The following is a 121,314-nucleotide window of genomic DNA, read 5'->3' as shown; positions in this document are numbered from 1 at the left end:
GAAAATTGGACAAATATCCCTATTTTGGAAGATCAATAGAGCATAAATAGACTCACGTCGTTTCAGGTCAGGTTTTTCACCCAATGACGTAAGTCCAGACAGTGTTGGGAGCCGTATGAGTCACAAGAAGTCTTCCGGCTTTCGGTGCCTCTCAGAGTTGACATTGCAGCTAAAGGATTGCTGGTCTGTCCTGTCCCCACACTGAGCATCTGAGACTGGAATGGAGAATGGCTGAGCAAAGGAGGCAGAACTGAGACATGATGGAACTGTCCTCAGAGATCTCTTCCTCCGTGTCATGGAGACAGATGGCAATCAAGTCTGCTTTACCCATCTTCTAAGGGGGCTTTGAGACCCCAGGCTGAGTCTGTCCTGCTGACCAACAGTGATAAAATTACCTGATAAAGACCACCAGACCTGTGTCCTTGGAGCCCAGCCAAGTTAGCTTTCTCCCTTTACTGGAGCGGAAAGGTGGGCTGCACACCTGGGACCTGTAGCTTCCTACACAGGGAGAGGCAGAGGTCCTGCAGGCTGGATGGAGCACCGGGAAGGCTGATGGGAGCAGAGCTTTAGGAGGAGAGCTGGATTGGGAAGCCGGTTGGGTTCCTGTCCTCCAAAACTGCAGTTATGATCCATACGAAATACTGGCTGAGAGGCTTCACCCAGGCCTCTACATCTAAGTTGGCAGTGAACCCGCTTCTCTGAGCCTTGGTGACTCCTGACTCAAGTCTTCGCAGTACAACTGGGCTAGCCTCTTCTCAGTCACCATTCCAAACAGGCCTCTCTGGCCATGTATTAGAAAACAAGATTTCTCAGCACGACATCCTCAGAGATTTACAGAGAGAGATCAGCCACAGAGTGCTCCCCACACCATACAACCTGAAGGCCTTTTGTAGACCTACAGAGCTGGCCTCTTCTGACTGAGGGTTGGGGGGCAGCCTGGGAAGCTGGAGAGGAGATAAGACCCTGGCTTTGTGTCTGCGTTTCTAACATTCACTAGTTAGAGGCTTCCAGGTGGCCTCTCAAATATGATGGTGTCAGTAAGTTCCAACTGTGCATGACCCTGGCTAAGCATGGATCCCTTCTGCCAGAGTCCTCAAGAAGCAGCCTGAGCTTCATACCAACACATACGTTTATAGTTTACCCCCAATTCCTATCCATTCAGCAGAACCATTAGCGGCTTCCCTGAAAACAGGCGCTTATAAGCTGCTTTGTGAAAACAGACAAACAAACCCACCAAAGGGGTCTCCAAGGTAACCAAAAGCAAGATGAAAGCCTGGCCTCTCTGCCTGCATTTTGTGTCTGCCCCCTTCTTTGCAGTCAGACTCTAGCTGGGCCCACAGGCATGCCGATTCCTCAAGGAGTGTCTGTATGAAAACCACTAACACTTCGACTCTTTCATCCCTTCAAGGATGAAGGCACAAAAACATTAGTGGAGGCATCTTACCAGCTTTCACTGTGTCCTGCTCCTGGAGGCATCTTACCAGCTTTCACTGTGTCCTGCCCCTGGAGGCATCTACGGGCTTTCACTGTGTCCTGCCCCTGGAGGCATCTTACCAGCTTTCACTGTGTCCTGCTACTGGAGGCATCTTACCAGCTTTCACTGTGTCCTGCTACTGGAGGCATCTTACCAGCTTTCACTGTGTCCTGCCCCTGGAGGCATCTTACCAGCTTTCACTGTGTCCTGCCCCTGGAGGCATCTACCGGCTTTCACTGTGTCCTGCCCCTGGAGGCATCTACCGGCTTTCACTGTGTCCTGCTCCAGAGCCCCCAAAACCGCTTGCAGGTTTTCAGTAATTGTCCTAGACCTTGACTGTTAGGAGCAGCAGAGCCCAGCAGAAGAACCCCTTTTTAAACAGAAGCAATCATCTTACAGGAAGAGGCATGTCTTCTCAAGCAACAAGGAAGTCTTGGTGACACTTTGCACAACCAAAGCTTAATGTTCAACCAAACTATAGCTCTTGACCAAGATTCTGCGTACTGCTGCTCCCCGCCCCAATAATTCCTCTCCTGAAGCCAAAGCTCATGTCATTACCCCAAAGATGACTTGGGACATCTGAACTCCTTATTCCTGCTGTGACCACAATGACTGAGGCTCCGTTTTATACACCACTCTTCTGTTTGGCTGAGCCTTGGTGACTCACGGGCGGCCGAGCTTAGTCATAGGGACTCCGAAAATTTAGGTTCTTATCCTAAAGCCCAAGTCATACTTCCTTTAGAAGGCAGGCAACTTTCTGAGTCCCACAGGTCCAGCCCACGAGTGTGCTGGTTTTTGTGTGTGTCCTACACCCTGTAGACACTCGCCCTTGTCATCTCTGCTTCACAAGTTCTGACAAAACGGACATCCCAGTCCCTAGACTGCCAGGCGTGGGAACTCCCTACTTCCCGAGAGAAGGGGAGACTTCTCAGGAACCCACAAATGATGCCAGGTCAACTAGTGAGAAGCAGGGACACAGCTTTGCCTCCGTTTTACAGCTGAGGTTTGGTGATTTGTGCAAACCCTGCCCAAAGTAGCAGGGCTAAGACTGGGGTAGGTCTGCCTTCCTCAGAGCAATGCTGTGTTCACTTCTGGTAACGCTATCACCCAATTCCCAGCCAGCGTGGGTAGACAGTCCACACTGGGCAAGTGGCAGGGTATGGGGTGGGGTGGGTGGGAACCACCAGACATTTGGAGGAGGAACCAAGGAAGACATGGTTGTATATGAGGGTCAGGTTTGGACGTGTGCTCTAATTTACTAGTTAGGATTCTATAGAAAGAGAGAACTCCTTTGAGGGTAACCTCTGACCTTCAGAAGGAGCCAAGACATAAAAACATAGAGCCAGATTCCTTCCCAAGATAGAGTGAAAAGTCCATCATTGGGTAACCAGGGGTCAAGTCAGAAAGGGGTGTCAGCTGGAGGGGAGCGGCCACATCACCCAGGTAGGAAGACTCAGGGCTCCATCCTTGCCTGTCCCGAGCCTTACTGCAGATGAGGTTCAGTGTGGCAGGCAGATTCTCAGATGGAGTTGACTGCATTGTTTTTCTTTCAAAACTAAGCAGTTTTGTGGCTAGGCAGAGGTTAGTGATAAGATAAATAAATTCTGAAGGTAGTGTCTGGTGATTCTGGGGGACACCGGTGGTGCTTGGGATAGTCTGGGAGTACCTGGGTTAGGGACTTGCATTTCTGGGTTCCTGTGCGATTGTCTGGAGCTGTACCTTTTTTCCTTTTTTTTTTTTTTTTTTTTTTTTTTTTTTTTTTTTTTTTTTGGTGCAAATGCCTGGGACCGCATCACTGCTAGTCTTTATTGCCACCTTGTGGTCACAGTGAAGTATGACAGGCTTTTCCTTTGATTCATAATCAAGTGTGTGCTCATCCAGTTTCATTTTAATCTGTATTTCATAACAAGTAAATTCTCTCCCTTGTACACTTCCCAGTGAATATTTGATTTATCCATAAGTTTTACAGAATCTTCAGGCTCTGATTTTTCTTTATGAAATTATTAATTCATCCAATTTAGGCAATTAAAGTTGTATCAATGCTTTAAAAGTTAGCATTCAAAATAATGGGTTTTCGTATCATGTTTCCGTATGTGCTTTGCTCATATCCATCCTCATTATCATCTCTTGTCTCTCCCCCCGCCCCTTCCTATGTTACTGTGCTCGTTGTACTTGGTGCTAATTATTGCTAACATCTCTTCTTTTTCCTCCAGGCAATTTGGTCAGAATCAGAATCTAAGAATTGTCAGCCCTGTATTTGAATTCAGGATCTGCCGCTTGCTGTGTGACCTCCAGTGAACTCCTGGTTTTCTTGAAAAGGAAATTAGTTTTCACCCCTGGTCATAGAAGAGGTTTGGGGCCTCCAGAGACCTGGGCTGTGCCTCCCTTCTGGACTAGCCTGTGCTGTGTTTTCACTGCAGAGCTTGAGTACCAGTGGAAGGCTTGATTTGTGCCGGGAAGTGCAGGACCCTGCGACATCCTGGCGCAGTCAGCAAGCGCCGGTAGAGCACAGGAGAGCCGTATGGCTCCTATCTGGACTGTGGGGACAAAGGAGTTTTGCCTGCTGCCCCGCCTGTACAATTGGACCAAGCTTTAATAATACCTGGGGAATTGTTCCAACCTCTTGTCCTAGGGCAAAACTGTGGGTCTAGAGTGACAGCCATGAAGCATGTCCTTAGTCCTACCTCTGCTTATTCCCCTGACCCATATTGTTTGTGAAGATATAGAGCAAAAGAGTGAGCAAGCAGAAGTTCAAAACTGGAGTCCCTTCATTTTTATAGAACTCATTCTAAGTGGCCTAAGCGCAGAGCAAGGATCGTAGGAATGAGATTTCTCAGAACATGTATATACTTCATCACAGCAGGTTTGCAAACCATCTTCTAGAAGGTTCCCGGGTCTTGAAGTGCTTCAAGGAAGGACGGAGGTCGGGGGTGGGGGGGAGGCTTATCAGGAATCTGTCTACAGTAAGGCAGTCATCTCCCAGATAAACTTAACAGCACTCTATCACCATCTGTTTGTGCTGTTATACAAAATGTCCAAGACTAGGTCATTTTATAAAAAAAAAACATACACTTATTTCTCAGAAACTGATTTAATATTAGAAGGTGGAATGTTCCATGGTAGATTTGATGTCTGGTAAAGGCCCAGTCTCTGCTTCCAGAATTTGCCATTGTGGGTGTCTTCACACGTTGGAAGGCATGTAAAAGAAGGCTGACCTAGTCCTGTCCGGCTCTTTTAATAAAAGAAAGCTAATTCCATTAGTGAGGGCAGAACTCATCATCCCTTACAGGTACCACTTCTTAATCTTGTTGCCCTGAGGATCAAGTTTCAAACCCACAGCAAAGGCCTTTCCCCAAGCTCTCAGTACAAGCATCCTTATACCCTTTGGCGCACGCAGTGCTAGCACTGAGTGCCAAGCTATAAAGTAGTTGAGTTTGAGGTTGAGTCCCTTACCTTTGAACTTCCAAGCCCTTCAGTTTCCAGCGATGGGTGCGTTACTTTCTGGCGTGACTTCTCTGGAGCTTCCTGTGTCTATCTCAGACACTGACAAAGCTTGAGATGAGGGACAGGGACCTGGACCACACTGAGTAGACGGGAAGGCTTGCTCCGCAGTTGTGCTGTATTTTTACCTGAGAACATTCCTGAAGTTTCGTCAGCTTATTTAAAGCTTCAACACTTTTATTCTTTTAAGGGAGTGAATGACTGAGAAGCACCAGGTTCATCTTTTAGAACACGTGTTGAGGGTGATGTAGACGGCATGCTGGCATGTCTTTAGATGATTGGCCCTGGTACCTGTCTGTGTCCTAAGGCTTCTTGAAGGAGACTTTATCTTTCCCCTTTGACCCACAACGTTTTATAGGTCATCTTCAGCCCAAACATGGGGACAATAAGAAAAGTCTGACCCTATGAGAAGTCTAGAAAGTCGCCCCAGGGCACATATGGGCTTGACGACTGTATTTATTGACGAGGGGTCTTCTTCGTGTAGAGCTCTGCCCAGGTGAGTGTGCCGGGTCACTTTGCTTCTGACACCTCCATGTCCTCTTCCCCTCTCTCCTTTGATGGGTATGAACATCAACCACGTGCTACAAACCTTGTCACTTATTTTATTTTGCTTTGGGGTAAAAATTCAGTTTCAGTCTTTTGGATCTAGATTTCCAGCTGAGTATATCATCAGGTATGGACAGCACAGGCAATGGCTGACTTTAGAATAGGAGTTGACAGTGGGAATTAAGGTTTGCAGGATTTTTTGTTTGTTAGTTTTGATCTTTGTATGAATGTGAAGACACCTTGGCTGCTGTGCCACAGAGCTGAGAGGCCACTGAGGGCTGAATTATTCTCCAGTGTGGGGGAGGTTCTTCTGTGAAATTCCAAGTCATTCCAAACTGCAGGGAGGAGGGAGGAGGAGAGCTTTTGTCTCCAATTCCTCTGACATCTGCTGCCTTTTCAACAAAGCCCTTCCATGTGAAGCTGGACATGACAGGTACCTGTGCCCGGGCCAGCAGGGGCCTCTGGAGCCTTCCATGACCTGTGCTGTGTTTTTCCCTCCATCCTGTAGTTTTCTAATGAATTATCACAACTTTTGTAATGCTGTAACTATTCAAGTTCCGCTTCCTACATTTTAAGAACTTTAATCAAAGGTTTAAATTGAAGATGCTCTCTGTAGACTTACCACCAATGGGTGTCCAGCCACTGTAACACATCCTCGGGTGTTCTCTAAGGACAGGATGCTGGCCATGGCAGCTTCAGCATCGCCTGAGTTTTGACCCCTTTGCTGATCTCGGATTTCTGGATTCTCCTCTTTGGGTGCCCTCTTACCCTTTTCTGTGGGTGCTGCGGTGAGAGAAATAACTGCTCTTGTCCCCCACTTGCACACCACATGTGCATTTCAAGTTGTGTTATTGCAATTTAGAGTTTTTCTTTTTTCTTTTTCATTTTTTCTTTCTGGCCTGGCTTTCCTTAACAATGAAAACAATTCCATTCAAAACAAAACTCTCCAAATCCAACCAGACAGGATGCATAGTATCAGAAGGCAAACAGTCTTCATGCCAGACACACAACTTACATCCAGCACTCAGGAGACAGAGGCAGGTGGGTCTCTGAGTTCAAGGCCAGCCTGGTCTACCGAGGGAGTTCCAGGACAGCTAGAGCTACACAGAGAAACCCTGTCTCAAACTAACAAACAAACAAACAAAAAAACAATCAAAGAACGAAGTAGCGTTCAGGTAAACTGTTATGAAGAGGAGTCAATTAACCAAGGAAAGAAAACAATTATAAACACGTACAGCAAGACACAAAGGAGCACATTTTATCACAGGATGCATATTCTTCTCAAGTAGATCTAGAGTGTTTTCTGAAACAGATCCTATTTTGGGTGATACACAGTACGTTTTAAAAGTTTAAAGACTTACAAAGTGTTTTTCCTAACTGCACAGCAATGAAACTGGAAACAGGAGCGGGGAAAACCATGACGGCCACAAATAACGTGTGAATGAAAAAGCATACTCTTAACCAAGAGATGCCCAAGTCACAGAGAAACTAGAAGATACCACAGATGAAAGAAAGCAGAAACACCGTGGACCACAACTTACAGGGTGCAGCCAAAACAGCGCTCGGAGACAAACACCCACCGTGAGTTTACACATTAAACAAGATGGGGCTGGGGGGGGGAAGGGCGCAGCTGGTCAAGGGCTTGCTGCATAAGTGTGAGGTCCAGAGTCCAGAATCCAGCACCCACGGAGGTGCAAGGCAAGTGGGAGATGGCCCGTCCTCAGAGTCCAGAATCCAGCACCCACGGAGGTGCAAGGCAAGTGGGAGATGGCCCGTCCTCAGAGTCCAGAATCCAGCACCCACGGAGGTGCAAGGCAAGTGGGAGATGGCCCGTTCGCGATTCTAGCACTCAAAGGGCAGAGGCTATCTATGGCCCAGTGAGCAAGCCGGTTAGCTGCACTAGTTGAACCGGTGAATTCTGGTTTCATGTGAGAGACCCTGCCCCAATATATAACATGGAGAGTGGAAGAGGAAGACAGCGCCCAGCATCAAGGGAGAGGCGGGATCAGGCTGCACTGGCTGGAGTCCTGACAGAGTGACAGTGGGTGCCAAACCAAGAGAGGCAGAGAGCTGGGATGGGCGTGAGGCTGAGTCCAGCTGCTCCGTGATGTCACTGCAGAAACAACCCAAGGGAAGCTGGGCTACGGCGGGGTCAGGGCCCAGTGTAACCAACGTTCTGGGTTGATTCTGAAGTCCCCAGACCTGCCACTCAGGCACCGCTGTAGTAACTGTGACCTTTGGCTGTCACGGCACTCAGACACTAGACCAACTTGGGAGTTTCTGAGAATTCAGAGCGATGTTCTGCTTTCTCTTACTTTGGAAAATATAACATGGACGCTTGCTTAGCCAGGCAGAGTTTTATTTACATGTCAAGCTTTAAATGACAATGGTACTTCGAGAAAGAAGCTGGTGAAAGGGGAGAGGAAACTAGAGACCTGAGGGGAGAGATCTGATGATACTATGTCACAGAGAATCTGATTTTAAAAAGGTTAATTTATCACCTGATTTAATTATCTGTTTCTAGCTCTACTGTGCATATGCTCGCTCTCTCCTGCTTTCTCTCTCTCTCTCTCTCTCTCTCTCTCTCTCTCTCTCTCTCTCTCTCTCATACACAGACACACACACACACACACACACACACACACACACACACACACACACATACACACACACCAGAGTTCAGTACTTAAAGTTCATGATTCCAACTCTGTGTGTGTGTGTGTATGTGTGTGTGTGTTTTAATTATTGTGGTTTGTTAAAAACACGAGACGTGGTAGAGACCCTGGAAGCGACAGAGCTGTTTTAAAATAATGTTGTCATCCTGTTTCCTCTTTTATAAATGACCAGTGGTTGAAACATTGCTCAGAAGTCTGCGCCGAGCTATACTGTATAGCAACCACTGTGTAGAGAGGGCTTCCCTAGGTAAAGCATGCTCCTGGTATCCTAATGAGCTTTTGGTCCACTCTTCCTTTGACAAAACTTGCTCTCTGCATCCTTGGTGAAAATTCTGGCTAACAGAAGGACATTTACCAGCTGTCCACCCCCTTCCGTTTCCTCTCTTATTTGGTCCATCTTTGCCTGCTCTACTGGCTGCCTCCTATTGCCCAGTGCCCACCAGTGCTCCCGCTGGGCTTTATGAAGGATCTGGTGCTTTGCCCTCTGCAAAGTCTGTGGCTATTTGGGAGTGGCTCACAGTGCCTCCAGGTAGCCTCAAAAACATCTGGCTTCACTTCCACCTGCTCCCCACCACCCACTCATGCCATGGCAGTCAGACACGGGGCTGAAGTTCCAAACCAAAATCTAATATCCCACTTACCAAAGCCATCCAGTGGTTTCCTATTAAGTCTAGAAGGAAATTCACACAAGGACTCTGTAGTTGTGTTTGCTAGATTTATGTCAACTTGATACAAGTTTTGTCACCTGAGAGGAGGGGACCTCAAATGAGAAAATGCCTCCATAAGATGGGGCTGTAGGCAAGCCTGTTGGGAATTTTCTTAATTATTGATTAATGGGAGAAGGGCCCAGCCCATTGTGGGTGGGGCTACCCCTGGGCTGCCAGTCCTGGGTTCTAAAAGAAAGCAGGTTGAACAAGCCACGAGGAGCTAGCCAGTAGGCAGCACCCCTCCACGGCCTCTGCATCAGCTCCTGCCTCCAGGATCCTGCCCTGCTTGAGTTCCTGTCCTGACTTCCTTTGAAGATGAATAGTGATACGGAAGTGTAAGCCAATACGGAAGTTGCCTTGGTCATGGTGTGTCATCACAGCAATAGTGAGTGAACTTGACCAGGACAAGCTCCAAGACTATGTGATCCGGTCGCACCCATGTCTCCTATTCATTGTTCCCACCCCCTCCTCCTCACCCCACTGCTTCCCTCTGCTTATTGAATTCAGTGTCCTCCTTCATCCATGGTTTCACTTCCACAATTTATTACCCACTATCAGTCATGCTCTAAAACTATTAAGTAGACAATTCCAGAAATAATTCATAATTCTTAGATTGCATGCCATTCTGAGTAGCATAATGAAATCTTACATCATACTACTCTGTCCCATTCAGACATGAGGCATCCCTTTGTGCAGTGCATCTGAGCTGTATACACTACCCACCCATTAGTCATTTAGTAGTCACCTTGGTGATCAGATCAATTGTCATGGTTGGTATAGCCCCAAAGCCCAAGAACACTGATGCTGATAATTCAAATATATCAAAGAAAAGCTGTGAGGTGCTTGCTGTGAGGACAAAGACAGAAGTCCTCAGTTTAGTAAGGAAAGAAAAAATTCACATGCTGACATTGTGAAGATGTGCAATCTATTAAGATATTTAGAGGGCTGGAGAGATGGCTCAGAGGCTAAGAACACTGGCTGCTCTTCCAGAGGTCCTGACTTCAATTCCTAGCAACCACATGATGGCTTACAGCCATCTGTAATGAGATCTGGTGACCTCTCCTGGCCTGCAGGCATACATGGAGGCAGAATGTTGTATTCATAGTAAATAAATTAATCCTTTTTTTTTTTTTTAAAGATATTTAGAGAATGCCGGGCAGTGGTGGCGTACACCTTTAATCCCAGCACTCGGGAGGCAGAGCCAGGCGGATCTCTGAGTTCAAGGCCAGCCTGGTCTACAGAGTGAGATTCAGGACATAGGACAGGCACCAAAACTACACAGAGAAACCCTGTCTTGAAAAACCAAAAAAAAAAAAAGACATTTAGAGAGAGAGATAGTATATCCATATAACTTACACTATATCACTCTCAGTCTATTTTATCATTGGTTACATTTTTTTTTTTTTTCCAAGACAGGGTTTCTCTGTGTAGCTTTGTGCTTTTCCTGGGACTCACTTGGTAGACCAGGCTGGCCTCGAACTTGCAGAGATCTGCCTGGCTCTGCCTCCCGAGTGCTGGGATTAAAGGCATGAGCCACCACCACCAGGCATGGTTCCATTGTTAATCTCTTGCTGTGATTAAATTCTGAACTAAACTATCATAGGTATGTATACCAGGATGTAGACTGTTTCAGGCATCCACTAGGGTGTTGGAACACATTCCTCAGATTAGGGGGAGACATTAAATTCACTCTGACCTGTGTTCCCCTCTGCCCACATCTCACTAGACCTTCCGGAATTGACCTCCTCTTGGTGATCAAGCCTCACTTCAGACTCACCCGTCAGTGGTTTTCTTTGTGCCACCCAGGTCCCCTCTCACCCACCCAACTAGCCACGGTCCGTCTGTCATCACGACATCTGTCGCTGTCCGACCTGATTGCATTTATTCGCTTACTTGTTTCTCTACAAAAATACAATCCGACAGAGCAGAGGTTGTGTTGTCGAGGTTTGCTATCGTGTCCTCGGTGCCCAGAACAGTGCAGGTGTACAGCAATCACAATGCACAGTCACAGGACGGCACCGGAAGTGAGGAAACCGTGGCTTGGAGCTGTTAGCTCACTGGTAGGCTGCACATTGGCACCTGACCTAGGACACCAACCTGAGTGCATTGCCACATTGGTTCCAAACCTCCTTCTCTTTTGACCACCCAATGGCCATCACTGAGGAAGAGTTCCAGAAGACCTTCGGTTCCCTTTGCATCTAGATGAGCTGAGAAAGAAAACACAACGGGAAATTCTTGTCCGTAATGACTGTCAGACGCTCACACACTGAATGCTGCCGTTAGGAGTAAGCTGGCCTGCTGGTTGGGGCATATCGGACCAGGGTCAGGCAGTGGTCTCTGGAGGGGTGATACCACACCACAGAATTTGTGTGAGGGATGTGGGGACCTGGCCTCTAATCATGGAGGACTGGTTTAGGGCCCTTGGGGTCTGTGGTGGTTTGAAAGAAAGTGGTCCCCAAAGGGAGTGTCACTATTAGGAGGTGTGGTCTTGTTGTAGGAAGTGTGTCACTTGGGGGTGGGCTTTGAGGTCTCTTTTGCTCAAGCCTCTCTTAGTGTGACTGTTAGCTGACTTCCTGTTGCTACAAGATGTAGGACTCTCAGCTCCAACACCACATCTGCCTGCATGCCGCCATGCTCCCCTTCATGATGATAATGGACTGAACCTGTGGTGATATTTTATTTGTACTCCAATAAATAAAGCTTACCTGGAGATCAGAGGACAAAGCCAGCCACTAGATTAAACATAGAGGCCAGGCAGTGGTGGCACACGCCTTTAATCCTAGCATTCAGGAGGCAGAGATTCAACCGGAGCTCTGTGAATTCAAGGCCACACTGTGAACAGAGCCAGGCATGGTGGCACACGCCTTTAATCCCAGCACTAGTTAACCATAGAGGTCTGGAGGTTGGTACGAACAGACAGGAAGTGACAGAGCTGGGCAGAAAGAGGAAGTGATGTAGCTGGGCAGAGAGAGGAAGAGAGATGGCAGGGACAGAGAGGATATAGGCCTGAGTATACAGGAAGTAGATCTCTCTTTGGCTGAGGATTTCTAATGATAAGAATGTGACTGGCTTCTTTCTGCCTTCCTGATCTCTCAGCTTTTACTACAATATCTGGCTCCGGGATTTTTTTTTTTTTAAATTAATAAGACCGTTTAGCAATTTATCCTACATAACCTCTGCAACTGTAATCAAGCCACCTCAATGAAATGTTTTCCTTATAAGAGTTGCCATGGTCATGGTGTCTCTTCATAGCTATAAAAACCCTAACTATGGCAGGGCCATACTGTTAATACGGCCAATAGAGAGAGGGTTAGTTGCAGCATGCCAAGTGTTTAAAGGGAGTCTCAAAAACTAAGAAATGACTGGGGATGTATAGTTAGTTCAGAAAGCTGTGGTCCCATTTGCTCTGGAATCTTAGTGTCCCTAGAGTTGGAGATTTGCTTGCTCCTTCCTTCCTCCCCACCCCCTTTTTTTGACTAGTAAGTTCTATCTGTCTATCTATCTATCTATCTATCTATCTATCTATCTATCTATCTATCTATCTATCTCCCACACTAGCTCAAGCTTGCGGTCTTCCTGCCTCAGTGTCCCGAGTGCTGAGTGCTGGGATTACAGGTGTGTAAGACCATCCCTGGTTTAGAGACTTGCTTATAGAAACACCATCCCCCAGAGACAGGAGGGCTGCTGAGGGGACATGGACCACCCCAGTCTTGCTTCGGTACCCACCCAACTCTCTTCCCACAGTGGCCAATAGCATCCAGGAGATGGTCACTTTGTATCACCTCCTCTGTGTGAGACAGTGTGCTCAGGAGCCCCCCACACCCAGGCACATGGGTGGCTCCAGCTTTGTGTCTTCTGAGAGTACACTCCTCACCAGGGCCCAGCCCTGTATTTTTCTAGCTTTGTGATGTCAGAGATAACTCATTAGGTAGACGCTAGCCTTACTGATTAATCTTACTTATGTACGTCGTATTTCTCCCTGAAGGCTTGCAGGGAGCATTCATTTCTGCTACACTAGGAACAAAATCACAGGCAGGTCCCTGGAGCGTTGCATACTGCCGACTCCATCTCTTTGGTCCTCCACATTAATTTACTTCAAATGACACCAAGGGGCCGATATGTTGCACACACACCTTTACTTTGATGAATTTTTTTGCTTTCATTTCTAATCATTTGTATAAAAAGCTCTAGTTTCAGTTTGTGTAGACCTTTTGGGCAGGGAATTGAACTCTTCCAAATCACTTCCAAATTGCTCCCACTCTGAAAACTTGCTGAGGCCAGCATTTTCTCTGCTGGACCAAAAAATAAACTTCAGTTTCTTTATCAGTCAGAAAACACCACACAGCACACAGGCTGTGATTCCCAATTCTCACCCCCCACCCCCAGCTAAGGCTTTAAATCAGTGGTTCTCAATCTTCCTAATGCTATGACCCTTTAATACAGTTCCTCATGTTGTGGTGACCCTAACCATAAAATTACTTCATTGCTTCTTCATAACTGTGATTTCGCTACTGTTATGAATTGTAATGTAAATATCTGATGTGCAGGATATCTGATGTGTGACCCCGAAGAGGCTGTGACCCACGGGTTGAGAACCACTGCTTTGACTATTTTAGTTAAAGCTGTGGTTCCTGCTGTGTCCTTTCCTCCAATATTGCTGATGCAGTTGGGGCTCCCCTGGGATATCCGCTGGTTTTTGTACCCTCACTCCTGTTTCCGACCCCCGCCACTGCCACGTTGACTCATGGGCTAGAACAGCTAGTCACAAATATAAATGTTGTATTTCTCCAGTGAGAGATGTCTTGAGGAAAAAACTACCATGTCTAAACAATAACTATTCTGAAGAGTAGGACAGGCCAAGAAAGCAGTAGAGAAAAGTCAGGGAGTGCAGAGAATGTGGGGAAACATTGAACAAACCAGGAAAGACATGGTGTGGATGAGCAAGGGAAAGGCCCTCGAGGATAGAGCCAGGTACCACGCCACCTGGGCTGGATTCTGCGGGCCGTCTCTCAGTGCACCAGCTCTCCAGAAGAACGGGGGAGCAAGGCCTTTACCTTGCCAACCCTGGGGATTCTGGTTCTAGTGGCCTGAGGGGGCCTGGGAATATGTATTTGATGGTAGCAGTATAATGACTGATATTTTATGACAACTTTGTACCAGTCATCATCCTAAGAATTCATATGGAGGTGGTGCCTGACTTGATTTTCAGCTTTAGAGTTGAGCAGGTTTTGAATGTCGATCTTTTCTGGAGCTAATAATGCACAGTACCGCTTTACTGTGCTCTCTGGGAGCTGTGACTGCCAGGCAGCCACATCATCCAGGGAGTAAACCACTGATTCTGTACAGTGCACTATGTGCAAAGCTAGGCTGCCCATTCAGAATATTAGCTGTACTAAGCACGTTCAGCTTGTGATATCTTCTATTTGTGATGTTTTTTTTTTTTTTTCCGACACAGCCCCATCAGGAGTTAGGACTTGTGGCAGGCTAGTGGCCTATGGTTAACAGTGATGTGTCTTCAGAAGTAAGCTCTTGGGAGTCCAAATGTCTGCTTCTCTGATCTGTTATGGCAATGGTGATGACTGCAATGACTGTGATGTAAGATGGTCCTTTAAAAGAACAAGAAGCTTTTCATTACTTTCCATTTCTAAAGACCTTACCACATGCTGGTTCACATCTCCTTTGTATTCTTGCCTGGATAAAGAACGCAATGCATTGCACTGATTTTAAAGACAAAGGACAGAGGTGAACTGCCCAGTGCCTGCCATTGGGAAATTTGTAATCCTACATTCTCTGCTGTGACATGAAAGTGCTTATATTTTCCAAATTCTTTATTCTAACACATATCTTTCAAATTATGCACAGTATGATAGGCACGTCCCCATGAAGGTAATAGATGCTAGCTGTAAAAATTATTCTGCGATCAAGTAAGTTTAGAAACACTGGAACAGTGTTGCAGAGGCCGCATTATGACAGGATCTGAAGACATCTCTCATGTGCAGATGGTCGTGGAAAATCCCAAAAGAGCTTTGTAAAATGGAAATCCCAGTGACCATGTCTTACTCCATCATTTCTTTTCTTTTTAATAAAATCTTTTAAATTGATAAGACATAAAGTAAAAATTTAGTCCTGTTTAGTATCTTTCTCCTGAATTTTTATTTTAAAAATATTTTTGATTAGCATATGTTCATTGTTCATGTACTGGGCTTCAAAGGGACATTTCATGCAGATATAGAATAGTATAGAATGTACTTTGAGCATTTCTTCTCCTCTCCCTTGTCTCCCCACCCACTGGTCCCTTTTGCTCCCCAAGGGAGTTTTGCTTCTACTTTGATATCAAATACACATACATGATAGACTGTATATAATTTGCAAATAAGAAAAAATGTTTGCCTTTCTGAAACTGACTTAATTAATTTAAAATTATTATCCCCAGTTGAATCCATTTTCCTTCAAGCAGCATAACCTTCATAACTGAAAAAGAATCACACTGTGTATACAAACCACACTTCCCTTTCTTTCAAAAAATCTTTTTAAAAGATTTATTATTTGTGTGTGTGTGTGTGCATGTGTGCGTGCATGTGCAGAAGTATGTGTGTGCACATGCACGTGTGCCTGTGTATGTGTGTGTGTGTATGCCTGTGTGTGTGCCTGTGTGTGTTGTTGCCAAGCAGTCTCTCCAGCTCCTACTTGATATAATTATACGTTTCTAATTTTTGTAGGATTTTACTTAAAATTGCAGTGCTAATATACCCTCCAGATTTTAAGCACCGAGTTGGAGATGTGGCACAGGGGATGAGTAGTCAGCTTGTGTGAAAGCCTGGGTTTGGTTCCCTGCACGATGAGAAACAAACAAAAAAGGTCAATTGGTTCAAAGTAAAAATGGGAGACACGGGATTGTCTGCCTGGCTATAAAGTACTGTAAAGTGAGCTCGGTTTACAAGATGAGACCCTCGGGGTTGGGGATTTAGCTCAGTGGTAGAGCGCTTGCCTAGCAAGCGCAAGGCCCTGGGTTCGGTCCTCAGCTCTGAAAACAAAACAAAAAAACAAGATGAGACCCTCAGCCGTCCTTCCCAGGGCTTCATTTATTTCACTCAGGAGTGCTCATGAGCACTTCTCTGCTGAAGCAGCAAGGCAGATGGGGAGGACAGCCATCGCAGTACCTGGAGAGGCTGCAGGGGCTGGGGCAGTGATCTCAGGACCCTAAAAGGGTCTGGCCCTCGGGGGCACAACAGGCCCCACTCAGGCCCCACAACAGGCAAGGTGCCCAGGGAGTCACGGCCCAGTGCCCAGTTTCCAGCTGCATGCTCTCCAGCGGCAGCTTGAGGTGACTCTGTGTAGACCTGGTACAGCCATGAGGTTGCAGTCCCATGTGAGCCAGCTCGGCCAGAGCCGGTGAGAGACCTCAGAAAAGAAGACTGTGAGCCACATGGGAAACAAGGGCTGTTTCTCTTGCCAGTGATGGTAAAAGCTGAAAATGGCTTTTCCACTTTTCATTTTGATCAACCATCCAAGGCAGCCTACAGTGCCCCACACAGCACTTCAAGTTCCTTATCCTAGTCTGGATGCTTCCTCTTGGTTGGGAGCTGGGTGGCTGCTCTCTAATTCAACCTTGTCTTTATTCAACAAGCTGGCTTTCAGGTTGGCAGGGTTGCTCATGGTGATAAACGTGAATCACTGAGGCGTTCCCGTTGCAGGATTAAGATGGGTCAATCAGCTGCATTGTGCTTAATTTTTCTTGTAGCGATAGATAAGACAGGCATTCTGGGTAGTGCATTTCCAAGAGTCTTTGCTTCCAGGTAGACCACAGGTAGATCCCCCAAAGGAAACGAAGCCAAAGCCGTGCCTTCTTTATTAATTTTTTAAAGCCTTTTGCTATTTTGTGTGTTTTATCTGCATGGGCCCAGAGCTAGCCTGAAATCTCAGCACGCCCAGCTGTGCACACCAATGTTTGCTTCACGTCGCCATGACAGCATCTCTGGAGGAAGAAACAGGTGGGGAAGGACTTATTTTGGTTCCTGGTTTCTGGGAAGGAAGTCCGTCATGGCAGGAAGGAAACGTCAAAGAAGCTTGATGTGTGGTAGGATTATTTGCCCAACCAGGAAGTAGAGATAGGACCAGGCAGTAAGGTCAGGGTTGTATCCTTAAGAGCCACCTCTGGGCGGTGGTGGCGCACACCTTTAATCCCAGCACTCGGGAGGCAGAGGCAGGTGGATCTCTGTGAGTTCGAGGCCAGCCTGGTCTCAAAAGCAAGTTTCAGGAAAGGCGCAAAGCTACACAGAGAAACCCTGTCTCAGAAAGAAAAAGAAAAAGCTACTTAATAACATAAATACTCATATTTGTCAGTTTCAAAAAAAAAAAAAAAAAAAAAAAAAAAGAGACAACCGCTAGCAACCTTCCTCTACCCAAATGTTCCATAAACTCTCAAAACAGTGCCACCACCTGAGAACCAAGGATTTCAATATGAGAGCCTGTGGGGGAGGGGGGGACATTTCACTATTACAATCAATCCACGAGAGTCTATTAAATGGGTAACAGAATTTATTAAAATATAAATTGAAGAAACACACTCACAATTACAGAATGGAGTAGACAGCAGAAGCTGTCCTCTGATCTGACTAGGAGCAAATCCACCTCGCAGGCAGGAGCAGGGAGAAGGGGCATGTGACCCTTCTCCCTTTCCTTATAAGAGGTCTCACACAACTGTACAATGGCAGGAAGCACCACCTCCTTTGGGCCGTATAGCCCAAGGTCATGGGCGGAGCAAATACCACTACATTTCACACCCAAACAACAACACACTCTCACCCTCAAATAGCTTACACCCCCAAAGAATCCCGAGACTTTGGTAGTGCATATCTTCAGAGGCCTGGAAAAGGTGCGAGTGACCCCAAAGGATCTTAGACTAAATCTGGGGACACGCACTAGACCAACTCTAATCTGTGGATGCAGGTGCATAGCAAGGGGAGTGATACTTACCAGAGAGTCTTCCTCACAGTTTTTCCTTCGGCTGACTGAAATGTGGATACAATACCACCCTACATTTAATGAAGACAGAATTCTACAGCTTCCCTATCATGATATAAAGATGGGAATGCAAAGCCAGGGAGATAAGATTTATCATGTCCAAACTGTAACATCGCTCCCAGTGAAGGCCCCAGAAGACGTGTCCTCCACAAAGGCATGCACAAATGCATTGGTGAACATGACACCTGCCCTCCCTAGCAGCTGTGTGCTTATTCTCTTTGTAGGTCAGCCATATCCATAGGGGATGTCAACACTGAAATGAGCTCTCTGTTTTCAACTGAGAGTCCAGAACAACAGCAGGCAGGAGACCTTTGCTGTAAGGGGCAGCAGGAGTACACATGCGGTCAGAATTCCCCGCTCCCAAGAGATCTGTGGCAGTGGCCAACCCGCCATGGTATTCCTAGAAATTAAATAGGCAAACACGCTACTATAGTACTATTTAATGATATAAAATATTCTAAGTCCCGTATCTAAGAGTAAATCTTATGCCAGGCCTTCTCCAAAAGGTCCCATTTATTAGAGTGGCAGCCTTTGAGAAGAGGCCATTTCTAGGGCTTTCTAAGATTACTAGACATTAACCCTGAGTTGACTCTGATTCCTGGGGACCCAAGATACCATGCGACCCACCAGTCGGAGAGAGGGTTGATGGTAATTGGGAGGTGGAATCTGATTCACAGTGGGCCTGGTGAGCCCACAGACACCAACTCTAACACCCCCATTTCTTGCATCGGTAACTGCAACACGTATACAGAACGTGAGAATTTCCCCAGAGCTCTGACCCATGAGATGAAGACCATTCTGACAGGAGTTGTTGCCCACCCAGTCTCTTCACAACTGGTATAAGCTGGTGTACCATAATCCCAGAGGACGCTGTATCCTCCCACAGGGACACTTTGACGTTTATGTTTATTGTTTCTCTTTTCACAATAGCAAGGCAATGACATCAGCCTAGATGTCTATCAGCGGATGGATAATGAAAATGTGGTGCACATACACAAGAACTTTTATTCGGTTGTAAAGAAAGGTGGAATTTACAGGAAATGATAAATATTGTATTAAGTGAGATAACACAGACTCAGAAAAACAAACACCACTTGCTCTTTCTCATATGTGGATCTTTCTAATTGCTTTGTTTATGTATTTAGGTGGGGGTAAGTGTTGTTAGAGGCTATGGAACTAGAAAGGACCCTCTAAATGTAAGGAGGGAGTAAGGAGAGCACTAGAACATGTGTAATATGAAAGTAGAAAGGGGAATAGGAGGGGGGGAGAAGGGTACAGTGGGGATGGGGGACAGGAAGGTAGGGGAGAGGGGCTGAGGGGTGGAGAGGATCAACCAGAACTACGTATAAGAATGCCACAAGAAAACCTGTTACACTGTATGCTAAACAAAAATGAAAAGGGATGTTCTACTGAATACAGAATGTTATGTATAGGAAAAAGATAATAAGCTGGAAGTAATACTATACCCTTGGGAGAACTTTAGAGATTGATGACATTGTATAATATTGAAGAGAAACAGGAGTAATGATGGTTCTCACATTCCCATGAGCTCATCAGTTTGACCTAGAAAAAAGTTAAAACGAGCCAGCCGGATGTGGTGGCACATGTCCCCAACCTCAGCATTCTAGAAGCTGAGGCAGGGTGATTGTGAGCTTCAGGACAGCATGGGCATAGAAAGACCCCATCTGAAGAAAAGAAAAGGGAAGGAGCTGGAGAATGGACGAGACTGTGGTGGATTAACCTAAGTTATATATAAATTGATGCCATTTTCCAGGTACATGGCTCTACTAGACAGTAACAGCATCTAGTTGTTCTAGAGCTGTCAACTTAAACTAGTACCTTTGACCCCATATTTGTTGCTATGCTTTGCCTACAGTCTGACTGTCTGAAAATGTCCTTGTGGGAGTTTTGTTTCCCAGAGTGCTGCTGTTGGGAGGCCCTCAGGAGGTTCCTAGTCACAGAAGCGTCGTCTTGAAGGTACCGTGGGAGGTACCCCAGCTGTACTCCTCTGTGCTTTAGTGGAAGGTGGAACCGTATGTTCTGGCATGTGCTCCTTCCACCGCCATGTGGTCCTCACAGGAAGCGGCAGATGCAGGGCCATTCAGCCTCCGAAACTGTCTCCTCAGTTGCCACAGTTTCTGCACGGCAGTAATGTGAAACTTACAAATGTATCTACTTATTGGAATCAGCAGAAATGGTTAGCTATTAAGTACCAGGGCCAACAGCATACACACTTAGACTCTCCTCTCAAAACTGTGTCAATGCTGCTTTTCTGCCTCATTGACAAAATTATTCTAACTAGATTTGATGATGAGGAGCCAGCAGTTCTTTAAATGTCCTGTCTGTCTGTCTGTCCGTCTATCTATCTATCTATCTATCTATCTATCTATCTATCTATCTATCTATCATCTATCTACACACACACACACACACACACACACGCACACGCACACGCACACGCACACGCACACGCACACGCACACGCACACACAAATGCCTGGGAGTCAGAAGCACGTGGATCTCTGTGATTGTGAAGCCAGTCTGATCTGTGTAGTGAATTTTTATGTGTATTCTTCATGGCAACATCTGCCCAATGTACCTATTGATAGAACAAATGTTTCTTTTCATACACACACACACACACACACACACACACACACACACACACATATACACATAGACACACAGACACACACACACAGAGCACAAAATCAGTATGATGACTTGTCTGAAGAAAAGAGGGAAGCAACTAATAATAAAGAATATTAATTTCAGCACTTACATGCTTGCAGAGGCCTACATTCAATGACAAAATGAGTAGCAAGTAGCAGGCGCCTGTGTGGAGTCACAATGAGGTTGACAAGCTCCGGTGTGGACGGATAGAAGTGAGGAGCTGTCGACACTAGGAGGATGCTACCACTGCAGCTGTGGTTTTAAAATGATGCCACTGGTGGTGTATGCTTGTAACCCGAACACTTGGAGGTTGAAGCAGGAGGGCAGCAAATTCCAGGCCAGCCTGGGCTGCGTAAGACACCACCTCAAAAAACAAAAAAGAAAAAAGAAAACCTTCTCCCTGACTTCCAGATCACCTCCATTCATGGTTTCATTTCTAGAAAATTCATTCCATACTAAAGCTGTGTAGAATGGACTCCAGGCTTACAAGCACTTTAAGGGTTTCACTTAGATAATTATAAACATGTTTCCCACCTACTAGTAGCACATTTAAACACCAAGCAGGATGCAAAATAATTCTTTTGACATCCTGTACATTGGGAAAATTAGAATTCCTGATTCTTGACCCCTAAAAGTCTATGGTGTGGACCCATCATTGTGTATGCTGCTTCTCTCTTTATGAGGATGGAGAATGGCGTCTTGTGTGTGACCTTCCTTTTGGAGGGAGGAGGGCTAGACTGTGTATTACAAAGTTAATCACCAGTGCAGTAGTGTGGAGCTGATTGGGTCACGGGAGCTCTTCTCTTGGGCATGGACTGAGGCTGTGGTTGGAGGAGTTGGTTGTTATGGCCAAAGTAGGTTTATTATAAAAGTGAGTTTGGCATCAGAAAGCCATTGCCAGATGCTGATTTTGGACTGGATGTCCCCGCCTCCGGAGCTGTAGGAAACAAATGTCTGGTTTTTTAATAAATTACCCCATATGTGGTATTCTGTTATAGTAAGTAGCACAAGACAAAGGCCAACCAGCAAACTGGAATAGTTCCTGCGGAATTAGTTTCTAAGAAACATCAGAATGGGGATTTTACTAGCTTGCAAATTACACCCAGGAGGAAGAGTGCTCTGCGGCCTCCTTTCTGCTGCCCTTACACTTTGCTAAAACACATCACTTGATTTGTGACACTTTCATTATTTACTGCTCTGAGGCTCCGAGAGCAGAGCAGCCAGGCTGGTCTCCACTCACTCGTTCATTAGTTTTAATTAAAGCCTCTAATTTTATTTATGCTGCCACAAACTGATTAACAATTTGCCAGTACAGAGCAGGAAGCCTTAAAAAGTACCTTGAGGAATCTGTGGGTCTCTAACCACAGACCTTACAGAAATGAGGGGGTCTGTGGAGGGTCTCCTCGACAGCACAGCGAAGCAGTACAGTGCAGTTCTGGAGAGAAAACCAGGAAGGCTTCAGACAGCCCGAAGGTGTGGGAAAGCTTCCAAAAGGCGAGTCATGAGGAGATGAACCATGGAGGACTCTCGGAGCATCCCAGACTGACAGCTTAGCTGGAAGAAAGTGAGCAGAGATGCAAACATTTACCCCTCCACTCTCTGAGGCACAGGCATCGTGTTAGCTCCAGATGTTAGGGAAAGAAAAATGAACGGGAGAATCAAATAGGCTGAATTGGGAAGTTTTAATCCAGCCATATGCAAATGTGGCTATGTACACATCCTGAGTTGATCTGGTACCCACTTGGGTGATAGAGGTGACTTGGCTCATTCTCATGGAGACCGTCACATGAGAAAGCTGTGGTAGTTCTTACAAAGCACAGTTGATCCGGTTTTCTTTCTCTGGTCATGCTTTGGTGTCATATCTAAGGATCCACGGTCAAGTGCAAGGTCGAAATTGCTAACTCCTAAGTTTTCTTTAAAGGTCTTATGGTGTTAGTACTTATATTAGCTCTTTGGTTTCTCTTGAATTATTTTTTTGTAGTGGGAAATAGGGTCCCAAATTCATTCTTTTTTGAATATTTTTCACTCCCCATTATCCTCTCTTTCATTTTCAGTTCTTTTGCAAATGAACATCCACTATCTCAGTACCATTGTTGAAGAGACTACTATTTCCCCATTGAGTGAATGGGTCTGGTATCTTCGCTGAAACCCAGTTGAAGGGTATCTTTGCTGAAACCCAGTTGAAAACAGATGTATGAGTTCTATTTTATTGATCTATATGACTATGCTTATACCAGAATACTCTTTTCTAAGTGTAAATCCAATCACATTTCTTCTTTACTTAATAACTAAAATCAATCTAAATTCCATGCCTAGCTTACAGAATTTTAGATTTTGGTCTTTCCCTATCCTGGCCTCAGTCAGAGGCCCAATGCCTAGTCTTTAAATATGCCAACCTCCACTTGCCTTGCTTCTTTGCCTTGCTGCTTCCTGTTGAGAATCTTTTCCCATCCAACCCTCTCATAGCTGTCTTGAGGAATTCCTGTCACTCAAACTGTTGGAAGTGTCTCCTATTTAGAAACCATTTCATACTTGCTGTAGTAGTGTGAACGTTTCTCTCAAGTTCATGTGATGGAGCGTTAATCCCAAGGCAACTGTATTGAGGTCTTGGAGAGGTGATCAGGATGAATTAAGAGATGAATGGTTTAATGTTTCCCAAGGCATGGGTTTGTTACAAAAGTTCATCTTCGTCCTGCCTTCTTGCTCTTCTGCCTTCTGCCATGGGACAACACGTCAGGAAGGCCCTCACCAGATGTGAGTGCTGTGATGTTGGACCTCCTCTACAGCCCTAAGAAAGCAACTGGTATTGTTTGTAAATGATCTAGCCTCAGAGATTCTGTCATATCAGTATAAACCAAGCTATCCACTAAAAGTCAGCTAGTCACTGTAGTCCTGTCTCATGGTACTCAGTAGCATTTTTTGCATAGACTTTTCAGCCTTCAGAACTTTGAGAAATATGTGTCCAACAATGTTGTGGAATAATCTTTTTGTACACTGTGAAGATGTGTTACTCTGATTGGTTAAATAAAAGACTGAAGGGCCAAAAGCTAGGCAGGATTTCTAGGCAGAAAGGATGCTGGGAAGAAGAAGGCAGAGTCACCAGCCAGATAGAGAGGAAGCAGAATGGGGAATACAGAGTAAAGATAACTGAGTCACATAAAAGAATATAGATTAGCCGGGCGGTGGTGGCGCACGCCTTTAATCCCAGCACTTGGGAGGCAGAGGCAGGCGGATCTCTGTAAGTTCGAGGCCAGCCTGGGCTACCAAGTGAGTTCCAGGAAAGGCGCAAAGCTACACAGAGAAACCCTGTCTCGAAAAACCAAAAAAAAAAAAAAAAAAAAAAAAAATAGATTAAAAAATATAGGTTAATAAGTTATAAGAACTGGTTAGAAACAAGCCTAAGCTAAGGCTGAGCTTTCATAATTAAAAAGTCTCCCTGTCATTTTTTGTGAGTTGGTGGCTCAAAGAAAAATCCATCTACACATCAAGCCACTGAGAAGTGCCCAGTGGCGTATTTAGGAGCTGTGGAAGAATGACAGAGCTCGGGACACTCCCTGGCCTATCCCATTCTGGTTTCCAGGCTAAACACTGGTAGCCACAGGTACTTTGAGCATCCTGGTCCTGAGTCATGGACTTTTCTCAGTCCATGTTCAGGATAGACAAGGGCCCTGGATCTCCCTAAACTGTCCAGGAAGTTCAGTGTAAGGAAGCAAAGCACACACCTATGTCTCCAGGCAGAAGGTATTCTGAAGACAGAACACATGATTCAAAGTAAGAATGGCTAGCTGTCAAACCATGCAGGGATTCCTAAGCTGGGTTTAAATTGGAAATCAGGCATGTCTGAAAAGAAAATCCTATCTCAGACCCCACAGGGTCATTGGTGAGATCCTCAGGAACTGCCACAGAAGCAAAGGATCATGGGGTACATGTACATGTGCATGTGTTTGTGGAGGAAATTGGCACAGTGTCTGCCCTGCAGAGCTGTCCTGTGGGAGACACATTTTTGTGTATGAAGCTGGAGGTGAGCACAGATCTGTGGGACTGAGGATACATGCAGAAGTGCTATGGGCCCAGGCAATAAAAACAGTGGGGGTCAATGAGGACCTCAGAGAAGGCCAACTAGAGTGGCTTTGGCAGAGTTCTTGGACTCCCACTAAGTGACAGGCAGCAGGATCCAATGTGGCTCTCACAGGGGTGTCCAATTGCAGCATTTATAGCACATAAACTCCAATCTAGCTGTGAATGTGGCCCAACACAATTATAAACTTAGTTAAAATGTTACACATTTTTGTGACCTTTTTTTTTTTTGGTAACTTGATCACATAGTTCTTTCATGAACTTTGTAAATGACAATGTCATGTCACAGTAACAAAAGACTGACATGCCTGCTGGAGCATGTGTGAATGACAGGTGAAGGAGGCCTGAGCAGACACCGAGGCTGTGACACCCAAACTCCAGACGTTCCAAGTGAGATTGACAGAGAAGCCAGGGGTGAAGATATTAGCAGTTAGGAGGGACAGACAGGACGCTTTCATATTCTGTGCTATAAAGACATACTGGGATACCATATGCATAAAGCAACAGTCGGTACATAGCACACTACTACATAACGTTCCACAGTGACTAGTTCTGAGTTAACCGCCTCTCAGCCAGAGGCCCCTGGAGGAGTTCAAGGTTGATACCAACAGCATTGCAAGAAGTTATTGAGCCCACACATCCAGAGTGAGGGAAGAGTGCCAGGGATGCTAACGAGCGGAAGCATAGACATCACAGGTCTCAAAAGCCTGGCTCACCACCTGGCCAGAGGGGCAAGTCCAAGCTCCAAAACCATTAACTGCCTTTGTTCCACCCCCCATTTCTTCCCATATAATTTTCAGGCTGGAGAGTAATGGAAGATAGATCTCTATGATGCTAACTTCCTGTCTTCTCAGATGGCTGGCTCTTTGAATAGAGCACAACTTTAAGATTAAATTCCTGTATCTGCTTATTGGCAGACAGGTAGCACAAAGATGTCTGTAGTACTCATGTGGGCACAGAGTCATCCTCTTACCATAAACTACCCGCTGTGGTGGTATTGTGTTCCCCAAAATATTGTGCACCCTAATAAACTTATCTGGGATCAGAGACAGAACAGCCACCATATTAAACATAGAGGATAGGCAGTGGTAGCACACGCCTTTAATCCTAGCATTCCAGAGGCAGAAATCCCTCTGGATTTCTGTGAGTTCAAGGCCACATTGGAGACAGCCAGGCATGGTGACACATGCCTTTAATCCCAGAAAGTGAACCTTTAATCCCAGGGAGTAAGACAGAAAGCAAAAAGATATATAAGGCGTAAAGACCAGAAACTAGAAGCATTTGGCTGGCTTATCATTTAGGATTTCGAGCAGCAGTTCAGCTGAGAGCCATTGGGATGAGGACACAGAAGCTTCCAGTGTGAGGAAACAGGATCAGCTGAAGAACTGTTGAGGTGAGGAAGCTGTGGCTTGTTCTGCTTCTCTGATCTTCCAGCATTCACCCCAATACCTGGCTCCTGGCTCAGGTTTGATTTTTTTTTTTTTTCGAGGCAGGGTTTCTCTGTGTAGCTTTTCACCTTTCCTGGAACTCATTTGGTAGCCCAGGCTGGCCTCGAATTCCACAGAGATCCGCCTGCCTCTGCCTCCCGAGTGCTGGGATTAAAGGCATGTGCCACCACTGCCCGGCCAGGTTTGATTTTATTAACAAGACCTTCTAACAATTCATGCTACAATCCTCCTTCTCTTGTTTTGTTATTTTGAGACAGGGTTTCTCTGTGTTGCCTTGGCTGTCCTGGAAATCACTCTGTAGACCAAGCTGGCCTTGAACTCACAGAGATCTGCCTGTTTCTGCCTCCCGAGTGCTGGGATTAGAGGCCTATGTTACCACCGCCTGGCTCAGATCCCGCTTTTTAATGTTGGGTAGAGTTATCAGGTTACCCCTCCATCAGATCTATCTAAGGAACCGCACGAGCACATCAGTGGTTCCATTTGTGTGAATATTCTGGTGCAGTTAGGAACAGAAGTCCTTGACTGGTGCCTGAGTCAAGACACAGGAGTACCAGCAAGAAAAAAGAAAGAGTACCAGCAAGGGAGAAGAGGAATTGGATCCAGCTGAGCAAGGGAAATGATTCCGTCCCTCTAGGAGAAGGCAGGAGTTTATACAGCCTAACATTACAAACCCTAGGCAGAGCCCAGGAGAACAAAGATCATTTTAATACGTGGCGGTCAGAGGACAAGCTGTGGGAGTCGCTTCTCTCCTTCTACCACGTGGGGCTTGGAGACAGAAATCAGGTCCTAAGGCTTGGTGGCAGTCTTTACTCCTTTGGTCTCCTGGCCAGCTCAGACTCTTGTTTTCATTTTAAGATTCCATCCAAGGCACCTCCAGAGTTACCCTATAATCTCGTATACTAAGTGAAAGAGGAAAGGGGGAGGGGAGAGAACTCGTAGCAATCTTTGGAGATGTAATATTTATTTGGCTAATACTAAGCCAATCACAGCTCCCTGAGCAGCCCACTTTTGCCCTCATGCGTGCCTTGCTTTCTGAGAGCCTCTCCTTTTCTTAAGTCTTGAGCTTAAGCCCTTTACAAAATATCTTTAATAAAGGCTTTCAACTCTGCTTCATAAACTGGCTAGTTTTAAAATTCCTTTCAGCACTGAAGGCAGAATCTTAGTTTAGCCTCAGTCTAGGTGCCCTGGGTTGCTGAGGATGGCAGCACGCAGCCTCTCACTGCTGACACTCCCCATTCCCAAACATCCCTCCCTCAATCACTTCCCTTCACTCAGGACCTTGTGCCATGGACCCCGACAATTCCACTTTCTTCATTGTTGGCATGCCTGGGATTCCCAGTTTAGCAAAGCTACTTCATGGGAAGCCTCCTCTTTGTAAATTCTCCGAGCTAGACTTCTTGGTTGGGTGAAGAATTCTCCTTACTATCGAGTTTCGGGACAAATATTAAATGACTTAATGCAATCAAGTTATCTATGTGTGTCCACTGGGCCTGGAGTGCACGCACTCAGATGCCCTGCCCAGGTGTGTGTGTTGGGGTAGCGGTGGTGAGCACTGACAAGGGTTCTTTTTACTATTGTTGAAAGATGTGCCAGCACAGTCCAACTTAGCCCGGGGCAAAGGCCGCGGTGCTGCTCCCTGGGGTCAATGCACGTGGCACGCCCTTGCTTACAAACAAACGGCACGACCGGAGCGCATGCGCTCTTGGCCTCGCCGTCCTTAGGGGCGGTGCTTATCGCAGACCTAGGGCGCGTGCGCTCAACTCTCCACGAACGCTCCCAGCGGCTGTGGAGACTAAGCTTCCGTCTGGGCAGCCGCGTGGTCCCGGGTGAGTGTTCGGCAGCCGGACTGAAGGCCCGGTGGGGGCGCCTGCCCTTCGGGCTCCCCATGCGGCCGTGGCCTCGCGCCGTGGGCCTCTAGCCTTCTGCCGCGGAGCCCACCGGAGCCGCCCGTGGTTCCTCCAGCCCTCGGGCCGGCTGTCTTCCGGTGGGCTCACCTGCAGCCGGAAGTGACGCGTGGCGCACGCTCTCACCTGCGCGGCGGGCGGGGGGCTGTCGCGGCGCCGGGCCGGCCTGGGGGTCTGTGAATGGGACCCCCGCGTGCAGGGCCGGCGGGGCGCTGTTGGGTCCGGATTACGATAATGGCGTCCTTGGAGAGTCGGGGTGGTGCATGCCCGGGCGCCTTCCGCACTGATGCAAAGTTGAGTGGGGAGGATTGAGAGGTGAATGCTGTGACCTGGATTCCCTCCGTGTCATCCTCACTGCGGTCGCCCTCTTCCAAGCGCCCGTCGTTTGCCTCCTCACTATTAGCTGTTTTTGCTAGACCGCCTCCTATTAGCACTGCATTGCGATTTCTCCATTATCCGTACAGTCGTCCAACCCGTCTTTTACGACTATTAATTAGGTCCTGCCGTTGTCTCCCATCCCGAAACACTTTGAGAGCCGTTTCAGTGCACACTTGAAATAAAAATCTTTTTTACAAGCACGTTTTCTCGAAGACCTGTGTGACTTGGTCCTAATTGCCTGCCCGTTCTCAAAACCGTGCTTACTTACAGGTAACTCTCCAGCCCCTAATCCAGCTCGATCGTGGGCCACAGAAACCCCAAGATGCAAGTCTATTTTCCTAGCCTTGTAAGTCTTGGATGTATCTGAAGCGATTCTGTAAGATTTGCATAGTGAGCGAGACTATAATCAGCTATCTAACTTGGTTACAAATAAGTTCTAACTGTGTCCCATCCTCTTTTCATTATTTTGTTTCGAGATACTGCTTTTGACCTTGATTAAATCCCACTCATTCTTTAGAATGTTACTCTACCTCACACCCCCCTTCACAGTTTCACTTCGGTCTCTTTTACTGTAGAGTTCTGTACTTTCTTTTTATAGCCATCACCACAATTGCACTTGTATGTATCTATACTAATGTCATTTTTTTTTTAAATGCCTGACCTCCCAAGAGACTAAGCTTTGTGCACAGAGGAACTAGTGTGCCTAATGCCTGGTGTAATTGAGTCAGGAACAGTGTGTTAGTGTGTGATTTATTTCACCTCTGAAACTATAGCACTTTGATCAAAGCCTTCAAGTTTACATCCCCTCCACTAGAAGCTAAATGGCTTGTGCCCTCTGCCAGTTCCTTTCTGACTAAAAATAAAAGAAAACAAACCCCCACCATGAACTCCAAGCTGTTACTTCAGTTGCTTTTCTTCTTCTTTTTTTTTTCTTTTCTTTTTTTGGATTTTTTTGAGACAGGGTTTCTCTGTGTAGTTTTGGTGCCTGTCCTGGATCTCACTCTGTAGACCAGGCTGGCCTCGAACTCACAGATCCACCTGCCTCTGCCTCCTGGGATTAAAAGCATGCACCACCACCACCGCCCGTCTTCAGTTGCTTTTCTTCAGCTTTTATTCCTTTGCTCTCCCACTTCTACTCCGTCCATCCCAAGAACTGACACTTCCCTGGGCCTGCTCGCCCAGGGGGAGGGCTGCACCGTGCCGGACGTGTTGGCCAGCCGCAGTTTTGGACCGCACGCACCTGCAGTATTCATTTCTCATCACCGCTGTCCTTACAGGCGTTTGTTCCAGACTCTGGTTCTTCTCTCACCCTGCCCCAACTGTGACTGACTGAGGAAACATCCAGGCTTCTTATGGAGTTATTTTCTCTGTAGTCCACCTCAACTTCCCTTTGCATCTGTAGACTTAGTTACGCCAGGAACCCCTCTCCAGCCAGAGGCGGATAGACATGAGCTGTGCCTTCTGGTCACTTCTATTCGAGACCGTTCCTGGTTGCTGCACAGTTTCCTGTTCAAGTCATCTCCTATGTCCTCTCTACCCATCACATTATATTGTTTTCTACCATCACGTTATATTTTTTTTCTTCACTTTCCAACAAGCCATGCATTATTTTATCACTCTGCCCTTCTCCCTTATGTAGCCACGGTCCTTGAAGGGTGAGTGGCCTCCCTGTGTCCTTCTTGCCCTGTTGCCTGCTGACCTTGGACAGTCTGGCGTTGAGTTTTTGTGTCTATTGCTTCACTGATTTGTTCATTTATTTTCCCCTTTTCTTCTTGTTTTCAAATGGTATATATATATATATATATATATATATATATATATATATATATATATTTATATTTCATGGTTTTCAAATGGGTATATATATATATATTCCCATGAACAGCATGATATATATATATATATATATATATTTCAGGCTGGCCTTAAACTCACTGTCCTCCTGCTTCAACATCTTAAGTGCTGGGATTCCTGCTTCAACATCTTAAGTGTGCCGCCATGCCCAACTAGAAACTTCTTTTCTTGGCATCCCCCTTGAGCTACCAAGGTCCTAATATACTGAATCCTGCTTTCCTATGGAATCTACTCAAGTCATTTCTCTTAATCAGTACTTTATTCTGTTTAAAAATCATCAGTTTCCTTAAAATTTTATTTTGTAAACTTATCTTTGACTATAATAAAACTATTGATAATTTTGGTTTAATTGACATATTTTAACTTAAAAACAAATCCCTTTATACATAAAAGATGAGCAAATTTCTTTAAGCTCTGAGTATGTGTATTTTGAATTCCAGCTCTTACAAGGCTCTGAAGCAGAATTTCACCCTTCTGTCGGAGGGTGACTTTTCCTCTGACTGTAATCAGGAAGCCCCTAAAGGGAGGAACCGTCTCCTTTTGATGTTAACGTTTACCATTCAGTGTTGAACTCGGATTTGCATTCAGACCACACAGTGTATCCGTGTTGTGACTTGGGACAAACTCAGTAGCACCCCCCCCCCCAGCTTCCTGTCTGAGAGTCTTCTTATGATTGAATTCACTTGTGACTTAGTCACCTAGGCCACTCTTATTTTGGAGCCCTCTAAACCTGTCTTCCTTTCAGCAGATATTGGGTGTCCCCTCACATTAACCTATGGCCGGGGATTCAATACCAGAGATCAACTCATCTCTGCTGTTCTTGGGTCCTGGAGAAGCTCCCTTTCCTGAGCTCATGTGGTGTCGTCTAGTCCATATTCCCACCGCTGGCTTGTACTGAGTGGATTCTCCCGTAGAAAGTGAGCCACCAAAGGCAGAGGCTGCTCAGTTGTTGGCATTTTATATCCTAGCATTTGATTGCTGGGATATTTTATCCCATGAGGAATGAGTGGGTTGTGCTTGTGGGAGCAGAATTTGTGATCATTTCTTAGAAATAAAGTTTTAATGCCTAAAGAAAGTTTATTAGTCTTTTACAGCTAAATAGAAAGTATGACTGTCTCTTGGTTGGTTTTTTTTTTTAAATGTATCTGTTTGGTATTATACCAGTAATACCATGAGTATGTTCTTTTGTGAGAAGTTCCTGAGTATGTAATAAGATGTGACAGGTCATTTTCCCCCTCACTGCTCCTGAGGCATCATCCAGCTGTTGCAGGTGTAGAGTGGTCTTTTCAGATGTTCTGTATGCATCCCCCACACACAGATGCACATCCTCTTTATTGACACCATAAGAAATAGTTGGTATCGTCATGTTCTTTTCAGATGTTCTGTATGCATCCCCCACACACAGATGCACATCCTCTTTATTGACACCATAGGAAATAGTTGGTATCGTCATGTTAGACTAGGCATTCTTGGACCTGTGTGTGAGTAGAGACAGTCTCTGTCCCATAGCTTACACACCATTGATGTGATGATGGGGTAAAAGCAGAGCATACTTTTTGAATTTGATTCTTCTCAAGCTAGTGGTATGTGGTCCAGTCCTCTCTTAATGATACTGGGCCGTGGCAGCAAACTCAGTTCCCAGTCAGTCACATGATCATTGAAGCCAGCGAAACAAACTGGAAATAGCATTTTGTGTTTGTCTGGGATAAATGTCTGCAACTGGAATTGCTGAGCAAAGGTTAGGTACATTTAAACTTTTGACTGACATTTCTAAATTGTCTCTGAACAGACCTGTACTAATGTATAGTCCCACTGATAGTATGCCAAGTGGGTTCTTCCTACTTACATTAGTGTCTGTTGTGCCTGCCAAGCTGACAGGTGAGAAATTATATTGTATACTGAAATGGAGTTAGTTTTTAAATTTGTTAAAATCATGTATATTTTGATACTATTTTCCCTCTTCCACCTCCCCCCCATTATCCCCACTTCTCTACCCTCCCAACTTCATGTTCTTTTTCTCTCTCTCAAAAAATAAAACCAAGAAAAACAACAGAAAATAAGAAACAAAAACCAAAAGTCAAAGTAGACAAACTAACAACAACAACAGCTCAGTGAGACCAAACAATAACAAGACATAACAAAAGTGCACAAAAAACCCTGGGGTCAGCTGTGTGCTCAGCAGCTACTCCTGGGCATGGGGCCTGTCTGGAGTGTGACTTGTGTCCCAGGGACTCTCTGTTGAGGAAAGCGGAGTTCCCCTTCCTAGCAGGTGTGGCTGCAGATAGCTTCTTGGTTGGGGTGGGACTTGTGTCTGCTTCCCTTCTTAGAGCTGGGGTTTGTCTGGTTTTCACCCATGCAGACCCTGTGCATGCTGTCAGTTTGAGTTCATATGGGTCAGGCCTGTTGTGTCCAGAGACACCGTTTTCCCGGAGTTATCCACCACCTCTGAGCCAGTCAATCCTCTTCTTCCACGTAGCTCTCTGAGCCTTGAGGGTAGAGATTTGATGAAGACATCTGGAATGGAGTTATCTTTGAGATTCTGATATGTTCCATTTACTGGATGGGTGTTCCGTTTTGAAGTTTCTGTTGTTCTTCCCATAGAAGTTCTCTCTTACTGATGCTGCTGGCCGTGCCACTCTAACATAAAGCATTCGTGCCACTGCCCAGTGAAAATGCTGACTGGTAAGACAGCAGCTGGGTCGTTTCACCTGTCTTAGAACACTGTGGGTATCACTCAGGATTGGGCCGCTGACTTTCTCAGTCGCTGTCCATGTGTCTGTTGTTGCTGTTACTGTATTTATTTTGGTTAGCTTTTCTTGTTTATCATAATTTGTGCTCTTTAAAGAAATTAATACTTAGAAACTTGAATTTATTTAATTGGAAGGTTATTGATGTTTTGAGAAATCGTGCATTTAACATATTTAAGAAATTGTATACTGATAATTCTATATAACCAAAAGGCTCATCAGTGTTTTTCTTTTCCTTTTAGAAACTTTGTAGAGGATGCCTCATGACGAAATCCCCAACTCACCTCAACCTCAGGAGCAAGACTGTTCACTAAGTCAGCATGCCAGTGCTAATGAAGACATGCTGGTTGGGCAGGAGAGTGGAGGGGACTCAGAGGCTGGGGAGTGCCTCCCTGCTTCCTGTGAGTACGGGCCATCCACATCGGCTGAAGCTTGTGTGTTGGCAGCCACAAGGCGAGGGCCAGCCCTGCTGCACATTGACCGGCATCAGATCCCCTCGGTGGAGCCCAGTGCTCAGGCCCTGGAGCTGCAGGGCCTGGGTGTGGATGTCTATGACCAGGCCGTCCTGGAGCAGGGTGTGCTTCAGCAGGTGGACAGTGCCATGCACGAGGCCAGCCGTGGGGCCCAGTTCGCGGATGCCGAGAAGGATTATCAGTCAGTCCTGGATGACCTCATGTGAGTGGGGGCCTTGTTTTGTCAGAGTTGAGTTGAAACATGACAGGGAAATTCAGGGAATAGAAAGCTGAGATTTGGGAAACAGTGGGTTAGGATAGCCCTCCATTTGCATTTTGAGCTCCTGTTCCTTCAGGAACAAAATTGCTTAGAGGTAGGTGCTCAGAACAGCTCCTAAAGTCCTGTCCTTGCCGAGGGTCTGGGAGAGAAAGGCTGTCCTAAAGCACATGCTGAGTGCTCTTAGGAGATATCCATGGGATATCTGAGATACGTGATATCTGATATGTGAGATACCGGAAGGGTGTCACCCATCATCACCTTTCTCTCTTCTGTAGGTTGTAGTTTGCTCTTCCCAAACTTAATGTTTATTCTTTTGGCAGTTTTTCAGATTTTCATTTATAAAAATATTGAGAATAAACTCCCTGCCCTTCATTTCCTTTGTCCTATTTTTGGCTCTAAAGAAAGATTCAGTTGGGTTGGGGATTTAGCTCAGTGGTAGAGCGCTTGCCTAGCAAGTGCAAGGCCCTGGGTTTGGTCCTCAGTTCTGAAAAAAATAAAAAAAATAAAAAAATAATAAATAAAAGAAAGATTCAGTCCTGTGGAGACTTCTTTTGTGTTGTAGAGGAGGAAGACATGGGTTCTGCTGAGCGCAGTACTCTGGTGGGGAAGGTGGTGGTCCAGCCTGCGGGAGAGGCCATGAGTTGGGAGGTGGTGAGTGTGGAGCTCACCTCTCCTCCTGGTGATGTCTAGGTAGGGTCAGACATAAGCAAGAGCAACTAAGGCAACCCCGGTGCATGGCTGGGGAGCGAGGCAGGTGAGTGAGCCTGGTGGTGGCTGCCCAGCTGGAAAGGCCGGGAATAGGTTTCAACAGATGCTTAAAGGGCACGTTTTCTCTTAACAGTTCCTTGTCTCTAATTGTTTGATTTGTTTTAGTTCAAGTGATTATTATTGTTATTGTTTAGTTTTGGCCCCCTGAGTAGCGCATCTTTTTGCTTAGTGTTTTGAAACCGTTAGTGTTCCCTGCAATGACCTACCTTCTGTGATTGATCTTAGAACTATGTCTGCTTTCTATAGAGGTGTCACAGGAGAATGCTATGGAGTTACTGCCTTAGATAGCTAGTAACTTGCATCGTTACCCTGAAATCTGTAAAGAATACAAACAGCAAATTATGAGATTGATTTTCTCCTTTAAAAATTAGAAGCAGTAATTTTGTAGCATTTTAGGAGCAACTAATTTTCAATTGTTTTTTTCTCTTTACACCATGAAGTTTATTGTTATGGTAGAAGAATTTCCAGTTCTGTGAAAGGAAAACATTTTCACAGATGAACGATTCACTTAAGGAAAATGATTAAGCACTTTCAGGACTTTGTCAAACTTTGGGAGGCTTCTGTGATGTGTATGAATTTCTTCATATATAAAGGAAACTTAGGCGGAGTTCTGTCCTTACCCCACTGTCTTGAATAAAGTAGACACTAAAAAAATGCTTGTAGAAGAAATGAGTCGTTTGCACACAGGCGTGAGAAGTGAAACACCCAGAGAAGAGAACAGCGTTAGTACTTACCTTATGCTTCTAATCTATTTGTAGCTGTGAAGAATGCATTCTGCTTTAGTTTTGTTTACATTTCAGATCATAAGAAGTAAAATAGATAGATTTCTATCATTTTCTCTACTTTATGCTATGAAAATGTTACCACGGGGGGAAAAAACAAGCAATTCTTCTTACTTTTCAGGTCGTGTACAACATCCCTGAGACAAATCAATAAAATTATAGAGCAACTTAGCCCTCAAGCTGCCACCAACAGAGATGTCAACAGGAAACTAGATTCTGTAAAACGTCAGAAGTATAACAAGGTGATGCTAATTGACGTACTAAGTACTGTATTTAAACAAAGTTACAGGTCAAGATCATTTTCCAGCTTAGGAAGTGATCTGGAGAGGACGTGTGTTATGTGAAACAATATTATAATAGAAAAACATTGTTTTAAAAGGTGTATTTTTATTTTAAGTGTATGAGTGCTTTACCAGCATCTATGTCTGTGCATCATGTGTGTGCTTGGTGCCTGCAGAAGCTAGAAGAGGACACTGGATCCCTTGTAACTCGAGTTATAGACAGTTGTGAGCCACCATATGGATGCTGGGAATTGAACCCAGGTCATCTGTAAGAGTAATAATTGCTCTTGACCGCTAAGCCACCTCTCTAGCCCCACAATAGAAACATTTGGGGTGCCTTTTTTTTTTTTTTTTTTGGTTTTTTTGAGACAGGGTTTCTCAGTGTAGTTTTGGTGCCTGTCCTGGATCTTGCTCTGCAGACCAGGCTGGCCTCGAACTCACAGAGATCCACCTGGCTCTGCCTCCTGAGTGCTGGGATTAAAGGCGTGCGCCACCGCTGCCTGGCTTGGGGTGCCTTTTATTCATGTGATCTGACAGCTCTGCTATATAGTATTTTTAATAACCCACACACACAGACACATATCCATGTATATATATACATATACATACATACACACACACACACACACACACACACACACACACACACACACACACACATATATATATATACATGTTTCCATCCATCCATATTTGTGAGTAGTTCTTTTGTGGTTTTGCATGCTTCCTCACTTCTGTGTTCTTTCCTGATCTTCCCTGTAACCATGTTACTTTACCATTCCAGCCTCTGACTGGGATGTGGCCTCTCACTCAGTCCCTTTGCTTTGTCTGGCCTTCGCTGCCCTGCTTAGGTCTTGCTTAGCCTCACAGGCTCCGTCTCTGCTTTGGGTGCAGTCAGCACAGCCACGTCGGGGCTGTCTTTAGAGGCAGAGAACTCAAGGGGAGGAAGATCTGTTACCTAGGATCCTGCTTTGCTCAGGCTGGAAACTTTGGAGAGTGGGATTTATCCACGACTTTGATGGGTGAAACCTTACCTTTTGGATTTGCACACCTCCCTCCGTGTGGAAAGGAGTGGCAGTAACTAGGAAGGACGGCATTGATGGTTCAGTTCCTGGGCTTGCGGCTGACTCATTGCAGCACATGAAGCACTTGTGCTTTTAAGTGCAGGTGAAGGCTGAGGGGAGACTCGGTTCTTGTGGCCCTCCTTTATTTTCCATGTCCTAGCCTGTTATTTCACCCAGACGTCAGAGCTGGCGGTTCAGTGCTGAGGAGTCTTCATAAGTCAAAAAGGGGGCATTTGGCTTCTTGGGGCTTGGGATTTTAAGGAGGGAAAGGATCAAAATTTAGGTGACTGGGTCATGGTGTGACCTAATTATATTTCCCCATCTTTCTTTAGCAAGACCTCGGTGTTTAGGATTTTCAGAGGGAAAGTGTTTTAAGTAGGATATTCTTGATGAGAGGAAGACTGAGAAAACAACAAATTGAACATCGTGGTAGCATACTGTTGTTTGTGTTCACCGTTGTTTCCCTTTGCCCCCCACTCCAATGCTAAAGATCAACCCAGGCCTTGTGTGCTAGGCAAGAGCTCTTTTCTCCATGAAGATAATCGAAGCACTTTGGTCTGGTTAATTGAGAGGCTTTAGGAAGGCCACACATCTGAGTTCTGAAATGCCAAGGGAGACAAAAAAGGAGTCTGAGGTACATGGAGGAAAAAGGCACAATGTCTTTAGAAGTTTTTGATGGGATAGGGTACTGTAAAGGATGCCATTCATGGGCACTTCTCAATGGGCATGACTTTTTAATGTTTAAGCTTTTGTATGTTTATTTCTTATCACTCTAGGCTGTTGCCTGCCATAGCCGTTTGGCTGCCAAGGTCAGAAACTGAGTTTAGTGATGTATCCAGAGTGTAAAGAGGGGGCCCAGAGAACAATTCCACCTTCCACATCAGGGCAGGTGATCTAAGTGCTTGGGCCCAAGGGTGAGGGCAGCCTGTGGGCATGGCTGGCTGCCTAGGAGCGCTCAAGCCAGTGTGCTGCAGGGCAGGGGATTGCTCAGATACGGCTCTCTGGTGGTTTACCTGTGGGCTTTCCATTTTTGTTTATTTTACTCTTGACTAAAGTTTTACAATTTTGTGGTACAATCCTTTGTATTTAACAATAAATCACTGCATTTTATGTCTTATATTTGGGGTTTACAATTTAAGGAACAACAGCTAAAGAAGATAACTGCAAAACAGAAACGTCTCCAGGCCATCCTTGGAGGGGCCGGGGTCCAAGTAGAACTGGATCAAGCCAGCCTGGAGGAGGAAGACACAGGTGAGGATGCTGGGGACAGCTTGCCATGCTCTTAATTGATGCTTGGTGCCTGTATTCAGGGGAGGTGTTGTAGAACACATTGCTTTCCTTAGTGTCAGATGGGCCTGCGGAAATCTTGTCCTCCGACAGAACCAGAGCTCTTAAGTGACACAAGGATTTTAGAGACTGAAATAAAATGTTAACCCGGTTCTCTGAAAGTTACTGATGCACATTTAGTGTTAGGCTTAACAAATTGGAAATTTAAACATTCTTATTCATGTAACTTGATAAAGAGAACTAGCATCGTGATTAAGTCCATTTTGTAATCCCAGTCAGTCAGTCAGCCTCTGTAGATGTTCACACTGTCCAGCATCGTCAGTCAACCTCTGTAGATGCTCACACTGTCCATCATTGTCAGTCAGCCTCTGTAGATGCTCTCACTGTCCATCATTGTCAGTCAGCCTCTGTAGATGCTCACACTTTCCAGCATCATCAGTCAGCCTCTGTAGATGTTCACACTGTCCAGCATCGTCAGTCAGCCTCTGTAGATGCTCACACTGTCCATCATTGTCAGTCAGCCTCTGTAGATGCTCTCACTGTCCATCATCGTCAGTCAGCCTCTGTAGATGTTCACACTGTCCAGCATCGTCAGTCAACCTCTGTAGATGTTCACACTGTCCAGCATCGTCAGTCAGCCTCTGTAGATGCTCACACTGTCCAGTATCGTCAGTCAGCCTCTGTGGATGTTCATACTGTCCAGCACCATCACTCAGCTTTTGTAGATGTTCACACTTATCTTTAAGGAACATGGTGGACTTTCCAAGTATTCATTCTGTTATGGAAAGACTTTCAGGTTAGCCCATGGCCAGTATTCCTTTCAAGTACACTTCAGGGTGGTTGTGCTTTGGAAAAATCTCTTGGGAAAATGGATAAGCTCTGGAACTAATTTTTTGTTTCTGTATTTACACACTGTTGGCTGTTGCTTGGCCAGCACCTGCTTGAAATGTAAAGACAGAAGCTCCTTCGACTTTAGCTGATGAAGCAAACACTCTCTTTCAGCTCCTAGAATGTTTTCTTCATGTAGCCTGGAGGACTAGTGTGAAGAGTGTAGCAATGGACAACAGAAAAAATAAATGTGTTTTCCTCCCCCTACCCCCAAACAAGATCTCACTTGTAACTCAAGCCAGCCTCAAAATTGTGATCTTCCTGCATTATGTGTATGTCCTCACTCATGGCCTTAGATTTATTTTAAAGTTCAGTCTTGTGTGATTCATTAATCTTACATCGGTGCTTTCTGCCGCTTGGGCTCTGGCTTTCCCACTAGTAAAGGAAATCTATTTCTGTCTGTCTAAAGCCGGCTGGTCTTTAGTTCTGGTGATGCTTTAGTAAAGGTTGGTGCAGAGTTCATAGGTACCTCCCTAAGTCCTGCAGCCTCTTTTCACCTCTGCTGAGTCAGCCTCTTGACAGCAACTGGTACTGCCTGTGCCTTGAGAGAGCCTCAGATGCTCTCTGCCTCCTCGCTTCTTTTCTGCCCTCTGATTAGTTCTGGTTAGTTTATTTTGGTTAGTTTATCCAGCAGTATCTCAAATGCTGATATTGCTTATGACTTGTTTAGTGTTCCTGTTCTGTTTTCTCTCCCTGAGTATCTCATCCCATGGATCTGGTGTGTTACAAATCTGTAGCCCCCTTTTTTCTGAACTCTTGGTTTACAGGATACTTTCCCATCTGACCACTAGCCGTCACTGCAGACTGGTTCTTCTCTTTGTCCTTTGCCCTTGTCCTGTCTGTAAGGCCATCGAGCTGAATGCCAGTGTGGCCAGGCTTTGGGAACCCAGCTCTGTATTGCTGAGTGTGGACCTCTCTCAGCCCTTCAGGGGTCAGGGAAGTACGCTGCCCACATGCTTCCCTGAGGCCTTTCCTTGTAGTGGCTCTGAGGTTAAGAAGCCCTTTTCCTGGGTGTAGGTGGTGTGAAGAGAGACTACAAGCACAGTGAGGCCTGGCTTTGCCAGTGTGACCTGGAGGGTAGCAGGCATGCTGCCCTCTGTTCAGCAGCGTACTGGGTACTGTAGGGATAGAAGAAGAGAAGCTGGAAGAGTAAAGGCGGGAAAGAGTCCATCGTTATTCATAGCCGTGTGACGGTTCATATAGAAAATGCAAACGATTGATGTGGAATCATCCCCTGACTTTTAGTAATAGCATTGGATACATATACATAAAAGTTAGTCATTTTTGTATGCCAGGAAAAATAAAAGTTAAAATTTAATAAAGGTGCCAGTTGTAATCTAAATACCTAGAAATAAATCTTAGTAAAAAAGGTAGTTCTACAGTGTCTTATACATTTAAAACCTGCAAAATGTTATTGACAAAGGAAAACCTAAGTAAATGAGAAGATATACTGTAGTTGATACAGTATTATAAAGATGTTATTTCTCGCCAGTTGTGCAGCTGTAAGTTTCTCCAGTCCTACCTGGTTCCGTGGTCACATGTTTCTACGGTCCCGCCCTGGCTCTGCGGTCCCACAGCCACTTATAAAATGATCACTTAGAGACTTACTGTTAATTGCGAATTATATGACCTATGGGTCAGGCTTCTTGCTAGCTCACTCTTATAACTTAACTCATTTCTGTTAATCTGTAAGTTGCCATGTGGCCATGGTGTTACTGGTCTGCTGGCATCTTGCTGTTCCTTGAGCAGCAGCTGGCATCTCCCCTTACTCTCCTTTCTCCTCTCACTATCTTGGATTTTCCTACCTGGCTCCATCCTGCCCTGCCATAGGCAGCCAATGCAGCCTTATTTCTTAACTAATGGGAGTAACACATATTCACAACATACAGAAAGACATCGGTGCTACCCCTCAGATATAAATCTGAGCCCCCCCCTTTTTTTTAATGGCAAATGGCATGTGTAAGACATGTAGGCTGGAGGTAAGGTCATTAACAAGCTGATACTAAAATCTGCCATCCCAGCTCTTGGGAGGCTGAATCAGAAGGATTGCTATGAATTTGAGACTAGCCTAGCCTACAGAGTAAGACCTGTAGTCTTACCCCTCCTTATTGAAGAAAAGAGAAAGAACACAATGCCAAGCTCTATTATAAAACTATAGTGATTAAGATGGTGTGGTGTTGGGCTCAAGGATACTCAAGCCAGTGGATGGAAGAGAAGACTCAGGAAACAGGCCCCCTATGTATAATCACTTGATTATGACAAAGATGGTAAGCAGTGTTATGATGAACAGTCTTTTGATCAATAATACTAATCTACATGAAAATAAAATGAATCTTGATCCGTTACATTGTGTATAAAAATATGTCTCAAGCAGATCATAGATCTGAATGTAATGATAAAAGGCTTTGAGAACATAGCACAGGGAAGACATTATCACGATCCTGGGGGTAGGGGAGGCAAAGACTGAAGCAAGAGCAAAAATGTGCACATGGAAGAAAATGGTTTGTTAAATGGACGCTAATGACAGCCAAGAGCTGCTTGTCGAGATGGTGTGTAGACTGGGAGAAGGAGCTGCAGAGGAGGTGGGGGAGGAATTTGTAGGACATGCAAAGGACTTGAATTATAATGCATTAAAAAAAAAAAAACAAAAAACACAAGCCCAGAAAAAAGGGTTAAAGACAGAGACTAAGAACAGTGGATCCAGGATTTTGTCCACAAAAGTAGTACCTGAGGTCAGTGAATCTGAAAGGCCTTCTCTTTTCAGTGGGAATCAGTAAAATGATGGAATGGCAAGAATGTGGACCAGTTGGAACTCTTCAACATTTTTGAAACTGAAGCTAGTGCCACTTTGCACATCTGTTCAGCAGTGTCTACTAAAGCTTAACATACTAAAGAATCAGATGCACATTATTATCAAAGGATGTCTACCAGAGTATTCATGGCAGCCTTGTTCTAAAATCTAGCAGCCCAAACCTGGAGACCACCCAAACTACATTAATAGTAGAAAGAGAAAATTGCAGTACAATCACAGAATAGTAGCAACACTAATTGAATAAAGTTCAGCTCAGTTTAGCAAATCAGTATGGATCTCACATGCAGAATGCCAGGCATAGCAGGCAGACATGAATGCAGCCAGGCATGAGTCATCCTTAGAGTCAGGCCTGCCACTATCTTGGGAGGCTGGAAGCTGAGCATTAGCTTGGAGGGTGTTCCAGGAATACTAGTAATTTCTATTACTTGATCTGGATGCTGATACATAATTGCAGATCGTGTTTTTGTGTGGATGTTCACAGAGCTGCTGGCTTGTGTACTCTGATGTATATTTTATTTCAGTGCAGGGGTAGTGAAAAACTGACTGGTGACATTGGCCTGGTAGGTCTTTCATTTTCTGATTACATGATAAAGTGTCTTGCTGGAGGTCAGCTTCAGTTAGTGAGAGGGATGTTTCTGGGTGACTGTACTTGGCATGTCTTCATGTTTAGTTCATCTTTTTATGTATTCACATCACATGTCTAGCATGGTATCATCCAGTATATCTGTGTGTGTGTGTGTGTGTGTGTGTGTGTGTGTGTGTGTGTGTGTGTGTGTGTGGTGTGTGGTGTGTGTGTCTGTGGTGTGTGTGTGTGGTATGCATGTGTGTGTGTGTGTGAGTGTGGTATGTGTGTGGTGTGTGTGTGTGGTGTGTGGTGTGTGTGTGTGTGGTGTGTGCTTGTGTGTGTGTGTGTGTGTGTGTGCGTGTAGACCAGAGAGGACATCAGGACTTTACCCTGCCGTTCTCTGTCTTATTTCTTGAGACAGAGTTTCACATGAGCCTGGGCCTTGCTGTCCCAGCTAGCCTAGCTAGGCAGTGAGCCTGCAGGATCCACTCGCCTCTGCCCCTGTTGCTGGGGTTACGGCACTTTGTGGCCATGCCTGGCTTTCCACGGGTACTGAGGAGTTAAACTTCCATGGTCATGTTTTCACAGCAGGCCATCTCCCCAGCTCTCGGATGGCCCTTTCTGCAGTGAGGGGATCTCTTTTGTTGGTCAGTGTGCTGGCCATTGGTCACATCTAGCTGTTGATCACTCACCGTATTGGAGCTGTGGGATTCAGTTTTCCCCTATCTGAACTGACCAGGCATGGGCCACCTGTGTCCTGTGGGCCACATGTGTCCTGGGAAAGCTATGGATGGCACATCTATAGATGGCAGTGCCTTGTGGTAACGTCAGAGGGTCAGACAGCGTGATCTAAGTGACGGGTAGTGACATGCAGGCTGTGCAGATTAAGTACTTCATGTCTGTGTTAGCTAGGCATGCTGAACTCCGTGAACGGAGGTCATCTGTTGGGCAAAGCCATGAAACGGAAACATGGGGGATCGTTCCTCATGGACTGCTTCTTAACTGATGAGAAAACAGCTAAGTTTGTCTATTTATAACCAGTAGTGTGTAGATAAGCCTGCCTTTGACAGGGAACAGGACTCTGGCACATTTTTACTCAAATTCAAAGGTAGACAAAAGAACTAGTGTATAGTAAGGTAAATATTTAGTGTATTTATGAGGCGTTGTGATTTTTCAGTGATACATATCGTGTAGTGTGTAAGTTAGGTTAATCATGGCTGTCTTCTCAAACATCATCGTTTTTATGGTGAAACATGTAAACCCTATTCCAGCTGTTGACACACAGGGGTTCTGTCTCTGCACGCCTCCTGCTGTGGAGGGGCGCCACAGACTTCTGCTGCTGTTTAACTGGGCGTTAGTCCCGTGCATCAGCCTTCCCTGTCCTCCCAGTGTTCTTCTCAGCTCTTGATGGTCACATCGTACTCTCAACTTCCGTGAGATGAGCTCTTCTAGATGTCCACACGAGGGAGAGCACACAGTACCTGTCTTTCTGTGTCTGCCTTGTTTCAGTTCGGTCTCCAGTCTGTGTGGTCACGGGTATAATAATTTCATCTTTTAAAAAATGGCTGCAGTGTTCCGTGGTAACGTGTACCACAGTTACATAGTGTCATATTTTGTTATTGTTACAAGTTACTGAGAAAATACATTTTTAAACAGGAATATATTATATAAATGCCATAATAAACTTTGCTCTGCCTCAGTCCACCGATTATTTTGTGAGTTGTTGGAAGTTCTTACTGTCTGTGAATGAGTGGTTGTTTCCGGTGCGCTGTCTCAGAGTTTACGGAGTCTTCCTTGTTTCCTTTTCAGAGGCAGGGCCATCATGTCTTGGCAGTATGCTCATGCCTGCCCAGGAGGCCGCCTGGGAAGAGCTGATCCGCACTGGCCAGATGACACCATTTGGTACCCCAGCCCCTCAGAAACCGGAGAAAAAGCCTAGAAAGATAATGCTCAATGAAGTATCAGGCTTTGAAAAATATTTGGCAGACCAGGCACAACTGTCTTTTGAAAGGAAGAAACGAACTGCTAACAAAAAAGCAGCTAGAAAGGCTGTGGTCATAGCTGAGTCAAGCGCAGGACCCAATGAGACCAAACCGGACCAGAGCCGCCAAGTCCTCTCCCAAGCAGATAAGCGCTTGAAGAAGAATATCAGGAAGCTCCAGAAGAGGGCGCTGCAGTTCCAAGGGAAAGTGGGATTGCCATGGGGAAAGAAAGGTCTGGAGCCTGCTGTGAGGCCAGAGGCTGAGGGAGACACCGAGGGGGAGGAGTCTGGGTCCTTTCCCACCGATGGGGAAGAGGAAGAAGAGCAAGAGGAGGAGGAAGCGGTGGCCAACCTGTCTTCTGATGACATCAGCTATGAACTGAAGCCTCTGCGGAAGGGCCGGAAATACCAGAAGAAAGTCCCAGTGCATGAGGTTGATGATGACTTTTTCCCAAGTTCTGGGGAAGAAGATGAAGCTATGGAAGGAAGAGGAGGAGGTCGCAAGGTAGCGAGGTGCCGAGATGATGGCGATGAAGACTATTATAAGCAGCGGTTAAGGTCAGTGTGCAGGGGCTTGTGCCACTTACTGGCTGTTAGGAGGCAGCCCTTTGAAGACCTTAGCATTCCAGATCTACATTGCACTAGACACCCACATGTGCAGAAGCTGGACTTGCTGCCGTAGCCCACAGGAACCCGGACAGGACTCCTTAGTGGAGCTGGCCCCACACACTTCAGAGTCTTATTTCTAATTCAGAGGCAAGTCTGGGTTGAGGAGCCGAGGGGAAGGCTGGGCAAGAGCTGAGAGGACTGATGTGAGCTGCGTTGACTTTGCTCAGAGGGGTCATTCTGCAGCAAGTGCCAGGAGAGGAAAAGGTGGTGCCTTTGGTTTTTTCCCTTACGAGGTAGGATACTCATTTTAGAGAAATTTCCTTTGGAAAAAGTTGAAGCTTGTGCCCTGGCATACAAGCAACTATACTCTCTCAAATTTCCCCTTGTTGATTTTGAGAAAATAGTTGTCTACAGAATGATAGACCATAATGCTGAAGATAGATTGTGTGCATGGCACACATTCCCCCTCGCTGCCACTGGGCATTGCTGAGACTGAGTTGGCTTTTGTCTTCAGGACTTTGTCAGCACTTGGTGTGAGAGAAGAGGAGGTGAGTGTCTACATGGAGTCACAGTCGCTATTTCTGGGTAGTTTCTGTGAGCCAGGAAAAGCGCTCCACACACAGGCACAAGGTTTCTAAGTGAGCTCTGTAGGAGGTCTGCAGAGGTCAGGGGGGAAAAGGACCACAATACTTTTAAAATACTTACTATTGAGGTGGCTTTAGCCAGTCAACAGTGCTTTTATTTCCAACGAGAGGAGACCTGATTGACAGTATTTCCAGTAGCTTTCCATTGGCCGTCCTGGGTGGAAGTTCCTACTGATTTTCTTTAGTTCAGAAATGCTGTTAACTCTAGTCCAAGCTCCACATACATTGCATAACCTTTTCAGAGTTTCCTTTTTTCTTCAAGACAGGGTTTCTCTGTGTAACAGCCCTGCCTGTCCTGGAACTTACTTTGTAGACCAGGCTGGCCTCTAGCTCAGAGATTGACCTGCCTCTGCCTTCCCATTGCTGGGATTAAAGGCGTGCGCCACCATGCCCAAGTTTCTTAACGATAACTTAGGCCCAGGGACACTGCCCTCCTAGTAGCTCCTGTGTGGTAGTACATTGATGGGGAGGGGCTTATGTTTGTCTTTTCCCACTGTGACATTAGTTATTGTTCACACCTAATAGCTGTAATGTTTGAGAAATACTGCTCAATACTTTTAAACAGTGAATAGTATCAGTCTTTACTGTAGAAAATTAATAAAAGTGTTAATCATAACATATTGATTATAAATGGAGCAATATATAGTCTTCTCATTAAACTGGGTCAATATTAAATATATTTTAAACATAGCAATTTATTTTGATTGAATTTTAAATATGGATATAGTTTAATTTCATGGCAATAAGTTTTTCTTAATAATGTTAAGATTGTAAAACAATTTATTATTTCCAAAGCCATATCATAATCCATTTTTTTGCTAAGTTACAGTAAAATCTCAGATGAATTTCAGAAATATCAATAACTCTTAATTGCCACCAAAATACGATAGCTCTTAAAATTTTATAGCTAGTTATTAAGGCTGTTAAGCTGCAGATATACACATTGAAATGTGTATATTACATCTCCTTTGGTACTCTTTTGATTGGGGGATGTTAAAAGAAAATAAAATGCTAAGTATTGAGAAGCATATTAATGTTTGAAATTTGCCAGTCACTGAATTCTGTTATGTGTTGCTGATTTGGCTACTGTTGGAATCGTAGTGTAAATATCTGATATGCAGAATATCTGATACGTGCCCCCTGTGAAGGGTGGTTGGACCCCCAGGGGTTGCTGACCACAGGTTGAGAGCTGCTGCTTTAGTCAGCTGCTCTGTAGGAATCTGTCGGCCGTTTCTGCACAGTCACCTCCTCCAGATTAGACAACGGTCACAGTCCTCCTCCTTTCTCAGATTAGGCCCAGGCTCTCAGCTCAGTCTTACATGTTCTGAGATGTGTGTAAATCTCAGTCTTAGATTTGTAAACTGTGTCTCCCTCCGCTGTCCCCTTCCTTTTGTTTCTCATTCCTTCATGCACTGAGATCCTCAGGTGGGACCCAGGAGCTGCTGTAGATCAAATCTCTGAGTATTCCTACGCAGGAGCTTCAAAGTCGGTGTTTGTGGGCCCTTCCTCTTGCTGGATGTGTGCAGGTATCCATTAGCATTGTCTTTCTTCACATAGTGCTGGTGCTTCAGGGAGTTCCAAGCTAACTAGACTTTCTGGAGCTGATACACAGTCCACACTTTATTGTGTCCTCGCAAGACGCAGATCCTTCCGCTTGTCCAGTCAAGGCCGGAGGCTAGCACCAGATGGTAACCTCTCCCAGCACAGTGGCCAGGTCAGCTGTACCTGTGCCTGGCACTTGCTACCTAGGTGCTGTGTGCTCATTTCCCAGTTGTGATGTGAGGTTAGCTCCGTTGCTTGGTCTTTGCTTCCACATTCGAGTGTATGTCTGCATCCTGGGACTGGCTTCTTGAGTTCTGGCAAAGAGACCATAGGCTGTGTGTCAGTGGACATTAACCGATACAGAACCTAAGTACGGAGGGGGCAATGGACACAGATCAGGGATGGAGGAAGTGCAGTGCAGTGCAGGGCCTTGTCTGTGCACTAGCTCAAACATGTTGGCATGGTCCTTGTGGGATGTGTAACATTCGCCTCCGAGTCTCACATGTGTCACTGGAAAGGAAGTACTTCATGCCAGCGACAATAAGGAGGTGCAGCCCAACACTGCTCCCCTCAGATTATGCTAGAGGAAAGCATTTGAGGACAAGTCAGTGAAACAAAGTTAGCATGTTTAGAGTGAAGATGAGGGATGGTACACATTTCAGCATGACAGAGAGAGATGGTTATCAAGGGCATGTCTACCCGAGACAATAGAGAGGAGCACTTAGGGGTCTCTATAGTTTTTATGCATGTAATTTTGTGGCTTTCTAAATTACGTTGTTCAAAAGATATAATTCATAAGGGTTAAAGATTAAATAGGTGTTTTTTTTTTTTTTTTTTGGTTTTTCGAGACAGGGTTTCTCTGTGTAGCTTTGCGCCTTTCCTGGATCTCGCTCTGTAGACCAGGCTGGCCTCGAACTCACAGAGATCCGCCTGCCTCTGCCTCCCGAGTGCTGGGATTAAAGGCGTGCGCCACCACCCGCAAAGATTAAATAGTTTAAAAAATAAGTAAAAATACATGAATTGGTTTACTTACTTATGGTAAAGAATTTCCATTTGTGAATGAAGTTGCACTCTAGTTTTATGAGGTGTGCCTTTTGTGTTTAAGGATGGGAGAGGAGTTAAACTTACAGACTTTCTGGCCTTGAGGAAGCTCAGCTTATTTGTTGTTTTACCACCCTGTTAGCATCTTTAGGAACCATAGAGTTTCCTCTGTAGGACTTTTTTTTTTCTTTCTTTCTTTTTTTACTTTTTTTATTAAGAATTTTTTTTATTCGTTTTACATTCCAATCAAAGATGCCCCTCTTCCCTCCTGCCCCTCCAGCCTCCCCCTCCCAACCCACTCCCCATTCCCTCCTACAGGAAGGTAAGAAGGTAAGGCCTCCCATGGGGAGGTCCATTTACTAGAGGCAGGTCCAAGCCCCTAGGGCTCTTGGTTCTGCCGGTGTTGTTGACCGAGAGGCCAGCCTGAGGGGCTTCTTTCCTGCCCCATGTCCTTGTAGTTTATTTCTTTTTGTCTCACTGTGTGCTCTGGAGGCCAGCGGTTCCTCAGGGTCTGATTTGTGTTGCCTTAGCGATGTGGGTGATGGTGGTGATCTGTGGAGAGGCCTGACATCCATGCTCTCCCATCAGAACAGAAACTCAGTCTCTTCTCCACCTGCCAGCTCCAGCTTCCGGGAGTGGTCTGTTTTCCAGCAGATCCAGGCCTTCTTGGCGGCTGGGGATGAATACCAGAGTCCCTCAGTGATGTCCATCCTGGCTCCACTGTGTGGGGAAGGGACATCAGTCAACAGCGTTCCCTCCAGCTCTTTGACCTTAAGATGGTAAAACAGAACTGTCCTGGCTCTGGCCTTCTCCCCAGCAGTAGTCAGCACTGCTCAGATAGGGCCAGGAGGCATGGATTTCCAGACTTTCTGTTGTCGGTGAGAGTAGGGGTAGCATTTGTCGGTTAGCTTTAATTCATACCCAGAAGCCCTTGCTTCTGGTTCTGTCCAGCTGTGACTTAAGTTGCCCAGTGAACTGCCTGCACATCCTTAGTAAGGAGCAGGCGCTGCAGCAGGGCTTAGCAGCACAGACTGGTTTTGCACAGCCTCTGGGAACTCTGCTCTCAGCGATGACTGGACAGGTTAGGCATGGAAATTCCCCCCAAAGCTTGTCCAGGTGTGCTGTGGCACTGGCCGAGTTGGAAACTGCTAAGTTGTGTATGTTGGTTGCTGTTTCCCTCCTGAGACCATAGCTTTTGGCCTGTTTGGTTTTCCTAAAATCTTTCCTAGTGTGCCTTGGTAACTGTGCTTATGTAAGAGAAGGCCTGGGTAGAGGAGAGTCTCCGCCTCTGAGGCCATTGGAAAACGTTGGTAAGGACCTCGGGGTCTGAGGTGCAGTGCTCTCTGCATTCAACTCTAAAGCAATATGGCATTGCTTTGGAGGTAGCCCTCCTCCAGGCCTCGCCTCCAGTCAGTTAAACCCCAGAGAGGCCAGAAACACTGTTTCAAGTGATGGGCTCCTCAGACCATCTGGCACACGGGGCTGAGTGCTAGGGCTGCAGCCTGAAACTGGTTCCGGTTCATTCTGCTGCTGTGCTTACAGGCTTCCCTCTTCCTCCACTTGTTTTTAATTGTAAACATATAGCAGTATTAAGATGGGAGAAACCTGTACATATTTTCCTTCATTGTTCCAGTCTTTGAGCTTGTACATACCTGTTTTTGCCTTGTTATAGTTATAGTGGCCCTCACAAATATGTTATAGTCAACTTGCCCATGGTCTACCACTAAGCTGAGGCCGGAAGCTGGGAGATGTTGGAAATGTTTCCTTTTGTGGGGTTGGTGCAAAGTACAGTGTCCACATGTGACCACAAGGTGGTGCCAAGAAGCAGCGCATAGCTGCCTCTTTGATGGCCACGAAAGCAAACAGGAAACAAGAGCAACAGAGGCAGTTTATTTCGGAGTAAATATGAGAGACGGTGGCCCAGAAACAGATTTAACTCACTTTAGTGCATTTTTTGAATTTTAAATTTTTATCTTCTTGTGCCCTATTTTTTACTTTATTTTATGTGAATAAACTGGAGTTGCAATGGCTGATAAAGGCTCAATTCCTTGTGTAAATGTTACAAAATGTCTTCTAGTTGTCTCAGGCTTTATCATCTGGGAAGCTAATGCCCCCTACTCCCCTTCACTGCGGACTGGGTGAGTTGGATCCTAGTATGGAGATTTGACATGCACATGGACATCTCGTGCTGCCAAGGATCAGTTCCTGAAAGGGTTCAAGCAAGCTATGAACTTTGAGGAGTCCTCTCTGGTTTTCAAAAGGATAGCATCTGATGCGATAAGAATAGTCCGGGGGCAGGAGGATCAACTTTCTTTTCTCTTTAAAACCTAGATTCCTACAAAGAAAGTTAAACAAACAAACAAAACAAAAACCAGCTTATTTCCTTGACAAAAAATTGAGCTCCTGGAAACACACAAAGAACAATCTTCAAATTGTTATATTTAGGTTTCTAGAACCAATGGAGATTAAACTTTAATCTTAGATTTCCAGAAATCAAATTTACTTGCACCTTTCTGCAAGTAAAACAACTGGATTTTGCTTAAGTATGTACAGTCTAAAACTGCTGAATGTCCCCCACATCCAAGCAAGATCCAACTGAGGAACAAATAGAGACAAATCAATGCAAGCTGGATGTTGGCAAAAAGGAAGAAAGGATCCACAGCACGAAGGCTGGGAGAACAGGCTTCTGAGAGCACTGTCTTTAGCAGGAGCTGGACCCCAGACAGAGTGGAGCTGACTGCCCCTCATCCCTTCACACCGCCCCCTAGTGAAGAGAAAACCCATCTAGGAGACAAAGCTGAGAGTCCTCTGGAGCAGACCCAGATGTGCTGGATTTCTCACGGCCTTCCCTTCCCAGGGCTCCCAGGGCTGCTGAGGTGGAGTGCCGCTACTTGGACTGTTCTTATCGCATCAGATGCTATCCTTTTGAAAACCAGAGAGGACTCCTCAAAGTTCATAGCTTGCTCGAACCCTTTCAGGAACTGATCCTTGGCAGCACGAGATGTCCATGTGCATGTCAAATCTCCATACTAGGATCCAACTCACCCAGTCCACAGTGAAGGGGAGTAAGGGGCATTAGCTTCCCAGATGATAAAGCCTGAGACAACTAGAGCATGCTGGCTTTGAAATGACAAAACCGAGACACAGATGAAGACTAATTCTGCTTTCTGCTCTGTGCACACCTTTCATTCTCGGCTCAGGGCGTAATTGTCTGCATCAGTCTTAATTTACCCCGTGAGGTCTGGACTCCTAACTGAGGGCATTTCGTCTGCCCAGATGTACCAATTAAGTCTACCCAGATAGACTGTAAAAAGGGAGATAAGAAAAGTGAAACACCGAGTCCCTCGGTTTCACAAATGAGGCTAATCTGCAAGGGAGTCTTAGCTATCTGAAACAGAAAAGCCATCGCAGCACACAAATGCAAACTATATTAAATACCCAGCTCGGTGTCTGGCTATACCTTCAAAAATCAGACTGTCCCCATTGTGCTGCTGTTGTAGAATTTCCTTCATGGAAATTGCAGTGAGTAGAGAATTGTCTTGGGTTTGAAATTTCACAGTATTAACGGTGATTTGACTGTGTGGTATGTGTTCTTTCCCCACTTCCAGGCTGAAATTGTCCTGGGCCCAGGGATCCTTGCAGCTGCCTCAGGGCAGTGGGGCCGTGGAGTGTGGGCGGGGCCTGCTCCTGTTCTGACTGTACAGCCCCAGCTCTTCCTGTTTGCCAGTTCCCGGTAATAGGCATACTTTGTCCTGTTAGTGGGTTGGTGTGGGCAGTTGTGTCCATCGATTTGTCTGGTGTTAAGTGTGTCTCATGGGATGGTTCGGCTCAGATCATCTGTAGTCAGAACTGCCAGGCAGCTTGTCTGTTAGGTTGAAGGGTCTGTAGTGTCAAGTGACAGTGGCCTGTGACTTTGCCTGTGTATTCATAAGTGGGTGGAGTCCTGCTCCTGTACAGAAGCAGTCTGTAGCATTGCTGAGCTTTTCGTTTTTTGGGTTTTTTTTTCGAGACAGGGTTTCTCTGTGTAGTTTTGGTGCCTGTCCTGGGTCTTGCTCTGTAGACCAGGCTGGCCTTGAACTTACAGAAATCCACCTGGCTCTGCCTCCTGAGTGCTGGGATTAAAGGCATGCACCACCACCACCTGGAACTGATTTTTTTTTTTTATAATAAACTTTATTATAAAATTTTATAAAAAAATCACACAGTGATTAACTAGGCCCAAAGTCTGTACAGCTAACTGTACAGAAGGTCATTGAGCACTGCTTACCTTTAGACAGACATTGAAGATATGAGCATTGGTTTACCCTCCTTACAGAGGTCGTCAGTGACCCTTGTCTGGGAGTTTGGAACCCATTCAGAGCGCTGTAATGAAATAGAGAAATATTTTTAAAAATATGTAAATATATAAAATGTATGTGTAATCTCAAAATTTGTCCAGGAGGCTGGGGAGATGGGTAAAGTTCTTATACAGGCCTGATGACCTGAGTTTAGTTCCCTGAAGCCCAAAGCTGCATGTGATGCTGTACATCTGGGATCTAGTGCTCCTCACTGAAATAGGAGGTAGAGACAGAATTTGCTGGGAGCTCACAGGCTGGCCAGCCTGGGGTACCTTCCCGTACAGTGGTGGGAACCACAAGCAAGTCCTCAACATGGTGGACAGAGAAACCAACTCCTGAAAGTTGTCTGTACTCCCCCAAGGGAAAAAAACAAAACAAAAACAAACTACCAACAGAAAACTTGTCCGAGGCTGGCCAGCTGCCACATCCGAGTTGGAAGTCATAGGTCATGAAGTCAGTGTGTCAGGCTCAACTGGTAGCCGTGAGATTGGGTTTCACCTGTAAAACAGGGATCCGAGCAGTGCCCTGCCCACGGGAGAAAGACGACAGCAGGAGACAAGACTGAAGTAGGGAATGTAGCTGTTGCCTGTGGAAGTCTTGTGCCGCAAACCGACACTGAGGGCAAGATTCTGTCCAACTAGGAGACCTTGAAAAGGTGTTCTGAGAGAACAGTGACGACATTACAGACACTGGGCATTTGAGGCGACCTTTCTCAAACACTGTGCATTTGAGGTGACCATTCTCTTCCCAAAGATTTATTTATTATGTAATGCCTGCAGGCCAGAAGAGGGCACCAGACCTCATTAGAGATGGTTGTGAGCCACCATGTGGTTGCTGGGAATTGAACTCAGGACCTTTGGAAGAGTAGCCAGTGCTCTTAACCTCTGAGCCATCTCTCCAGCACAGGTGACCGTTCTCAAACACTGTGCATTTGAGGTGACCATTCTCAAACACTGCACATTTGAGCTTGAGACAGGCTCAGGTAGACCAGAATGGCCCTAAACTATGTATTTGAGGCTGCCTTGAACTCCTGATTATTCCTACTCTAACTCCTAAGTGCTGGGACTAGGGATCTGTACTGTGATCCCAGCTGCAATGGATGTTTTGATATTTATTTGTTGTTCATGTTTAAACTGCAGTTAACTAAAGTTTCTTTATTTTACTGTTTGTTTTTAAATTAAAAGCAAGCTGGAGAGATGGCTTAGCAGAAGAGCAGAGCTGCTCCTCCAGAGGACTGGATTCAGTTCCCAGAAGAACACCCTTCTGTTGCTCTGTGGGCATGAGGCCTGCAAGTGGTGCACAGACAGATACTGTAGGCAAAATACCCAGACACATAAAATAAAATAAAGGTAAATAAGTAAATAAAGGCCTAAAAAATTAAAAACTTTAAAAAAAGATTTGTTTTGTTTGGCCAAATAAATGAATGTGTACCACATATGTGCCTGATGCCCATGGAGTTCAGAAGAAGGCTCCATCCCCTGGAGCTGGAGTTACAGATGATTGTGATCTACCATGTAGGTGCTGGGAACTGAACCCAGATCTCGTGCAAGAGCAAGAAGTGCTCTTAACTGCTGAGACATCTCTCTAGCCCTTGAGTTTATATCTTTTGTAAAGATTACAGAGTAGAATTATCAGATAACTACTATGTATGTGGTTTCCTTGATATTTTATACAGATCCTATCTCATTTAGTCTTTGTAACAGACCACTGTTTGGCTCATTGGTCAAGGATAAGATGCAGCAGTGGGGAATGATATTTTGTGGAATGCAGGCCTCTCCTTCCCAGTTAAAGGCCTCTAAAACAGCTTGCTGTCTGTGTCTGGTTTTCTCTTCTCAGAGCTCATCTCAGTGGGTTCTACTCTAGTGGCCACCACTGGAGTCTGACGGGGTTACAGGAAGTAGGACCACCCCAAGAGAATACAATACCCACACTGTTCGCGTTGCTGCAGCAGTACCTGTTACAAGAACAGCATAAAGGAAAACATGAGGATGAGTTCATCAGAAGCATCATTCCCTTCCTGCTCATATAAATATAGGTTAGAGCTAGCAACTCGATTCCTATCCCAAGAATTCTTTTCAAAGTAGAGGAATATTTTACCTATCCTTTTCAGGTGACAAACTTGGAACCAAAATTGTGTTCCCTGATTCTTCTACTGTCTGGGGTACAGAAACCAGTTATATTACCAAGTGGACCCATTGGAGATTCCGAAAATGGAGATCAGTTTTGAAAATCAGAAATTTTTAAGCCGGGTGGTGGTGGCGCACACCATTAATCCTAGCACTCAGGAGGCAGAGCCAGGTGAATCTCTGTGAGTTTGAGGCCAGCCTCCTCTACAGAGCGAGATCCATGACAGGCACCAAAAGTACACAGAGAAACCCTGTCTCAAAAAACAAAACAACAACAACAACAAAAAAAAAAAACAAAAGAAAAATTTGTTTTATGTATTTTGTTTTTAATCGTTGAAAGTAATGAGCTTCCCTTTACCTCTTTTTAAGTTATTAGTCTTCTAAGATTCTAAGTTAGGAATTTCTCTGACATTGTAGCTAGCTGCCCTCTTCCATGGAGCGTCTTAGTCCCAGACTGTAGTCATGCTTATCTAGTAGGCAAAGTAAGTATAATATAGGGCCTTAGAGTAAGGTGGGTAAGATTAAGAAAGTCTCTAAATGAGGTCGAACAGGAAGTTTCTAGAAACATTTCTGGATGGCCCACTTAGATAATTTTCAAATCAGGCTTCTCTGCCTCTGTCTTTCTTATCCTGAGCCCAATTCTGAGCGTTATTCACTGCTCAGCATTTATTGAGTGTCTGCTGTGAGCTCTAGGCCAGTCTCTGTCCTCTGATGGTTCCCACCTGAACTGGGAGGCAGAGCTGGGTTTCGCTCTATGCTGGATTTCACTCTGTGGGCACTGTGGATGAGACTCCTGGGGAGCCTAGGCTGTTGGTCGACAGGACGTCTAACTACTTGGTCAGGAAAAGCCTCCTCTAAGGGAAGGGAGCATGGTATCTGAAGGGTCTGCCAAGCATGAAGATGTGCGTGTTGGAGGCCAGAGGCTGGGCACCGGATGTTCAGTTGGAGAGACTGAGGCCACAGATAAGGCATGGCCGAATGTAGCCAGCTGTGTTTTCCACTTCCATAATTTGACTGTCCTTGGAATGCTAGGAATGCTAAAACAAACAAACAAACAGTAAATGGTGGCATTTAGCTTGCAGGGACCTTCTTAGGGTTCCATTGACAAAGCACCCGGTAGCTTCTTTGAGCCTTGGTGTAGTTCAGCCGGTTATTCTGGGTCCGGGTTGCTTCTCACAGACATTATTGCAGCATCAGCCCCAGGTCCCAGAGCCTGGGCCAGGGCTCATTCCTGCAGGCATGCAGGGAAGCCAAGGAGTGTTTTCTGTGCCTGCATCTGATGAGAATTTAAGTTTATGTTTGTCACTGGCTTCCCCTCTAAGTGGCTGCCAGTGGAGTCGGCAGTGGGCTGAACATGGCAGTTGTATGAGGAGTTAGAAGCTCTGCCAGGGAACACCAGGCACTTTTGCTTTATGTGGCTGCAGCTGTGACTATTACATGTGTGGATTTTTTTAAATGAGAGGATAGAGAACATGAAAAAGTTATTCTTTTCTGAAAAATGTAGATATGGACCATTTATTGCCAATTTTTAGTACTACTGCATGTGCCTTTTGTTACTGTCAGATAAAAGTCAGCCGTAATTCAGACAGTATACAAATTGATGGTCAAATTTTTATTTCTGTTTGGGTGCTGGAGATTGAATTGAGAGCCTTGGCATTCTAAGAATGTGCTTTGCCACTGAGCTACATCCCTAGTCCATGGCAAAAAAATTTAGGTATCTAGCAGGCGTCTTCTGAAGGGTAGGTGTTCTTCCTTGGTCACACCATTGATAATAATTAGCTGTACACCCATTTGATCAATTGTCATAGTTTTCGCTGATGTACATTCCTTCTCATAGTTCTGTGAAACTGTTGAGGGCCATTGTATTACTGCATATGATTGCGTTGTATTACTGCATATTATTGCATTGTATTACTGCATATTGTTGCATTGTATTACTGCATATTATTGCATTGTATTACTGCATATAGATTGTGTGGAAGTGCATATTGCTTCTGCTTCTTCTCGAACTAGTGGTAGTTCCCGTCACAGAGTGAGTGTGGTGATTTCAACAAGCATGCATGATGATATACAATTCTGTTTTAGTTAAGAACATAGATTCTCACTCTTGTGTGGACTGCTTTGCATGTGGCACCCTCAGTCAGTCCTCCACACAGCCCAGTGAAGCAGACGTCACTTCTTACTAAGGCTCTTTGGGGACACTTAGTTGCAAGGTTAAGTTTCTTGTTGAGGGTTAAGGGTGCCTGTCATGGTTGGATCTGGATTGCTCTCCAGAAGTTCATGCATTGAGAAGCTTGATGCCTATAGCAATGCTCAGAGGTGGGGTTTTGGGGTAGCTCTGGCCTCACCCATACATTCACCTATTGATGGTCATGATTTGATGGGTTATTGAGAGGAACCTAGGAGGTGAGGCCTAGTTGAAGGGAATAAGCTATGCCTTGCTCCCTCTTCCTCCCTGTCTTTTCTCTGCTTCCTGGCTGCCTTCACTATGAGATGAGTAACTTTGCCTCACCTCATGCTCCCTGCCGCCATGCCTTTCCCAGAAACATTGGAGCTACATGACCATGATGTGAACTCTCTGAAGCCATGAATTGAAATAAGTCTCCCTCTTCTACGTTGATTTTCTGTTTGTTTGTTTGTTTGTTTGTTTCACACAGTGACAGAAAGATGACTGACGTGGCTAATAAATGCAGCAGGGTTTGCTTCTAGCCAGTCTGTACCCAGACTGTGGGGTCTGGGCTTCTGTCCCCACGCAGGATATTCATAGCACAGTTAGCCCCTTCACATTTGCTGGCCAGACAGATTGCTCAGCCTGCCAGGCTGCAGAACAAGCTGGATTCTAGAGGTCATGCAAAGAAGGGCACCCTTCAGACGGTTCTTGGGCTGGTGGCGTGGCTTAGGAAGTAAAAATGCTTGTGTTTGACCCTACCTAGAAGCGGAAGGAGAGAGCCCACTAGTGAAAGTTGTCGTCTGACCCCTGCGCGTACACCACAGCACATGTGTATCGACGCTGACACGTCCACATGCAGAATAATGGAAGGTTCTGGACAGCGCCTCCCATGGAAAGCTGTGCTGCTTTCTCTCTCTCTCTCTCTCTCTCTCTCTCTCTCTTTGTGAAGAACTGGTGTAGAACTTGGCGGGCCCCCACCCCATGTCAGACAAGCACCCTATCACTGCGCGCCATCTTTGTCTCCTACCTTTCCTGGGTGTGCCCTGTCCTGGTGGGTACTCCTCAGGTGGTGATCCCCAAGCCGCACAAGGAGGTATTGCTGTCTACAGCCTGGGCCACACGTGCATGAGGTCGTATTTTCTGTCTTTTAGATTCTTCTCGGGCTATTTGTCTTCACAGTGGTTCAGGTGCTTGTTGACCGTAATGATTTATTATCCCCACCACCTTTACTCATTCTTTGGCCAAACTGAATGAGCGTTAAGGGCTTTCATCTTTCTTTATGAAGCGGAAAGCTCTGGGATGTAATCATTTCTGTGGTGGCTTCTGTGGTTTCCCAGGTGCCGAGTTCTGTGGCAACATGATGCCTGTATATTTTAGGACAGAGAGAGGAAGGCAGGAGGAGGAGAAGCAGTCTTGTCAGTGCGGGATGATGTGGTGGGAAATGTAACAGCCACAGACATCGAGTGGTGGAGTCGAAGGAAAGAGCTGTCATCTGTGAGGGAAACGTACTGTGTAATACGGAAAAGCCGGGGTTCATCTTGTTGTGCCAAATGCTAAAGCCAGGACCTCTGGGATTTCTGTTTCCCTCCTTGCCAAGTTATTGGAGAAAAATGCTAGATGAAGTCTCCTCGAGTGCGGTGGTAGCTTTGGTGGTTTGCTGAGTAGAGGCCTCGGATTATCTCACTACCTGAAGCTGTGGCTGTGCATCAGGAGAATGACTACATCTCTCCAGCATGTTCTCTGGACATTCCTGCTCATGAGCTAACATTTTTACTGGAGGATTGTCCTGTCCTGAGTCTGCCATCATGGCTTGACTTGTCTGTAGTCTCCTCCTCTGAGACTTGGACCCCAGTCACCTTCATGATAGGCAAGAATAGTCACTGTACTCCTGAGGAGGACACGTGCTAGCCTGGCTAGCAGCATGGACCCCCTTGCAGGAAGCCAGCACGAGGCCTGGATAATGACCAGCTGTTTCTCTAGGTATTGTCAGATTGCCCTAGGTGGGCGGAGGGACACAGTTGTCCCTGTTGAGAGCCACCGCAGTACACCATGGCACTAACCTAAAGTTGTACATGACACAAACATGGAGAAGAGCAGACTGTGTGGCCACCTAGAGAACTCACTGGGTCAGTTGCGTGGAAGTGATTTTTAGGGAAGAAAAGTAATACAGGGGAAGAAGAGCAGGTCTTTGGAAGTGTTTATGTAAAGAAGTACCATAGTTGTGCATAGGTGTGTGACAGCTGTTTCTCTGGGCTTGGCTGGATAGTGCCTCTTCTGTTGGCTGCTCCTCCCTGGAAACTGCTGACAAGACTTTGTTGTTCTTTTTGCTAAGTGCTCACCGCAGACAACAATTCCACATCACCATCTAGCGCTTTTTTTTTTTTTTTTTTTTTTTTTTTTTTTTGGTTTTTCGAGACAGGGTTTCTCTGTGTAGCTTTGCGCCTTTTCCTGGAGCTCACTTGGTAGCCTAGGCTGGCCTTGAACTCACAGAGATCTGCCTGGCTCTGCCTCCCGAGTGCTGGGATTAAAGGCGTGCGCCACCACCGCCCGGCTTGCGCTTTTTTTTTTTTAAAGATTTATTTATTTACTTATTACATACACAGAAGAGGGCAGCAGATCTCATTGCAAGTGGTTGTGAGCCACCATGTGGGTGCTGGGAATTGAACTCGGGACCTCTGGAAGAGCAGTCAGTGCTCTTAACCTCTGAGCCATCTCTCCAGCCCCCCATCTAGTGCTTTCTTACCGAGCACAAATATTAGTTACTTTGAAGAGCTTTGAAGTTTTGAAGGATGTGCTTTACCATCTGCTAGCAGCTTCCTGGGTGGGTTGCCCATCACTCCGGCCTGGCCTCTGGGCAGCTTTTGTGATTGGCTCTCCAGCCAGCACTGTGACCATCTTAGCCGCTCACATTCTCTTTGCCTTCCTTCCCTCAGACCGTCTCCGCTACTCTGGCATAGGCCGTGGAAGTTAGAATGTAGTTCCAGGCGTTTATCAGCCCATGCTTCATTCCATGTCTACCGCGATGTGACAATTAGAGTGTCAGCTGTGTGCATGCTAAGAAAGTCACACTTTTTAAAAAAATAATGGAATCCAAGGTTATTTACAGTTATTTACTTTTTTTAAATTGTTTTTCTTTTTGCTCACACCATCAGAGTTCATTCTGGTTATGGGAATGTACAATTAGCCTAGTTAATGGCCGCAACCTCTGTAAGCTGTGGTGTGTTGCAGGGCCTTTATAGCTTGCACAGACATGGCATCATGCTTCTGAAATACAGATGTTCATCTTTTTAAAAATTTATCTGATTAACACATTCTGAGTGGTATGATTGTCAGTATACTGGCACCTTTGATCCTCTTCAGTTGAGTAACTAGAAAAAATACCAGACACAGCAATTTTGAACAAAAGTTTTATTTTCTTTTCAAAATAGTATGTTTTTATCCTGTGACTATTATTTTTAGCAGAGAAATACTAGTTCTAAATAAAATATGCTCTTGTTAAACTGTATTACCATTTGGAAATAATACTCATTTATATTGAAAATTTCCTGAGTGTTCTAGGGCGAAGGTCATGGATCTTAGAAGCTAGTAGAGAAGTCTCCCCGTAGGGTATGCTGAAGAGGAGTAAGTGGTTTTTGATAATGAAATGAGAGATACAGGGATCTTTCTAGAGGAGCTGTAATCATTCTGGTAAGAACTGACTTGAGGAGGCAGGAGGGAGAGTCGGTTTTCCTGAACAGTTAGTGTTGGGCAGTGATGGCCGCGGAGGCCTGAGAGGCCACCCTGATTTGCCCATTCCTTCCCAGTGCGTAATCTAGAGCTGTCTATTTTAATCTACCTTACAGTCAAGATAATGGAAATGTGATTTCTTTTTCACTGTAGGAGATGGAATAAACTGAGGCTGCAGGACAAAGAGAAACGCCTGAAGCTTGAAGAGGATTCTGAGGAGAGCGATGCCGAATTCGATGAGGGTTTCAAAGTGCCAGGTTTTCTGTTCAAAAAGCTCTTTAAGTATGTGCCATTTGCGCTGTCCTCTGTCTGTCACCGAGCCATTGTGTACAAATTAACATTTAGAAATTACACAGTAGTTACCTGTGGGCCCTTAAGGTACTTGCAGCAATTTATTGCAAATCCAGACACTGTCAAATGAAATTTTAGCCACATGCTGTTCATTAAAATTAGATGATAATAAATTGACTAAGGTGCGCATTGGGTATGTTTGTAAACTGATGAATCTGTGTGGACTTGTCTCAGCAGACTAAACACAACACATTTAAAAGCCTCTGCACCAAATTATGTTTTTACTCTTAGTAATTTTAAGGCATCAAACTTCTCATTTTAAAAATTAGATTAATTTATTTAAGAAGACTTTTATATTAAAATCACAAGAGGAGTTCTATATATTAAAATCAAACCTTGGGGAGGATTTTTGCTTTTCGTTTTCACCTCTGTGTGGAAATAAAAATTATTGATTGTTTTCTAAGGATCTCATATCATACCTACGGGTATAATATTTTTGAGCTGACCAAATGTGCATCTAAATATTTTATGTGGATGTCTTTCTGCATAATGTCAAAAGATAAGACATAGACAACACCTCGAGTTTTAAGTTGCTCTTGGAAGCTGACTTAAGTTCTGTGTGTAAATGGCCAAGTGCCGTGACTACTGGATGCTGCATGATAGATTATGCTTGGTCTGTGTGGCTGGGCAGGACTCCTATGGTGGATGTAAATGCTGAGGGGCATTTTCAGTCTCCTCTGGCTGATCTACTTAACAAGATGCTTTAGGAAAATTTCCTTAGAGGTGTGAGGAAGTTGAGCCACCAAATAGCTTCTTTCCTTTCCCACCATCAGCTCATAGAGCAGGATGCAAACTTCTTTCTGTGAGATGACAAAGTTTAATGTCCTTTATAGATTCAGCTGCCAGCCATGCCCTTAACTTAGGGAAGTTAGCACTTAAAAATAGCATGCTCTTCCTGTTTCCTCTCAAAGAGCTTTCTTCTGTGTGTGTGGCGTGTGTATGTATATGTACATGACAAGCACTGTACTACTGAGTGACATTACCAGGCAAGATCAAGACCTACAAATAATATTTATTTATTTCATTATTGTGCCAGGGAGGTGGAATCCAGGGTTTTGCTCATGGTGGGCAAGAAATGCTCTACCACTCACCCCCCCCCCCAATATTACAGTTTTATGTTATAATTTTAATTTCTCTTTGCATTGGAAGACATTTGGGTGGGGGAATTAAGAGTAGTTATTTTATTCCATTAAACACAGTAAAACATATCCTAACTGAGCTGACGTGGCTGGGTGGCCTGACTAGATTAGAGGAGGAACCACATAGAAGGCAAAACCTGCATCTCTGATCGTTTCTGCAGAGAAGTCAGTTCATAGCCCAGAAAGGCAAATAGTTTGTTTATTACTACTCCCCAATGAAAATTAACTGGAGAAAGAAAAATAAAGATGACATTTATTGGCAACTCTTTTTATTTTCTCTGAAGTAATTGTTTATTAAGGAACAAGTAAAATAGTGTCCATGTTGCACTAGCAAAAAGTAATACCCAAATTATAGGTTAAGCTGATATAACAAGGACAGGCCTCTTCTGTGTGTTCAGTGAGTGATCTAGTAAATGTCCTCGGGAGTCAGGCTGGATGCTCAGTTTTGTATAAGTCAGATCTTGTAGCAAAGACGTCTCACAGGTCACAGAACCAAACTGCTTTATTGAGTGGATGTAAGAGTCACTGTTGGCTTGTAACTTCACTAGAGTTGATATAAATCCATGCTTGTTAGGGTTTCAAGTTTGTCTTAATTACACCTTTCTGGAAAGTATTCTGTTTTAAATCTACAAAAATAATTTAAAATACTTTACAAATGTTATTAGATTTCATATCTTCTATTGTCAGAAAAAGGAGAAGTAAGAGAATCCCTGCTTTTAAAAAGTTTATTTTACGTGTATGGATATTTTGCCTGCATACATGTATGTGTGTCATGTGCATTAGTGCCCACAGAGGCCAGAGGAGGGCGCCAGGTGCATTGGAACTGGAATTCCAGCCGGTGGTGAGCTGCTGTGTCGGTGCTGGAAACCGAACCCAGGTCCTCCGCAGAGCAGCAAGTGCTCCTCACTGCTGAGCCTCTCTCCGGCCTCGCATCGCTGCCATTTCTAATGGGGAAATTTTACCCAAGCCAGCTTACTTTTGAGTTGTGAATATATTTTTATTCTATTTACTACACCCAGTGGAACTGAATTAATGGGGTATAGTTGCACCCCAGGGAGTCAGGAGGCACCGTTTTCCATTTAAGTGCTATTTTCTGCAAGATAATGTTTAACTTCTAAATTTCAGTTTTGAAAGTTTGCCCAGCAAATGTATTCGTCTGTATAATTTAACAGCCTCACGACAAACTTCCATTTGTTTTGACCTTACCTTCCACCAAACTAGTAAATGCAATCTTGGGTAAGTGTGACAATGCCAAGATCCACCATTATCTGTGGTTATTTTCTGATGCTTTGTCCCACGGGGATAAGAGTTTAGTAATTTCCTTACTGTTATCCAGCAACTTAAAAGACTACTTCACTTTCTAAAGAGTAAACTTTATATGCCTCTCAAAGATTGAAACACTGGACTCTGCATCCCGTTTTCACCTGAACTGTGGAGATGTTTGTAGTGTTTACTCTCCAGAGTGTAAAACAGTACTCATCACACATCCCTGCTGACCAGGGTGCTGGGTGCTCGGTGCTCCTCCGTTACCTGTTTTCAGCTGAAGTCTGAGGGCCTGTTGGGGTTGGGTGGCGAGAGCCAGCTGCCTTGCCCAGCCTTTGTACAGTCTTTGCTGTTGAGATCCAGTCCTTGGGCTGCCTCATAAGTCTTTCTCCTTGTGTGATCGCTGTAGGACTTCTCACCTTTTTGTAAGTGTATCATTCTGTACCCTGTGAAAACCCTTGGAGTTTTAGGGTAGGAGATGTCAAAACACGTAGCCCACTGTTGCTGATATCCAGGGTCACGTGGACTCCAGTGTCCAGTTCACTTCCAGATTCTTTCTGAGAGACACCAAACTGATAAGTATTCCTTTCATAAATCCCAAGTTGCTGATTCCCAAATTTTTTCCATTTTAATTAAGTATGGGCTCTAAGGAAGAGGAGTGTTGGCCCTGTGTTGGATGGATTGATTTCAGGGTGGTCACTAGGAGGTCCAGGGCCTGCTGGGAGCTGATCCATGGCTTCTCTGCTTTGGCAGGAGAGGGCTGGTAGCTACAGTCCAGTCTATTTTGTTTTATTTTCGTGATTTTTAATTTTTATTCTTTGGAGACAGGGATGTAGCTCAGGGTGGCTTGAAAACCTCTTGCCTTAGCCTCTTGTGTGTTGGGATTATAGGTGTGTAGAGCCAGTTCAGACACCAGATTTTCTTCCAAGTCAGGGCTGCCTCAGCCTTGGCACTTGACCTTTTGGGCCAAATTGTTTTCTGTAGTGACTGACCACAGCATTAGAGAATGAATAGCATCTCTGGCTTTGGCCTATTAGATCCTAATTCTTCTTTCCCACTTGAAAAAAAAAGGTCTGTAGACATTGCCAAATGCCCAAGGGAGCGGGTTATCCCTGGTTCAGGGCCGCTGTGCTGGATTATCTCCCAAATGGGATCCTTTGGAGTCACACTTGTAGGTTTCCAGTTTGCTTGTGTTCTTGTTTGTGTGTCACTCCCTCCCCTCCCCTGTCCCCTCCCCTCTCTTTCCTCCACTGTCCCTTCCCCCCTCCTTCCTCCCCTGTCCCCTCCCCCCTCCTTCCTCCCCTCCTCTCCTCTCATGTCCTCCTTTCCTGAGCCTTTGCTTCCTGCCTATAAAATATACCATGAACCCTTTCTGTCCAGGTTGACTGGGAGGCTTGTCTACCTGGGCCAGAGCCTTCCTGCAAATAGGGCTCTTGAGTGGGAGCCATTATTCTCTAGGGCATGCCATGCATTTACAGAGCTTGTCTTTCTCTTCAAATTAATCAATCTTATTTTTATACCACATTGGGTTTTGATATTTAATCCTTTTATCCAAAGTGTGTATTCAATGTATTTATTATAATTAGCCAAACTAATAAGCAGGAAACATCCCAAAGTTTTTCTTATACTGTGAGCAGTGGACGTTACCACCTGGAGTCATACTGTTAAAGTTGACTTACAGAATCCTGAGAGTAAGTTAACTGCGGCACATCTACTGAAAGGACATTAATAACAGACCAGGAGCTGAGGTCCACAGTGAGATGACTCATCTCTCTATCCTCACCTATCTCCACCCCCTCGATTCCTCCTTTCCTTTTTTCAAGACACATCTAGAACTCCTGGAATTCTCCTGCCTCAGCCTCCCACATGCTGAGATTATGGATAGGCACTACCATACTTGGCTCAGAAGAAGATTTTAAGTAGGCAGAGCAGATACCAAGTAGTGAATTCTGGGGCAGTCAGTCAGGAATAGTAACCCTCCTGTCTCTTGGGGTAGCCCTGTGGCCATGGTGTTTCCTTCGGGTGGGTTTTCCTTTAAGTCATTTACTTTGGCATATAATCTTCATTCCAGTCCATGGTATCAGCTCGTTATTGACTACTGAAAATATTTTTGCTTTATTACTTTACAAACAAACAAACAAAAACCCTTAGAGATTGATAGAGTGATTGGTGAAGAAAGGAAAATACCAGCTGCATATTTTCCTTTTTTTGAGAGAGAGAGATAGGTGAGGGAGATATTATTTCTTTTTTCTTTCCTTTCTTTTCTTTTTTGCATTCCTTATTTAAAATTCTAATTGCCCCGATCTTGTTATCTTTGATAAAATCCTTGAATTAATTTGTGCTTTAAAACATTAAAAGACCTCTTACATTGTTTGGCTTTTATAAACAGTTATTTTTTACATCTGTGAGTCACACTAATTTTAAGAACAGCCCTATTACTCATACTTGTTTATGGCCTTAAAATTTAATTTAATTTTCCCTATAAAAAGATAATATGTCTACAAAGTGACTTTACAATTGTGTAAGCTATAAATTGTGGTGTTCTCTGCCCTGTTTTTTTTGATGCTATTTAGATGAAAGTATCACTTCTGTTTTGTAGAAAAACTTAGGGAACTTTATATACTTAGAATATTTGAGATTCTTATTTTATAGAAAGTGAACTAAAGCTAGTAAGTTTATGCTTGTTTATCAAGCTATATCTAATGTTGTAAAAGAAATAAAATAGTCCTTAATTATCCCATCTATCAGTTTAATTACAAATGTGTTAACATTCTATAACAAAAAATTACGATTTTTTTTATGCCTAACTGATCAAAAATGTATGACCTTATAAATATAATAATCATATAAAACACGCATCCGGCATGTTTCTCTGACTGGTACTAGAACCTAACCAAATGATTAATTCATGAGTACTTTCTGTTACACTCTGTATCACCCACCATTTGCTGTTTTCTCTTTTCTTGTGTTTGTTGTAGGTATCAGCAGACAGGTGTTAGGTGGCTGTGGGAATTGCACTGCCAGCAGGCAGGAGGAATTCTGGGAGATGAAATGGGATTGGGCAAGACCATCCAGATAATTGCCTTCTTGGCAGGTCTGAGCTACAGCAAGATCAGGACTCGCGGTTCAAATTACAGGCAAGTGCTCCTCTGCAGACTGTCAGTCTGTGGCGCTCAATTAATATTTCATCAGATGTATTGCTGTGGAGGAGGGTCTTGTGAATTATTGATGACATTTCAATTACAATATTCCTTTAATTCTTTTAGTGGGGGACATCAAAGGAAAAATTTTACGAGACAATGGAGCTGTAGGGCAGGAGAAATTAAACATGTAACACTTGTAATGAATTCCAGGCGTTGATGCTTCATTTTGCAGATGGGCCCCACTAGATATTTTGGGTCAATACGATGTCTAAGGTTAGCTCTTGCAAATGGATTGTTTACAAACTCAATTATGTTAATATCAATAGTTTACACAATATGGAATTTTAAATTAGACATAATACCTTTAGTCCCATTTATTAAATTTTACATTAAAATATTTGTTCTGGCAGAAGACCAGGTGAGCATTACAGTCAGTACGAGTCTGCTCATGGGCAAAGTTGGAGCTTTGAGGAAGCCGTTCTCTATGGTTCCTTTAGAGTCTGTGTGCATGATAGCTTTTAGAGGCATGCTCACTCTTTTGGAGTGAAGTTTCTTAATCCTCTCCCAAGGTCAACACCATCATGACTTCCTGAAAGCATAGGGAGTAATTTTAGTCTTTTTCTGCTCATTTTGTAATACACTGTTAAAGCATTAGTATTTTAAAAGAATAAATGTTTAATCTGTTTGGAGGTAGCAATGAAATGTTTGTTCTTCGTAATAAAGAGTTGTGAGCATGGCCATGTTTAAATTGTAAATTAGCTTCATGGAAATCTATATTGGTAAAAATGTTGCTAGATAAGTTACGTAGGATGTTCCATCTTGGACACACATGAACCAAGAGTTCCCTACCTTTCAGTAGGTTTATCTAATGCATAGCAGTGATGGAGTTACCACGTGGTTCTGTGTCCTATGATTTGAGGCACCCATTGTATACAGTTTGGAGATGTCTTTGAAATAGTGTTGATGTGTTCTAAGTCAACTGCAGAACATTACTGCCCACATTCTAAGGAACTGACACAACAATGTGCAGTAGGGAGCATGTGTGGGCCGTAAGCTCCTGACTGAAGGCTGTTGCTGAGTCTCACAAACATCCTGCTTTGTCTGCATTTGTCACTCTTTCTTCAAAGTCTTTCACTCTTTGCTCAGTTATCAGGGCAACACTTGTGAGGAGTGTTTCAAGTTTTCAGAGTTTTTAAGAAAAGATTTAGTGTGTGCGCGTGCACACACCTATGTGTTGTGTTGGGGGTATGTGCATACGACTGCAGGTGCCTATGAAGTCCAGAAGAGTGTGTTGCCTCCACTGGAGCTAGAGTCATACATAGGTTGTGAGCCATGTGAGTGGGTGCTGGGAACAGAACTCAGGTCCTCTGTAAAAGCAGTGTGTGCTTTTAACCACTGAGCCATCTCTCACCCCTAGATATTTTTGAAAGCCCCTTGTAGGAGGAGGAAATATGTTCAAAAGAATTTTAGAAACCAAGCATCGTGGTGTTGTTATGGGGAAGCTGTATTGAAGCAGGAGAATTTCTGTAGCTATCAGAATACTTCTTCAGATGTAGGATAGATTTTGCCTGGAAACACGAAAATATTCTAGCCTAAGAAAAAAGTCAGTTGAAAATGGGCACCTGAGGTTTTCCTATCTGTGACTGTCTGTCATTTAGCATTTAAAAATGACCTTTTCTGTCTCCAGTGGGCGTGGTCTCCACAGCTCTTGAGGTTTCTGGTAACTAGAATGCCCTGACTGTCCCAGATGTTTCTAGGGCTTTCTCTCCTTAAATGATTTCTGCAGTTTTCTTACTTGCCCCTTCTTTCTCCTCTTCCTGCCCCGTTGTCCTGAACCTTGTGTGGAGTCTTAACATTCAGGGCGTGGGAGACTCGGCTCATCCCTGCAGTGCAGTTTTGATCTAGAAATTAAAACATGTCCTCTTGAGTGGTGGCAGTCCTGTGAGGGGTGAGGTTAGGGCTTGTAACGAGCATCAGCTGCAATCAATTAGCTATCAGTGCTCATAGTCTCTTTCCATAATGAAATAGTGTGGCATATTGGACTGGCGCCCGGATCGTCTTTATTAAAATAGTTTTGGTGGAACTGGCTTCTGAGAATGTGGCAGTGTATCAGCCAAACTGCAGGGCTGACTGAGGAGGGTGTGCTGAGGGGCTCCATAAGGAATGATGTAGCATGTCTTTCTGTACTAGGTGAACTTATGTCTTAAAGAACAATTGCCCTCAGAGCAACAGGACCATCTGTGTAAGCTGGTATTGCATTGTTAGCTGTGTACTTTTTCTTTTTTTCAAATAATTCTTGCAAGCTAGAGATGTTGGAGTCCTCATTGGAGGTGGTGACCTAGTTTTAAGGTCTGTGGACATTGTGAAACTGCAGGTCTCTGTGATATCAAGAAACTTGTGGTCAAAGCAGTTTGTTGTATCAATTTATGTTTTGATGGAGGTTGAAGAACTGCTTTTAGAAGAGGAAGAGAAGAAGCAGATTACATGGATGAGTACGTGAAAATGGCAGCTATGTTCCCAGTTCCCAGTGGATACACTGGCTTTTTACTTGACCGTTCTTATAGGGATGGGCCCTCTGATTTTATAATGGAGAAGATGTAAATGATTTACCTCTCATATTTCAATTAATACTTGACTTGATTGTCATTTAATTAATTTCTATTGAAGAGTTAGTGTTCTAAAAAAGCTAACAAACCTTGGAAGGTAAATGTTACAATTTGTAATTCCCAGTAAGTTCTAGGCTATAACTAGTAGGCTTCCCACTCATAAGTTGAGTATTTGACCATGGAGCTATTGACTTGTCCTAAATTCATTAAGTAATCAATGATAATCAAAGATGAAAGGAGCTATAGTATGTTTGGTGATTGATGCTAATCACTCTGGTACATTTAGCCCTTTTGTATCGTCTCACTGGTGTTGAGGCTGGGAAAGTGGTGCACTTGCCTGCTAATGGGTTTGATTGCCCCCCTTCTCTGGTCCAGGAAAAGTCTGCCTCGGCTTGAAAACCTCCCTGCTATTCTAACAGGGGGGATGATAGAAATTAAAGGACACAGTAATGCCAGGGAGCAGTTCAGCTGGGATTAAATAGTCATCTTATGTGAGCAAGTATGTCATGGACATAGAAGTTTATAGACGGTCTGTTATAAAGGAGAGAAAAAGGCGTGCAGCCTTAAAGGCATATATGTATATACATTCAAGCTCATTTGAAAGTGAGTTTGTTTTAGACTACTTTAGACAGCTGTTGATTGGCTGTTTCCTAATCCATGCCGAGTGCATATGGATGACAACTCCCTTTTATTTTCACTGGAGGATCTAAAGAAGCTGGCACATTTAATCCTTTTAAGAAGGAATGCTGCCATGGAAGGGGCCAGGGGCCAGGGCAGTCCTGCTCTCCCAAGGGTGAGTAGAGACAGCCACCTGGGCCCTGCCTCTGGTGACAGCATGGCTTGGTGGGAAGGGTTGAGTTTGTTATGACCTCTGGATTCTCGGATCCAACCTTGAGGGCCAGGGGACAATGAGCATATACAACAGGAGGCGAAGGGTTCACAAGTGGACAGAAACGTTCCGTCGTGTTGGAGTGCAGGGGTAAAGCTTGTAGTTGGTCTGTTCTTACTTTTCCACCAGACCAATTTTCTTTCAGTTATATAGATGATTTTTGAAATTTCACGTTCTGTGTGGTTCACATTGAAATTTTAAACATTTTAAGTTTAGGAATCATTTCCTAAGCTATAAGAAGAAAACAGAAATTATGCATGTCTTTCCAACTTAAAAGTAATGCCTTTCACATTTCCTTCAGTCTTTAAGTACACGTTGTTGTGTTCATCCTTTACATGCGTGGGCTAGGCCCTGAGGTCAGACCACAGAGACTGTCCAGGCTTCTAAAGAGCTGAAGGGGAGCGCTGTGTGTCACGGCAGGGTTAGCATGGGTGCATCAAGGAAGGCTCCTCTACCTGTCTGGAGAGGAAGGGCAGCTCTAGCAAGGATGAGGCGGTGAGGGAAGGGAGAAGAAGGAAGGGTCTAGAAGACAGAGTGTGTGCTACATAGGTAGGGCCTGAGGACAGTGCAAGCTGGCAGAGTTCAGGGTCAGGTGCTAACGGTGTCAGGAGTAAGACAGGGGAGGCAGGAGCCAGAGCTGCATGGCCTCATGGCCAGGCCAAGGTGTAGAGCAGTGTGCAGCCATGGAGGCCCTGAGGGAGGACCTGGGGCATCCAGATTTTACTTCCAGAAAGTGCCAGAAGATGCCAGAACATAGATGAGATGATAGTTGCTGCAACTGGAACGGTACACTGCACAGGGCAGGTGATGGTGACCTGTAGACTTAGGAGGTAAAAGGGATGTGAGTTTATACAGGTGTCTTACGGTGGGAAGCAAGAGGATTGATCAGAGAACAAAACGGACTTCTGGTTCGCTGCCCTGAAGATGACAGTTCTGTCCTTTGGATTGGAAAGCCACGAGGGAGGGGTGGCATGTGGGGACGTCACTATTGATTTTTGACTTGTGTTTCATCTTAAGCACTAAATAGCATCCATACACACACAGGATAGAGCAAGAAAATGGCTCCCCTAACCTAGGGTGCGGGTTCTCTCTGAGTCAGGCAGTTCTCCTGCAGGAGTTTCAGGGCATGCTGTGATGTTGGGCTGTGGATGGATGGGGTCCGCACTTCATGGCAACCAGTGCTTGGGACCCCATAAAATAAATCTCTCTGGGAGCCAGAGTTCCGTCTGCTCCCAGTGAGGCTGAAGGAAGCAAGGCAGGAGAGAGGAAGACCATGTGGACCAGTGCCTCCTCCTGCCTCCCACTGCCTGGGTATTAGGAAACTGCAGTGATCTGTAAGGCTTTGTTATTTAAGTTTATTATAAGCATTTTCAAAGGCTATTAAATAATTCTCAAAAACTGAAAATTTTAATGGTTATCTGGTATTCTGTCTCGATAAGCCCTTTTATTATTAGTATTTACTAAATGACACCATTGTAAACATTTCACAGATGTTAGCTGTCTTAACATCTAACAGGGGGGAGAAAACGTTTTGCTGTGTGTTCTTTGTCCCTTTACTGTAAATGTTGAGTTCCAAGTGTGTCATTTACTGCTGTTAATTCCTGCATCCACTAAGTAATGAACAGATTCATACAGACTCTAGTTACCATGAACCTCGGCAGCTTTTCTCCTTAAAGAAAGCATCAGTACATTTTTATAGGTTGTTTTCTTTTTTGAACCGCTCAGGGGTTTTGGTTTTGGTTGTTGGTCACTTTCTCCACTGTCTTTCATGGTTGTGTTTTCTTGGACTTTTGGGTGCAGGTTCGAGGGACTGGGCCCCACTATAATTGTTTGCCCAACGACAGTGATGCATCAGTGGGTGAAAGAATTCCACACGTGGTGGCCTCCATTCCGAGTGGCAATTCTGCACGAAACAGGCTCCTATGCCCACAAAAAGGTACAGTGCTTGACTATTTGGCTTTTTTTGAACCATGCATTTCTCAAATGCATCCACATATGTTTGTTTCATCTTAGTTTATTTAATTATTGACTTGAAGTTCCATATCATCAAATAGATATGAACAAAGGCTTTCTTGTTTATTAGTCTAAGTAGTGGTGTGATGTTTTGATCCAACAAAACATAGCTGGGCACAGACAAGGACCACAAGGCTGATTGTGTGCACAGGATCACCAATCAGTTGTTTACATGACAGTTGACTGGAGGGACTTTTGTCAAACTGTCTGAGAACAGTAACACACAGATTGAGCATCCCTAATCAGAAATCTGAAATGCTCCAAAATCTGAAACTCTGAGCAATGACACTACAACTGGAAGAGTCCATACCTGACTCATGTGACACCGTGAAAATACAGGTACACCAAAATCTTTGTATTAAAAGCTGCCGGCAGGTAACCTGTAGAAGATCTGTATGGGATGTAATGAATTTTGTGTTTAGGCTGGGCTCTGTCTCCAAGGTACCTTAGCACATATTTGCAGACATTCCAAAATCTGACATACCCCTGGTCCCAGTGCATCCTGAGTAAGAAATATTTACCTTTGATTGATAAAATGCATCTGTAAATATGCTTTTTAAACATGTTTCTGATGCAGAAAAGAAAGCCTACTACTTTGAGACTTTCCTAGATACAGATAGTTTAATTTTCTTATGTGGTCCTCCTGGATCACAGTGTAGTGACATTGAAGGGATTTCTTTTACCATTTATTAAAAAACAAAACTCGTGGACAAATATCAAAGATTAAAAACCTGAGGCTAATCACAAGCGACTATGAATATACCCGCCATTGCTTGCCTTCAGCTCCAAGAGCAAGGACACTTTCTTGCCCCGCCTATTCTCCTCTGGGCTCAGCTCCTGAATGAGCTCCCCAGCACCACAAACCATGGGCCTGGAGGTTTCTCCTCCCTGAGAGACACTGCAGCCACAGAACTCCTGGGCCTCTGTAATTTTGCTCTGTGTTCTTCTTTTTTCCTGCAAATCCATGCACTCAGGATTTTGGCTAAGCAGAGTTTTTGATAGAAGTGGATCAGAAATATCTATGGTGGAGTCTCTCAGATGAGCTGAGTTGGAATCTCGCTTACTGCAGTCAACTGTCTTTGCCCAAGATTTTAGAAGATAAGTAGGGAACAAATTGAGTTGAGAGAATTGGGAAAATAGAGCGAGTGCTGTGATTGAAAAGAAATGATTTTTAGCAGTATGAAAACAGAAATGGTTAAGTTGTTTTTCTAGTCCAACCCTCAGCTGCTAACTGGTTTCACCCATGTGAAACATTTCTCATTCTGCTTTAATTTTCCTGTTGTTTGACATCTCTTAATGTCATATGTTGCAAACTCGTATAAAGAGCAGTCTTCATGTACACCACATGTATTGACTAACTAGTGGAAACATAATTGACAGTGAGCCTGTTGGAGAAACTTGGGTCCCTTACCTGTCTGGTGGCAGAACATCATTAGGGATGATGTTCACCTTGGCTCACACTAGTTGCAGCTGCTTTGCTAGTTTCATTTGTGGTGGTGTGTGTTTTTTGAGATAGAGTCTTGTTTTGTAGCCTTGGCTGGCTTGAACCTGTGACCTTCCTGCTTTCCCTCCTTCATGCTGAGGTTTTCCCGGCTAAGGGAGTTTTACCCACATTCATGGGCATGCACATGGCTGTTACTCTTCTTCTTCTTTTTTTTTTTCATTGTTTTTCATTACAGTTTATGGTTCTCTCTCTTTTTTTTTTTTCTGATAGAAAACAATTGTAGATGAGTTGGTAAATATTTATTTGTGGAACAACTATAAATGTTGTATTCCAGGTGTTTCATATTGTTAGGTCTCAGGAAAAAAGCGGCTATGATGTTTTTAATTAACCTTGAAAAGCTAACTCTTTTCTTGGGGAAAGAACATCCATGAAAGATAATGAAAGAAGGCAGTTTGTGGTACTTATCCCCACAACGCACAGTGGGTGGTGGCGTCATTAGCGCTGTGCTGAAAAGCTTATTTAACGATTAAGGAGCTTCCTTTCAGTTTGTTGGAAGATGTGTAATGAGAGATTGCCTGTATTCCGGAATAACTGTCACTGTCTCCCACCTTCTCCTGACAGGTAGGACTAGTGATTTTGTGGACTTTTTAGATAATCCAGAGTTTTGTCTCATTTTGATCGACTCATGCCACCAGAGTCCTAGGAATGGAAAAACAAAAACCAAACACCCATCTCCTAAAGTTTCATGAGGATAAGATTTGTTTACCACAGCAGGGTTTGAGCTACACACCTGCTGTCATGGAATTGAAATTGATTGTTTACTTGGCTTCTCTGAGCCTGGTGATGATTTTATGAAGGTGTATTGGGTTGATGTACGTGCATGAAGAACATTGTGTGTTCCCTGATAACAGTTACTCGGTTATTTTCTTGATAGTAACATAGCATATCTCAGGCTTTGATCTTAGTGGTTGCGAAAGATAGCCCTGCAGACCATTCAGTATACATTCTAGATAGGAAAGTTCAGAGCTTTCTTATCAAAAATGTTCACGGCCAATGTCCGGATCTTTTTTCTTATGACCTACATGGAAAGAATGAATTAGAATGTTACCATTCTTTTTGGAAAATACAAGGTTAGGGATGGTTCAAAAGCAAACTGCAGCTGTATTTGGCCATCGGATGAAACTGACTGGCATTCTTTAAAAAGACCTGCAATCTGGACCACGAGCCAGACCCTAGATTTAAAAAGTGGGAAGGGAGGCTGATGAGATAGTTTAGTGGGTAGAATGTGTCCATACAGGGTTAGTGATCGGGGTCCATCCCTGGACCTTACAAGGTGGCAGGAGAAAACCGACTCCAGAGAGGTATCCCCTTACTGCTGCATGCATGCTGTGGCAACACATTCAACTGTATAGACAGACAGACAGACAGACAGACAGACACACACACACACACACACACACGCACACATTCATATAATGAGACCACTAACTGTGCAAAGAGAGAGAGAGAAATCAAAGGGACACATGAGAATGGAAAGAGTAGCCGTGTGCCCCTTCAAGCATCCTGAACATTTCAGACCCCTTCCAAGTACACGATTATAGAGCAAAGCGTGGTGTTTCCTATGAACTTCAGAGCTGCTATAGCACCCGATACGAAAAGCCACAGATGCTCGGTTGGGTCTGTGAGCTATACTGTAAAATTACGTTGCCGGAGCCCTTTTTCTTCATTGTCAGCACAAATCCTTGTTTATTAAAGATTTAGCTTGAAGGAAATTTTAATTAATTACAGGTGCAGTAAATCCTGCCTGGGAAGCTGCCGCCCCGTGTTTACTGTGAATGGCCTTCATGTGCCTGTGCTGCACTGTTCTCCCCGCTGCCTGACAGTGTGATTTATGGCTGTTGTTTCTACCAGTCCACTGTTTGCCCTCTAGGAGGGATTGGTCTCCTGAGCCTCCATAATAACGGCAGCACTTCCTCAGACATCTTTTAATGACAACAGCACTACATTCAGTAAGTCAGGCTAATTGCAGATGTACCCTATTAATTGCAAAAACTAGGAGAGGTTACATATTTTACAAGCTTTTAATTTGAAACCGCCCGAGATGATTTGTCTTAAGTGTTTGGATGGAGACGTCCATAATATTCAACAATTCACCATTATTGAAACTCCAGTCCAGGCGGTTGTAGAATTCTGAGATTGAATCAGGTGAACATCAGTAGTCATAAATGGATTGTTACCCAGTGGAGAGTGTGTTTTCATTGTGGACATTTTGTACACCTTGTTCTTTCTGTAAAGCATCTTCTTAATTCTTTATAATCATTATACATCTTTGTGAACACAATAGAAATAGGAATTCTGCGGTTCCATAGGTAACATGTAGAGTCCCCCACATAAGTTCTTAAACAATCACAAGAAGCTACGCATTGCTCCAGTGGCATACATTTAGCAGGCTCAATGTCTCGTTAGCTTAACTATGATAAAGCTTCTAGCTGCATCAAGTGATTCCAAGAACTCGTTTTGGGGTCGGGCAGTTTTTGGGTGACTGTGGTGAGCCTATGAACCCGCCTTTGCGGGGTTTAGTCAAACAGAGTCAGTGACTGTTTCATAAATGGGAGTGGTGCTTTAGCTCCCACTCCTATTTCAAGCCCCAGGCAACTGTAATTGTTTTCTTTCCTGTCTCTGTGTTATATGGCCGACACCTGGACAGCAGTCAGTCCTGGAGTATCCACTGCTGTCACTCCAGGCTCTTCCTGTTCTCCTAGAGGGATGCAGGGGTAGACCTGGGGTGTTGCCTGCCTGGAGTCTCGGTAGGAAATGTGGATGTGGAGGAACTGAGGGAATTAGCTCTCAGGTCTCAGAGTTACGGGGTTCAGGGTGAGGCTGGGAAGTGGCGTCTGCTCCTTCCATGGTTCTTCTTCTGCACTGAGCACTAGCAGCTGAAGGAGTGGTACTCTTGCCAAGGAGGTGGGATCAGGGTGAGTCTTAGTTCTCTGCCCATGTTTTCAAGGCTGTCCACCACAATAATTGACTTATTCATCAGAATATCAAACTAGGGAACTAGTTCAATAAAGTGGTGTAGTATTGTGCATTAGACATTGAACTTTCCAATGTGGCAAAACAGTAGTCACAGTAATAATATGGGTCACACTCTTGAGCCTTTGGCTTATAGTCTAGAAAGCAATTTTTTTAAAAATTTTATTTTATTTTTAGAAAGCAATTTTATTATCTCCTTGAATGCCTTGTGTGTTATGGCACATGAGCAGATAATTTCCCACTCCAGTGCTTTTTCTACTCTTTTACACTTTAACACACACACACACACACACACACACACACACACACACACACACACATTGTCTATATACCTTGGTTGAAACCAGGTCTCACTGTGTAACCAAGGATGGTCTTGAACTTCTGACTCTCCAGCCTCCATCCCCTGTGCTGAGATTACTGGTGTGCACCAACCAAGTTCAGTTTATTCAGTTCTGGAACTTGAACCCAGGGCTTTGTGTATGTTAGGCAAGCACCCACCAGCTGAGCTACTTGCCCACCCCACATAAATTTTTTTCATTTGATGTGTGTGAGAGAGAGTGAGCTTGTGCCTGTGCCTTGGTGCTGTGTGTGGAGGTGAGGACAACTTGAGGACAACTCCTTTACCCACTGAGCAATCCTCTTCCCTTTGTTTGAGCGAGGGTTTTGCTATACAGTGCAGGCTGGACTTGAACTTGTGAGCATCATGCCTCAGTCTCCTAAGAGTTGAGATTACAGATGTATGCCATCATGCCTGGCCTAAGAAATTTTAAACTCCCAGTTCCTTAAGATGAGATTAATAAAATTAGCTCTTTTGGAAGATTTTTGAATTATAAACAAGGTGTGAGTGTTATTAGACTTTCTCATATTCAGCTATTGATGTATTCCTGTGAGAAATCCTATGAAGTTGGCATCTTGCTGGGCTTATCTTTATCTGTAAAGTAATAGCTATAACTGGGTATATCTGCAGTTCTGTCAGTTTGGAGAGCTGGGCTCTGCTGCTTATAACATCAGCTGGACCAGTTTGAAGAACCTGTGGCACTTAGGACACCCTGTGTGAGGTAATTTGCAATAGGAGAACGTGACTCTCTTTTCCATTCCTTCGGCTCCCCCAGTTAGTCTGATTTTTCTTGTGCCCATTGTCTTTGAATAATTCATTTTTTTGTGACTGATTTTGAGGTTTTCTGGTATGCTATGTTAGTGGTGTTGCATTCTTTCCACAAGTGACATTTTTCAAGCTACAAACTGAATCCATTCTTTGGTTTGTCTTTTCAGAGTTACTTGTTTGTTCTGTTCATTGTTATTTTGGCTTTCTTTGAGACAGGATCTGATTCTGAAGCCCTGGCTGGCCTGCGACTTCCTATGTAAACCCTCTGCATTCTGAGTGTTGGGCTATAGGTGTATGCTGTCACACCCAGCTTGCTCTGTCTGTCCCCGGTACTTTCTCTGCGAGTCACTGGCCTTTCCTCTTGGCTGTCATTTTCCCTCCCTTGCCCATTGAGTTGCCAGTGCATCCGAGTTGGTGTTTTCCGGAGCATGCATATGAAGGACAGGGTGTTCTATGTGTCTGAGCTGCAGTAGATGCAGTGTTAGCTCCGACAAGGAGCCTGACAACATGCTCAGCTCTCGGGTCCTCCGTGGGAAACTTCCGTTTGCTTGGCTCAGTGCTTGTCTGTGAAAGGTTCCAAACCAGGGATTCCAGGAGCTGTCCTGGATGCTCTGGGGGCTCTGTCCATGTTTGTTACAGTGTTCTACATAGGTAAAGGCTTGTCTTTTTTAACAGTCCTTCCCTTTTAAGAGATAAAATAAATGGTATCAGATATTTTATTGCAACTTTTGTCCTCTTTTATTTACATTTCCTTGGTGTATCTTTACTAAGTCCCAGGTTGGTGTCCCGTGTCATCTGGTTTAGGTGTCCTTTAAGCTCCAGGCTGTGTTTTTTGTCATCCTTCCTCATGTGTGCGCATGCATTAGAGGCACATGGAGGTCAGAGAATAACTCCTCAGACTTAGCTCTCCTTCCACCGTGCCTGGGGTGTGGGGTCACACTCAAGTCACCAGGCTTGTTGGCAAGTGTCTTTATTCTCCTTACACCGTGCCTGGGGTGTGGGGTCACACTCAAGTCACCAGGATTGTTGGCAAGTGTCTTTACTCCCTGAGCTGCCTCACTAGCCCAAGACCTTATCTTTAAAGAAAAGGTGGACACAGTTCCAGAGAAGCTATCTGACAAGGAGGACCCAAAGAGGGACACATGGATTGCCCTGGGAAGGGGAAAGAGATGAGATCTCCATGAGTAAACTGGGGATGAGGGGTGGGCAATGGAGGGTACAGGATAGGGGATAAGAACATAAGAGAACAGGATGGTCGAGCTGGAACAGGGACTGAGTAGGAAAGCAATGAAAGAGATACCTTGATAGAGGGAGACATCATGGGGATAGAGAGAAACTGGGTGCTAGGGAAGTTCCCAGGAATCTAAAGGATGACCCCAACTTAGACTACTAGTAATAGAGGAGAGGGTACCTGAACTGGCTTACCCCAGTAATCAGATTGGTGAATACCCTAACTGTCATCATAGAGCCTTTTTCTAGTAACTGATGGAAGCAGATACAGAGATCCACAGCCAAGCACCAGGCCAAGCTCCAGGAGTCCAGTCGAAGATAGAGAAGAGGGATTCTGTGAGCAAGGGCATCAAAATCATGATGGGGAAGCCTACAGAGACAATCAAACCAAACTAGTGGGAATTCATGAAATTTGGACCAACAGCTGTGGAGCCTTCACAGGACTGGACTAGGCCCTCTGCATAAGCTAGACAGTTGTGTAGCTTGATCTGCTTAAGGAGACCCCTGGCAGTAGGATCAGGATCCATGCCTGGTACATGAGCTGGCTTTTTGGAGCCCACTACCTATGGTGGGACATCTTGCACATCCTTGAGGCAGGGGGAGGGGCTTGGACCTGCTTCTGCTGAATGTACCAGGCTCTCTGACTTCCCATTGGAGACCTTGCCTTCTTGTAGGAGGGAATGGGGGGTAGGTTGGGGGAGGCTGGAGGAGAGGGAGGAGGGAAGAGGGGGACTTGTGATTGGTATGTAAAAAGAATAAAAAATTTCTTAATTAAAAAAAAAAAAGAAAAGGTGGACAGTGCCTGAAGAACAACACTGGAAATTGTCTTCTGGCCTCCATGTTGTGTGAGCGCGCGTGCGCGCGCGCGCGCACACACACACACACACACACACGCACACACACACACACACGCGCGCGCTCGCAGAAAGGGTGGAGGTTTGGGTTTGGGTGTACTTTTATATTCATTCCCCTGATTTCCCTCCAGGTTTTATAAATTAAACAGGAATTACAGTAATACTTAAAATATACCCCTTTTCATTATTTAAAACTATTCTGTATTACACTTCATGTATTAATGGGATTTTTAAGGAAATGACATGCATGTAGTACAGAATTTTTACCCTTAAGTTTTCTTTTGTGATTTGGTGAGCAGCAGTGCAAACAGATCTGCAGGACCAGATCCACGCCAGAGTTTCCATGTGTAGAGAGGAGAGTTCGTGGTGTTCACTCTGTCCTGCTCCAGGAGCGGTGTGAGCATGCTTTCTGGAGGGAGCACCACCCTGGCCCCTCTGCCCCAGCAGGTTTCTGTGAGATACCCCACCTGCACTTAGCAGTGTGCTTAGCTTCCGAGTGGCTTGATTCAAGCCCAGATCAAGCAGGTCTCCAGGTTTTGACCTTTCCCTGCTTAAATGGATTTCTTTTTGGTTTTTTTGAGCAGGGTTTCTCTGTGTAGTTTTGGTGCCTGCCCTGGATCTCACTCTGTAGACCAGACTGGCCTCGAACTCACAGAGATTCGCCTGGTTCTCCCTCCTGAGTGCTAGGATTAAAGGTGTGTGCCACTACTGCCTGGCGACCTTTTCCCTGCTAAGAGTGATGTATTTCTCTGTTTTCTGACATTTGTAGGTCTCAGAAACAATACTTGATGTGGACTATTTCCTCGGAAGGAAACCCTTTCCTTATGTTCTCATGCCTAGACTTTCTCTCTATTATTCTTTCCTTTTAGGATTCCGTCATCTAGGTAGGTGTGTCTGGAATAAGGCCTCTTCATGTTTTTGCTTGACATTTGGAATGTTTTTCTCCACAGATTCAGGTCTCCTAGTTATGTGGGGTTTTTTTTCTATTATTCTTTTAAATTATTGCCTTTACATCTTTTCTGCCTCACCTCATACCATTCAGTATGTCTTTTGTCTTCGATAGTTTCCTTCATTTTCTTGCTTTTCTTATAAAATAATCTTTCTTCATCAACTTTGTTTTTTAACATGTAACAGGGACAGACATAAAGAATGACATAGAAAAGTAACAACTGAGTAAATGATTACATTATTATAAGCTACCTTCTTTGAGGGCTCCACTTCAGTATGTTTACTACTTTGCAGGTTAACCAAATGCAAAGCACTGGTGTGTGTTAGTAGACGGTATGTGTGGTTGTATATTCTTATAGTGTGGTTTAGGTGGTCTCATGCAAATCCAAATCTCACCTTTAGATTGTCATTTTAGGTCATGTTTGTTTTTCCTTTTTTCTTTTTCTTTTCTTGCTTCTTACTTAAATCGGCCCTTCTGATGTTGTTGTTGTAGGAGAAGCTGATCCGAGATATTGTTCATTGTCATGGAGTTTTGATAACCTCTTATTCCTACATCCGACTGATGCAAGACGACATTAGCAGACATGACTGGCACTATGTGATCTTAGATGAGGGACACAAAATTCGAAATCCAAATGCTGCAGTCACCCTTGCTTGCAAACAGGTATGGTTGCTTACAGTGAGGGGGATTTTAGATGGCAGTGGTATTTAATTTTAGAATAGGCTGTTTGCTTTATGAACACACTTTCTGAATTCTGTCTTAATGTAGAAAATTCTTTATGCCTGTCCTTTGTGATTTTCAGTTTAGCTCTTTTATAAGGCTCAATTGTTAGAATGTAGCCACACCCAACACTAAGGTGGTGTTCATCTTGAACAGTAAGACAGAATTCTTCCAGTGTTTTCACCCATATGCAGTTAGAAAAGTGGACAAAATATCCACAGTTTGGGAGGTCCAAAATAATGGACAAACAAAAGTGAATACTAAATGTGCTAAGTAACTATTCCTTGGGAGTGCTTTGGGTTGGATGGTATTCGTGTGTTAACAGTTAGTTTCATAAAAGGATATCTCATTTGCCCAACTAGTTCCGCACGCCTCATCGGATCATCTTGTCTGGTTCACCAATGCAGAACAACCTCCGAGAGTTGTGGTCACTCTTCGACTTCATCTTCCCGGGAAAGCTAGGCACATTGCCTGTGTTTATGGAGCAGTTCTCTGTCCCCATCACTATGGGGGGCTATTCCAATGCTTCCCCAGTACAGGTAATATGGTAGACAGTGACACCTTTGGCATTTCCCCAAACATTATACTTTGTAGCAAAGTCTGGCCAGGCTTATAAATTGGTGTCTAATAAAAATCAAAAATTGTCTTTATTCATTAGATTGTATTTTTGCAGACAAGGTTTTAAAAATATCAAGTACACCATTTACTAAATGAAAGCAGTAGGCTAAAATTTCTCTTTTCACAATAGGAATGAAATGGTTTCACTATTGGCTCTTCCTGGGAAGTGGCTCTCAGATGAGAAGTTTAAAAATAGTTTGGAAGTGATCACAAGAGCAGTGAGAAATCGTGAAAAAGATTGAGCAGTTCTGGGCAGTGTGCACTGTAGTGCCAACCAGGGCAGTGTCCCTTTTACAGTGAAAAGGGATAGACTGGAAGCTGGGAAAGACACAAGGAGCCACTCCTGTGGTGATATTGTGTTCCCCAATATATCATGCACCCTAATAAATTTATCTGGGGTCAGAGAATAGAATAGCCACTAGACAGACATAGATTCATTCCCCTGAATTCCCTCCAGAGGCAGGACAGTGTTCTGTTTCTAGCTTGTTCTTCACATTATGCCAGCGCTGTCCAGGCTCTCAGCCCCTTTATCTGCTCTTACTGAGGAACAGTTCTAAGCCTCTTTGCCTGTCGTGACCTTGATAGTTTTGAAGGCTATAGGCCTGTTACTTGTGAACTATGCCCTCCCCTTGGGTTTGTCTCACATGGCTTCCACATTGTGTTCAAGCTACACATTTCTCAGTATGTAGAGTCTCTTGCTTTGTCCTATTACTGAGGACTGCTTGGTAAAGTTGTTTAGGCCAGATTTCTCAACTCCGGATTTAATATTTCTTATTGGGAATTAACAAGTCTTTTGTGGAGAGATATCCTGAGAACAAGAGCAGAATTTTGTGTGCAATAATACCTCCTCTTGTATAGGAGATACATTCAAAGACATCTGGCAAGTGCCTGGAACTATGAAGACTTCCAGTACCTTTCTTCGAGCCCTGTGGTACAGGACAGGCAGTCTGATAACTGAACTCAATGCTGATGACTAATGGGTGGGTGTCATACACAGTGGGATACACTGGGCGGAGGAATGATTTGTGTCTTGGATGAGACAGAGCAGAGCTATACAAGATTTTATTAAACTACATAAAGAACACAGAATTTAAAACATGAACTATTTTCCTTCTGTAATTTTCCATGTAATATTTTTGAGTAGCAGTTGGCTTCACAGAAAGCAAAACTGGGTAAGAGGAAATTGCTGAGCATATTATTCTTAGTTCTGAATGGCAAGGTCTGAATGTGAAAGGGGCATTGCTTTTATTTGCTCTCCTTGCTTAAGGCCATATTTTCTATATGCTATTGCATCCTGTGAAGATAGTCTGCCCACAGGTAACTATGTGTCAGGCTAGGGCTAATGTGATGGGAGGTGACTGGAGACTAGTGGCATACCACAAGGAGAATGTGGTAAGGGACATCTAGAACAAGGCAGTGAGGCTGTAACTGTAGGAGATGTCACGTCCAGCCCTGAGAGCAGAAGTTATCAGTTTAGACTGTTGGTATCCTAGGTACCGCCTGTGTTTTATAATTATTCATGCCTGTTCACATGACACCTGCACAAAGACAGGTGCACACACATGCTGCAGATGTGAGTGAGGAGTGCTTAGGGTCTTTCCAAATATTCTAACATGTTAATGTGTTTAACTTGAACTTTTCTGTGTTTACTATGCTCAGACTTCTCTTAAAGATAAATTTCTTACCTTTAAATTTTAGATTTTTCTTCTTCTATGGAATGATAATTTACTAAATTGTTAAACCTGTTTTGAATTTTTTAAAGTATCAATAATTAATTGAAGCCTTTGCTCGCCTGTAAGTGACTTAGAGAGGGTGTGGCTTCCTGGGCTGCGGGTCTTTGTTTTCTGTGTACAGTTAATACCCTCTCATGTGGCCGTGTCCATTAGGGGCCATATGCTCCATTTTAGGCCAGAGTGACCTTTCATTTCTAGGATCCCTGAAGCCTAATCGCCCCTTATTAGCTGGTGGCTCCCACTGCTCCAGCTCCCCCCACACTTAGCTTTTGATCTCTGCCCTTGTGAGAGGTCAGTTCCTTTGTAGCTTTTGGAGAATGCAAGATTATAAATAAGGATTTGTTTGAAACTAGTTTTTCCCCTAGAGGATGGTCAGTAACCAAATAAATCTCTACTTTCAGACCTAACTAAATAGTACAGTAATAATTAAACGAGTATGGAAGAGAAGCTAAAGCATGGTTAAACAGGTTTTCTCTTGTGTTATTTTGGCTAATGAGGTAATTTTTTTTTCTGATGTTAATTTGAGAGATGTCACCCCTGGAGCATGTAGAACTAACTTGACTTTTTCCAAGTTGAATTTATATACCTGTTGATCATTCTTTAACTTTTAAGATATGGAATCATTTGGGAAAAACACATGTATTCCCTAAGCTAATATCTTTCTTTCTTCTGTTAAAGGTTAAAACTGCCTATAAGTGTGCATGTGTCTTAAGAGACACCATTAACCCCTACCTACTGCGGAGAATGAAATCAGATGTCAAGATGAGCCTTTCTTTGCCAGATAAAAATGAACAGGTCTGTGGATCTGGGAGGTGACCAAGCATTACTCAAGCGTGCGTGTGTCTGCGTAACTGACCAGGTCTATAGCTCTGGTCTTGGGCTGTGGACAGCCTGGTCTGCTAGTCACTGTACCCATCTTTGGTATCTTCCTGGCTGTACGTTGCTCTAGTTCACGGGCTTTGGTTTCCCTCTGTTAACATGTGGGCCTAACCCTACAACTACTTGAAAATATTTCCATGCTTCTTAAGCCCCTGATGCATTCCTGGGACACAGCAATGAGAAGAGCAGTCTTGTTTCCATAAACCTCGTAGGGTCACACATAAGTAAGGTGGGGGTTATGTGAGTGTTTTCACTAAGTCGGGGATGAGACATGTTGAAGGAGGGGGCTTTCTTCAATGGATGGTCAGAGGAGACCTTTGACCCGCTAATCCTTCTGAGCCCTAAGGAAGGTCGAAGAATGAGTTGGGATTTGGAGAAAGAACATTGCCGGGGATGGGTAGGGGCAGTGTATTGATACTTGTGGGCCAGCAGGGGTGCCATGGTGGCTGAAGGTAGAAACAAGAAAGAGTGTAGCTCAGGAGGTAGTCACAGGGCCACTTAGAGGCCAGATTTTGGGTTCTGCTGGTCATAAGAAGGACCGGTTTACTCTTTATGAATAGATTCCTGAGAATATACTATGGAAGAGGTTGATGGCATCTGAGTTGGTGTTACAAGGATGACACTGAATCTGTCATGGTGTTATCTTAAAAGATGATTGCACCTTCTGCTCAGGGCATTGTAGATTTTTAGGTTGAAGGATCCCAGACATCTGTCACCAAGGCTACCTTCATCCCTGCTTGTTTCTTCCCCCATATATCAGCCTATTTTGTCTGTGTGTCCTCCCAAAGTCCTTAGACAGCGAGAAGGTCTGCTGTGATAGAGGCTTCCAGAGGACAACCAGCTGATGAGTTGAATTTAGGATATGCTGAAGTACTTAGACAAGGTCCACTGACATCAGAAGTTGAAAGATGGGAGAAGGTTCTAGGCTGGTCGTAGCTAACAGTGAGCTGGGAAGGTATTACAGTTTTGGGCAGAGACTGGTTTGCCCAGAGCATGTGGAGACCAAGCAGAGAAGCAGCTGCTTTCTTCAGCAGCATCAGAAGAGAGCGCCAAAAAAAGTAACTGCCTAGGAAGACAGAAGCCCAGGCCGACAGGCTGCAGTGAGCTAGGAGGCAGGGCTGGAGCTGTGGAGTGGAGGACAGTAGCTGACCTGGCAAGAGCCTGGTGTACTTAGCAGCTCTGAAGTCAGTTCTGATGTTTGGGGGCATTTTCAGTGGCATCAGTGACTTGCACCAGATGCTGGCGTGGGCAGCAGCTGGCAGGTAGGCTGTCCCATGTTCTTCAGGATGTCCCCCTTTGCCTGTAGAAAGCCTGTGGGTAGGGGACTATCCTGAGGAAGACAGGTAGATGTGACAGGCAGGTGTTCAGATCCAGTGCTAAGGTTGAAGGATTGGCCCTGCATTGGACTGTCTTGTTCACTTTGATGAGGTAGTTGCAAAAGTAGAGACATTTTAGGGATGGGAACCAAACCCCTACGGATATGGATCGTGGCTTCGAGTTTGGTTCTGTTGTTTTTTATTTGTCTGGTTGTTTGTGTGTAGCTGTTGAGACAAAGACGGCTGGTAGATGAGTGGCTTAGGAAGCCCCAGGGCATTGGCACAGCTATTTGGACTTTTAGATGGTGTTGGACAGTGTGTGGAGAGGTGCCTCTTGGGGCAGACAGTGGTAGGCTGCTGTGGGATTGGGACTGCTGCTGGGCACTGGCTATAAAGCAGTCAAGGTGGGCGGGTGATTGGCTCTGGAAGCTTGTGGGGCAGATGGGGATGATGGTGCACGGGGGTAGCACAAGGATAGTAAAGAACATCCCATGGGAGCAGGATGGGCTGCAAAGAAAGTCAAGCCTTGAGGTGGAGGTGCTGGACTTAGAGAGAAGGAACTGAAAGGCAGGAAGTGGGCAATGTGATGTCGTGGAATAATTAACCTCAGTGGGCGCTGCAGGGTAGGGGCTGCTGTTAGGGCCCGGTAAACTTGCTTCCAGGTGAGGTCAAGATTCCTGCAAAGTTGGCCAAGCAGTGTGCAGATGACTGGCCCGGGGGAGAGTCTCTCGTCACATTGAGCTGAAATGAAACATGGCTGCCACCTGGGTCCTGAGACTGCCTGTGAGCAGGAAGCCAGTCTGGAGGGGCTGCTGAGTGATGGGCTGGACCTAGATGGATGATATGGAAAAGGGAGAAGTCTCTTTAGCTGAGAGATGTATCATTGTAGTTAAAATTGTATACATTGTACTATTTTTCTAGGGAATCTTATTGATAATCTAATTATTGTTTCTTTCTTTTTCCCTTACAGGTCTTATTCTGCCGTCTAACTGATGAGCAGCATAAAGTCTACCAGAATTTCATTGATTCCAAGGAAGTTTACAGGATTCTCAATGGAGAGAATCAGGTCAGCCAAAGAGCAGACACCAGAGATCTAAGTTGTTACCAAGGAGGGTTGGGCAGGAAGAGAAGCTGCTGTTTAGAATGTGCCAGGCTTCTTGTGTCATGCCGCCTTGGTTCACTGCCCTGCCATCTGCGGAGTGGCTACGGGGTCATAGCCACAGCTGGAGACAGGTGTGGTGTGAGGAGCAGGGTCACTGGTATGAGGGTGGAGCCCTGAGCTAGGAAGCTGGACCCCAGGGGGGGATGTGACCATGAGTCCTGCTACCTAAGGATCTTAACCTGGCAGGGGCTGGTGCCCAGCACCGTGCTGGGTTTTCCCAGAAATTATGACCAAAATTACGTTCCCAGGGTGTGGTCATGAAGATTTGAAGATTGTATCAGCTTCTCAGTGAGTCTCATGCAGAGCACTGCCATCTTAGAAACCAGATTTCTCAGGTTCTAACCCGACTGCCCCCAGTGTATGGAAGGAATGTATTTATTCATTCTCCTCTTCAGGACTGTTAAAGTACTTCCTAGTACTGTCCAGAATTTGACAGTGTCTACTCAGAAATCCCCTTATGTAAATCATGCAGATCTGGAGTTTGGCTTTCTAGAATTCCTTGTCACGGTGGTGTGTCCCCAAGCACTTGACATGAGAATGTGATGCTGGGACTGCACAATGGCAGGAACATCATGGACCGGTTGAGTCATGAGTACTGGAAGGCAGGTGCCTGAATTGTGCTTAGCTGGAACATGCTGCCACTGGGTCAGGGGTTTCCTGTGCCCTTTGTGAAGACACTTGGGAGAACTTTAACTGAATCTGCAGCTCTTCCTGGAGTGAGAGAGCTCATTACACCAAGAACACGCTGCTCATCTCCACTGGATTGTAGGTCTGGTGTACTTGAATCCAGCACTGTGGTCTAGTTGGGAAGAGCCCTGGGAATGGGCCCTGCAGAACTAGGAATCCCATGCAGAGTGTAGGGGAAACCCATACCGTTGGAGTATAGGGCATACTGAAGAGGACATTTTCACACACATCTGTAGTGGCATTGTCAACATTCAGCATGAGTGTGCATCTGTTCAGTGAGTGGTAGGTGTATAATAAATTAAAGCTGCAAATACACTTATACCCTTACATAGTTTTACTGACTTGACATGTAACTTTCCTAGGCCAAGTAGACAAGTTCTTCTTTCTGTTTATCCAGACAATGCTGTTTCCATGAGTGCTTTCCAAACAAGCCTTAGCAGTCCAGTGCATTTGGGTATTGTGCCTTTCCCCTAGCAGGTGCATGCTTGCATGCCCTTAAATGCATGCTGAGCCTTGCAACCATAATCCTCCCTCTGCCCCATTGTAGGTACATGTGAGTGTGTTCACAAGTCCACTCTGTCCTGCTCCCAGGCTTTGAGGTGGACAGAGACGAACTCACACCATGTACCTGCCCCCAGGCTCTGCAGTGGCTGTTGTTACCCTTACACTCAGGTGCCTGTACTTTGAGATTTAGATGTTTTGTCCTATTAATCACTTCTCAGCAGCTTCTTTCTTTCTTTGTTTTGTGACTCTTTAGAGAGTTTTGACCATGTTCCTGACTTGCTCAGATCTTATGTTGTTAGTATAACTGTTGCTTAGTTAAATCTGCTATACTTTCTGAAAATTGGCTTAATTTATGATTCTTCCTTTTTACTTAAACTTTCAAACCAGTCACAGCCTGAATCTTCCCCAACTCCCAAGACAGGGTTTCTGTGTGTAGCCCTGGTTGTCCTGGAACTCACTCTGTAGGCCAGGGTGACCTCTGCCTGAATCATTCTTACACTTTCATAAGCACCCTGTGGCAGGGGCTGGCCTGGGGGCTGGGGCGAGCAAGCCTCAGCCTCTAGTACTTTGCTATTGCTGGACCCAACCCTGCACATCTCTTCTGTTCATGTATTTGTCATGTGTATTTGCTTTCTGATGCAGTAGCAGTAAAGGGAACTTCAGCCTCTGGCTCACACACTAAGCCACAGGGCTTAGGGTACTTAGATATGTAAGATTAGGAGACATTTGATAAGGCACAGATTGGTATGACATTTCTGTGTTTTTAAGGTAACTTAGTTTTTTTATGTCAGATTTGCAGTGCTGTGGACTAAGTACTCTTTTTTCTAGTGAAGAAATAGAATTATCAGCAATTGACTATGAGCTCTGGGGACATGTTCAGTCCACTGAAATTGTTTTCTTCCAGGGAAGTTGTCCAGTCAGGATAAGAACAGGAGTGAAAGATGGTTTATTCCAGCTTGTGTTAGTCAGTTTTCTGTCACTATGACAACATACTTGAGAAGTCAACTTGAAGGAAGGTTTGGGCGCTCACGGTGTCAGGGTTTTAGCCTATGGTCACCTGGCTGTTGTTTCTGGCCCTTGGTGGAGCTGCAAGTCATTGTAGGAAGCGCATGTGAAGGTAAAGCTGTTCCCCTTGTGGGGCTGGGAATTCGGACCCTCAGAAAAGGAGCTGGGGACAAGGCCTACCTCCAGGCCACTTCCTTCAGCCAGTCCCATCAATGGATCAGTCTATTGAGCAGGTCAGAGCCTTCCTGGGCCGGTTACTTCCAAAAAGCCCCATATCTGGACACCGCCACACTGGGGACAAGCCTTCAGTACAGGACATTTAAGACCCAGACTGTTTCTCAGAGTGTTGACATTAGAGAGGAAATCAACAAGCTGGTAAAAGTGACTCCATGTAACATGTCTTCCTCCCTTCTTGTTGTTTACACAGGGTAATTAATCTGAGCTCGTGTGTCCTTGTTGTTTTAATCACAGATTTTCTCTGGACTTGTAGCTCTGAGGAAGATCTGCAACCACCCTGACCTCTTTTCTGGGGGTCCCAAGAATCTCAGTGGTCTTCCAGAAGACGAGCTAGAGGAAGATCAGTTTGGTTACTGGAAACGTTCTGGGAAAATGATTGTGGTTGAGTCTTTGCTAAAAATATGGCATAAGCAGGGTCAGCGAGTGCTGCTCTTCTCCCAGTCAAGGCAGGTGAGTGCCCAAGTGCATCCAGCCAACAGGTCGCGTCTTCGGATGTCCCTGACAGATAGGAGATCTGCCACGATGCCGAGGTGACAGCCCACGGGTCACTTCAGGACTGTGTGGGAGTTTGGCCATAGGAGTCTGGCATCCTAGTCAGGCTGGAATTACTTACATCATAAGGAATTAGCAAAAATTCTTTGGCAGCGTATTTCTCTTCCTGAGAGTAAGAAGCACTTTGAGTACAGACCCACCGGGGAAGGCGGACTTACACAGGAGAAGCACTCGCTTGGGGCATATTTGGTTTGCAGACTGTCTCCTTCATCCCTCAACAGATGCTGCACATACTGGAAGTGTTCCTGAGAGCCCACAAGTATTCCTATCTCAAAATGGATGGGACCACCACCATAGCATCAAGACAGCCACTGATTACAAGATACAACGAGGTAACAAGGAATGTGGGGTGCTTGTGTGTGGATGGAAAGGAGTGTGCATGTCCGCCCTCACAGCCCCCTGAAAGATCTTTGTCTGGCTAAAGGGAAGGGGGACATTATCCTTTTGAGTGTTTTGTTTTGTTTGTTAGTTTTCTTTGAGATATGGTCTAACTATGTACCTCTGGCTGGTGTGGAGCTTACTATGTAGCCCAGGCTGTCCTCAAACTCACAGAGATCCACCTGCCTCTGCCTTCCAAGTGTTGGGATTAAAGGTGTGCACCACCATGCCTGGTGACATTTTGCCTTTGACTGTGCACTTTAGGGTTTGAGAAGTGGGCCTATGAGATTTAGAAATGAAATGTTGAGATTTGAGATCTGGTGAAGTATGGCCAGTGAGAGTGTCTGCATGTGTCTGTACCAGACACAGTTATTAAAAAGTGTCAGGTAGGAGCTCTGAGATGAGAGCTTGATTCCCAGAGGATTCTGGGACATGAGGTTGGGTGTGTTGGTAACCAGCAGAGCCTGTGGTAGGATGGTGTGGGGCGTGCAGAGCTGTAGCAGTTCTCAACTGTGCCCACTCTGTTCTGGATCTTTCCTGTAGGACACGTCCATCTTCGTCTTTCTTCTGACCACACGGGTGGGTGGCATAGGAGTGAACCTGACCGGGGCCAACAGAGTCATCATCTACGACCCTGACTGGAACCCAAGCACCGACACACAGGTCTGTCATTTCTACGAATAGAAGGTGTCTGCAGAAAGACAGCTTGCTCTTAGCAGTTTTCATCAGGAGCTCTAATGTTATACCTGCCTTCAAGTGCATCTGCGTTTTGGTCACATTCTGTTGTCTGGGGTGAAGGAACACACAGTCACTCATACAGACTGGGAGAGTCCTCAGCTGTTTGTCCATAGCATCCATGTGAGCCATGGTGTGAAAAGGGCTCACAAACAGTCAGATGGTTTTTTCAGTCACGCCATCTTGGTTCTCTCTTTGTAGCCTGACTGTTCATCCACCGGCATAGGCCTCAAGTGTATGTTTCTTCTCAGACAGAATTTTGACTGGGGGCTGAAAGGCAGTGATCACTACTGCTTTTTCTTGTTGGCCCTCGGTCTGGAAGGGCCTTGTTAATGTACCTCTCTCTGCCTCAGGCCCGGGAGCGAGCATGGAGGATAGGTCAGAAGAAGCAGGTGACTGTCTACAGGCTTCTGACGGCTGGCACCATTGAGGAAAAGATCTACCACCGGTCAGTACACACGGCTATGGAGCCTCAAGTTCCTATCCTAGAGTTTTCACCAAGAAGGGTTGTTGGTGAAATCAAGTGTTGGTCTAAAAGAGTCTTTTATCTTAGAGGAATAATTGCTATAACTTAAGGGGTATCACTGACTGTTTTGTGGTTTTATTTTTTCTTTGCCATTAAAACATATTTTGAGCCATTACTTTTTTGTTTTTTTGTTTTTGTTTTTGTTTTTGTTTTGAGGCAGATTCTCACTATGTAGCCTTGGCTGGCCTGCAACTCACTCTGTAGAGCAGGCTGGCCTCGACTCAGAGATCTGCCTGTTAAAGACAAGGACCGCTATAGCCAGCCAACCTTACTGTTTTTTAAAATATCTGAACTTGGTAATTATTGTGTCTTAATCTAAATCAGGGACTTCTTATATGTAAATTTGATGTTGTTTTCTGGGGGAACATTCCAGCTTACTGTAGTGTGCCATTTGCTTTTAGAAGAACTGAGAAGTGACCGGGACATTCGGGTGACCTTTGGAGAGGGTGGCAGCATGTGTTTCTCCTTCTGCCTTTCTCTTGTAACTAGACAGCCTGAGGCGGTGGTAACTACAGGGAGAGTCCAGACAGCTTCTCCTGGGCCCCTCAGCCTTCATTCTTGTCCCTTTTCCAGCGCCCGCACCGACACTGGGCTGTTCAGAAACATTTTGTGTTCTTAGGGGCTTCTCGTAGGGCCTGGAGATGATGTGAGTCGTGTGAAAAGAAAGCTTTAGGCTGGAACACAAGTGGACAGGAGGGGATGGCATTCCCGTTGGTAATGCTGTGTGGAAAGGACAACAGTATATGACCTTAGCACAGAGTGTAGACCAGCAGGTGGGGGCTGGGGAGCAGGGAGGTGAGAGCTATGCAAAACCCTGAACCCATCACAAGAGGGCACCAAGGAGGGCAGGGCAGGCCTTGGTCCATGAATCGGGGAGACTGACTGGCTCCTCCCAGCTTGTAGAGGTTGGGGCACATAAATGTGAAAGGTGGGTTTGAAATGTGAACGTCTTAGGGATTAAAAAACAAATAACAATTCATTGGGCATGAATAATAAGATATCATTTCTGATTTAAAATTTATAAAACTAGTAGACCACCTGATGTATTATAAATGTTGTAATTTTCCATGGCTGAAAGTTTGGGGAAGGGACTTTTTAATCATTCATAGATCTGCTGTTAGCATCTCTCTCACATTTAAAACAAAAATTAACCTTTATCTTTATGTGTAGGTGTCCTACATGCATGTATGTCTGTGCATGATGTTTATGCAGTGACTACGGGGACCAAAAGAGAGGGCATTAATTCCCTGGGACTGAAGTTATGGACAGTTGTGAGCTGCCCTGTGGGTGCTGGGAATTGAACCCAGTTCCTCTGGAAGGGCAGTCAGTGCTCTTAACTGCTGAGCAATTTCTCTAGCCCATCTCTCACGTTTTATAAGTGAAATTTTAAATTACAGCTAAACATTGTTTCATACCAGTGTAATTTTATCTTTTTAGACAAATCTTCAAGCAATTTTTGACAAACAGAGTGCTAAAAGACCCAAAACAAAGGCGCTTCTTCAAATCCAATGACCTTTACGAGCTGTTTACTCTGAGTAGTCCTGACGCATCCCAGAGCACCGAAACAAGTGCTATTTTTGCAGGTATTACATTAAATCATTTAATTAACCAATTGCATAAGAATTCTGCGGTGTAACAGCCATGTTTTCCCTGTTTCAGGAACAGGCTCCGATGTTCAGACACCCAAATGCCATTTAAAAAAAAAGACTCCACCAGTCCCTGGAACCAATTCCAAATGCAAGAAGTTTCCCATTTCTGACACATCTGCAAATGGTGCCCTCCTGACTGAAGAGAAGTCTGAGGCGATGGGGCCTGCAGGAAGTGCACCTTCCACAGAAAGTGGCCCTGTGCAGGCCGACTGTCACCCGAGTGGGAGCGGAACTAGCAGTATTGCCTTTGGAGAAGAGACAGGTGCAGGGTCCACCCTGGAGCAGCTGTCAGCGATGAGCGAAGATGGGAAGCGTTCAGATTGTCCAGTAGTCGACCAAACATCCGGGCCATCCGGTGAGGCGAGCACCAGTGAGAAGCAGGGTCCTTCCTCCAGAGGGGAATGCTGCCAGGTTCAGACAGGACCTGCTCTCGTGAGTGAACAGACAGAAGGTCATTTTTGTAAGCACAAATCAAAAAGGAAACACGATGCAGCAAAGGAAGAGACCCCAGAGAAATGTCTGCCCAAGCAAAAGGCCAAGAACTCCAAGCACTGCAGAGATGCCAAGTTTGAGGGAACTCGAGTCCCACACCTGGTGAAGAAAAGGCGATACCGCCAGCAGAACCCTGAGCAGGAGGGCGTGGCCAAGGAGCGAAGCAGTGATGACTATGTCTTGGAAAAGCTTTTCAAAAAATCAGGTAATGATGTTGATTAATCTCCCACCTGGGTGCTAGGAACGAATGTGGGAGTCATTCCTAGCACGGTGGTCTTTCCTAATGGTGCTGACATTTTGAAAGTTGTATTTATCCCCCTTTCTGAAGACCTGAATGAATTAGAAACTTTAGGAAACAATAATACTTAACATGACCACTTACAGCAGATCAGAAACCACAAATAGACTTGTGCTGCCTGAACGTTAATAGGCAGTCTCCTTACATGCTTTTCCAACCATAGGAGGTTAGAGGAACAGATCATGGGAGAAAGGTGGGGCTGTGGCTAGGCACAGGCAGAAAGAGAAGCTGATGGCCAAGATTAAAGAGAAAGCATTAGAGAAACCAACTAACAGTTGCTGAAGACAGTGGACATCAGCCTGCCCTGCTCAGCTTTGGTATCTCCCGAGTGCCGTTGTCTTTGTCCTTTGCTATATTATGTTCAGTGGGAAGGCCATAGTTACCAAAGACGGAGCAAGGCACTCTGTTTGAGAAGGCAGGTTTATGTACTGCTTCAGAAAGTCTTTGAGAGAAATTATCATGACGAGTATACGAACTCTACTGTAGCCTTTAATGCCACCATTTACATTTTCCAGCATTTGCTTTTTCATTCACATGCATACGTAAACACGCCTACAAATATACATGCATGTATGTTTGTGTACAAATAAATATGCATACATTCTTTTACCTCTTTCTGTGTCTGTGGATAAGAACCATGGACTTCGATTCCAGTAAGGATGAAGTGATGTTTACCTCCCACAGTGCAACAGCTAAATTATTGACACCATGTGTGAAGCAGTGGTACTAAGAGGGCACCGAAGAGTGGTGATCTGAGGTGGGGAACGAACTGGACTTGGGCTTGTTGCCCTGAGAGACATGAGAGGAGATGGAATCCTGGACAGACTGTGTTAAGCATTCAGGGAGACCCAGGTGCTGGAGTTTATGCAAAAGAGAGTGATAAGTGGGAGCAGTACAGAGAAAGGATTCTGCTTTCATCTGCAGAGGGGCTCCTTTAGAACTCAGCTGGATGCTGATAAGTACATTCTTCAAGGAAGCTATGTGAGGCTGCAGAAAGGCCCACTCAAAAGGATTAGCAGAAACATTTCTGTGCACACCCATAGCAGGGGCAAAGCCTGTGCCTACCAGCCAGCCTCTTGTGTGACATAAGAAAGTATAGTATTGCCTCAGAGTTAGCACTATTTCAGCCTCCCCTGAATCCTTACAGGACTGTATAGATCATAAACGCTGGGCAAGATAAAATTTATGATGTTTTGCATCAAATACAAAAATTATTGGGCACAGAAATAAGCAGGAAAATGTGACTCACAATAAGGAAATAAATTGGGAAATTAGTAGAGGGCATTAAATAATTGTACCTGTTTCATATATTCAAAAAGAGGCACGAAAGATACACACATATATTGAAAGTGAACTTACATGAAAATGCAATATCTGATGTGAAAAATATCTGGTAGGAGATGAAGGCATACTAGACGTAGCAGGAGAAGCTATGCAGAGAGGAACACAGTAAGTTCACAGAATCCAAAAGGCCGTGAGATGTTATAATAATAGTACTTAAGGTCCTGACCAAGAAGAGAGAGGAGGAGATATATCAGTCTGAAGAAATACTGGTAAAGATTATTCCAAATTAGATGAAAGCTGTATATCCATACATTCAAGAAACTTAATAAAATCTAAGCCTAGAAATGAAAGAAAACCATACCATAATAATAAAGTGGCCAAAGATGGCAAAGAGAAACAATGAAATGTGAAATGCTGTAAACGGGAAGAGTTTAGAAGAAACAGAGTTGTGAACCTTGAAAACCAAGATGATGATAAGTCACCTCAGTAGAATAAAGGACAGAATCCACATGATCTTCTCTACAGTGGGGTAGGATGTAGGAGGGCAGGGTCCCATGTGCCCATGGCTGTGAAGAGGACTTTGCAAGTCATATCATTGCCTTGACTGGTGTAGCTCCATGGTGTATCCAGGTCAGAGCTTGTCATATTGTACCTTTTAAGTAGGTGTGCCTCATGGTACATCATATACTTCAGTAAATCCCATGAAGCAAAGCAAAGGAACTGATATTGCTCTGTCTTGTTTCCATCAACATCGTAGAATCCTTCCCATGTGTCAGACCCCCTTCTTCCAGAGCGCGAGAATTCTTGACCGTCATTCTCTGCATGATAAATAGTTGTACAATCATACCATGCACGGTATTAGAGAACATACAGCCCATACCACCACCACCACCACAACAACAAAAAACATCTAGCAAAAGTTTAATATTTATATAACTTTTTATCTCCAATCTGAAGTTGTTAGTCAAAACACTATTCAAAAGTTTCTTGGTTGTTTTTTCTCTCTCTCTTTTATAGTACAGTTAGATTAATTTATTTGTGTCTGTTTCAGGATTTCCCTTATGCTTCTTGACGTTATTGTATTTTACTTTGAGTCTATAACATACATTTACAAAAGTCAAGACTTGCCAGCTACCCCATCCCTCCCTTGTTTATCCCACGAACTCATGGCATTTCCTCTCCGCGTTCCTTTTTGTCTGTTTTTCTTACTCTGACACAAAAGGCTATCCACTGTGTGTCCCTTTAAGAGCCTTGTCTATCCTGATAGTCCCTTCCTAGCAGTTCATAGAGACCCTTCTCCATTTCTGTGGCTGTTACATGGACACACCATAGTTTCTTCACGTTGAGTACTTAGACTGCTAAGCTTTTTTCAGTCATAGGATCTCGATAAATAACCTTATGTCCATGTGTTATTCTGCACACAGCTTCTTGAAAATTCCCAGAAGTGAGGTCACTGCATCAGAAGATGTTTTTAGGTTTTTGAAATGATGGTACTCCCCCAAAAGAAAGGAATTTATAATTAGCATTTGTCCTCAGCAGTCTGTCTCCATAGCCATGTCAGGACTGTGTGTTACATCTTTATTTTCTGCCAGTATAAATATATGAAGCCAGGAGCTGTGGCCCATCCCGTTAATGCCAGCACTTGAGAGGCAAAGACTAACAGATTATGAGTTCAAGGCCAGCCAGAGCCGCAGAGAGACTCCCGTTTCTGGTTGGTTGGTTGGTAGGTAGGTAGGTAGGTAGGTAGGTAGGTAGGTAGGTAGATAGATAAGTTGTTCGTGTCTGAGGGGCAGATAGACGGGCAGACAGGTAGAAGTCCATGTCTGATGGGTAGAGGTAGGAAGTACAGCTCCCATCTGCAACCACAGCAGCCTGGGGAGTTCCCTTAATCTTTTAGGGACCTTGACACAGATTAAGCTTCATTGGTGGCTTCAATGCAGAAGAGTTTGAGTTCTAGCCGGTATAAAGGAGAGTTGGGATTTAATAAAGCTATTTTAATCTAGGTTTAAGCAGGAGGTGTATGAGAAAGGGAGTTGCTCAGAAGAAAAGGTGCTGGAGAGCACAGATGTGGCTTGAGTGTCACAGCCACCTGACTCATCTGAAATAATAGTGATGTGTAGGACTCAGATAGGGTTTGAATTAGTATCTTCAGAGAGTCATTAAGAAACCCAAATGAGAGGTTGGGGATTTAGCTCAGTGAGTGCAAGGCCCTGGGTTCGGTCCTCAGCTCCAAGAAAAGAGAGAGAGAGAGAGAGAGAGAGAGAGAGAGAGAGAGAGAGAGAGAGGGAGGGAGGGAGGGAGGGAGGGAGGGAGGGAGGGAGGGAGGAAGGGAGGAAGGAAGGAAGGAAGGAAGGAAGGAAGACCCAAATGAGTCCACCAGCTGCTTCCTTACAGATTACAGTTGCTGACAAGGAAGGTTAGGATGTCTCCTTTTAACAAAGATAACAATTTTTTTTAGATGCTCCTGGATGTCTACAGAGAGGAATGAGCCCCCAACCAAGAGGTCTTACACATCAGGCCTCAAGCTGGAGTCCATATTATTTGTCATAAAGTAGATTTGCACCAAAGGAATACTCATTATGCCAGCAGCCTTTAAGGCAAGAGTGGATTGTCTGGGGCTCTTGCTTCTCAGCAGTCAGATCTAGAGTGGGGAGGCTCCTTTCTCTTCTCTGTTCCTATAAATTCCCTTTCCTTATGTCCTGACTCTTTAAGTGGCATCTCATTTTATTTTACTTTGCATTTATTTTATTAGTGAAATTGAATAAAAGTAATACATTGATTCATATATTTTTGTTCTTGTGAATTTTTTAAGTTTTATCTTCTGCTTTCCAAGCTTTTATAAAAATTTTATTTAAAGAACAGTTTTTTCATTTATTTTACATACCGACCGCTGTTCCCTATCTTCCTCTCCTCCCAACTCCCCCCCATGTGAATTATGTTCATTGTTATTGTATATGGGGTTTCCCTACCATTATGTTCTTTAACTACTTTTTAATTGGAAGGTTATAGGTTTATTTTATATCTCATTCTTTCCTGAATGGTTTTACTGTTTTGATTTTATCATTGATTATCTAGAGCCCTCTAGGTTTGTATCCATTAAAAACCTCAAAAGAGAGAGGGACTGGAGTTGTGTATTGATCAATGGCAGAACACTTGAGGGTAGGGAAGAACTAACGCAAAAAGGACAATTGTGTTTCTCACTTCTGTCACATCTTTTTCTATTATTATTAGTTTAGTAGCCAACAGTGCTAGCAGAATGTTACATAGATGTTAGAGGTGCTGGGCATCACTAGTAGAAATAACCTGTAGTGTCTACTCATTGAATAAAATTGTGGGATTAGGGTGAGGCACATGTTTTATTAAGGAAATTCCTGATTTGGGGAATGGCTTTACAGGCCTAGGTAATGAAGTTTGTCATGGATGGCATTGAAAAGAGCATTGTAAAGCTTTTTAGATGGTGAATTTTCTTAACATTAGCCGACTTTGGATTCCTATGACTCTTGCCTGAGAGTCTCTATTTTTATGGCCATTGGTTCCTGTGTTTTAATGTTGTGCTTAGTATTTTCTCACTGATGTTCATAGTAATATTGGTCTGTAGCTTTATTGTCAGTAACTTTATTTTTTCTGTATACAGTACTTTCTGTTTTCCTGGAAAGTTAATTATTTTGTGTGGTTTTTAAATTGGCACATGGGTATACATAATATGCCTATAATGAATTTTAAGATTTGCCTTTTTACAAAGGTAACTTACCTCTTTCGAATTTATTCCATAAACTTTTCTTTTCTTTAACCTTAAGTGAGTTGTCCATTTTGCTGCTTTTTTCTAGTAATCTAGGATTATTATTTATTAACAGGTAAATAGATCGATAGTTGATCTATTCTCAACTTCATTATTTTGTTTTATAATTTCCTTCTAGTATTTTTGTTTTTATTATGTTTTGGTGAGAGGTTTTAGCATAATTATTTCCTTGTATTTGTGTCTAGTTAGAAATTTATTTCATTTTTATCCTCACTTAATTTTAATTGATTAATCAATTAATTAATTGATGTATCAGTTAATTTTTGAGAGAGTATCACTGTGTATCCCATGCTGGCCTTGAACCTCTGACCCTTCTGCTGGAGCCTCTCAGGCACTGGGACTGTAGGCATGCATCGCCTTGCATCACTATTTCGTTTTCACTGAGGCAAACACTCGGGATTATGAACTTCCCACTGATTATTAAGTGTATTTTGATGGTTCTGATATGTAGCACTCTCACTGAATGTTAATTTGTTTGAAATTCTCTATTTCTGCTTTATGTTTTCCCTCCACTGAAGAGTTTATTAATATTTTAATTTTCTCACTGTATAGCTAGGAAGAATTAAATGTTAAAATTATGATTAAAAGCATTTTGCTTCAGGTATTTTAAAGCAAGGATAATTCATAACTGTCCCTCGTAGGGTAGTGGTGAGCGTGAACAGAAAGCGTTTGTGAAGTTTCTAAGTCATAACTGCCGCCCAGAAAATAGCAGCTGAAAGTGCTGTGGGTTTTTTTCTCCTGTGATGCTAGAATTACAGTGTGCAGGCTAAGTTACCACTGTCCCTCTTTTCTCACTCTGGTTAGTGGGCGTGCACAGCGTCGTGAAGCATGATGCCATCATGGATGGGACCAACCCGGATTATGTGCTGGTGGAGGCAGAAGCCAGCCGAGTGGCTCAGGATGCCTTGAAAGCTCTCAAGTTCTCTCGCCAGCAGTGCCTGGGGGCAGCATCTGGTGTCCCCACCTGGACTGGCCACAGGGGTAGTTCTGGTGCACCAGCAGGAATGAAGTAAGAGACTACCCTCCCCCCCCCCCCCCCCCCCCCCGCATGCTCCCGGGGAGCCCCAGTGGTCGAGGCAGACAGGCTTGTCTCTGTGGAACAAGAAGTTCCCCCGGGGAGGATCGTGTGGGTCAGGTTTGAGTGATTTGGGAAAGTCCTGTTGTCTTTCTTCTCTTTCATTTATTTCCTGCTTTCAGGAGAAGAATTGATCAGTTTTGCTTGAGAGATGATGTTTAAAGTAGTGAGAAATATAAATAACGACTAAATGTTAGTAAGACAATTAGCCAGTTTATAGCCATCAGTAATTATTATGCTAATCATAATAATAGCCTATTACTATGTAGTTATTACCCAGGATGCTTTCTTCTGTGCAGTGTTGAGTGAGGATCCTGAGTAGCTCTCACTCTGAGAGGAAGTGCTCACACCTCACAAGAGCAGTGTAGCCAGCAGTCAAGACTGGTAGAGCAGGAGGGGGACCCAAGGCGGCGGTTTTCCCAGGAGGGGTTTCGCTGTTGAACGTCCTCTGCCCTCTGTGCCGCAGCACCTAACCTCTCTACCTGCCTCTCTTCCTTATTTAGGAATAGGTTCGGTAAGAAGAGGAACTCCAACCTCCCTGTGCAGCGTCCTTCTTCATCACTAACAGAAAAGTCTCAGGTAACAGGGTGGCCTGGCTGCCTCTCCTGTTTTCTTGGATGGCCAGGAGAATGTCATTTAGATGTGAAGAAAATGGTCGTAACCGACGTAGTGACAGCTGATGATACAGGCTCGGAGTTGTAGTGTACTTCCATTTAAATCTAAGGGCCAGCTAACTTCCTAGAACACAAGATCTCGCAGATTCTCTGGTGCTTAGAAAATTAATATGCACCTATCTGGAGGGGACGTGTGGGCTCTAGAGAGACCACTGTCTAAACCGAATGGCCAAGAGCCCTCTTGAACGTTGGGCACAGCACCGTCCTTCACCACACTGCAGCTGTGGCAAAGCGGGATGGGCACCACTCTGCCTTTTGATGAAGGCCGTGGTAATGCTCAGACTTGAAAACTCCCGGCTTAACACTCTAGTTTTAGGTCCATGTGAACTCCTTTAGGAACAGAGACCCTGTCCAGACTCCGTGTTCTGTGCTCTTAGTAGCAGGAGCTTGAGGCCCTTTCCAGGTCAGATCTGTGTTGTTTTAAGGAAGCATGTGAGATGCAGGGTGGGAAACAGGAAGAAGGATGAAAAGTGGAGAGAGTGCCAGCTGTTGTCCCACTGTGTGGGTCAGGGTCCATGTGGGAGACAGCGCAGGACAAGTCAGTGGCCATCAGAAGCTGTCCTAGGCCTCTAGAAGATCTGCCCAGGCCGGCCTGCAAGGCGGCTCTCCCTCAGCCTCTCTGTTCTCACGCTCTGGTATCCAGGAGATGACTTCACTTCTCTTCCTTACTGCTTAAGTCTTTAGGAAATGCCCTTGACAAATGGGTAGCATCCTTACCTTGGCATTAGATGGGGTCCCCATCTTTCCCCACATCTCACCGCATGGCATTTGCATTATACCGTGGGTCCTGTGGGGAGATAGGGAGGGGAATGAGCTGGAGGCTCAGTTTGTTAATGTGTGGTCTTCCTTCTAGAACAATGTGAAAAGGGAGGGGAAAGCTCCCGCCCCTGAGCACTTTAGTGGCAAAGAAGATGGAGCGTCTTTGTCTGGAGCCCCCAGTTCCTCCTCACTCTTGGCCAGAATGCGAGCCAGAAACCACCTCATCCTGCCGGAGCGCCTGGAGAGTGACAGCGGGCACCTCCCTGAGGCCGCTGCCTCGCCTGCCTCCAGCACAGAACATGACGACCTTCTGGTAGAGATGAGGAACTTCATTGCTTTCCAGGCCCAGGTGGATGGCCAGGCCAGCACTCAGGAGATCCTACAGGAGTTCGAATCCAAGTTGTCTGCGGCACAGTCCTGTGTCTTCCGAGAACTACTGAGAAATCTGTGCAGTTTCCATAGAACTCCGGGTGGTGAAGGGATTTGGAAACTGAAGCCGGAATACTGCTGAACAGCAGTACCCTATACTTTTTCAAATGGGAACCTCGGCTCTCCAATCCTGGATGAGTGATCGTGTGCGTGTCTGTGTGTGTCTATGTGTCTGTGTGTCTGTGTGTTTGTCTACGTCTGTGTGTCTGTGTGTCTATGTCTGTGTCTCTGTGTGTCTGTGTGTGTGTCTGGGTGTAAGGGCATGGCTGCAGTCAATGTTTACTGTGTCATCTACCTCAAAACTAAAACTTGAAGAAGAAAATACTTGGAGAATTTTTTGTTTTGTTTTTTTATTTTGGTGACATTATGAATTATGTCATAAAACCAGGGACCTAAGAGTTACTTCTTGGAACAAATATATTTCTTAATCCAAAAGATGCTGTCAGGGAGCATACTACTTAAGAAGAGAGTCCTTGGTTCTTACTGGTGCTGGGAACATGTCTTCTATTTATCCCACCTTAGCCCATAAGTCACTTCATCAGTATCAGGTCACCTCGGTACCTTGATATAGAACTGTAAATGTTTCTGTCCCACTGGCCACATACAGAAAGAGGTTTGTTATCTATCAGATCGTTAACTACCTATAAATAATGCTTTGCAGCACTGTTAAACTAGCGGGTTTGGTTTTTGTTGTTTGTTTGTTTTAAATGGTTCTGGAGACGGACTGGTGCCTTGTGCATGCTAAGCCTGTGCTTTCCCACCAAGTTCCACCCCAGTTCCATATATATATATACATACATACATACATACATACATACATACATACACACACATACATACATACATACATACATACACACACACACACACATACATACATACATACATACATACACACACACATATATGGATCTCAAAGAAGAGTCTGCTTTCTGTTCTCTGTCATCATTATCTAAAGATCATAGAAGAGGTTGTTTAACTCGGTCAATAAGTTCTAAACATTCATACCTGGCTCAGAAGGAAGTCCCAATGCCTGTTTGTTTCTGGGAGCTCTTTGGTTATTTTTTCTTCTAGTGATTAGCCTGCAAGGAAATGATGATGCCCTTGTTCTTGGGCTGAAGTACTGACCTGACTCTTTAGTGTGAAGCATTAGTACATTATGCCTGGAATGTCTGAGATCTAAGTTATACCGAGCTAGAGAAGGCATAGATATCCTTTAATTAAAAATAGCCGTTGAAAGCTTCTTATTGTGCAGCAAGGCAAGGAATCCATGTTTCAGCTCTGCCACTGCCCTGCCCATCCTGGGTGGGTTGAGTCTCAGGGTAGTGCTCTGTAAACATGGTCATCCAGCCAACCCGGGAGAAACTTAGAGACCAGCTCTGAGTTAGAATAGTTTTTAATAACATACAGCACCTTTATACATTGTGCTGTAATCTGGATTTTTGAACATTAAATACTTTGTGCAGTGTAAATAGATTAAATGTATTGGACATGTTCTATAACTACAAATAAAGGGTCTTCAGAGATACCCGCTTTTTACGGTATTGTCACTGTTAAAAGCCTCCAAGCGTCCCCCCTTCCCACCCCACCCCGGCCTTGCTGCTCTTCCAGAGCCCTGTGCGGCTGCCCGGGCATTTCCACAGCTGCTGGTGTGGGCTGCTCCTTCCAGTATCGTCTCTGAGTTTTACCTGGACACATGACTGCTCAGCTAGTAATTGCTTCTCAGCCTCGCTGGCAGGTCATTGTGACCACGTGACAGTTGTAGGCAGTGAGATGGAAAACTTCCAGCTTGCAGCTTAAGCAGAGAGTCATGGTGTGCACTCCCCTGAAAGGTCCCTCTTCTGCTGGCGGGGATGTTTGAGAGCCTTGGGGCTCCTGGTGTTTGAAGAGAGGTGTGTGTTGAGGTTTGAGTAGTTTGCCTTCCAGTCAAGAATGTCTGTCTTTGGTCTGTTACTGAAGAGTGAAATAAATGAATACTTTTTTTAACACTGTTTTAGAGATGGTTTTAGCACCTAATTTATTTAATGTATGTCACATGTTAATGGAATAAAATTTTTCTGTTATATCTAACTTTCACATTATATAGGCCTTTTCACGCCTGAGATACAACTCTACTTTCTCTGAACCACTCAACGCCACACCCATTACGGGCTCACTTTCCCCTTACTTGCCCACACCAGGTAGTTTCCATCTTGGTAGATTATTTTAAAGTCAGTCTTGTGATTGAAAATGACCTTATTTTAACCTGATTTTCCCTGACTTCTTGAACACCAGACATTCCCATGTTTGTTGGTTATGTGCAGATTTTTGCTGTATCTTGCTTACTCATACCATATTCACCTGGTTTTCTAAACAGAAGTGAAGGGCAATTATGAAATAGACCAACATGAAAAGTCACTATGGAATAAGTCCATCCCCCACCCATTTGAAACACCAACTTTTGATTCATCACACTGTACTGTATTGTGGTGATATATTGTGTACCATACTAAATTTGCCTGAAGATCAGAGAACAGAACAAGCCACTAGATTAAACATAGAGGTCAGGCAGTGGTGGGAAGCACACACACCTTTAATCCCAGGAAGTGATGGCTGGGTAGAGAAAGATGTAAGGCATGAGGAGACAGGAACTAAAGGCTTTTCAGCAGAAGCATCCCTTTCAGCTAGAGGCTTTTTCAGCTGAAGCCTTTTGGGTGAGATCTCAGAGGGTTTCAGTCAGAGGATTCATGGAATTGGTGAGGTGAAACATGGCAGTGGCTTGTTCCTTTGTCTCTCTGATCTTTCAGCATGTACCCCAATATCAGGCTCCCGGGGTTTTTTATTAGAAGACTATTTAGAATTCGTGTTACACTGCATAGCTGATGATCACACTGCACTGCACAGCTGATGGTCACACTGGGCTGCGCAGCTGATGATCACACTGGGCTGCACAGCTGATGATCACACTGCACTGCACAGCTGATGATCACACTGCACTGCACAGCTGATGGTCACACTGGTCTGCACAGCTGATGGTCACACTGGTCTGCACAGCTGATGGTCACACTGGGCTGCACAGCTGATGGTCACACTGGGCTGCACAGCTGATGGTTACAGTGGTCTGCACAGCTGATGATCACACTGCACTGCACAGCTGATGATCACACTGCACTGCACAGCTGATGATCATACTGGTCTGCACAGCTGATGATCACACTGCACTGCATAGCTGATGATCACACTGGGCTGCACAGCTGATGATCACACTGGGCTGCACAGCTGATGATCACACTGCACTGCACAGCTGATGGTCACACTGGGCTGCACAGCTGATGGTCACACTGGGCTGCACAGCTGATGGTCACACTGGGCTGCACAGCTGATGGTTACACTGGGCTGCACAGCTGATGGTCACTGGTCTGCACAGCTGATGATCACAATGATCACACTGCACTGCATAGCTGATGATCACACTGCACAGCTGGTGATCACACTGTGCTGCACAGCTGATGTTGAACCCCATGTCTGTTTTTTCCTTCACACTCTACATGCTACCGTTTGGTTTTGCACTGTTTTGCCGACTGTGGGGAAGTCTTCCTTTTTCTCTCTTCTGAGTCTTATTTTTGTGCATTTTCTGTTCCAAGCAAATGATAGAATTATCTTAAGTTCCACTAAAGTCATGTTGCTCTTTTTGGCCAAGATTGCATTAGTGTATCCATTAATTGGAGGATAATAGACTTCTTCATAATTAATAAAATTTTCCATTAGTATTATGATAGGCCTCATTTTATTTAAGTCCTTTATATACTTGGGTAACATTCCTCATAAGGGTCTTGCACATTTTACATTATATTTGTTCTAGATGTTTTACAAGATTTCAGTTTAGGTTAAGGATCATTTACTTTCACATAAAAATCTGGATAATTGGAACATTCCTCTATCAACTTTATGTTGCTTATCACCCGGAAGCTTCTACATTTAGCTTTTTCAGTTTTGTGCCCTTATTAAGAAGCCACTACTTAGCTCTGCACTGGAGGCACAGGCCTTTAATCCCAGCGCTCGGGAGGCAGAAGCAGGTGGATCTCTGTGAGTTCCAGGCCAGCCAGGGCTACACAGAGAAACCTGTCTGGGAAAGCAAGGACATAAATGCAGTCTCACAAACGCCCTTGTTAGTTACCCATGTGGTTTGAATGTGAAGTGCCCCACCATAGTCTCGGTGTTTGAACGCCGTTTCTCCAGCTGGTGGCATTCTTGGAAGGTTGTGGAAAAACCGGAGTAAAGTCTTGCTGGCGGAGGTGTGGGCCTTGAAGTTCCCAGTCCAGCGCCAATCTCTGTTCCCCCTGCTCCCTTCCGACTGCCAGTGCTATGCACCAGAGGACCTCTGGAAGGCCACCGTGAGGGATTGCCATCTGCAGCTGTGAGCCGAAGTGAACCCTTCTTCCCTTAGGTTCTTCTGTCTGGGTATTTGTCAGCAATGAGGAAAGTGACTAAGTCCAATTATATCGAGAGTTATTTCCCTAACATTTGAAAAACCAATCATCCCTTCCTCCCTGATTTATACATTTATAAAGCCACCACTGCCATCATGTCCCATGTCCATGTAATTATGGGAATGTTTCTGGGCTCTGTATTTTGTTAGCTTTGTCTATTCATCTTTACCAATAAGCCACTTCTAACCGTGTGGGTTTCTAATTGGTTGTCAGAAATCGTAGAACAGCTCTTAGATCTTTGTTCTGTATATATGGATCATCCTGTCATTTGTATTTTGTGATTACAGCAAATGTGGGAACTGGCTGAAGATTATTTATGATGCTGAGTTCCATGCATCTCTGAATAAGTCACAGCTACTTATTTTTACTACCCGTTTAATAAAGAAGTAATTGCATTGTATCTCACATTTTGTAGTAGAGTCGTGTACAACTTAGACTTAGTCCCGACCCTGATCTTATCCCCGCAGGGAAGGACACCTTCTAAAACTGTACATGTTCTCATTTACAAAGACGTGTCTCCTGGTTCTCTGTAAGTTGGCTTTGCTAACTGATGCTGTATGTATCTAGCATCTCTACTGAACTTGTTCTCTGATGACCTATAAGTTGTTCTGTAACACTGGGGTCAGTTATAATAATGATGGTTCTGTTTCAGCTCTTCTGATCCATGATCTATGATAAGGAGTATACATACTCATGGTTGGCATCCTTGTTAGCCATCTCCTTTTCCTGCCATTGAAGAGAGGCTTTAAAACCTACAAATGCTTCCATTTTCTAATAGATGGTTAAATTGGGTTAAGGGAATGTTCTTCTCAGTTTTGAATCCAGTGCTGAATATTATTAAATGTTGCTTCTGCTTGTATTAACAGTTTTCTTCTTTAACACCCTTTCCTAGTTTGGAGAAGTACACAGTCAAATCTTCCAATGTCAAAACTGCTCTTGAATTTCTATCAGTTTGGAAGTGAGGTGGGAGTGATGCACACTAGCCAAAAATCACTGTCACTGGGGAAAATGGAAGAAGAACCCCTCCCAAACGAAACCACATAATGCCTTTGGAAATTGTCCTTAGAGTGCATAGAAAATGAGTATCATGCAAGCAAACCTATGAAGTCTTGGTGAAAACAGTGAGTTTGAAGTGAACCATAGGCCCTCAGTGTGATGACAGGAGACATATTTTTCTTTGGGTTGCCAGCTCCCAAATAACCACATGGAGACTTATTATTAATTATAAAGGCTTGACATTAGCTTAGGCTTGCCCCACTGGCTCCTATAACTTAAATTAACCCATTTATATTAGTCTATGTTTTGCCTTGTGGCTTTTTGCCTTTCTTTCCCATTCTGTGTGTCCAACTCATTCTGGGTCTCATTTGTGCCTAGATGCATCTCTTCCTTTCTCTCTCTGGAAATCCTGCATATACCTCCTGCCTAGCTATTGGCTGGTCAGCTTTTCATCACACCAATCACAGCGACACATCTTCCCACTGTGTGCAAATACCCCACAACAGATGACAGAACACCAGGTGTTATCAGAGTCATGTCTGCACACAGAGCTTGTGCCATGTGAAAAACAATGCCCAAGAGACCACTACTGGGGAGAAAGAAAGACTAGCCAGTGGCCAAAGGATGAAGTGGGAGTTTTTTCAGCTCCAGGGTGGAGGAGTTACAGACACACAGCAGAAATGGAGGGGAGAGGGGTGCTAATAAATGAGGGATAATGAGAAATGGGTTGGAACCTTCCAGGAACACCATCGCTACTTCTTTTCTTTCCTGGTCTGATGTTTCTGGTTGTGGCAGCTGGTGAGTGACTGTCATTAGCCTTGAAGTGGGAAGAGAGAGACAAGGTAAATTTAGGTCAAGGAAACTGTATGACAGTCTTGGGTAAAACAGTTCTCAGTGATCAACATGTCTACACGCAGAGCCGGAAAGAGGAGAGGCAGCAGACGCTGTTTCTCAGGAAAAAGCATCAGTGGAGGCCAGTTGACAACAGACAAAGGAACAACAACAATCAAGCCAGCATTTGTCCCAGAAGATCATGTTCTATTGTAAAATCAAAATAGACTTTGTAAGCAAAACCAAGTAGAAGTTGTTAATAGAGCTAGCAAGAAAAACTAAATGTTGCCGTCCAGGACTCCATCTGAAACAATTCAAGGCCACACAGAGAACACTTGCAAGTGAGTATACAAAATGATAGGGAACCGGGCGGTGGTGGCAGTGGCACACGCCTTTAATCCCAGCACTTGGGAGGCAGAGCCAGGCGGATCTCTGTGAGTTCGAGGCCAGCCTGGTCTAACAAGTGAGCTCCAGGAAAGGCGCAAAGTTACACAGAGAAACCCTGTCTCGAAAAACCAAAAAAAAAAAACAAAAAAAAAAAAAAAAAACGATAGGGAATGCTATACGGCGTATATTTCTCTTTGCCTCTCTAAACTGTTAAAGGGGGCTGTGCAAACGAATGGGTGTCTAGTGCTTTGCTGTCCTTGGATACACAGAAATGTAATATATGTTTAGTACATTTGCTAAAACATCACAAAGGAGGTGGGTGGGCCAAAGCTGATGAAGGGGCTTGGTTAAATGATGACTGATGAAGTCATAATTATCAAAATGTATTGTTTTTAACATAATATTATATAAAGTGGGAGAGGAGAGAGAGAGCGTTATGGAAGTGATGTTTTTGTACATAGTGTAAGTTTGCAGGAGATTCTGGTGTTGGTGTGTGTGTGTCCTAAGCCCTGGAACAACCACTAAGAAACTCATGACAGAGATACAGTGGAAAAGTCATTAATGAACTTAAAGTGTTGTATTAGAAGATATTACTCAGTGCAAACCAAACCAAACCAAACCAACCAACCAACCAAACAAACAAAAAAGCCACCTGTAAAAGAGGCTAAGAGAAGGAGAGAGAAGGATGTGAAGGTAGGGGACCTGTTGGTGGGTGTGGGGGAAGTGGGAAAGAAAAAATGGGGGTAGAGGTGGCCGAGATACATTTTATACCTGGATGAAATTGTCAAAGAATAACAAAAGATATCCTCCAAAGTCTTTTTTAAAACAGATCCAGATGTGTCAGCTTCCCTCTCCCCTCCCTCCCTTCCTGCTTCTCTCCCTCTACTTTCCCTCTCTCCTTTCCTTCCCTTCTCCCCCAACAGCCCACTCCCCTGAGTCTTGGAGCTAAGTCACGGCTCCATACCAGACTGCTTCCCATGCACCTTGACCTTTCAGTATGTCTGTTTCCCTCAAGAACAAGACAGTCTCTTAAACAGCCACAGTAGTTAGCGAGCGAGCACATTGAACATCAAATCCTAGCATTTGGGACGCGGCCACAGGCAGCCTTCCCTGGCCATCCGACCTCCATCCTCTGCAGCAGCTCTCCTGTCTGCTCAGAACCACAGCACTGGATTTGGTCGCCATCTGCAGCCACCTGTGGCTAAGACAGCACCAACTGTCCTCATCCGCTGTGCCCATCACAGGATGAGGCTGTACAGTGCGTCCTTGTCATCGGGTGAACTGACCAGGAGAGGCATCTCCAGTGCAGTGTCCATCTGTCCCTGGACGGCTGATGCTCCTGTTGGGTCCTGTGTATAGTGGGCTCCTCAGGACTCCTTCACCATCAGCAATTCTTGCTCCCTCTGAGCTTAGTAGGTGACACGTGGGGAAATTTTTTTTTAATAAATGAGTATTTTGTTCCTCATCAGACTTTTACCCACTGTTTTAACCTTCATTGATGCTTTTTTCCTAAATCCATTATGACCATGGTGCCTGCCAAAGCATCCTTTGACTCTATCATTCACATTTATTGGCATTTACTGGAAGGAGGAGCTGGCTCTATTATTTATGTACTTACATCAGAATGGACGAATAGTATCCTATGTTATTTGGTAGATTATAATCCATTGATGCTGTCTTTTATTTTGAGGTTCAGACAGACCCAGAGTGGCTATGGCTACTCAGAGCTGGCTCTGGCAGCCTTTGATGCGCCCCCACGGGCTGCCTCCTTTCCTCCTGGCACTGACTCCTTGTTACTTGTCTGCCCTTGCTGGAACCAGCCGTCCGCCATCTCTCTAAGGAGTGGTTGGTCATCTCTCTAGAGAGCTGTGTCTCCTCCTCTTCCGTTTACCCTTTCCTGTCCTCATTTTAAACTGTTTATTCTGGAATGATTTTGAACTTGTATAACCTTTGCAAGACTGGCCCCTGATTCAGTGGAGAATGGTATTCAGAAACTGCCCTGTGTGCTGCCCGCCATTGGAATGTCGCCTGTGTTTATTTTGTGTCTATCCTCATGAACGCATGGGACACTGAGTCAATGATCTTGTTATAAAACATCTGTCATTTAAAATAAGCGTTTGGGGCTGGAGAGATGGCTCAGAGGTTAAGAGCACTGACTACTCTTCCAGAGGTCCTGAGTTCAATTCCCAGAAACCACATGGTGGCTCACAACCATCCGTAATGAGATCTAGTGCCCTCTTCTGGCCTGCAGACATACATGCAGGCAGAACACTGTATACATAATATAATAAATAAATAAACCTTAAAAAATGCTTAAAAACAATTAAAAAAAATAAAATAAGCATTTGATGTCCAGTGGAAGGAATTGAAAGAGAAAACATGAAGTCAGTAATAGATGGTGGATGTGATAAAAGTGCCATGGTGGAACAGGAGGGGTTGGCTCTGGGAGTGGAGAAAGAACACCAGGAGAGCAATGAACCCTGTGCTGCTGGGCTTACTTTTTTGTTTTGTTTTGTTTTGTTTGTTTGTTTTTGTTCTTGTTGTTTTGAGACAGGGTTTCTCTGTGTAGCTTTGGAACCTGTCCTGGAACTCACTTTGTAAACCAGGCTGACCTCGAACTCCTGAGTGCTGGGACTAAAGGCGTGCGCCACCACCGCCCGGCTTGGACTCATTTTTTAAAATGTAGAGAGGCAGCAGATGTCGAGATGTTGGGAAAGCTGACGTGGGTTAAGAGATTCAGCACATTCCTGTTGGAACACACGAGCCTAGTACTCTCCACGGGCTTAGGAGGTGAACACATCATTATCACCATCCTAGTTAGTATCTCATTGCTGTGATAAAACTCTAACTAAAAGCAGCTTGGGGAGGAAAGGGTTTATTTAGCTCACAGGTTACAGTTCATTGTTGAAAGTCAGGGCAAAAACTCAAGGCGGGAACGAAAGTAGAGACCACGACCACGGAGAACACCGCGTAGTGGCCTGTTCCCCGTGGCTTGCTCTGCTGATCTGCTCTCTTACACAACTCGACTCTACCTGCCCAGGGGTGACGCTGCCTGTAGTGGCCCAGGCCCTCCTACATCAATGATTACTCAAGAAAATGTCCAGCAGACATGTTCACAGGCCAGTCTGATGGAGGCAATTCCTCACCTGAGGTTGTCTCTTCCCAGGTACTTCTAGTTTGTAGAGAGGCTGGCAAAACTTAAGCAGCACAAGTGCTATTGTACAGATGGAGAAACTGAGGCACAGACCACGCAGTGAGACAGGGCCCCTTGATGCCACAGGAACTTATCAGCAATGGCGTCCAGGAGTGCTGACCCCTGGGTTTCTGTTGGGCAGCACAAACTGAAGGTCTTCTGCATCGTTGATGCACAAAGATGAAGAAAGTGTGCATTGGGTGCATTTCCATCATATATATATGTGCATGGGCTTGGGTCTGCTGAGGCGGGAGGCCATGACTCAGTTTGCCTTAAGATGAATGGTTGCCGTTAAAGGCTTTTTACTTGTCTCTTTCTGTCTTATTATTAAATTAACACACAGTAATGAGAGTAGTTGTGGGCTACAGTGTGGCTACTTGGTACATAGTATGTGTAGTCAAATCAGGGCAGTAAATGTTCCCCTTTCACTTAGGAAGCTGTGAGCTCTTCCTCTCTACATATTTTATAAACTTCTGCATGAGTTGCGAGCTGAGGTCACATCACAGTGTTGCCCACCACCCACTGGAGTGTGTTCCACGTACAAAGCTACATTCTGGTGCCTGTTACCCAGCCTTCCTCTATCCCACTCACCCCATCCAGCCTCAGCTAACTGCTGTTCTACTCTCTACCTTTGTGAGATCAGGCTTCTGGCTTCCACAGATGGATGAGCACACACAGTACTTGGTTTTCTCTGCCTGGCTTATTTCACTAAACAAAATGCTCCAGTTCTGTCCCTGCAGCCACCAATGACAGGATTTCATTCTTTCTAATACTCTTTACTGCATATACAGTTTTGAAAGAAAAAAAAAAAGCTGGGTGATGGTGGCTGGTGGCACACATCATTAATCTCGGCACTCAAGAGGCAGAGCTGAGTTCGAAGCCAGCCTGGTTTACAGAGCGAATTCCAGGACAGCTAGGGCTACACAGAGAAACCTTGTCTCAAAAAAAACAGAAAACAAAATAAAATACATGATGGAGGCCCTACCAGTTCCTCCGGGGCACTTTTCACTTAAAGCCACTCAATTTTCTGGTTCCCAAACCAACCTAAGATGCCATTTGAAGACTGTCTCCCGGGTCCTCTCGACTCTTAAGTGAAGGCAGTGATGTCTCAGACCTCTTACACTGAGGACAAGGTCAAAGTCTCACCCCTTTCAACCAGCCGTGTGGTCTTAGGGAAATTCCTTTGCCTCTCTGAGTGACCAGCACATTGCAGGTATAGAGTGTGGAATACTGCATCTCTCAGTGGCTCCAGAGGAGCAAGGTGCTGTTGAGTGAACAGAAGGGAAATTGACCCTCAACTCCAGCGAAGGAGGAGTCAACATCTCACAGGTAAGGAAGACGGTGTGGCCTGGGGCAGAAGCTCTGCAGACAGACCTGGCAGAGAGCTGCATTTGGATAGGGCTTCTACTTAACAAAGTTGAGGGGGCGCAATAGCGCTATCAGAAGGGAGAGGAGGTGCCCTGTGTGTGCACCCGGGGCAGGGGAAACAGGTAGCAGAGAGGACCTGAGAGCTGGCACGCAGGCAATGTGTGTGAATGCGTGAGTGAGTGAGTGAGTGAGTGAGTGAGTGAGTGAGTGAGTGAGTGAATGGGCATGCCGGCCCTGGAGCCCGGTTTCCCATTGGCTCTTGGAGCTGGGTGATGACCTTTCGTTGGGAAGAGGGGGTGCTCTCTGCATTGTAACATCATTCTTGTCCCCCATCTACCCTGAGAGAGAAGGGACTTGGCTCATACCCTTCCCGCTTCCCCTAGGCTCTGCTCTCTCTCACAGTTCCCCAGCAGTGTCCAGCAGGGCCTCACTGAAGGCAGAGTTCCTGAGCTGATAGCCCAAGCTCAGTCATTTTAGTCACATACCCAGGGATGGATAGTAGTGGCTGGGGAGGGGGTGGCATGTCTGGTCCCTGCCCCAGCACTCTCCCTCCATTGCGCTATGGCCTACCTGCCTCCCCTACCTTCTGTGAGGCCTGGAGCTCTTAGTGACAGTCAGTTGCTTTGGCCTACAGGTTCCTCGGCTCCTGGCCATAGAGGAGTGTACCCAGAGAGAACCTTCTCTATTCCACAACAAATGAGGACGGCTTCTTTAGCAGCCTTACGTAGACCCTGCCACCCACTGCAGATGGGCCCTGCAGTGGATGTGATTACAGCTTGCTGATCCAATAGCTAGAAGCATGTGCGGTAGCCCCTTGACTGCTATGAGGAGTCAGGTAAGTCCCTGTTGCTGATGCCTTCTCCAAGTTTTCATGAGCCTAAGACTAGCCTTTGGCTGAGCCAGAAAACCCACACAGAGAGGTTGGCTCTTCTTCTGGGGCTTGGGCTCTCTGGGATCAGCTGTGAGTGACATTTCAGAGACCAGTGTCACCTGTGGCCTACACTTTTCCAGGGTCCACCCACCTTTTCTGCAGCTGGTACAGCCTCCACAAATCTCACTGGATGGCAGAGGCCCAAAGGAGCGCCCACCTCCAACCCTCCCCTCACTAACCACAGGCCACCACAGTGTGCAGAAGTCTCAGGAAAAATAAAAGCCTGTAAGTGAAGGTAAGCCATCATGCTGGGTGATGGCAGGGGCAGTCTGTGGATTTTATTTGCATGCATTTGCCCTTCAGGACCTGTTGGGTTCCCAGGTGTACACAAATGCTAAAAATCCATGGATGTTCAAGTCCCTTACATACAGTGGTGTAGTATTTCCATGAGGAGCTCTGACACACTGTGAAAACGTCAACAGAAAATGGGGTGAGAAGACTCCCTATTCTGCAAAAAAGTCCCCCCAAATATATTATAAACTATTAGAAACAATAAACTGAATAAACCCATAAAAACTTGAAGAAAAAAAAAAACCATGAGAGAAGGGAGGTGCCTTTTACATGGCTTGTTGGCTTTCTGAGTTTACTGTAAAAGTTGTCTGTGAAGATGGCCAACAGCTCCAGGCACCTGGCCCTTGGGAAATTTCCATTGTCCCTGTTCCTGGGCTCCTGGTGGCTCTCCAGAAGGGCAACCATCCGGCCAGGGTGGCAGGCTTAGAGCCAAAGGCAAAGGAATGAATAAATGATGGGATTTCTGGGCAGAGCCATCCAGAATTACAGTTAATGAAACCTGAATCTCGAGGTTTCATTCCTCTCAGCAGAGACCCTGCCTGGTCCCTCACCACTGGCCTTGGCCCTGGAGGTGTCTCTGAAGGACATCTTTTTGTCTACTTTCATAACGGCTCATTGAATGGAGAAAATGAAACTACAACTATATTTGGTCTGTTTGTTCTAGCCACTGTAAGGAATTGAGATTGAAGACTACAGACTCAAGGTTGGCAGGGTCACTGGGAATGTGTGTGCTGGGAAGGCTTGCTTGCTTCTCCTGGTATTTCAAAAAGCCACACTCGATTGAGTACAGATGGCACTGTAGGTTTGGAGGCATCTGGGGTTTGGAGAAATGGGGTTTGTCAGCCCAGGGGCCCATTTTTGTGTGCAGAGCCACCAAATTCTGGGGCTGTAATGCACAGCCTGGTGACTGTAGGTCGAAACATTGTATCAGCTGTTTGACATTTTAGGAGTGAGGGTCATAAGTATGCTAACCATTTTTATTAAAAAAAAAGGAACTTGTAAAATGACAGTTATATTGATTAAATACCGATTCACAATGTATATACTGTGTACCTTCAATATAAGTCACTCTTTTATTTGTCCATCAGGCCTCAATAAAGTTAGAAATTCTTTCTTTCTTCTTTTTTTTAAAGGAAATCTTTTTTTAAAGGTTTATTTATTTATTATGTATACAGTGTTCTGCCTGCAGGCCAGAAGAGGGCACCAGATGTCATTATGGATGGTTGTGAGCCACTATGTGGTTGCTGGGAATTGAACTCAGGACCTCTGGAAGAGCAGCCAGTGCCCTTAACTGATGAGCCATCTCTCCAGCCCCTAGAAATGCTTTCTTCAAAGCAAACAAAAACCCAAACGTTCACTTGGTGGTGGGGAGTTCTGGTTAAGGATGGTTGAGAGGACCAGGCCCTTCCTGGTGCTGGCCCTGTCAGAGGGCTGGAGGGTTGATTTAGATTACAAATTTCAGGGTGCAGGATTCTGATGTAGATGTCAGGGTACACCACGCAGCTGGCATGCCACCAGAGAAGAGCTCTCAGAATGTACCCACAAAACATGCAGAAGAATTCCCAAGAAGGAACTCAAAGCAGGAAAAGACTCCAGAATGTTGGAAGGCAAGGTCCAGGAAATCTTAAGGAAATGACTTGGAGCTGAGGCAGGATGAAGTGAGACCAATGACTTGGAGCTGAGACAGGATGAAGTGAGACCAATGACTGGGAGCTGAGGCAGGATGAAGTGAGACCAATGGCCTGAGTCTTGAAGGCCAGTCACAGGTGATCTTCTGTAATGACGGGGTGGGGAAGGAAGGGTGCTCAACAGGGCTGGCCAGCTGGGTGGCTGCAGGGAAGCCTTTTCTCCTATTGCCCCAGGGGACATAGACGCAGTGTGAGACATGCCCAGTGCCTCTTGCTCTCTGTTCTCTGGAACAGGGTAGAAGACCCGGTCCCCACCAGTTTGTGCAACCGTGACCCTCTTCCCGATCACAGCACCCCTGGGAAGTGAGAGAATAAGACATCTAGAAAGGCCTGGGCAGGCACATAGACGGCTTCATTATAGTGTCTACTATAGGGAAGAAGTAGTGTCCATCGCTCAGGGAGGAAAATCATCTCTGTTCACTTGCTTCTCCATCCATCCCCCACCCACCCATCCATCCACCTACCCACCCACCCACCCACCCACCCACCTACCATCCACCCACCCATCCACCCACCCACCCACCCACCCATCCACCCACCCACCCACCCACCCATCCACCCACCTACCCATCCACCCATCCATCCACCCACCCACCCACCCACCCACCCATCCACCTACCCATCCACCCACCCACCCACCCACCATACATCCATCCACCTACCCACCCACCCACCCATCCATCCATCCACCTACCCACCCACCCACCCACCCATCCATCCACCCACCCACCCACCCATCCTTCCACCCTCCCTCCAATCCACAGACATGTGCACATTGTCTGAGCTCCACTCTGCGCCAGGGCCAAGACAGGAGCCAGGAACACCTGAACAAAGCAGCTCCTGCCTTGTCCTGAAGGAGCCACTGCAGCCAGACTAAGGAACTGCTCCCCTTTGCAGTTTGGTGCCACCTAGCGGCAGCTGGTGGTTACGAATGAAACAGATGGGCGCGATTCTGAGCTGGGTGACTCTTGACTGCAGGGCTGCGGCGTCGGCTGCTCCAGAGTTTTGCTCGGTCGATTCGTGCCTTTGTCTTGGTCCCATCTGGGGACATAGAGCTGAGAAAATGCTGGGGACGGAGAAATCACTGTCTGCCTCCACTCCTGTGCTTCCCAGCAGAGATCTGGCTAGATGGCTGTCCCCTCCCCACTTGTCACTAGCCGCTATTCTGAACTAACACTTCGTAGGGTTTACATTACTGCCTAGTCACCAAGAGCTCTGGCCAGAGGGAGCTTTCTTCAGGACTACAGGCAGACAGCCCCATCTGCTGGCCACAGCTCCTTGGACCTAGGAAAGGCACCGACGGCTCAGAAGCCCAGTCTGCTGCTTGCTGAACTCATGCTATTTGACTTTGCCTGGAGGAGAAGTGACCTGGGCTCCTCACTCCTGTGGCATTTGACCTTGCTTATCTCCGTAGCCCTCTAACCCCCTACTAGGAGTCCTGTGGCCCTGGACTGCTGACTGCTGCCTCCTGGCCCTCCCTAGTCAGCTTCCAGATATTTGGGTGCTTGGCAGCTTCTGTCTGGACTGCTGACCTCTGCTGATCTGCCTGTCTGCCTATCTGTATCGGAGCGTGTGCATGCCAAGACGTGGTTTCTCAGCTTCCCGACCAATGGGGTATGGTCATCACCGTGGCTAATGGGACCAGAGCAGAGAGAACAGCTTCAGAGCTTGGAAAGAGTGTATTCTTTAAGGATGGCTATGTCCTTTGGGGCCCCTTGCCCATCTCTCTGGGGACTACAATGCAAATTGGGTGTGAACTATGAGACCGCATGGATAGTGGCTCTGCCTCGGAGATGGTAGAGAAAAGGTTACAAGTAGGCTGGACAGTCTCACAGGACAGAGCAGGACTATGGTGCCATTGGCATCCACTTCAGAGGGTCATAAACAGCTGTGTTAAAGCCATTGTTATGGCCTCTGTTACAGCAATTGGATGAATACCCTACCTACTCATAGAAACACTCAGAACATGTGCAATGACAGTTAATAACACAGAAAGATATTTGCAATACGGCCTTAAATGGAGAAGTGCCCAATAGGAGCACGCGGTGCTGCCTTCCTGTTTAAAATGATGCGTGTGATAAATTAATATAAAATATTGGCAAGTTACCTGCCACCATGCTAGTGATCTTTGGGTAGTAAGGTGTGAATGGATTAATTCATTGATTGACTCATTTTGCTTTAGAAACCCTCTCCAAAAGAGCACGATAAAAGGAAAGTCAACCATGAACCCAGCACTTAAAGTCTATTCAAGGATTGTAAGTTCAAATGTTTTCAGACACCAGAGAGCAATCAGCGCCGCATGATGGGTGAAATGCCGCCGCGCAGGGGCAGCGTGGGAACCGCGGCCTGCTGTGCACTGTGCGGTTGTTTCCTACTGTAGACGTGGAACTAACTGCAGGTGTAAGACAAAGCCGGTCCTGAATCCAGCCAAACGAAGGGCCATCTTCTCTGCCACACACAAGAGGGGGTGGCCTCCCTTCTCTTGGCTCTCCATTGCTCCTTCTCCCCTCGCAGCAGTATCCTGGCTCAAAGAGAGAAGACAGGAGGGCCAAGCAGGTGCTCCCGGGACAGCAGAGACAAGAGGACACAGATCACTGAGATACAGCGGGGCTTAGCACGGGCATTGCCGGATGGACGCCATGTAAAGCGGGGAGGAGAAGGATGGGAGGAGGAGAGGATGAATCCAGGGGAAGTGAGGAGAGGCAGTCTCTTACTTGGGGTGTACGGGCAGGGGTTACAGAAGTGATGGGCTGTCAGCACCATGGGCCTTCACCTTCTTTGGTCTTCAGAAGAGGAGTCGACACTAGCTAACCACGGCCACTGTGGGAAACCATTTTCCACTTCACGAGGAACTTCTTCCTGGATGGGAATCACTTCTCATTTTCAGGTGGGAAGAGTGATTCTCAGGAAGTTAAGATGAGCCCAGAGCTGGAAAACAGCCATGGGGACATTGACCACAAGGTACCAGATCCATCTTCCCACCGAAGGCTGTGGGGTGGGGAAGGGGCACCTGGGGGGCTTGTGGGAAAGCTGGGGAAATGGGAGGAGGGACGGACTCCCTGCCTTTCTCACAAGACCAGACAGGTGTCCCTTTGTGAACTCAGAGTCCTTTAAGCCACCTTGAGGCATCACCCTGTGACTATTCCAAAGCCTTCGGCTGCAATTAGCAATAGGTATAGGAAAGAGATGATTGACTGAAGGTGTCTCTTTATTACGTAAGTGTGTTAAAGCCGTGGCGTGGCCTGGGGAGCAGGGAAGGGCAGGGGGTAGTCATGCTGGGAGGCACTTGCAGCCACATGCTTTGTTCATGTCCCCGTCCTCTGTGACTTGAGGCCATGGAGCCTTTCTGGTTAACCTATATATCTTTACCGTGTACCTACCAGGTACGGGCACTGATGAACTCGGGCTGCCCTGCTTCCCACCTGCATGACCTTTAAAATCAAATATTAAGGAAAACCCACACACAGTTGTTAGAAGGAGACTAAAGAGTTGACTCAGTTAGTAAGGTGCCCACTGCACAACCCTGAGAACCTGAGCTCCCCCACAAAAAGCCAGACACAGTCCAGTGTCGATGTGCCTCACCCCAGCACTAGGGGAATGTCTAGTCAAACTGATGAACTCCAGGGACAGCAAGAGACCCTGCTTCCAAAAATTAGGTGGAGAATGATGGAAGACACCTGACATTGACTTCTGGCCACCACACATGGGTATATGGATGAGCGCACCTGCATACATACATGCCCATACATGTGAACATGTACATATTACATGCACGCACACGCAGTGTTGTAGAAAATTACTGTGAAAAAAAAAGATGGGTCTTTTTGTTGCACTTGGCATAATACACCTGGTGTATTAGTTTCTTTTCTGTAGCTGTGACAAGACACCATAACCAAGGAAACTCACAAAAGAAAGAGGTTAATGTGGCTACTGTTCCATAGGGTTAGAGTCTGTGATGGTGGCGGGAGGTCAGAGCAGGTGGCTGGAGCGGCAGCTGAGAGCCATATCTTGGTCCATAAGCAGGAGGCGGGGCGCACACTGGGAATGACGGAAGCCTTTTGAAACCTCAGAGCCAGTGATGCCGCTCCTCCAATAAGGCCCATGCCTCCTAATCCTCCCTGAACAGTACCCACAATGAGGACCTAGTACATAGACACATGGGCCCTTGGGGGCTGTCCATTCTCATCCAAACAACCACATTACACTTCCTGGCCCCCATAGACTGGTGGCCATATCATAGTGTAAAATGCATTTAGTCCAAATTCAAAAGTCTCCCATAGTCCTTCAGTCTCAGCACTGTTTAAAAATTGAAAGTTCAAAGTCTTTTCTGAGACTCAAGGCCATCTCTTAATTGTAAGGCCCTGTAAAATAAAAAAGCAAATTACATGCTTGCAACATAAAGTGGCACAGACTATACATTACCATTCATAAAGGAGTTGGACACAATAAGGAAATACTGGACCAAAAGCAAGACCAAAATCCACCAGGGCAAACTCCAAATCCTGTCACTCCATGCCCACCGTCAAAGGCTTGGGTGGCCCTTCCCTTCCAGCTTTGTTGATGGCAACAAACTCTCCCTTGGGTTTATCCCACTCTCTGTGTGCAGTTCTTGGCGGGTATCCCATGGCGCTGTCACCTCTAACGCTTTGTGGGGTCAACACAATCTGAGCTCTACTTTCACAGCTCCACACCATGGCCTTCCGGGGGTTCCCTGCAAGAACTGCCCTCCACACACCTGGCCTCAGCAGCTCTCTCTGACTCCAGAGGAAGATTCCATAGGCCCTCTACTCATGCATCCTTCATGATTCTAAAGCCAGAACCACGTGAACAGCACTGCTAGGTTTGGCTACCACTGGTATGGAGCAGAACCCCCTTGAATAACATTTGTAGCAGCCTTTGTTTTTGTTGTAGAAGCTTCCTTGGGCCTGTTCCTTTCACAAAATGGAAGCTTTGCCAGGCAGCCTTTGCCTTAAGGGGCACCTTCCCTTTTATCCATTTCAAGTCAGCTTTTATCTCTTTATCTCTTCCAGCATATGCCTTGGGCCCAACACTAAATTTCCTGGTGCTCTTTTTCTCTCTGAACTGTACATCTTGCATTTCCGTTTGCTCTGCCTGCTCTTTTCCATTGTAGACCTGAATAGTAGTGACTACTAATAACAATGTGATAGAGCCAATATTGGGCTGTCTTAAAATCTTCTCCACTGAAAAAATTAGCCCGTTACTTTTCAATTTAACCTCAGAAAAGTTCTTACAAAATGAGCATAAGG

The 121,314-nt window shown here is 45.0% G+C and overlaps 1 protein-coding gene across 1 annotated transcript; it reads left to right on the top strand.

Annotated features, from left to right (window-relative positions):
* The first annotated feature begins 27,865 nt into the window (after positions 1-27,865).
* Ercc6 (ERCC excision repair 6, chromatin remodeling factor) lies at positions 27,866-102,217 on the top strand. Its single transcript, XM_028878375.2, has 21 exons — positions 27,866-27,951; positions 33,251-33,683; positions 35,412-35,532; positions 37,775-37,886; positions 43,997-44,726; positions 60,517-60,645; positions 66,095-66,253; positions 71,555-71,690; positions 80,875-81,045; positions 81,465-81,641; positions 84,132-84,248; positions 86,619-86,714; positions 89,478-89,693; positions 90,017-90,127; positions 90,717-90,836; positions 91,262-91,356; positions 92,872-93,017; positions 93,094-93,780; positions 99,761-99,965; positions 100,535-100,610; positions 101,559-102,217. Exons 2-21 carry the CDS (start codon positions 33,265-33,267, stop codon positions 101,973-101,975), a joined length of 4,440 nt encoding a protein of 1,479 aa, XP_028734208.1. The 5' UTR covers positions 27,866-27,951; positions 33,251-33,264; the 3' UTR covers positions 101,976-102,217.
* The last annotated feature ends 19,097 nt before the right edge of the window (positions 102,218-121,314 follow it).

This window comes from Peromyscus leucopus, chromosome 9, assembly GCF_004664715.2.
Source record: "Peromyscus leucopus breed LL Stock chromosome 9, UCI_PerLeu_2.1, whole genome shotgun sequence".
Taxonomy (NCBI): domain Eukaryota; kingdom Metazoa; phylum Chordata; class Mammalia; order Rodentia; family Cricetidae; genus Peromyscus; species Peromyscus leucopus.
Note: the sequence above shows the minus strand (reverse complement) of the source record. Positions and strands in the feature narration are given on the sequence as shown.

Coding starts and splice junctions, on each gene's coding strand:
- Ercc6 (XM_028878375.2), top strand. CDS start 33,265: ATGCCTCATGACGAAATCCCCAACTCACCTCAACCTCAGGAGCAAGAC. Junction 66,254..71,554: donor ACTCGCGGTTCAAATTACAG/GCAAGTGCTCCT, acceptor TTTTGGGTGCAG/GTTCGAGGGACTGGGCCCCA. Junction 90,837..91,261: donor ACCCAAGCACCGACACACAG/GTCTGTCATTTC, acceptor TCTCTGCCTCAG/GCCCGGGAGCGAGCATGGAG.